This window comes from Harpia harpyja, chromosome Z, assembly GCF_026419915.1.
Source record: "Harpia harpyja isolate bHarHar1 chromosome Z, bHarHar1 primary haplotype, whole genome shotgun sequence".
NCBI lineage: Eukaryota > Metazoa > Chordata > Aves > Accipitriformes > Accipitridae > Harpia > Harpia harpyja.
Window position 1 is genome coordinate 101193064 of NC_068969.1, and position 144179 is coordinate 101337242.

At 40.8% G+C, this 144179-nt stretch overlaps 2 protein-coding genes and 1 long non-coding RNA gene across 4 annotated transcripts in view; 1 reads left to right on the forward strand and 2 right to left on the reverse strand.

Annotated features, from left to right (window-relative positions):
- The window catches only part of RIMOC1 (RAB7A interacting MON1-CCZ1 complex subunit 1), a 3885-nt gene extending 2311 nt beyond the window's left edge, over positions 1–1574 (reverse strand). The window contains exons 1-3 of the mRNA XM_052778051.1: positions 1420–1574; positions 777–877; positions 221–367 (exon numbers count right to left, since the gene is read on the reverse strand). Of these exons, the coding sequence (XP_052634011.1) occupies positions 221–367; positions 777–877; positions 1420–1543 (372 nt within the window). The 5' untranslated portion in view covers positions 1544–1574. The remainder of the gene's footprint in view (positions 1–220; positions 368–776; positions 878–1419) is intronic.
- An 11361-nt stretch (positions 1575–12935) lies between these two features.
- LOC128137858 (uncharacterized) lies at positions 12936–21536 on the reverse strand. Of its 2 annotated transcripts, none has more exons than XR_008233886.1 (3): positions 21444–21536; positions 20656–20799; positions 12936–13385 (listed from the first exon to the last, which is right to left on the reverse strand). It is a non-coding gene; the product is annotated as an uncharacterized LOC128137858 (long non-coding RNA). The 2 variants fall into 2 exon arrangements; XR_008233887.1 differs by lacking the exon at positions 12936–13385 and adding an exon at positions 19988–20114.
- A 2816-nt stretch (positions 21537–24352) lies between these two features.
- On the forward strand, positions 24353–111462 carry OXCT1 (3-oxoacid CoA-transferase 1). The gene is made up of 17 exons (XM_052777041.1): positions 24353–24579; positions 27065–27173; positions 28578–28668; positions 42161–42296; positions 45525–45674; positions 47416–47522; positions 52165–52225; positions 71666–71773; positions 75048–75159; positions 75650–75744; positions 76410–76458; positions 79854–79926; positions 80689–80764; positions 92170–92259; positions 98694–98774; positions 100720–100821; positions 107617–111462. Exons 1-17 carry the CDS (start codon positions 24496–24498, stop codon positions 107650–107652), a joined length of 1560 nt encoding a protein of 519 aa, XP_052633001.1. The 5' UTR covers positions 24353–24495; the 3' UTR covers positions 107653–111462.
- Positions 111463–144179: the final 32717 nt, after the last annotated feature.

The window sequence follows — 144179 nt, forward strand, 5'->3', positions numbered from 1 at the left end:
ATGCTTTGGATTTAAACTGCCAAAAGTACATGGAATCATGAAATGTTAGCAAGAAAAACTCTGAACACACAATAAATTACTTGAAAAAATACTTTCAGGAATCGCTATTTAAATTAAATTCTGCCCATCAAAAATACAAATACTACTACCCTATTTCAGATTTTTTTATTTTTAAATAATGAAATAATTAATTCTCTGGCTGAAAAACGTTAGTACTCACTTCTTCATTTATGCTGCACTCCCTCACTAGGTCTTCTGGTTCTGAAAGAACAGAAATAAGTTCTTTAACTTTTTGCAGGGAAGATTCTTCTGGGAAATCTTCATCCACAAGCTGGTTTTCCTCAGAATACGTAATGTCTAAGACAGCCTACGAAAGCAAGAAGATACACAACATAAAAATGCTACCAGCAAAATAATCAAATGGTGGTGTGCAGTAAGATACAAACTTGTTGCAGCTTATAAAACACGACAATTTTAAGGTAATTTTTAACATTTAGTTTACAAAAGCTGCAAGTTGAAAGTATTGCAAGATTGCCGACAGTGAACGTAAACTCAAAACCCTTTCTGTCCCTGCAGTACCAGCACAATCATTATCGACTTCGAGTTATCTTCTAATCCAGACAAAAGCAGCCCTGCACTTTGTGGATGTTGACCACACACAACAAGTAAGAGGGATTGCCTCTCTGCTGTACCTGCTTTCCTACACCCAGCCCTCTCCCATACCCTACACAGTAGATTTTCTTGAGTGGGAGCTCTCAATGCTTTAAATATACTACCTGCGTATAGAGCTGCAAAAGCGTGGAAGGATGTTCTTTCCCTTCGTTACAGAGGTCCTTCAATTTGTCCAGAGTAGCAGAGCCCTTTGCTAAGAAGGTATCTGAAGGAAGAACACAACGCTTCCTTAGCACTGAAAAGCACTCTGCAAGAGCCTTGCTTACTCTCCCTTTTCACTTCATACGGTTTTATCCATCTTTGCGGCATCTACAAAAGCAGCTGAGTAATACAGCACGTAAACAGGCCTGCTCTCCTGTCAGACGACACCTTTCACGACTGAACTAAGGGCATTCATGGTTACGGCCTGATGTCTCAAAACCAACGCCACACACTCCACTTGCAAAGAAGTCACACACCAACAGCACGACTTGCTAACGCGCAGGTACACGTTTTAGGCCTCGGCCGCCCTGCTCCACGGAAAAGCCTGCGGGCGGAGCCTCCGCACGGAGGCCTGGGCCGGCACCGGCCGCGCTGCTCCTGGGGCGAGTCTGTTTTTGGGAGGCGGGAGAAGCCGAGGCCTCAGCAGCTGCCCCGGAGCCGGGGGCAGCAGAGGGCGGAGCGGGCCCGCGGGAACGCCGGGCAGGGCAGGGCAGGGCAGGGCAGGGCCGGGCCGGGCCCCGTCCCCTCCCTCCTGCGGCCTCTCACCGTCGCCGCCCGCTCCCCTGGGCGCCGCCAGCCGCCGGCCCAGCGCCGCCAGCCGCGGCCGCAGCGCGGACACCGCGCCCGCGGACACCGCGCCCCCCGCCTCGGCGCCCCCCGCCTCCGCCATCGCCGCCGCCCGTCAACCGCGCCCCGCTACGCTCGACGCGGCGCCGGTTCGGGGCGGCCGCCAGGGCGGGCCAGCCCGCGGCGCCGCCCGTTGGGGCGGGGGCCGCCGGGGCGGAGAACGGCGCGCAGGCGCAGCGGCGCCGGGGCCGGGCGGGCCGCGCCTACCCGGGGGTGTGAGGCGCCGGCCCCGCCGGGGCGGGAGCGGCTGCCGGCGAGGCGGGCTCTGGCGGAGCGGGGACGCCGGGGGTTCCCGCTCCCGCCGTCTGGGCCTGCCAGCACCGCGGCGGTGGTGAGACTCAACTGGCGTCCGGGCCAAGGCAGCGGGAGGAGCGGGGCACCTGCGGCCTCCCCGGTACTGCCTCAGTAGTACTCCCCGACAGGCAGCGAAACGGCAGGCGGGCCTGCTGGGCCAGCCTTGTGCACCCCGAAGGCCGGGACTTCCGTTTTATTTTTTTACGTGGACTTCAAGGCTTTTTTATAACAGACCTTTGTGGCGTCTGCAGATCTGTGTCAAGGTCCCCGGGGAGGGTGTTCGGCGTTTCCCTGTGTTGCCCCCTGGTCAAACGATGCTCTCCAGCCTCGCTGCGGAATAGGTCTTGCCCATAAGCGAACTGAAACGAATGCTGAAGGGCTGTGAGGTTTTTTAAGGCCAAAGTCACACTTTTTAATCAATAAATATATCTCTGTTGGTGTTTTTTTACTTACTTTTTTGTCCTGGTTTCAGCTGGGATACAGTATATTTTCTTCCTAATAGCTGGTACAGTGCTGTGTCTTGGATTTAGCGTGAGACCAATGTTGATAACACACTGATGTTTTAGTTGTTGCTAAGTAGTGCTGATCCCAAGTTAAGGGTTTTTCAGTTTCCCATGCTCTGCCAGCATGCGGGTAACAAGAAGCTGGGAGGGAGCACGGCCAGGACAGCTGACCCAAACTAGCCAAAGGGATATTCCATACCATAGAAAGTCATGCTCAGTACATAAACTGGGGGAGTTGGCTGGGAGGGGCAGATTGCAGCTGGGGCGTCAGTCAGCAGGTGGTGAGCAATTACATTTGCATCACTTGTCTTTTCTGGGATTTGTTGTTGTTAGTTTTATTATATTCCTTTTCATCATTATTAGTATGAGTATTTTATTTAACTTTAGTTATTAAACTGTTCTTATCTCAACCCACAAGTTTTACTTTTTTTGCAGTTCTCCCCATCCCACTGGGAGTGGGGAGGAGTGAGCGAGCAGCTGCATGGTGCCTAGTTGCTGGCCGGGGTTAAACCACGACAATTTTAGTACTGGATTACTTAACACGTAGAGGTACAACTGTGAAAGTACAGTTAAATCATCTTAAAACCCATACCTTTGGTTAGAGGAATGAGACTTTTGCTCCAATTTTTTGTCCAACTTTAGATAGCACACTTCATGAACTTCAGAAGTGCTAAATAGCTTCCATGTTATAAGAGGAAAATAGTAAGTTTTCCTTTTATTTTTAACAAAATCTTGCTACTACCCCACAGTAAATCATCAAATATTTTATGTTGTGTGGTTATAAAAATTCTGTATTTTACTATATTGCTTCTCTAGCTTTCTCCATCTCTTTACCTGCCTGGAAAAAGCTAATACCTCAGTGTCCGTTGGAGTAATGTATCATGAGCTTACACAATATTCTGGATTTTGTTAGCTTGAATATTTTAAAAGAATAATTGACTACAGACATTTTCCCCTTTTGAAGTCATACAGTGTTCATTCTGTTAGTGCCTGTGTCCCACCGAAGTACTTAAAAAAAAAAAAAAACAAAGAGAAAAAAGTGCTATTTACTGGGGTACTTGACGTAGTGAAAAGCGTCTGCTTTACAAACACAGATGTTTTTTGCCGAACTGCGAGAGACTGAAAGAGTTAATGTCTCAAACATTGTGGTGGGGCAAGTTCTGCTTAAAGACAAACCCTGCACAGCAGAGAACCCAGGTGAAAAGCCCATCAGCTCAGACATCAGCAACAGGAGGGGGAGGGCGTGCTGGAGGGTGCACAGCTCCCTGTTCTGATAAGCTGTTCTGATACAAAGATCAAACAATGGCTGTGTCTGCAGGGAAGGAGAAGTTACTCCACAAAGCACCCCGAAGCCCAAAGGCTCACAAACTGCTCATTAACCTGATGAGTTCGGGTGCCAGCCCGAAGGCGGGGCAAGGATGATAAAAGGACACACACTGAAGCCCCGGTTGCACAAGCCCACCGGGACTGGACCCCTCGGCTGACTGGACCAACGCTGGACCCAGGACCAGTGAAGTCTTTCTCTCTTCCTTTCTCTCTCTCTGTCTTCTTCTCTCTCTCCTTTTCCACAATCCCTACACCTCATCTGTTTCAAGATATAAACCTCTGACCGAATCTGAGACTAAGAGTGGATCCAGCCGCCCCGGGCCCTTCTCTGAGGAGGAGTCTGGAAAGCAAGGGGGTCTGCTCTGAACCTCGTGACCCAACGGGAGGGATCTCCTTCTTCCCTGAATTGATGTATATGGTTACATGGTTTACAGAAGTAGTCTTACGCCAATTCCTGTTGTGAGAAACCCTGCCACCTACTATCATGCCTCCCCAGTACAGTTTGCTTCTGTCATGAATAAAATCTTTAACTGATCGTTTGGTGTCATTTCACGTTAATTTAGCCCGAGGGAATTTCGAATTAAACACAACTCCCTGGTCTGTCCAGTCTGGATCATGACACAAACAGATCAAATACAACAAAAAAGTAAAACCTAAAAGGCAAAATTGTGTTTGCTTCCGGAAATGGTTTGATTTCTAGAAGAAATCTCTTAATGCTTTGGTTGGATATGTATTGTCATTTATTCCTGCATAGTCCACAACCAGATATAATTTTCCATCTAAGGAACAGCTGTGTTAACAATACCAAAAGTAGTATGGTAGTTAACCATATCACACCTGAGAGTCAAGGAGATGGTGCTTCATGTTTTACGTGAGATACAACACTTTGCATGTTGTCAGTTTGGGGACTGAAGAATGAATGTGCATTGATAGGTTCCCTTCTCCAGATCCTCTGCTTGCTTAGTCCTGCCCTTGCTTCTCTATTTCAATACCCAGCTGTGATTTTGTGTTGCTTTCTTAGTTGCTTTCTTCATAACTAGTCAAGTAGGCAGGTGGGTCAGCCCTTAATAGTGAAGGAGATGTCATCCAGCTTTCAAGATGTCTCTTGTAAAAACAAACAAACCCAAACCAAAAACCTGAAGTGGTTGTGTGCTGACTGATTTGATAAAGGAAGTAGTATCTTTTTTTCTTCCTGTGCTCCAGGCACTGCTGCAGCTTACGTTAGCTGTATCTGTTTTGAAAGCTAGATGTATATGCAATGACTTTTTTTCCAGAAATTGTTATCCACTTATTCTTTAAATATACACTGAAATCTGGTTTTGACCTTTCTCATCAGTGGCTGAGATGGAAGAGGTGTGTTTCTGTTAATACCAAGCTGGTAAAATAGAAGCTGCTACAAATGTTAAAAAAAGGGGTGGGGGTGGGTGGGTGATGTCCACTTCAATTTTTGGTGGGTGGGTTTGTTTGTTTGTTTGTTTATTTACACCCCCCCCCCCCCCCCCCCCCATTTTGTCATGAAATGTGTGAGGGAGCAGAAGCCATCTCTCGTGGCTTTCAAGCGTTTTTCTTGTCTTATACCCTACATACTCCCTGGTGGGAGCTGGTTTGCAAGGAACGGGGGTGGCAGGACTTCTGGGCGAACACCTGAGAGACTGCAGAGCCTGGAAGAGCGGCTGGGCTGAGCCGGCTGGCGTGCTGACTCCTCACTGCCGTGGGCAAGCCCTCGCCTCCCCTGGGCTCTGCCCCACTCCTGGCTGGAGTGGCTTCTGAACAGCCCCGCGTCCATCCCTTCCTCAAGCTGTGTTCCCCCCCAGCACTAAACCACCAAGCTGCATTTTGTACTCTGTGGAGTTACCGTGCTAGTCTTCTCCCCACACCTTGTGTGAGAAATGCACTCACGCTGCATTTCATGAATTTTACAAGTTTATTATAGAACAAAGGCAAATAGCACTGGGCGCATGGTCAAAACCAGAGGCGCACCAGTTATACCCAAACTCGCCTTTTTATACACTGTGTTTGTGGCATTTCAAAGGGGTTATTTTAATATTTCAGGTATCTATTAACATAACTCCACCCCAGACCACCCCCCACTTGCGCATGTCTCTTGTGGTTCGGAGGGGCCTTCGGGGATCTGCAAGGGATGAAGTCAGTAGTCTTCCTCTGGCGGCCTTTGGGGATCTGCAAGGGATGAAGTCGGTAGTCTTCCTCTGGCTGCACTCTTCCCCCTGTCGTTTTCCTCCAGTCACACTTTTCAATATTTTCACATTAAACTCCTGGTTTTCCTTTGTTCTTCTCGTATCTTTCATGTCAAATAATCTTTGACCCCCAAAATGCTGTTCTCATGCTAACAAATCACTCCTTATCTTCTTACTTGTGTTCTCAATTTTACTCGTCCTTGAGTCCATATGTCTGTTTTTCTATGTTTTCACAAATCCATCTACATATCCTTTAATTACTTGAGTTACAGGATGTCTTATCTCATCAGAAGAAACTACATATTCTGCTTGTGCCCATTTATTGCCTACAAACTATAAAATACAATTGATGCCTGGAATATATTAACTACATATTTCCCGTCTTAAGGCCTAATTTAGTGGTAGTGAGGCAAACATCCTTTTGGGATGTAGCTTATGCAGTAGTTAGGCAAATTTCAGTGTTCTCGTTTTGCGAAAGCCAATGTACATTTCACAATTCCCCCTCTGTTTCCCTCATCATTTGGCTTGAGCTATACTCTCTCTTAATCCTTTTTATTCTTTCATTCCTTTCGAAAATCAACTTCACCTCCTCCATTGGGTCTTCTCCTTTATACACCCTTCTTAGGACAATTATTCTTTCAGCATTATTTTGACTTGCCCTTTTAGGATCCATGGGTATGCTAACAATTTGCATTCCTTGCACTATACTAGTAATTAGTCATATTAAGCAAGGTATAAGACATCTAGGAAGAAAAGACCTGCTACAGCACACAGGAGGAAGAACCCCACCTTCTTCCACCACGCAACACCCAGTAATCCATCCCACCAGCTACTATCAAGCACAGACTTCCATTTTTGTACTTGCACATGAGCTATTTTCCTGATGTCTTTAGCTAGGTCTTTTACCGCTTCCCCATTATCATCTATTTGCAGGCAACAATCTGATGAATTGAATTTTCCACACACTCCCCCTTCTTTGGCCAATAAATAATCTAGGGCTAGCTGATTTTGATATACTGCAGCTCTAGTTTGTGACTGTTGTTTAGTTATCAATTCCAGTGCCATAGCCGTTTTATTGGTAATCACCTCTACCACCGCCTGCAACCTAATTATACGATTTAACATATAGATTGGGGTCCTATAACCCCAACTACCATCCTGAGCCCATGTGGCCGGTCCGTAAGTTTCTATGATTCTCTCTGGTGGCCAGTCATCCTCTCCCCACCTTTGTGCTCCTCCAATGAAATCTCTTTTGTTCCTTCGTAAATTATCATATATCAGAACCCCTAATTCTCCCCCTCATTGTAATGGGAGTAGAAAGAACCCTGGCTGTAAAATTCCCAACGTACAACTCCCTTTCCAATCCTTCAATAACTCCATATAGGCCCATTTACCACAAATCCAGAACAATCCATCTGGGGCTTTCCATTCCATATCGGTATTGTTGATGTTATCCCAATACCTTGATTTCGTCTATCCCCTCAAAGGGATTACCTTTGCCCTGGGTTTTATTGCACCAGAAAAGTTCTGTCATATTATCAAATGTACAGTTGGAGTTGTTTGGTCCGGACCAATAGCCATCTGGAGCCTCGGGCCACCACCATTCACTAGATCCGTTGGTTGCCTTCATTCTTTTACAAGGTGATGTGCCTACTCGAGTCCTAAATTTTCCTTTCCCTGTTCTCCAAATACACTCATCTCCAGTCACGGTGGAACTTAATATCCACCCTTCAGGTCTGTGATCCCGGGAAACCTTTGTACGGTTCCATCTTAGGATGTCTTGAACCCTTGGACTACTCCCTTTCCATGGCCATTCTTCTGTCATTAGGGCTCCGCCACATATCCAGCAGTTAGTCACATTTAATTCCTTACTTATTCTTTCTACAAGGTCTATAAACAAATTCTGTCCTAACCTAGGGAGCTGTAAATCATCTTCCAATAAGTTCCTTATACTTTTATACAAATCGCTGTAGCTTTGGGGTTTAATCTGAGGCTGAGTGATCAACTTTACACGTTTTTTTACTATTTCTTCTTTTTTCATATCTTGTACACCCCCGCCATCAGAGATGTCCCAGTGACCTGCTTTGGTGAAACAAATCCACTGCTCCCCTCTCGGGCAGCTAACCCCATTTTTAATTCCCCATTTTCCTAAGTTTTCCGCTACCCAAACTTCAAGATTCCCAATTTTGCAAGTTTCCAATTTTGGAATCTCATAGCAAACCTTATTAATATGTGTATGGTACGCAAGATTGGTTAATGTTTTTCCCCCCAATTTGATTGATTGAGTGCATTTGTGGCAAGAGTTCGCAGCATTGCCCCTAACGGTTAGGAGGAGGAGTAGTAGCAGGGGTCCAGTATAACATATACTTCCACTTCCTATGCCTGACAGGAGTGCAGCCTGTGGCCAGATCACTGTGGCAAGTATAGAGGTTAATCTGGTCTTGCCCCCTACATTAGGTGCCCTTGGTTTGACAATTTCCATGCAAATCTCTTTGCGCAACATGCCAAGGTTTTATACCATTTGCTATCGAAGACTTCCCAATTTTCTGGAATCAATAATTTCCACCCACAAAACAGTTGCACAATTTGTGCACTGTCCAATCGAGTAGGGCCTAAATATTTGTCATTGCTGTGACATCTCCTACAGTGGGGTTGTCTATTATATGACACGCAAGACCATTTTTGATTACACCTTAAACATTCGAACATTCACATAAAACCCATCCCACATGCCCGGATCCAGGGTGCTTAATATAGGGAATTCTGTAGCTTAAGGAAGGTAACAAAAGGTCGCTTGCTTTATCCAAATCACATGCTAATGCTAGGGTCCTGTTCCCAGGTGTTACTCGATACACCCCTGAACCACCAGTTTGGGGGGGGGTTGCTTCTTCTCTCCCGGGGGCAGACCTTGGTTTCTCTGGGTTTTGAGGTGCCCCCCCCCCCCCCCAGGATCGGGGGAAAGGACTCCTCCTGGCTGGGGACAAGGTTGTCAGAAGGAGGTCTATTCATAAAGGTTGTTTACTCAGCTTCAGCTTCAGATCTCCTGGGGTTGATGTTAAGGTCCATTCAATTGGAGGCTCCACTGGTCCTTTTCTCCTGGTGGCATGCATCCATCCACGTTCAGCAGTACGAACGGCTGTCTCTGTAGTCAGCAGGACCTGAAACGGACCCTCCCATTGAGGGGTCAGAGTTTGTTCTTTCCATGTCTTTATCAGCACCCAGTCCCCAGGCTTACAAGTATGGATCTGAAAATCCAAGGGCACTGTTTGGGATAACATTCCTTGAGCTTTTAAATGTTGTAAGGCTTTTCCAATCGTCTGTACGTATTTTCTAACTTGTTGCTCCCCTCCCTCGTAACTGATTGTTTCCCCCGTTCCTGTCATGTAAGGTGGTCCAAACATCATTTCATAAGGAGAGACTCCTATATCAGACCTTGGCTGGGTTCTAATCCTTAATAGTGCTAGTGGTAAGCACTCGACCCATGACATCTGAGCTTCAATCATTAGTTTGGTTAGAGTTCTTTTGAGGGTTTGGTTCATTCTTTCTACTCGTCCCGAACTTTGTGGGTGCCATGGGGTGTGTAACTCCCACCGTATCCCTAGACTTGCCATGAGCTGTTGGACAATTCATGAAGTGAAGTGGGTTCCCCGATCTGAATCAATTCAATTTATTAATCCATATTGGGGTATTATTTCTTCCAATAACATTTTCGATACCACATTGGCGGTTGCTCGGGCAGTAGGCATAGCTTCTACCCAATGGGTCAAGTGGTCCACTAATACTAAAAGGTACCTCCATCGATGTACTGGAGGTAGCTCCATAAAGTCTATTTGTATTGCCTGGAACAGTCGCAATGATAAACTGTGTCCTCCCCCTGGAACCTGTCTCATTATTTTCTTATTTACCTTTTGACAGGTAATACATCTATTTGTCACCTGCCTTGCTATTTCAAAAATTCCTACACACCCATATTTTCTCAAGAATTGGTCACACAAGACTTGGGTTCCCCAGTGAGTACTCTGATGTATCTTCTCAAGGATATATCTAGCTAAGGGTTTTGACAACATCTGCCTTCCATCTTTCAATTTCCATATCCCTTTTTCATCTTTTTCTCCCCCAATCTTTAGTAGGTCTTGTTCTTCCTTTTCAGTAAACTGAGGTATCCCATCCTCATATGGAGGGGTAAGAATAAGTAATACCTTTTCGTCTCCCGCCTTTGCGGCTTCTTTGGCTTCACTGTCTGCTAGATTATTTCCCCTTATTACAAATGACACTCTTTTTGATGTCCTCTCACGTGTACTACGGCTATTTCCTCAGGACACTTTAAGGCCTCCAATACCTCTTTAATTAATTCTTCATGTACCAAATTCTTCCCTTTTGAGTTTAATAACCCTCGTTCTTCTCATATTTTCCCGAACATATGTACTACACCAAATGCATACTTGGAATCTGTAAATATTGTTCCCTTTTTCCCTTCTAAAAGTCGTAAGGCTCGATTCAATGCATATAATTCACAGGATTGGGCTGACCAATGTGAGGGTATTTTCCCTTTCTCTATTGTCTGCATTTTTGAGCCATCGACCACCGCATATCCAGATATGCGTTTGCCCTGCATGCACCTAAAGGATCCGTCTATAAAATACTTTTCTCCTTCCTCTAATTCTTGTTCCATCAGATCCTCCCGTACTTTGGTCTGATAATGTATGACTTCTAAACAGTTATGTGCAAGAGGCTCCATAGGGTCCCCATACAAGAATTGGGCTGGATTTAAACTAGTACTGGTAGTAATAACTAGTTCAGGACTATTAATTAATATAGCTTCATACTTCAAAATTCGGGAGTTAGTCAGCCATTTCTCTGCCTTCTGGTTCAATATATTCCTAACAGCATGAGGAGTATAAACTATCAGTTTACCCCCGAAGGTTAGCTTTCAACTCTCTTCAACCAACATTGCTGTGGCTGCTATGGCTTGAATATATATTGGCTATCCTTTGCTTACTGGATCTAATAATTTGGGTAAGTAGACCATGGGTTTTTTAGAACCCCCCCCCTCTTGGGTTAGGACTCCATAAGCCACCCCCTTTTCCACATTCACAAATAGTTGAAAGGGTTGAGTCAATGAGGGTAAATTTAAGACAGGGGCCTTACTTAGTTTTTCTTTAATCTGTTCCAGTCTTTGGTCATCTTTTTCAGTCCATATTACCTGGTCCCCTGCTGTTAATTTTTCATACAAAAATTTTACCATTTTGCTATACCCATCAATCCATAACCTACAATATCCCAATAAGCCTAACAACTTTCTCACTTCTCTTTTTGAAGTTGGGGGACGGATAGAGAGAATGCCTTTTATTCTGTCAGGATCCAATTTTCTGGTCCCTTGACTTAGCCAATGTCCCAGGTATTTAACCTCTTGCTTTACACCTTGCAAAGTGCTTTGGTCTGAAGACTAGTGAAAGACTAGGTGCCTGATTATTTGAGGGAACAGTGACCTCAATTTGCCGTATATTTTGTTTTTCCTTAGAACCTGTTTAGATAAAATCCCTGCCAGATATTTGAAAGACAATGGCCTGGTTTGGGGTTTGCTGCCTCTCACCGTTCTTTTCAGGGCTGGAAAATCTTAAAATTCAAATTCTCAGAGCTTCACACAAAACTAAAGCTGCAGCCAGTATTTTTCTGAAAATTTTCCATGTTTAAGAAGAAACACTCTTTCTGGGTGACACTTAACATGAATTATGTTGAAGCAAAAAAATGTTTCACTCCATAGAGTTACTTTAGGGAATAGTTACAGTATGGTAAAATTATCTCGGGTGAAGGGATTTGTGTGGGATTTGTGATCTTTCAGTGCCTAGCACCTGTTTTTACGGCCACTGTTACTAATAAGGGAAGGTGTAAGATGTTGGCTGTTTAGAGACAGGCTCTGTTCCTGAATTAGTGGACGCACAACAGGAAAAGTGTTGTGTGTAAACAGTTGCGGTTGATGGGAGAGGGAGAGCTGTGATGATTTTGTCCCTCAGAGCCAAGACTATGGCATTGCCACAACTGTTCTCCTGTTATTTTGGGTTTATATAAATATACCTGTGTGTGTATGTGCAGGTATGTATATGTGGTGTGCATGTAAAGTAGATTCTGTAGATTGCTACAGTAGATTCTGCTGCTTCTTTCCTTCCAAACCACATACTCTTTCTGCCATTCTGTGTGTGTAAATGCGCATGCTGCTAGAGAACAGACTGGTTATAACTATACACTCTGGGATTATTTTTGTCCTGTGGTATTCCATCAACACTTCCTAACTGTCCTGATACATGTAACTGTGAAACTGGGCTAGCCCAATGTCTCTGAATACCTGAAACTTTGAACATATTAGAACAACTAATGTCTTGGATATACATGATCTACCTTGCTTTAGAAGTTCTGTGACATCTCTTATTTCTGAAAGTTAAAGAAAAAATACTTAAACACAAGTGTGTTGTTCCTCTGTATATTTAGTATTATCCAAATGAGGAAAATGTTTTTAGCTCTAATTAAAAATATAGCATTGTCTAGAGAAAGCAACTTTGCATAGCAGTCATACACTTTTATCATTATTAGCAGCTTCAAGAACTTTTAAGTTGTGCAGGTTGTGCAAATTTTCTTGAACTATGGCACCTAAGTGGGGTGATAATGAACTCATACTAATTCTTGGAGAAAGTAGTAGAAAATTTCTCTTGGAGAGAAATTTTGTTGGGTTCAAGTGAACTGTATATGTTCATAGAACCGCAGAGTATGTCGAGTTGGAAAGGACCCATCAGGATCATCGACCCCAGCTCCCTGCTCCTCGCAGGACCACCTAACGCTAAACCATATTACTAAGAGCGTTGTCCAGACACTCCTTGAACTCTGACAGGCTTGGTGCCGTGACCACTTCCCTGGGGAGCCTGTTCCAGGGACCGACCACCCTCTCAGTGAAGAACCTTTTCCTAATGTCCAGCCTGAACTGCCCCTGAGGCAGCCGCATTCCATGTCCTCGTGTCCTGTTGCTGGTCACCAGAGAGAGGAGACCGGCACCTGCCCCTCCGCTGCCCACCACCCCCCCCAACCCACGAGGAAGGTGCAGGCGGCCATGAGGGCACCCCTCCGCCTTCTGATGGTGTGCTGGTTTGATCTTTAGAAAGAAAGCTGGAAGAAAGAGGCTTTCTTTTCAGCAAATTAGTCCTCTGACCAGAGGTACTAAGCCTGGTGATGATTACTGGATTATTTACTGCTTGCTTTGGTTATGAAGTGACTCTTAATGTTTAAAAAAAATTGTTCAGGAAAAAAAGAAAAGAGAAAAGGGGTATGTGTGGAGGTGGAAGTAGTTAGTAATGGAAAAATTGAATGAAAAGACAGAGATGGAAAAACTAGATCAGACCTGATCAAACAAGCCTCAAAAAAATGTCAGACATTATCCCTTATCTAGCAGATTCCAACAGTTCTAGAGTCTCTGGTCAAAATCTGTCTTTGAAATGAACCGGGGAGACATCATGGATATTCATACAGATGTACTTGGCTAATCTGAGTTTATAGCAGCATGCTTCAAGTCCTGTAGAACCTGGAAGAAATTATAATACTGTATTTGGTACGGCATCTTAGAATGTCACTAAACTACTGCGATTTCAAGAATAAATTTATGCACTTATTTTGCAAGCATGAATAATATGTGGTCCTCATAAATTTTTATAGGTAATTTAAGTGTCGGACAGCTGTCTCTGAATTTAATACAGTGATTATAACTGAGACAGATGTAATTGCCTTAGGAAAGATGCTGCACAATAGATTTCACAAATGTATTTGATCTCTGGTAAATTACTTAAATTAGGGATATATTTGTAAAATGTTAAGTAGTAATGGTATATTTTTGTTAGCAACGAAATGAGAAATGACTTATCTTCTTTGCTGTTTTTTTATTTAAGAAAATTACAAACTTTGACAGTGTACAAAAGCGTAACTACCTAAATTAGGCACAAATTCCATTTTATTTGGTGTAGTGTGAATTCAGGATTTGATCAGAATTTGTGTGCATGTGGTGGGCATTATGCTGATTTAGCTGTCTTAGAAATGAGGCTTTGTTGTTACGGTGTACCTCTAGTAAATAACTAAGGAGCACTTTATAAAAATTAATCCAAGGTACTTGCTCTTTTTACTTATTTATATGTATTAATGACATTTAGTCATGCTTGTCTCCTGTGGATTTGAGTGATAGAAGTTTGCTCAAAATAAGTTTGAAGTCTGCTTCAGGTCCATCTTGTTTCATTTTGCAGCAGCTGATGAGCTTTAGTGAGCAAAGAGGTGAACAGCTTCATAGTCTGTTTTGTGGCTCACTTGGGCAGAGCTGCCTTACTAACAACTGGATCGTGGCACTCAGTCATAGATGTCAGACTTGCACCATAAAGTGTTAGTTGAGGATTATAAGAAGTGTTGTTTATATAAGTACTTGAGAGAAACTGAATTTATTAAAATGTGTTAAAGAATATTTGGTCCTTCACATGTCTTTCATCACTGTATTCTTTGAAGCAAATATTTCTGCTCTTAAAAATAAGCAAAGAAAAAATTGTATTTATGCACAGAAACTGTTAAACAAGGGTCTTCATTTATGTATGTGAGCTTCATGAGTTTGTTGTATCTAATAATATCTGTAAGAAAGATGGTCAATATTATGGCATCACCTTTCAAATGTTTCTGGGATTCACAAAAGGAGATGCATGTTCTCTCTCTTTTTCACTGTGTGGCTTTGCAATTACTAGGGGAGGGGTGTAAAACTGGAATTTATTCAGAATAATGCTAAGAAAGTGGAAGATAGTTACCAAAGATTTCTTCTGTGTTTGTGGGATTACGCACTATGAAATAATTTCCAGAATTCAGTGGCATAGTGGATAATGTCATGGCATTGAATAAGGAAGTATCAAATTCAGTCAGTCCTCTTAAAATAAGGCTATGTATTCAGTCTGAAATATATCCAAGTCAGAGCATTTGATATTCATACTGTTGATGCCGGGGCATAAGGATGATCTGTAATGGAATTTTACCTTTGTGTCAATAAATGTGAAATATATTTATTCTGGAGAGGTACGTGAGTGCCAACTATTAGTAGACGTTGTAGGTGTGTCATATTTTTGTATGCCTAACCTTGCATGACTGCTCTTTGTTCTACCTGCTTTCTACTCTGTGTATAGTTCAGGTGGTGCCCTGACAAAATATAAACCAGCTGCTTTCTTACAATGTGGTCACCTGAAATGGGGACAACATGGTATCTGATTTGCATTTAAATAGGTTCAGAACATACAGTTTGATTTTGGGTTATTAGAAGTGGCATGCACTGAACTTTGATGCCAGAACCTCTCTCTTCTAAAGTGACCTCCTTAAAAGAAGGGAGTGTTAGAGACTGACAAATAGGAACTGCCTCTTGCTGCTCCAGGGGGAGCTGAAGTAGTTTCTCTTTAAAAAGCAGCTATAAAGTGTACGATCTTCTATAATGGAATGAAACAGTTTACTTGCAACAGGCAAGGAAACCTGTGTTTTTCTATTATATGGTTAATGATCAAAGAATGGTGTGTACTGTGGATGCCTTCATCCAGAAGAATGCTTGTCGTGGTTTAACCCCAGCCAGCAACTAAACACCACGCAGCCGCTCACTCACTCCCCCCCACCCAGTGGGATGGGGGAGAAGATCAGGAAAAGAAGCAAAACCCGTGGGTTGAGATAAGAACGGTTTAATAGAACAGAAAAAGAAGAAACTAATAATGATAATGATAACACTAATAAAATGACAACAGCAATAATGAAAGGATTGGAATGTACAAATGATGTGCAGTGCAATTGCTCACCACCCGCCGACCGACGCCCAGCCAGTCCCCGAGCGGCGAATCCCTGCCCCCACTTCCCCGTTCCTATACTGGATGGGACGTCACACGGTATGGAATACCCCGCTGGCCAGTTTGGGTCAGGTGCCCTGGCTGTGTCCTGTGCCAACTTCTTGTGCCCCTCCAGCTTTCTCACTGGCTGGGCATGAGAAGCTGAAAAATCCTTGACATTAGTCTAAACACTACTGAGCAACAACTGAAAACATCAGTGTTATCAACATTCTTCACATACTGAACTCAAAACACAGCACTGTACCAGCTACTAGGAAGACAGTTAACTCTATCCCAGCTGAAACCAGGACAATGCTTCTGCCTGCCAAATCTCATTTATGGGCTCCTGTACGTGTTGGTCTGGGAGAACTTGCTTACAGCAAGTAAGCTTCACCCCAGTCTCCCACTGTTACAGATTACTGTGTATGTAATTTAGGTTATTGCTTCACAGTCGACTTCTAGCTAACGCAGAAGTAATGTCATTTGGTCAAATGACTGACCAGACTCATGTCCCTATCTGCATATTCCCATCTTTAATTGTATTAATCCTAGAGTCATGTGATGGTTTGGTGCGTAAGGTCATCTCCCTTATCTGACTGAATGCTGCCCATTTTTTCCACTGACCTAGTCTGCAGTTGGATCACCAAGCTGATCTGGATGGCTGTAAGCTGAGACTGTAACTTCCTTCTGAAACTGTGATGTGTAACACACCCTCAAAGAACCTTCATCTGGCTTTTAGTAAAGTTTTGTGCCACTATAAGAGGTTTTATACAGTTAAGTCCCTTGGATCATAGCAAAATTAAATCTACTAGTTGCGGTATTGTATTAATCTGTGTGGCACCGAGCATTAAAGCTTTTCCAGTTCTTCTGGGGTTTCTCTTGAGGAAAAAAAACCCCAAACATTCCTGAAGGGGTCATGGGATGGATAAAGAAGCAACGTGTACTTGAGAATTCAAGACAGAGGTGTCATGCCTTAGTTTCGCAAGTGTTTCTCTCGGAAGAGTGCTAAGTTAAACAGCTGCTCTGCTTGCTTGCCCCTTCTTCCCACTCTTTATGATGCTGCCTTTTAAGTTACACTCATGTAACAGTATCTTTCAGATGAACATGAGTGGGAAGCTCATCTGTGTTAAAAGCCTCCCCACCTCTTTTCCTGTACTACAGTTGAATGTTCAACCATGCAAATGCATGTACTCTCCTTGCTAGGGCAACAAGTCTGTGTTCCATATACGTTAAGTGTGGAGTAGGATGTGAAGTGTCTGTGGTGTTCGGGTTAGCTTGCTGGAAGCCTGCTACCTGGGTGTGTGACTGCCGAGAGTACCCTTTTGAACCTATGTTCAACCAAATACCCTGTCTTTCAAAGGCATTAAGAAAATAAATATAAGCATACCGTTCTTGTCACAGGTAATTCCTCTGTTATGGTGCACAACTGCTGAAGGGGCAAACCATGATAATGGTAATCAAGGTTTTACCCTGTGAGGTAAATGGGAAATCCAAGGTTGTTGACAAATTTTCTGATTCCTTTTGTGGATAACTTGCAAGCTAAGTGAAACTCTGGAAGTGCTTGCTTGAATTTATTAACAATTTAAATGCATTACAACCAAAAAGCATCATGTTTGTCACTTGGATAAATAATCTAGCGTCAGGTGAATTATACATTCTAAAGGTGCTCTAAAATTATGTGGGAATCTGAGACCCTTTTTGCCACTCCCATAGTAATTAGTTTCAACCCAGTCTTTCTGGTTATGGTTGGTACTTAAAGATCTCTATACCAAACTTGCTACAGAAGTAGCACCTCGTTGGGGCTAGTCTTAAGTGAGGACAGAAAGACAATGTCAAACACCTTGAAGCCCTTTCTGTTTGAGAGTTCAGAAGGATGCCACAGGGTGCCACCAGTGCGCTCAATATGGCCCAGCTTTTAACGGGAGTGTTTCGTGGTACTGATGTCAATCTGAAATGGTTGTGTTTCCTGAAACTCCAAAACCCCAAAAGCAGAGTACGGAAGTCTTTGGTGAACTGTTAGGGTATGGCTCCAAACCGGTCCCTGAAACAAACCATCCGGATCTTTGATGAGGTGTTTGGAGCTGGTAAAATTGAGAGCAAGAGGCCTGAGAGCTTTGCAACAAGCAGCAGTGTGTTTGTAAAGGCAGGGAACCTGCTGCTTGGGCTTAGCAGGCCTCCAAGCTCCTTTTGAGTGTGTATTTGTAGAACCACATATAAAATTAGACAGATATACTTTACCAAAACCAGGGGAGAGCTGAAGGAAAACCCAATATTCTAAGACTGATTCTAAGAGACCTTTTAAAAAGATGGATGAGTGAATGGTAGGGGTTAATTTTAAATCACCTTATAAAAAATTTAACAAAAGTTTCAGATTTTGCGATACATCCTCTGTGAAAGTTAAGTTACCTTCCTTACTAATTCTTTTGTTCATTTGATTGCGACTGAGAGATGAAATGTCACAAGAAATTACTGTCTGCTTTTCCTATTAGATGTGTAAGGTTTGGACCATCGAGAATATTAACCAACCCATTGATCAGCTGCCCACTGCAGGGCAAAAGCCATTCTGAACTCTGGACAGCTGTTTGTCCAGCAGCTGGATGGAGTATAAGAATGAGACAAAACAATTCAGATGAGAATGTGTTGGCACTTGGTTTTGCCAGTGCACACAGGGAACTGGCTCCCTAGTCAGTGGATGATAAAATAATTACAAGGGCTTGGACTGCACACGTGAGTTCGCATGCTAGACTCTTGTAGCTGAGAAATGGTGTTGCCAGTTAAGCTCCACACCCATGAAATGGATGGCAAAGTCCAAGTTTCAAGGAGGAAACGAGTTACAGGTGAAACTTGCAGACCAGGCAGGTGTTGCTTTTCTTAATTTCCAACTCTGGTGGCTGTCCTGTAGTCTTACTGTACAGCCCTAGCTGCAGTGAGGTACAGGGTGTGGGGGGTGTCTGTGTGTGATCTGTTTACTCTATACAACGTCTGCAAACAAATTCTGCATTATCATCTTAAGGCTCTGTCTCTGTTTTTGGAAGTTGTGTATCAAATACAAGGAAAAAGATTTCTTCACCGGTAGTTTTACAAGTCCTCCTAGGTTCTGAGTTTAAAGTACATGCTGTTGCTGATGAGGTTTGTTTGAAAGTACCATGTGCAGCTTATTAATGTAACATTGCATTGCAGAATCCGGAAAAGCCTGTTACAGTAGTGCTACCAAACATGAACTGACTTGCAGTGTGACAGCTGCTCAGGATTTCTGTTTACAGTTTATTGTTTCTGTAGGCCCTTTTGTTATGTTTACCTTTACTCTTTTACAACAGTATCGGTATGGAGTGTAAAATAACCTCATTCTTTCAGCTTGGCCAGAGTGGGGAAAAAAAAGACTTTCCTGTTCTGTTGCATTCTTGCAGCAAAAAATTCCTGGCAAAAGTGAGGACTAAGAGATTAGTAGGGTTTTCTGAATAAGAAGTTGAACCAGCCTCTATAAATATCAATACATAAACATATGGAACTTGTGCAGCTGATGTCTGCAAGTATGTGCTGAGTAGGCATTTTGGGTTTTCTTAACTCCTGCTGTAAAGGAATGATAAGTCACTTATCCTTTCTCCAGAACTAGTAGACACACTGACTGTCACTGCTGAAGGTTATTACACTTAACTAATTTAGACAGTGTTCATGACAGTTTCTAAATATGCAATACAGGAACATGAATAGAAGTGCCAGGGATCATGCAGAGTAGCAGACTTTGTGTTTCTAGTTAAACAAAAATGACATTTAAGTACCGTATAATTTCAACTTGTAAGTACTGTGGTTTTGAATTGAGGTGCAGCATTTGCAGTGGTCAGAAAGTTTGAAGTTTTGTATTTTTAAGACTACCAAACTGAAGTAACTGTTTAAGTGTTGATTTAACTGCTGGTATTTCAGTGGCTATTTCTCAGTGCTGTTGAGGTTAATAAGTGAGTAACTTGCTGTGGTAACTTTAATTCTCCATTTTTGACCAAGTATAAAATGCTCTGTGGCTTCTAAGAAGTTCTGCATAGTTGCTTATCTTAGCTTGTAATGATATAGCCTGACATGATACGGAAACTTCTATATCTTTTATATGAATGTAGGGCATCCTGCCTAAAATATGAGACTGCTATAATGGAAACTGGACTAGTATGAAACAAACAAATGAATCCCCCCAGATTGTTTTTCACAATATGGACCTCCTCATCCAATTAGGGTTTTTTAAATTTTCTTAATTAGGTGAGCTCCTGTATTCTACTATGATATTCATTGTAACAAAAATATTTGTTGACTTTCTATTGCCGGCTCAAGAGGTCCTTCAGGGATAAGGAACTGGTCTTGTCAAAGCGTTGTTGATTCTTCCTTATTATGTAGTTTCAGGATCCTTTCTCATTTTGGTACCCCCTTTGATCTTAAGCTTAGGGCTGTGAAGAGAAAATGTTGCCATAGTTAGTTGGCAAAGGGATTCCTCAACAGCTCCACAGGTTGTTTCCTTCAAAAATCTTGGCTCTGTAGTTCTCTCATTTGCTTTACATTTCCATAACTGTCTAGAAGTCAGCTTTTGGGGTTTTTTTGTTTGTTTTCCAATTTAATTTTGCCTTTTGTATTTATGTTTAATTATGTATGAACTTTCATTTGCCAAATCCCTGCTGATTTTTAACATGTATAGTTTTCACTAGACCTGTAAATATCCATTTTTCTTTGTAATGACCTTCCTTTCACCTAAACTTTGTTAATAAGTTGAATATTTAAGTTCACATGGCTTACTAGTGTAATCATTGGTGACGCAGGTGGCAGCCCTTCTGTCTTCCCCTAGTTAAATATATTTCCTGTAAATGCTGTGAGTCGATCTTAAAATTGTTGAATGTATTGCACAGGAGCTTGTAATTATTTTTATGTTCTCAGCTGGAATATATTTATAATTATCTAATGCTTTTAGGGCTGTATATAAGTTTTATATCCTACCTTTATTTGTTTTCCCTGTAGTACTCCATTCTTGCAGGAAGATGTAGATGCTATGAAACAGTCTTTCCATTTTCTTTGACTTTCCATCCCATATCAAGGGAATCAGGTTCATTCCAGTTTATCCAAAGATGAGTTTCAAGTGCTCTTGAATGATTAATATAAAAAATACTTTAGTATTTTGAGTAATACTGAAACGTACTTAAACACCAACCCTCTTGTTTCAGAACTGGGACTTATTAACATGTTGGAGGTAAGTTTAGGTGTTCGCTGTGTGTTCTAGCTGCTGCATAGTTTAATGAGCTTTCCCTTCTGTGTGGCTCCATATGTGATTTTCATGCCTCAATAACTGAATTTTCTTGCCAAATTCCAAAGGATCTGAAAGAAAGTAAATTACTTAATTTTAATTAACTAAAATCCAGGTCAAGTATAAAAAAATTTTAAGAAATTTGTCTAGAAACAAATCTGTTCATCTCAGAGTTCTTGTTCTTCCCCCCATACAGGTAAATCAAACATATAAAAATAGCCTGCTTATCTGCTAACTCTTTGGTGACTTCTTTGGGAAATGCTATTTCACTGTATCAGAGTGCTGACTTTGACGTCTTCTTATGCTTTGTAGTAGTATAAGTAAGCTGATGTTATTCGGTGTATATAATGATTAACCTGTGATAGCTCCAGAATGCCTACCTGCTGACTTCTTTTTGGCACCAAGGGCTCAATACTCTCCCACTACTCACTTGTAATTGCTGTTGAACTTGAAAAGTGTTTGACTTGTATGCTACCACTCTTACCGGATTTACTTCAGTGAAGAAAAATCATATGAAAAATATTCCTGATCATTTTAGAGACTTGCTTCATGTTGACTTCTTAGCTGTAGTCCCTGTTGTGTGAAGAGCTTTAAGACATCTTAAAAATTAAGAAAAAGTAGATAATCTACTATCCTTTATGAACTACTCCAGAACAAATTCTTTTATCTACTCATTCAGTTATATTTGGAGATTTTCTAAGCCAAAATAAGAGACTTGCAGTCCAAAGCATGTGGAATTTACACATTTTTTTAAAAATAATTTTGGTTTTAGATAATCCATAGCACCTGAAAAGGAAAAGTTAGATGCCCCTAATTTCCTAGTTCAGAAACTGTACTTTATGTAAGTAGAGTTACCAGCTTTGCATAATAGATGTTCCAAGGAGGTATTAATACTCATGCACTGTACCTACTGCGTGCATTTAGCCCCCTTCCTCCAGCCTGCAAGGAGGAATGCTGTTGGAGTCCCAACCCCCATGCAAAATATATGCTAGCTGGCTATGTAACAGCTACTTAAGAGTGAACACTTTGATAAGTTTGCGAATGCACACTGTTGGTTTAAAGGAAGTTTTTTATTGAACTGAAGAGAATAAACTTCTTTTAGACAAGTTTTTCAATGCTAGGGTAATTTTTTCATGAAAGGAAATGTGACTTAAGAAATTTACATGTCTATATGAAATTTAGGTAGAACTGAGGTTCAGAAATCCAGTCCTATAAAACTTTTCTGCTGATAGAATCATAGAATCATAGAATCATTTTGGTTGGAAAAGACCTTCAAGATCATCAAGTCCAACCATTAACCATGCCCCCTAAACCATGCCCTGGAGTACCCTATCCACTCGCTTTTTGAATACCTCCAGGGATGGTGACTCAACCGCTTCCCTGGGCAGCCCATTCCAATGTTTGACAACCCTCTCAGTAAAAAAATTTTTCCTAATATCTAACCTAAATCTCCCTTGCCTCAACTTGAGGCCATTTCCTCTTGTCCTATCTCCAGACACCTGACAGAAGAGACCAACACCCACCTCACTACAACCCCCTTTCAGGTAGTTGTAGAGAGCGATAAGGTCTCCCCTCAGCCTCCTCTTTTCTAGACTGAACAACCCCAGATCCCTCAGCCGCTCCTTGTAAGACTTGTGCTCAAGGCCCCTCACCAACTTGGTTGCCCTTCTCTGGACACGCTCAAGCAGCTCAATGTCTTTCCCGTAGTGAGGGTCCCAGAACTGAACACAGTACTCGAGGTGCGGCCTCACCAGTGCCGAGTACAGGGGAACAGTCACCTCCCTGCTCCTGCTGGCCACACTGTTCCTGATACAGGCCAGGATGCGATTGGCCTTCTTGGCCACCTGGGCACACTGCTGGCTCATATTCAGCCGGCTGTCGACCAGCACCCCCAGGTCTTTCTCTGCCGGGCAGCTTTCCAGCCACTCTTCCCCAAGCCTGTGGCGCTGCATGATGCTTAGCCTTGGAAGAATACAAGCTGTGCCGTCATTTTGTTTTTCAGTTCACTAAGCCCCTGTAATTTGCAGCTTTTTACACCCGGGACTGCCCCAGACTTAATTGGTTAGCTAAATACTGTGAATATCTAGGAAAAAAACCAAACCCAAACCATTACCGACAGCAAAGGTGCCTCCACCACACTTCACTGGGGTCTGCAAGATTTGTCTGCTATGTGAACTGTAACTACAGGTACCACTACTTTTTGAAATGTGTAAGAGAGTGGCATGGCAGGGGCCACGAACCAGCACCTGCAAGGCTGGACCAGCCAGTGCTCTGAATAAAATGGCCTGGGTGTGCACAAACACATTGGAAAACAGCAGCACGCTCTTAAAACCTTGGCTTCCTCTTTGTAAATGATCCTGCTGCATGTTCATACCACAATTGCTAAGTACCGTGAGGCTGGCAGCTGCATTGGAGACAGCCTGGAAACAAGACGAGGAGAAGCGTGACCTGCAAGAAGTATGACCTCCTGTCATGTGCGTGAGGGGGATTTCTCTCTTCCTGCATCTAAACACCTTCTCGCATTTTTTCTGTGAATCCTTCAGTTCTGTTGGGCATTGTTAGGGCATGCACTGATCATCTGGGGTATTTTTAGAAAGCATAAATAATGGCAGAGGCATGCTTTGAATTTTCCTTCTGGCAGCAGCAGCAGAAATGCCAGCAGTTCACGTCACGTGGCTGCTTTAACAAGTCTACATCTATTCTAGTAACATTTTCCCACCCAAACATAGCATCCAAGCGGCCTGTGGAGACCATGTGCTTACTGGAGCCTGGGTCCCCCTGAGGGCTCCACATTGGAAACTTAACCGTTCACAGCCTCTGTCGTTTAATTCTCGTGACGTTAGTCCTCGGCCACAAAGTGACAGGACAGAAATTTAAGCCACCTTAACTTCACGGGGAGTCATCTGCCATGGCGCATGGGAGTCGTCCATCTGTGGAAGCAGCGGAGCACCAGAAGGAAAACAGGACACCCCCCCCCCCCCCTTTACAACTGAAGCGACTCTAACATCGATGGCTCCGTCCACGTGTGTTTTCCGCGGCTCTGAGGGGTTTTTAAGAACAAAACCGCCGGGTCGGAGGTATCAGTGGGCTGCAGCACGCCGGGGCTGCTCGCCCCCCCGCCGCCCTCCACGCCGGCCTGGCCCTGCCGCCGGCTCCCCGTAGGACAGCGACCAGCCCGGGCTCCCTGGGCTCGGCAGCCGCGGGGCGGCTGGACAGCTCTCCCGCGCCGCCGACCGTGGGGAGGGCCGGCGACTGAGGGGAGCCGGCAGCCGCCGGGCCGACGACTGGGGAGAGCCCGCAGCCGCCGGGGCCCCAGCGGCTGCCGGCTCCCCTCAGTCGCCGGCCCCGCCTCGGGCGCAGCCGACGTCAGTGGGCGTCAGGGCCGAGCCCCCCACCCTCCCCTCCGCCCGCGGCATCCGCCGTCCCGCCCGCTCCCGCTCCCTTCGCCCGGCGTTGGACAGCAGCCGCCACCGCCGCCTCCTCGGCCCAGCCCGCCGCCCCTCCGCTGCCCTCCCCGAGAGCCGCGCAGCGCGAAGATGGCGGCGTACAAATTGCTCCTGCCGCCGCTCAGCCGCCGCATCCTCCTTCCCGCCGCGCGGCCGCGGGGCGACGGGGCTAAGGTAAGGCGAGGCGGCGGGGGCAGCCAGACGCCCCTCCGCCCCCGGCCCGGCCCGGCCCGGCCCGCCGCTCGGCCCCCGCCGGCGGCCCACGCCCCCTCCGCCTCCCCGCTGCCCGCCGGGCCTTCGCCGCCGCGCCCGCCCGGGCGGCCGTGACCTTGGCGGGGTACCCGCCGCGGCGGGGCAGCCCTCGGGGCCGCCTCTGCCGGGGGTCGACGGCTCCCGCGGGCGGGCGAGCCGGGCGGGGCCGGGCGGCCGGAGCCCCGGGGGTCGGCGGCCGCCCCGCTGCCCCGAGGGTGGCGTTGCCCGCCCCCGCGGGGAAGTGATGGCTTTGTTCGGGTTTGGGGGGGGGGGGGTTTGTTTGTTTGTTTTTTTCTGTGAATGCGACGGTTTTGGCCCGAAGGAGGCCCGCGGGCGCAGCGGCAGGCGGGCGGCGGGGAGGAGGGCGGAGCGCGGCCCCCGGGCAGGCCTGGCCCCGGCGGCGGGTTGGGATGCGGTGACCTTGGGTGGCAGGGCCCGGAGGTTTGGCTTTGAGGTTTAATTTTACATTATTTCCCCCACACTTGAAACTGCGGCACAGTTACCGTCTGTCGCTGTGCTTTTCAGCCTTGCTGTCACCACGTCGGTCTTTCCCAGAGGTGGGCTGGAGGTGCAGGCAGGGAGGGTCCAGGTCAGCGAGCACAACTCCCTGGCAGCCCTACCGCGTATTGCCATTCATAAACGCGTGGAGTTCAGCCATGCAGCTCGGTCGCTCGCTTGCTTTCCTCTTCCTGGGGGAAGCTTCTGCCAAACCTCACTGATCTAATGGTTTCCTGCCCACGTGTAACCATAGCCACGTTAATTTTTTGTCTCTTCAGCCAGAATTGTTTCTGTGGCTTTTCATGTTTTATTTTAGTTGAAACAGCTCATCTACTCTCCTTCTCATGCCCGTGTTTACTCTTCCTGATGTCTTTATGGACAAATAATCATAGCTCTTCCAGCCTTTGTTTTGCTAAGTTGTGTAAAATTTACTTCGATTTTGTTGATCGTTCTAGAAGCTCATCTGTCCCCATGTTACTTCTCTCTTAAACCTGGGATGCCAGAATTGCAGCCAGCTCCTGAGGTCTTACCTTGCTGCCCCAGTGTGCCGGGGAGCGTGGGTGATCCCTGGCACCTCGGCTCCCTTAAAGCTCATTGCTCTCAAACAGCAGAGTGGGTGGGAAAGAGATTGAAAAGAACATATTTAGTATAGAAAGGCAGATACCCTCATTAGAGACATCCAACCTGGGAATGCACGCATATGTAACACATGCTGCTCTGCTGGTCCCTACTGTCACAGGCAGTTGGGAAGACTGAAGAAAAGGTACCATGTGGTCTCTTTAAAATATTTTCCTGTGTGTGGGTACAGCGACATGGCAGTGGCCTGGCCTCCCTCCAACCCTGGCCCTCATGCCTGCTTGCAGCCCTGTTGTACTGGAGCTCCCGAGGCTGCCAGCACTTAATACTCATTTTGTCACTTGCCTACTGAATGTGACCAGAAGAGATGCTCTTTGCAGACTTACTGTCATTGTAAAAATATGTTTCCAAAAGATATAGTCATGGTATAATTGAGCTTGGGGAAGGGCCTTTCACTCTTTCTCACCTGGCACTGTTCCTTATGACCCACATACTCTTTTTTTTGTTTGTTTGTTTTTGTTTTGAGTCCATCAAAGCAGAGGAACATCAGTGTTTCCATAGGGAGGGAGATAAGCCTCCCTCTGTTCAGAATGCTTTTCTTAATATTCAGTATTTGCAATTGAAGTCTGGTTTTGGGGCTGGGATTTGTATTGATTTCCCTCTTGCCCTCCCTATTTTATCAGTTTGTCAGAGTCTCCCTGATTCTGGGCTGTTCTTCAACACACAAAGAGCTCTAAGACTGCATTAGGAAGCTGAGGGAAGGTTCACTCTGTTGAAGGGAGTCCCTGCTTACTATACTGCCAGCACAACACTGTACTTCATATTGTTCCTTGGCCTCCACTCAAATTTTGTGGTGGTGTTGGCTCTATGCTTCAGCAATTTCTGGTTATGTTTAGTGTCTGGATATCTTTGAAGCTACAAGTAGCATTACATAGGTTGGAGCAGTCTTTGGGTTGCTCTAACTCATGCTGAGGAATTGCATTTGTGAATCTGTTCACAATAAGTCACAATTTGTCAACAGTTTAAGATGGAATTCAGAAATTTAAAATTTGTTTGGATATTGTCAAATTGATGCAGCTCATATTGAGCCTAAAGCCTTCACAATACATATGAATGTCATAAAGTATGGGTGATGTGGGGGATAGAGAGACAACAGAGTCCTTGTTTTGGAGACCTGAACCCTTCTCTCCCCCACCCAATGTTTAGTGTTTACAGTAGCAATATCTTTTCTTACATATTTTCCCCCTTATCTAGCCAGAAGGATGGTCATCATTATAAAGCTACTATATAATGCTTTTTATTCATTCACTTGTTTCTTTTAACGTTGTTCCAGATTTGTGGATGCTATTTTTCTACCAGCTGTCATCGCAACACCAAATTTTATACTGATCCTGTTGAAGCTGTAAAAGATATACCCAATGGAGCAACTATACTTGTTGGTGGTAAATATTTAAATTCTTTATGGATGCAACCACATGTTCTATTAATGAGATACTTTTTACCGTTTTACTGTGTTTCTTTTAATATTAATTAATCTGAGGACCCATGTACTTATATGGGTATTTTAAACAAGTGCTTTTCTACTCTGCTAATGAGGGGCAGACTCTCAGTGAGAAAATCCCAGTTTGTTTTTTAGAGGAGGGAAAAAGCCTCAGAAAAATCATTAAGTTTTTTCCTCCACTGGTGAAGTGTTAGACTTTACTTGTGCCAGTTTGAATGCAGAAAATCAACTTGGGCTTTTTCAAGTTAGCATTGTTACTTCAGATGCTGAAGAAATAAAATGTGGTTTATTATTTTTATGTAGCATTCTCTATATTCTGTACCTGCCTAATCGCTGGGTCTCTGTGACCTTGAACAAATCGCCTAACCTGTTTCTGGCTGTAGGAGGTGAAGATAATACTTACCTACGTTACGCTAAATGGTTATGTGTAGCATTTCCAGAAGAGTCAAGAAGTCATATCATACTTTGACTGTGGCTTGAGCTTTTGAATATTCTAGATGATTTCCACAATTTCATGCTGTTCAATCTACTGAAAGAAAAGCAATGTCTCTATTTAGTAGGTTATAAGTGATTTTTAGTATTGAAGAAATAATCAATGGAATGTTGTAAAACATGGGAAACCTCACTGGAGATGTGTAATGAGGCAAAATGCCTTCTAGGAAGAATTACTGTATTTTTTTGTTGTTGTTGGAATGAAAGAAGATCTGAGGCTAAGTGGTTGGGAAGGAAATGGTAGTAGTTGTAGTGTTAGAGCCTGGCCTAAGACTTAGGCACCTCAAATGTGGCATGGTATTTCATTTTAGGCATACTGGGTTCTTGCATAATAGGTAGGAGTCTGAGGCATCTCAGCCTGGGTGGAGATCTGGGTTACTGTGCTTTCAGTTATGCATCTTCCCAAGAGCGCTAAAATTCCCAGATTTTTATCACCTAATTATAGGCTAAGCTGTACAGGAGAACTCCTGGTTCCTCCTGCTTGCCATTGTTATGTGCAGCAAAGGACTGAAGGTTAGTTGGGTGGAAAGAGAAGGAGAAAAAATGAGTACAGTGGTTAGGACGCACATGAAGAGGGCCAAGGTCCTGGAGCCCTTCTCCAAAGGCCATTTGTGTGTGAGCAGACTTCTGATAGTTAAATGACTTTCATCCAAACTGGGAAGCATCTAGTGACTGAGAAATTCCAGTACTAGGGTGCAACTCTTGCCAGAAGTGTTGGTTTATTTAGTCAGCTAAGGAGCTTGTTCTACTCAGAAAAGATTTTTAATTAAACAGTGCACATTTGCAGACTTCTGATTAATATGAATTCTTTCAAACACTTGTTACGTATTCAATTTTCTTTTATTTTATGTAGGTTTTGGATTGTGTGGGATTCCTGAAAACCTCATTGGGGGTTTACTGAAGACTGGAGTAAAGGGAATAACAGCAGTCAGTAATAATGCAGGGTAGGTATTCATATGTCTGTGGTTTAATAAGTACAGACTAAATATTCAATTCATGTGAAAAGGCTGATACGTATGAAAAAGTCTTACTTTTCATCATAAGAATTTTCATATTAACCACACAGCTTTGTTTGAAAGTGTTATTTTTGGAATGAGCCCAGAAAGTACAGTACTGTATGTATACTCAGCTTTGTCAGGGAGCAGTTGTCACTGTTGCAGACAGTTGCAAGTAATGTATATTTATATATATTTAACTGGTTGACTGTAACTGAAGATTCTGACTTAGATGCTTTAAATGTAGTATCAGTAATTTATTGTGTGTGTGTGTGAAGTTCTAAATAGGGATTTTTTTTTTTAACTATGGTTTGGTGCTTTCTGATTTTCTTGTAATTCTGTTACTTCAAAAAAACCCCAACACAACAGTGGAGAATATTTCTGATGAAAGAATGGAGAGCCTCTTTAATGGGTCTTGGAATTTTTGATTTATTTTTTTAAATGTTTGCCCATTAAGAAATTAATGTGGGGTTGACAGAATAATTTTTTTACATATAATTTCTCAGCTTCTCATTAGGGCTAATTTTTACACAAGCTCTTCATTGTAGTAGACTCCACAATACCTAACAGTCTTCATATAGAGGAATAACTACAGCCACTTCTGTTGAAATGCATTGATAAAATAGAAATGAAATTAAATAAAAATACTGATATGCACAATATAATGACTTGTATATGAAATCAGCCTGGTCAGTAAGACTGATATTCTGTTCCTTGCAGTGTTGTCGGATGACTAGCATCCGCAGGTGGCCCTAACCTTGGTTCGGTGACTTATCCTATTAAATGTCCCCTCCAGCAACATAATAATTCCAGTGTAATTTGGTTCATTGTAGATTTAAAGAATACTGGAAGACTGATGTCTCCTAGTGGCATTGTACTTTCTTTAGCAAATTTTCTTTGATTAGAGGGCTCATCCTAAACTCTGTTGTCTTGTGGAATAGCCTTCTCACAGCTAGATGTACTGGGATTATACACCCCAGCTGGTAAGGAAGGTAATTTGGGAGCATACTTTCCATTTTGTTTGTTGGTTGTTTTTTTTTTTTTTAATGTTTTATAATGTTGCTTACTTTCATCAAATGGTAATATCTGTGAACTTTTTACTTTTGAATGCTGTATTTGTGGTGAAATAGTAATGAGAATTTTGTATTGTTTCCATGGAACTTCATTAGTGCTTGCAATTATGAGTCTTTACTTGGGTTGGAAGTCTCCCATCTGTTCTGTAGAAGCATAGCCTTTATCCATTTGCAGAACAAGAGCCATAGGGGCGGGGGGAAAAATCACTGGGAAACTGTTTTCTTCTGTACCTATGTTAGAATAAAAGAGAGACAAGTTTATGCAAGCCAGAAAGGTTGTTTGGGTATAAAGAACTTTGTTCTTCATACAAAATGAAAATAGATGTCAAACATTGCTCCTTAATTCCTCCAGCCTTGCCAAAGGCGTGAATTAGGTGGGATTTATCTAAAATGCTTTGTGCTGTTTTCAGCTGCATCATTACATTTCCCATATACTTTGCCATAGATTTGTATCCCAGTTTGGTTTGGTTTTAACCTGACTGTAGTTAACATAAGTTAAAACCGGAATACTATTCAAAAACCACAGATTTATTTCATATATGTATAGTCCAGGCTTCCGAGGCTGAAGTTCACAATATGTTGATCTTCATTTGTTTTCAGTGCTTCATGCTTGCCATTGCACAAATCATATGTGTTATCCAATGAATGTATTGGTAGTTGGCACATACACAGTCAAACTCAAGCTCCTTAAGCTCTTGTGGGAAACAATTTCTACAGGATGATAAAACGGAGAGAGAAAGAGAGAAATCATTTTGAGTGGAAAGATCAATCACTTAGAGATCATTCACTTTCCTCATACTCTAATTTCTGAATGGCACACATATATGTAGACAGAAGGATTGCACAGATGCTCCTGGAAGGGAGGTGAGGGTTTGAATGTGAGGAAAAGTGAAAAGAGAAGCATTGTGGAATAGAATGGAGAAGACAACATTTTGTATTGTATTCTACATATAGTTGTGGGTGTTATAGGGTAGAATTAATTTTGCTTGAAATAATGCTAACTTTCCTGAAAATTCTTTGGATTTTTAGGCTGGAGTGATTACTGTGAAATGTTTGGTTGCTGGAGGTAAAGCAAAGTTTAATTCCTTTTCTCTTGAAACTAGTTTTCATGAACATTCATGGAAGTCTGGTAAGCAGAACAGTGTAATGATTTGAAAATGCCTGAGCGCATCTAGGCTTTTCATAAAGTCTAGTTTGTAAAAATCCTGGTTTTGCTCTCATGTTGAACAGTATAATTTATTTTGAAATTAAATTCATAATAAAATATAGTCTCATCTATTGTTTTTATTTATTGTATTACTGTTATATGGAACTGAGCCTGCTATAGTTTGGTAGGGTTTGGGAACCAGGTTAAAGCACAGGTGTCGTCATTGATAAAGTCAGAATCCTCATCACAGCAATTGATACCATTTAAGCATCTTCTAATACCAGGTCAAAAAGTATAGAGATATTATCAAGTATTGCAGTGCTAATAAATGGATTTTAAAACTGAAGTAGCACAGCGATCATATACCCTGCAGCAATAGTATTCAAAGGGTGAATTGTGCCTATAACCTCAAGATGTCAGTACTTTGTGGGATGAGTAATTTGCCACTTTCCAAGAAGCCTCAGGATTCAGTGTGTTTTGCTTTGGTGTTGTTGTGCTGCAGCTGATGCCCTGCTGTGTTTCGTCTTCCTGACTGCAGCTGTTCTTTCTTCTCCAGGGCTTCCAGCAAATAGGAGGTAATTGGTTGTGGTTAGGTTTTCTCATCCTGCAGTGGGCTTAGCAGGAAACTTCTAACTGGAGCAGGGAATGGGCCAAGTACATAGACAGATAACCTGTTCAGGAGAACAGTGCAGGTACATGGGTTGAGTCACATGCCTTTCAATATGCGTGAACCACAAAATGTGTTACAGAGCTGTCTGTTTTTAACTAAAATAGCAGCAATGGAGACAGTGCTTCACTTATATCTAGGGGAAAGCAGTAGTTAGGAAGTCCTGAAGTGCTCTTACTAACTCTCTTTTAGCTGGAAAGAAGGTTCAGCAGAGCCTTGAAATGCTTGGCAATGTTTGGGAACACCTTTAAAGGAGTAGGATGTTCACAAGTTCACACCCTACTGTTCTGTGCTGCAGTGTAGTAGGGAGGAGATTCCTCCTGCATATCCTTGTTTAAGTCACGTAGTTGCTGGCAGGTAAAGTCCTTGTTTTGGCTTTTGAAAGGCTTGCCAAGGACAGGTTGTACAGTAGTGTATGGGGTGCTTTTAGGCACCCGAGTTCGAAACATCGTACTGCTAAACTTATTGTCTGTTGCTGCGCATTATGCTACTGCATACGCTGCGTGCTAGCTAGTGAAATGGCACCTTTAAGAGTAGTTACTCTTTTGCCAAGCCAAACAAGGCAAAGCGTTGGAAAGGGAAGCAGTACAAATATCCAGTATCTCTGGTATTTACACAACTTGCTGCAGGGGAGACTGGAGCTTGTGAACCAAGGAGATAGTGAAAGATACCACAGTGTGCTCCCAAAATACAACCTCTCACACCTTACTTGTTTTGCCTATGTTGTTCATATTTTAAATACTTCCTTTACAGTGTGTTATTATAAGCCCTTTAAATTTAGATGATTGTCTCAGTAAGCAACTAAAATCCATTTTATTAAATTTTTGCTGCATTGTTGTTTAAATTTGATTCACTCCACATAATGTCAGTAGGTCCTTATTTTAAACTTTGATTCAGTAAATTCTCAGTAAGTTGTGATTAGTATACAGTGCCTTGTTGCACACAGCTGTTTTTTCATCTGCTTGTGACTTCATGGTATATTGTTGCATGCTGATTTCAAGTTACAGTGGACTTGGACATTTCAGGTCAGCTTATGCTAAGACTTCTCTAATGCAGGCTGTCAGACCTATTGTTTCAGGATCTGTGTTGCAACAAAAACTATGTTCTTGTCCACATAGCCCAATATTTAAAATGAAAGTTTAAGAAATTGGCAGCAAATTGTTATTTTTAGTTAATTTTGCTCAATGAAATGGATAACTAATTTTGGCTATAATCACACACTGAGATCAACACTTCCGTTCTGTCTCTACCATCTCAATAGGCTGAATTTGTACTTTGTTAACAATGAAGTCTGCTATTTGTAGTAGCTGCACATGTGATCTGTTATATCAAATGAGCTACTTCCCTCTGGGTTTTGTCTGCTTTTGAGACTTAAATATGCATTCTTTTTGAATGCAATAGGGTTGAACAGTAGAGTTTCACTTACAGTAAAAATAGAGAAGTCACAGTTAGTATCTTAATTACTAATCACTTGGGTGATCATTTAAAAGGAGATTGACAGCGAGCTGTCAGATTATCACAGATTCAGACTGTCTGCTTAAAAGGCATTACCAGCTTTTTGAACCCTTGGTCTCTGTGCTCTTTTTGAGGAAGTTCTTTTTATGTTACAATGTTATACGTTAGTAAGGAGAAAATAGCTTTGAGATAAACATTTGAACTGCTGGTCATGATGCCTGAGTGCACTGTGATTTAGTGCTGTTGAACATAATACCCTTGTTTTCCTAATGGGCTATATGCAGTTGCCAAATCTCCAGATAAGGCACTACTCTATGGCATCAGATGCAATGGTAAATTCAAATACTTTGAATTTAAGATAAATGTTATGTATATTAAAGTTTAAGGTTATCTCATTTTTTCAGTCATTGTTCTGAATTATATGTTTCTGTTAAAAACAGAATGTGTCTGCCATCTTTGCCACAGACTCCCTGTTTGTTCTTGCATATGTAACTCCTATGGCTTAAATCCATCCTTATTACTTTTATATATATATAAAATGTATATTTATATATACTTATATATATATTAAAATATATTTAAAAAATACAAAAATACCGTCAGGTGGAAATCACATTCCAAATTCACACAAAGTTGAGAAGTTTTTTCACATAGTATAAGGTGTCAGGTGGTTTTAATGGCATGAATTTGATAATCCCTTGATTGGGAGCTAAAGTGTAACTGAGAAAGTCTGTGAGGGACTGGGAAGAAAGCTTGTATGTACACAAAGGTATGATCAAGGTGATGCTCAGAGTATCTTACATTGTGTGTGTCATTTTTGTATATGCATAAGAAATTCTTTAAACATCCCAAATTAAATATACTTTCAGAAGTGAAATACAAGGTCACCAATGACTTTATCTGTCTTGGTGGAGAGATAAGAGTGGAGTTAGGTAAAATCCTGCACATGGCAAGTTGCCAAAGTAATAAGGCAAGGTATATAAGATATTTTCAGCGTTAAGTTGATTATTTGAAGCAGCTTACTCTTTTTTTTTTTATGATCTCCATCCTTTGTAAAGAATCTAATCAGATGCTTTTTTACAGCTGTTAAATTGGTGACACTGTGTGAACTGTAAATCCCTGAAGATCTGACGAGGTCATCTTGCTAATTTTAGTGTGGAGGTTATTTAGGATTTTGGCAGGGCGAATTGTACTAAACTTTGCACTACATGGAACTATTGAGAAATCAGCTGTGCAGATGACTTTCTAGTTGTGATTACAAACGACAGAATAGAACTCAGCATGATCAATGAACTGTGTCAACTTGGTTTTAGAAAAGTGACAATGAGAGCTGAACCTAGCTTTCAGCCAGGAGACTTCTGAAGTATGCATTCAGGATAAAATTCAAATATTTATTGGATTAAGTCTATACCATGTAACTTCACTGTGAAGGAAAAAATACAGTAACTCTAGAAAGTTCTGAATCAAATTATTTGTTATGTGTAATAAAAACACAATATGCCATTTCGTAGCAGAAAGGAATGTGGAAAGAGGAGACCTTGCTGCTGATGTAACCATGCAATGTACAATACTTGTCCTCTTCAAAAATTACCTGCCTTTGCACCCTTTCGATGGACTTGGCCTATATGCCTGCACCCATCATTCTTATGGGAATGGAGCATCATTTCTGGAGGAGGATGGTGGAGGAGAAATACTGCCATTTTGCTGTGAGGCTGGAGCTGTGATGAAGTTACTGGAGCAGAGAAGACAGGGTTCCCCTGAGAAGGCTTTAGTAGTGGAGGGAGAAGAGTGCAGTGTAAACACTGCAGAGAAGGAGCAGGAGGAGTTTAAGGCTCAGTCACGCCAACTTGGACACAGGGCTTTGTGATTCCCGGCAACTGTGGGCTTCCTTATTTTCTGTCTTCTTTCTCCCCTCAAAGTGGAAGAAGTCCCAGGCTGCTGAGCTGAGAGAGATTCCGTGCACTGTTTCTTTTGTCCTTTGCCATCGGTTGAAAAGTTGGTGAGAGTTTCTGTAGTTTCTGGGAGCTGTGACTCAACTGCCCTGTTTCAGTCCTACCTGTTCCTTCTCCTGACCAGGACTGCCTTAGCATATGGCACCACCCGTACTTCTCTCTTCATCCTGTTTTCTCGGTCACCTTCCCTCAGAGAGCTTCTACCTCTTTTCTGCTTTCCATTACGCAGTTACCATTAGGGCCGATGGGAAAATGTCCTAGGAAAAAGGAAAGAAAAAAGGTGGCTGAAGACAGTGTCTCAAGAATCAATAGGGCAAGTAAACATTATGCCTCTGTCTAATTTACCTTCCTATGAGCTGAATCTGTTTTCCTCTCCCTACGGGTTGACTCCCATTCCTTAGCTTGCCTGCATACCATGTACCCTGCTGGAAGTGGGGGACAGAAAAAGAGGAGAAACAGAGTATCATCTGAGCTGGGTCCTTAGTAATCTTCCAGTGCAATGCAAGGGGGATTGTTGTGGGACATCGTCTTGCTGTTAAGAGCCAGCTAGAAGACTGGGGAAGACGAGTCATCAAGAACTGTTATGTGGGTGATTGTCCGCATTTATTTTACCCTTGGTGTGCCTGCACTTTTGTTTGGGGTCTTCCGGCAAATGCCATCTAGTAGGCATCTGCCTGTTCTCTGCACAAAGGCTGTAAAGGATCACTTTCTGGTGCTGCTAGGATTATACCTTATGATTGGTTTTGTGGACCTATGAATTTGCATCACTAAGAACTCAGATGGTATCTTCAGCCACATAACCTTTTTTCATGTTGGTAAAGTTTCATGCTATAGTCAGGCACCCCTGTGAGCCTGAAAGCTTAAGGCTGTGTTACTAAGACATGCCAGACAGGTAGTGATTGATGCATTCCTTTTAGTCGGGAAGCATATCTGGACTTCTCTAGGAAGTGTGGACTTACTGGGAGATGTAATTGCATGTAACTTGGAGCAGACCCTTTTGAGGACTGAAAAGCTGCTGTTAGAAAGTAAAACAGATGAGATCAAGCCACTTTTAAGTGCAGAATGATAGAGGAAATTGTTTCCCTCTCCCACTCCTAGCCTCTTGCCAGGAAAATTTCTAGCTCTGGAACAGGTCCATCTGTTACCAAGTTGCATGCATAGTTGTGCGGCACTCGGACCTGCCGAATGCCTAGAGGGACTGCTCTGGTATCTCCAGAAGCTGCCTAGGGTCTTTACATAAAGCATTCTCCAGGAGTAGGACCAACCACAAATATGCTTTTTTGCAGCAAATTGCAGGAAACTCTAGTTTCTGCTTGAGGTGGAGCCTTGCCCCAGGATTCTTACTACATGCTTTTCTTTCTCAATCCATAGTCTTCAGGGGTGATGTAGTTACCTTCCCATATGAGGGGAGAAAGGTCACATAGGGCATCGTGTTAGCTCCTCTTTGGCCAACATGTTTTAGTTCTCCAAACCTCAAATATTCAAGTTAATCTTTCATAACCAGTGACTTCTGGTCTTGGTGGGATCTCCTAGGAATATGCACTGCAGGTCCTGGAGAATCTTTGAACAATGGGTATAGAGGAAGACTTCTCTTTAAGACATGTAGAATGAAACCCTCATGCTAATTGAGGCTGCTCACCATTTCCAGTGTTCCCATTAAGGGCAGCCAGTCTGTCCTGACCACCCCCACTTTTCTTAGATACCTATAAATGTCTTTAGAAAGACAGAGAAGAGAGTGTAATTTCCTCCTTTTACTCAAACCCCCCCCCAAAGCCATCTTATGTCTCTTGCCAGAGTAGTGTTGCATTCCAGGTCTCCTTTTTTCTGCATAAGAATGCAAATTTCTATTCCCTACTTCCATCGGGCTGTGTACGGCTTGTTGGTGTGTGAAGCTTTTATCAGCTTGGAAACTGACGTAATTCCTTCTTCCCTGTGATGCTATAGAATGTGTTTTGCTTAAGCCACCAAATAGAAGGGTCTGAGAGCTGCAAATTACTGTTTATCTGGAGTGCAACATTGACATGCTGCCTTTGACTGCTTCCAGTATACTTGAGATATGTGAGCTAGATCTGGCTGGGAGTCGTCTTTGGCTAATTTTTTTATTAGAAAAAGCAGACATTAGTTTTTGACAGGAAGGTTTTGTAGGTCTGAGAGGGACAAAACAATAGGAAGGAACGTGTTGCTAAACCACCAGACCTCCTTAATTTTTGTTGTCTGCATAAGTAGAATGGGGAACTTGGGTCACCTGTGTTCTTGGTGAGTGCCAGGTTACATTTCTTTTCCTATATGTGTTTCATATATTCTGTTGATTCAGATTTCATCCTAATACAGAATGGGGAAACTTCTACAAATCTTAACAACTTTGAGCACAAAAGAACACATTCTCTGTCTAGCACTAATGTGTACTTTCCCTTTTCCAGCACCACACATAACAGCTATATCAACTTCCACCATGCCTTTTTCCTTTCTATCTAGGGCAACACATTTTTATTGAGCTCATCTTTGTTTAAATTTTTAAAGGACTGAATCCAGCTTTTAAAATAGATATACAGGATGTATTCTTTCCGTCCACTCAGTAAAGGATCTTTTTTTTCTTTTTGTGGTTACTATTTGTTTGGAAGGGCATTGCCTGCAAGACAGATATTTTAGGGGTAACATTTTCAGCATAAGCATAATTTAAGCTGAAAAGTTCAAAGTAACTTTTGTGCCTAAAACAACACAACCAAGAAAGCAGCAAAATATGGAAAGGGAGAACAAATAACTAACAATTGCCATAAAAAAATGTTATGTTGAAAGAAATTTCCCTAAACCAGAAATCGTTTTTTATTTTTATTCTGGAGAGCAAAGGGTAGGGAGAACAGGAGCGAGAACCGCATTTTCACCGCTATGTGAAATGGTGGTTTCTTAGGACATTCAAATACACAAAAACCCCATAGGAAATGTAAAATAGGCTGAAGTGCTCAGAATGAGTTTTTGGGGGGAGATGAAAGGAAAGCTGATGTGCATGGAAAGCAAAAGTTATTTTAGCTGGAAACCTGAATGCAGATTGCATCCTTAAAAAAGATGGATAGTGCTAGATTTCTTTTAAGAAATTTACATCTAAAATAAACCTGTAAGATGAGTAACAGCAATTGGATTTTGTGATGCTGCTCTGAAGATGAATGCATCTGGGAATTGAAGTCATTTTCTGTTATCAGGCAGACAGAGCCTCTTGGTGCATGACTTTCTGAAGGTAAAATTCCTCTTCTCATTATGCTAGGGAAATAAGGTTGTATGACCTGTGTGCTCAGTGACTGATCATCACTGCAATTTTATTTCTGAATAAATTGACTGCCTTTGAGGTGAGCAGAAAGAGTGGCTTAAGAAGTGAAGAACAACTTGGGATGAGACATGAGTATGTCTCATGGGATGTGACAGAGAGTAACTTCTGTGCAACTTTCTGTTTAATTGCTATAGGGAACTTTGTAACTACTAAGTTTTGTTTGAGAGAAGATAGTCTGCCTGTAATATATGAGGGAAGGAAGTGTACCCGTATGGGATCCTGCACGGGATCCTGCAGCATGATACGCAAAATCCTGTTAAAGACGATGTCCTCCAGTAGCTGCTTCTCAGACTGTAGGAGGAAGGGTTATAGATCTTAGTGAAATGAGACAGAAATTTCTTTAACCATTACAAATCTGCTGTTGACCCTCTGTTGCCATCCCTTTCTCACATGAATGCGCACTCAGAATTTTGTTGTCTGCATGCAGAAATCTCATGTCTGCCTGTTTCTATTTGATAGCTTCCAAGCTTTGCAATGGTAAGAGCAGTGTTAACCACCTGAATGATAGGCAGAAGTAGCAAACTGGTTTGTAAGCAGTTCAGGCTGCCCCTGCTTGTTCTTGCACTACAAAGCACTGCACAGTTTTGTTTAACTTCTGTACTTTTGCACATAGTCATACAAACCCATTAAACTGCCATCAGATATTGGCTGGTCTGTTACCTTTGCTTGCTACCTTTTATAATGAGAGGTCAGGGTTTGATGGTTTTCTTGTGAGAGGGATTGTCCTGCTTTGAGTGACCTGATACAGGAAATTCTGGCATTTTTATTTTTATTCTTTTTTTTAATCCCTTTCTTTGCCCACAAGACTCCTTTTTCTACTCTATTCCCAGCTCTTTTAGTTTCAAACTGCTGGAATTTTTTCCTGTGGGGAGTTAGAAATATAGGTTGTTTCCAGGCAGCACACATTTTATGCTCAAGACTTCGGCACTGCAACACTTTTAACATTGCATCAGAGTTAGATTTTTAATTTTTTTTTAATAAGTCGGAGTTGGAGAGTGGAGCAAGCTTTTATAATAAGGCAAGTTCTTTATATCTAGAGAATACAGAATAAATTCAGAGAACCGAATCAGAGAAGCTTGTTTCACTTCCTCTCATGCAGTTTCTAAAACACCTGACTATGCATAGAAGTGGACTATCTTCCTAAAATAGTTGTAACCTCAAAATAGTCCTCATTATGCATGCAGTTGAGAAGTCTTTCTGACTGCATGTCTGTGCATGCAGCTATTGTGAGTATTGTGGTAGGAGGCGAAGAGCTGGTGCTGGTACTGCTCTGCTCAGCCCCTCTCCCGTCACATGCAGCACTGCAGCGCATGCTGTGGGACGTTGGTGCTGGCAAGCAAGCAGATAGTGGTGCTGTTGTAAAAGTGGGTTCATCATTACCACTTTTATATTTGAAAATGAATACTGTATAATAGTAAACCTTTTGAATCCGGCCTTTTGAAAGGGTGCCAGGAGGTCGCACGTGGGATGTCTGACATGGATTCTGAAGTGGTGGAGTATTAACGTACATTAAGTGAGGTTTGACTGTTGCTCAGTGGGTTCTTTCCTCTGATCTACACTGATTTAATGTGCAAAACAAATACCTGTCAGCTCACTGAGTATCATTTCTTGATTTTTGAGTTGGGTTTTTTTCCCTTTTTTGAGTAAGATAATGTTTTTTGTATGGGGAGTATAGATTTGTATTACAGTACTTACACGTCTTCTTTACATTCTTTTTTTCCCCATCACCATAGGTTATAACACCAGGGTTAGGGGATATACTTGCTGATAATTTGCGTAAGGAATAAGGAGGGAGAATAGAGGGAAAGTAGTCAGATGCATAACTTTTTCCATCTGGTCATTGGTGGAAAGACCATTCATTTCAGTACCTAAAGAAGGAAGCAGTGTTGTAGACATGGTGGTGTAAGAATACCAAAAGGGTGAGATTTACATAGGAAAGGGGTATATTTCATTAAAGCAATTAACAGAATTAGAAAATACAGATGACCTTTTTGGAGCTCTTCTTCGGGAGTGATGTTTTCAATAGGATGCATATATTGTAAGCACATGTGCATGTTAATTATGGCATGCTGGATACTGGGTTTGGTTTCTTAAAGGATTCTTTTAATATTTTTCAATATTTCTTATCCTGAAATCTTAAGTGTCCTGGTTTCAGCTGGGATAGAGTTAATTGTCTTCCTAGTAGCTGGTACAGTGCTGTGTTTTGAGTTCAGTATGAGAAGAATGTTGATAACACTGATGTTTTCAGTTGTTGCTAAGTAATGCTTAGTCTGAAGTCAAGGATTTTTCAGCTTCTCATGCCCAGTGAGAAAGCTGGAGGGGCACAAAAAGCTGGGACATGACACAGCCAGGGCAGCTGACCCAAAGTGGCCAACAGGGTATTCCATAGCATGTGATGTCACATCTAGTATATAAACTGGGGGGGTGAGGGCGGGGGATCGCCGCTCAGGGATTAACTGGGTGTCGATCGGCAGGTGGTGAGCAATTGCACTGTGCATCATTTGGATATTTCAATCCTTTTATTACTACTGTTGTCATTTTATTAGTGTTATCATTATCATTATTAGTTTCTTCTTTTCTGTTCTATTAAACTGTTCTTATCTCAACACATGAGTTTTACTTCTTTTCCCAATTTTCTCCCCCATCCCACTGGGTGGGGGGTGGACGACTGAGTGAGTGGCTGCGTGGTGCTTAGTTGCTGGCTGGGGTTAAACCATGACATCAAGCCATTGTGTGGATAATTAAGTCATACTGAATTGAGACAACTAGTGGCAGATACACATCACTTTTTGTGAAGTGCTTCTGGATCATGGCATCTTTCCCGTAGTGGGAGTGGAAGGTCTGAGTTCTCCACTCATATGTTGCAGAGACAGAGGAGCTTGTACCAGTGTACACATGTACTGGTACACATGTACCAGTCTGCCAACATCCTGCATAATGTGTTGGAAATGTGAAAGAAACATGCCTTTGTAATATCAGCTCTGTTTATTTCCATTTTTAGTTTTTAACCTCATGTTTTTTCAAGTTGAAACAGCTTTTTTTACAGAACTCTTGAAATATGTTCCTGTCCCGTCACTACACAATATAGGCGGAGAAACATCACAAAAATACTAAAGACTAATAGAGAGTAATGTCTTTAGGATATCAGAATTAGAAGCACTGGCACAAGAAAAATGTATGTTACATTGTATGTTATCTTTGGCATTCAGTTTAAGCTGATAATATGACACAGATGAGAAAATCTTGAATGCAGTGTTAATATCTTTTGCTGGAGTAGGCAATTTCTGAATAAGAAATTTAATTATTCCCTGTAATAAGAAAATTTAAATACAAATATTTTCTTACCTTATATACAAACTAGCACTATAAATGTGACTGTGCCTTTCTCCTTGAGCTGCTAAGCAATCACTTGCCTTTTTCCTGGGAGCAAGAGTTTAAACAAAAATAAGTCTTTGTTCACTCAAAGCCAGGTTATGCCATGTGTGATTTTTTTATTAATTTGTAAGGCTTTTTAAAGGAGCAGATATGTAAAATAACACTACTTGTTAAGCTGGTATTTGTAGCTGTTACATGTGAAATGTCTTTAAAAGGAAGTTTTGAATGTAATCAGTGCCTTGGAAGAGATAAGGTCTGAGCACTGGACTCCTAAATTTTAATTGTAGCTTTGATGTTTTCCCCCGTAAAAGCTGGAATTTTATTTTTGTCTCCAATTCCTTACATCTAAAGATAACTTTGTTCTACTTGTTAAGTCATTAAAGTTTATCAAGTGCTTTAAATACAGCAAAACTTTTATAAATGCTGGGTATTGTCTGTCTTTTTCTACAGCATTGACAATTTTGGACTTGGTCTTCTGCTTCAGACTAAGCAGATAAAACGCATGGTGTCATCATATGTTGGAGAGAATGCTGAATTTGAACGCCAGTATTTATCTGGTGAGCTTGAAGTTGAGCTTACACCTCAGGTAAGGTAATAATTATAAAATTATTTTGCAATCCTTTGCCTGTGTGCAGATGTGCGGTAAAGACAGATGGCACTTGCCTTCTGTGGTGGGTTGACCCTGGCTGGACGCCAGGTGCCCACTAAAGCCACTCTATCACTCCCCTCCTCAGCTGGACAGGGGAGAGAAAATATAATGAAAGGCTCTTGGGTTGAGATAAGGACAGGGAGATCAGTCACCAGTTACTGTCACGGGTGAAACAGACTCAACTTGGGGCAATTAGTTTAATTTATTACCAATCATATCAGAGTAGGATAATGAGAAATAAAACCAAATCTTAAAAAAAACCACCTTCCCTCCACCCCTCCCTCCTTCCCAGGCACAGCTTCACTCCCGAATTCTCTGCCTTCTCCCTGCCAGTGGCGCAGGGGGACGGGGAATGGGAGTTAGGGTCAGTTCGTCACACATTGTCTCTGCTGCAACTTGCTCCTCAGGGGCAGGACTCCTCACACTCTTCCCCTGCTCCAGCGTGGGGTCCCTCCCACAGGAGACAGTCCTCCATGAACTTCTCCAATGTGGGCCCTTCCCACGGGCTGCAGTTCTTCACAAACTGCTCCAGCGTGGGTCCTTTCCATGGGCTGCAGTCCTTCAGGCACAGACTGCTCCAGCGTGGGTCTCCCGCAGGGTCACAAGTCCTGCCAGAAAACCTGCTCCAGCGTGGGCTCCTCTTTCCACAGGGTCACAGGTCCTGCCAGGAGCCTTCTCCAGTGTGGGCTTCCCACGGGGTCACAGCCTCCTTCGGGAACCCACCTGATCTGGCGTGGGGTCCTCCCCGGGCTGCAGGTGGATATCTGCTCCACTGTGGCCCTCCCTGGGCTGCAGGGGGACAGCCTGCCTCACCATGGTCTTCCCCACAGGCTGCAGGGGAATCTCTGCTCTGGCACCTGGAACACCTCCTCCCCCTCCTTCTTCACTGACCTTGGGGTCTGCAGGGTTGTTTCTCTCACATATTCTCACTTCTTTCTCCTCTGACTGCTGCTGCTGTTGTGCAGGGTTTTTTTTTTCCCTTCTTAAATACGTTCTCCCAGAGGCGCTACCCCCATCACTGATGGGCTCAGCCTTGGCCAGCAGCGGGTCTGTCTTAGAGCCAGCTGTCATTGGCTCTGGCGGACACGGGAAGCTTCTAGCAACTTCTCACAGAAGGCATCCCTGTAGCCCCCCCGCTACCAAAACCTTGCCACGCAAACCCAATACACCATTTTAGGATCATGGGCTGTAGACTGCGACTGGTCATATTGTGTGAATTCCTTTTATGGCTTGTTACATTACATTCAAGTATATATATATACACACACACATGTATATTCTATTGTACAATGTTTGATTTTTGGTAGTTCCTCCCAGACTGTAGAAAAACACACGAAGTATGCTCACTACTGTGGCCCATATAAGGTGAAAAAGTAAGGGAGTTGCTGAATTCCCATATTGGTGGCAGTTCTTGTGCTTCTGGGGATGTTGCCTGTGGATTGTCTGCCATCTAGTGGGTAGGAATCAAATTAGGAGATTTCAGTTCATTGTGAGACAACTCTTCAGGGCTTGTTCATTAAATCTTAAGTAAATTAATCTCTGCATAGTGTTATGAGCCAATACTTAAAACTTTACTTTTTAGCACCATAGTTTTAATTATTTTAGCACTGCCAAGCTACCCAAATGGCCAGAATGCAATGAGATACTAAAATCATGAGCATCAGTCACATTCTATTGAGATTTAGTTTTGTGTAATTAGTACTCTAACTTTAAAGCCTACAGCATGTTAGCGTGTTGCACTTCTAAAGGTGACACATAACCTTTGGGCTTTAAACAGCTATTGATGTAAGTCTCTGGGAAAAGCAACAGTCAAGTTTTTATGGAGAAGAGAGTCTCGGGCTCCATTGCTTGGGAATATCTCTTAGAATCCCAGAGATGGGCAGAAAAGCTCCTTTTATACCCAGTCAGCTGACATGGAAATAACCAGGCACTTGTCGCTTCTCATGTTTCAAAAGTCACAAATCTCACAATTTGTTTTTTCCTTCTTTGTACTTAATGTTCAGTGCTTTCATCCAGAAGACCTTGAACTCCTTAGACATGTAATTGGCTTTGTGGACTGCACAGACAAGCTATGTAGATCCAGCATGAAAATACTGGGTCTACGGTGTGCAATGGTAAACAATAAGGTGAATTAATGACTTGCTAGGAGATATGGGGATTTGAAATATTTGTGTCACGATAAAACAACCTTTTGGAAAAGGTTCTTCAAGTTTGGTATGACTTTAGGCAAAATGGAGGGCTGTTGTGTCCTTGTTCCACAGTAAGGGAGAGGTCATGGTGAGATCTTGAAATGCTAAGACTGCTTGGAACACGGGACTTTGTATCATTGCATGGTTCACATATGCCTCTTGCCGCCATTTTGTAAACCTACCAGAAGTCATTGTGTTTCTTGCAGGATAACTGGGGAAAATGCAACCTATGTCTTGGAGGCCTTCAAGCTAGACAATTGACCATGACAGTCTTGTCTTGCTTTGAACCCAGAAAAATATAAAAAAAATTTGGAAAGGACACTACTGAAAAGCAGGCAGACTTTGGCCATAAGTCTGTAATTAAGGCTGATGAGGAATTTGGGCTGTTAATATCTGTGGTACAGCTGAACATAGAGCAGAGTGCAGATGGGGTGGTCAAATAGAGTAGAAATGCTGTTCTGTCAGCTTGTTGGTGGTATTAGCATAGGCAACCCAGATTCCTTTCTCAATCTGCTGTGCATGGCTGTTTCAACTTGGAGTGAGGTATGAAGTTTATCTTAAGATGTTGGAGAATGAAAAGTAAATATGTAGGACTGTTATAAAAGAAAAACTGAGAATACGTAGCCAGGTGGGAAGGAGAAAAAGAACTTTGTATTCTGCTCAGAGTAATGGATTGGGAAACAAGCTGAAGGAGAAGAGGCACAGGAAAGTGCTGAGGCTTGCGTGTTGAAAGGCAGTTGTGTGATGGTGTGCTCTTGAGCAATTTATGGCCATGTGTGAACCATTTCTTGCCATATCCAGTACCAATCCCACAAAGGTGAGCTAAAATGGGAGGAAGAAATAGATGTAATGGTCTGCTGAGTTCAGAAGAAAAAGCTCCAAATGACAGGATATAAAAATAAGTTCATGCAAGCCATTCATCAAAGTTTGATTTGTTGTTCCCAAATGACTAGTTCTTAAATATATTTTCCCATAGGGTACGCTCGCTGAACGTATTAGAGCAGGAGGAGCAGGAATCCCAGCATTTTACACCAGTACTGGCTATGGGACGCTGGTGCAGGAAGGGGGTGCACCTATCAAATACAACACTGATGGCACCGTTGCCATTGCCAGCCAGCCAAGAGAGGTAAGATGCCAGTTTGTTACTAGGAAGGCTTCTGCTTTGAAAACAGAATTTCTTACATATTTCCAAGATAAACAGTAGTTTAAGCACCTCTTGGCCAAGTTTAACCTTCGTATGTTGGGTTAACAGGATGTCTGTGGTACCAGACACATTAGTTTTCCTCCCACTGCTTACTTCTGTCCTCTGTAATGTGTTAGAAAAGTTTTTACAGCTTTAGGGTGACTTAGCATCAAGAACTGGTCCAAGTGAAAACCTACCTTGCTGAGTTACTCTTCGTTTGACAGTTCTCTGACCAGGTTATTCAGACAAAATCTTGGACCAGGCCACTGCAGTGCAGAGTACAGACTGAGAACAGCCTCTATTAGTAGGGCAGGTACTCCTTAAATACTGTGGTATGGAGTAAGTAGCCCTGCAGCTGTACATGAAGCTTTAGCATTAGAAGAGATGGGACATTTTCCTATTAAGCAGGGAAGAGCTCAGTTGACATTTCAGGAAACGCATTTGCCAACAGTTGAAATGCAATTTAAGCTGCATATTTGGAATCGCACAGAAATAAAAAGAGTGTGGCTTCCAAGTGAGAAACAAGGGCTTCATATTGAAATTGGATGTAGAATTTGGAGAAGGGAAGAGATTTCTCAGTGCCATAATGGTACTTGAAGAAACGGATGGGGCTAATGCTGTATGTTCCATTAGGCTGCAAACAGCATTAAATTCTACCTCAAGAACATCTCTGGGGTAAAGGTAATTCTGCCCACCCCCTCTGCCCCTGGTTTTCACATATTTTATACATGGTTATTTTCGGTATCTAATCATTTACTTAGTCTTTTTTTTTCCTTAATTTTCTTACTGAATATGTCATTATTATGTTTTACCTTTTGAAGGAAAGTTTTGTTTATTAAATAACTTATGATTTTGATAACATTTTTCTTCTACTTCTAACAGTAGTGGAAAAGTTTTCCTTACTCTCCTCAGTCTTTTGGGGGGCTAATAACATGACTAGTATGATTTGATCCAATCCATTCTCCAAATCCATTTTGAATGCAAGTGTCATTTTATAAAAGCTCAGATCTCCTTTTACAGGACCGAAAAACTGACTTCTGATACACTTATGTCATAATTCCTCCCCCTCTCAGCAATTTTAAATAGCTCTCAATTAGTATTTCTGTATACTCTAACCTTCTACATTGTTAAGAGAAGTGCTGTTTCATGTTTCTATATGGGATTAAAATACTAACTGTTCGTCAGTTACATATTCTGGCTTCAGGCACGTATCATTACAAATATTGATCATAAATGCAGAGAAAACCAAATGAAATTCAGCCTGTCAGATGATGTGATTTGAGTAGTCTGTCTCAAATCCACTTTGGTTTATATTTGGGTTTCTGGTGGTGGGCAGTGATTATGATCTTTTTCAACAGTTCTGCTTTAGCACTTCAGTTTTTTGTTAGCTGGTAGATGTGCAGGAGAAAGCATGTCTAATTCCAGTAGATGGAGCAGCAGGAATATGGATCTGATTCTTGTTCTGTTTCACGAAACAGAGACACTATGATAAAACTGGGGTTTACAGCCTTTATCTGCTTCTCCCTTATTACACATTTGAGCTACAGTTTTTCAGATAAAACTTTATGTAGTACAAAAAGAAGTTTAAATATAATAGTCTGTAAAATTAACCCCATAAAATAAATACTACATGGGGGGTCTGCTTGAAGAAATGTACATCTCAGTCGTGTACTTTTCTCTGTAGGTGCGAGAGTTTGATGGCCGTCACTTTATTCTGGAGAAGTCAATTACTGGAGATTTTGCTCTAGTGAAGGCATGGAAGGCTGATCGTGCAGGAAACATCATTTTCAGGTATGAGTTGTTTACCAACGGGAAAAGATTCTTTAATGATCTCCCGTGTGATGGCAAAATAATGTTTTACTGATTCCACTTTCTTTCATATTGCCTTTCCCTACTGTCAAGTTATACTGCTATAAAACCCAAAATATTGCTTTTTCTAATGACTTTTGAGTTTTCAAACATAGCTGTGAAATAAAACATTGGTAGTTAAAAATGAGACATAGCAGACCGATGTCATTATGACTCTGGAGAAATGTAGTGACACTCTGTTCATTTCAATATTGATGTTAGTTTGGGTCCTTTTCCTTGCGTAATTGAAGGCTGACCCAAGGAGTACAGGTTTGTGTATGTCAGAAGAGAAAGAAGCTAAGTCAGTCTCCTGGCCAATCAGTGATGGGAAAACTTGATTCTGTCCCCAGAAAAGTATGTTTAAAGTCGATTTGATCTCAGTGGTGTAGGGGGAGGCATCATATGAATTTAAACATTTTTTGTAGTAATAAGTTTGGGTGTTGCACTAGTGATAACATCATTTATTTGAGTTGCTATATTTGTGCTCAGGTTTGTCCTGAACTGAAGCAGCAGAGGTTTGCTTATGTTTAACGTCTGGTTTTTATTTGTTTGTTTTATGGCTATCAGATGAAAAGGTAACTGTTATGGCAATCAGTTGCAGTTTACGACAAGATGCTGAATGGTGCAGTCTGTCTTTGTATGTATTAAAACAAACACAGAGTTGAAAAAGCAACTGAAAAATATGCAGATAAAATAATACCAATAAAGTAATGCTTTTCTTTGTGTATATATGTATATATATGCATGAATTCACATAAATTTTTATCTATATATCTTATAATAATAATATTAAATTTAAATACTTGAAAATTAAGAAAGAATTTTTTATTTTACCCAACTCTTGATATCCTGGCTTGCCCGCTGGCAAAACATGATGGTTTTGGATTGAAAACTGAATTTAATTGTGTGCGTGCTCATGAATTTGATGGCTGCTAAACTGCTTTCCTTAGACTCTGAGACATGGAATACAGGAAACAGTCTTCCTCCTTGACCTTGTCTTTGCTTGATCTTGAGCCTCTACTGTCTGTACTTTTACCCCATATCTGTCTACTGATGCTTACTTTTCTCTGAAAAATTCTTTCAGTCTCCACAGAAACAGCCTGGCTGCATTCTCGCTTTTTCCCCCCTCTTCCTTTATGTCCTGTGGTCTCTCTTTACACCTTTCCCTCTCCTTCCTGTTCCTTTCAGAAGTCTTCGTATGTCTCCCACATTCACGCAATACAGTTGATACCAGATACTACTTCCATCTGGAGTGGAGACTTAAAAATCTTGACTCCTTTCAAGTGTAACTAAGCAAAGGTGGAAACATCATCATCCAGTGTCTTATTCCATGTAGAGTATTGCTAGCTTCAAAGAATTTTCTCATAATAAGCAGTGACCCATTCTGGTTTTGGATGAGATACAGGTTACCTCATGGCCTACAACAGAGAAGCATGGGCCCATCTCATAGCCTGCGGGAAACAGCAGAGGAGGAAATTGTAATAGATTAGAATATAACAGCAATAGTTCCGTTATCTACAGGATGAGAAGGAAAATGTATTTTTGACATTGTGCTACGTGCTGAGTATGTATTCACTGCCAGTGGGACCCTTCCATACTTTTTTTATTATGTGACTTCTGATTGCTGAGGTATGCCTAGATAGACATAGGCTTTGTGTTTGCTCACATCTGCCACCACTTTCACAGCAGTGTGGTACTACTTATAAAGTGTTTCCCATGACTCTGGTATCTGTGGAGCCAATAGGAATGGAGTGTCTGCCAAACTGTTAATCACCCTTAAGCTAAGAGCTTTTTTAAATCTAAAGGGTGTACTTTAGGGAGACTTATTTGGACCACAGGCCAGCATGAGGGTTTTTTGTCTAGTCTTACACATGAAGTTATATTTTTCTTGGGGATCCAAAATGGCACCAGCTCCTTTAGAAAGCAATTTTTTAAACAGAGTTTTCTACATGATACTTTGTGTCCCCTAGCTCTTTTGTTCTGTACAGCATGCTGTGGTGGACTATTCTGCACCACAGCTTTTGCCTCAAGACCTGTGTCTGGCCCAGTAGACAATAATTGTTAGGTATAGTGCACCATTACCAAGGCAAATAATCCAAGACTCCCTCAAACATAATGAAATAATCCCACCTTGTTCCTGTGCCAGCTGAAAGGATGCATATATAGGCATTTTGCCTTGTTAGTCTGATGCAGGTATTAGTTCTACTTAGTGGAACAGAGCATCTCCAGGTCTTAAGCTCCTTTGGAGCTTTGCTTGTGAGGGACAACACCAGGGAGTGCCGTGGCTATTGTGGATATTCTACCTCCTTTGGCTCCCCTCCCTTTTCATCTGGTACCATTCTGCTTTGGAGCTGTTCTAGCAAAATATACTGCCACTTTACAATTGGAGGTGTGGTTTGGTGCTGATGAAAGTACACTCTGGACAAAGAAGCAGAGATGTTGAAGGGATAACTGGAGTCAGGGCTCCTGCTGTCACAGACAGTCATGTCAGGTCATCTCTTCATGCTTCAAGTGGTTCTGCAATACATAAATTCATCTCACATCTGAGGTGTCCCTTCATCTCTGCACCATTAGGTACGTGGTGGATGTAGTGCATTGGTTTAGTCTGCTATGAACTAGTTTGCTATCTTTTGCCTTTGGGAGAAAAGCTGTTGTCATGCCTTTGGGTCAGCTTAGGAATCCATTGCTGGAACAATGGACTTCGTAGTCATTGCTGACTCTAGATGTCCAGAAAGCTATCTTAAAATAAAAAGGCATACTTGGCTAGCTAGTTTCTGGATTGCATACTCCAAAAACCTGAACGTTATTCTGTGTTGGAAAATAAGTACAGTGTTTCTGTTTTTTCTTCTTCTGGATGATGTGTTCTTTAGAAATAAGACCTTTGATTTTTTTTCTTGTGAAAGAAAGAGCTTTACTTATCCAAGAACATTCTAAATTGCCTAAGCTTTTATAAATAGGGTCCAAATCAAGCCCATTAAGTCTTAATTTGACATTGAAATGTTTTCTTGTAACTCTTTCTCTTATGTAAAAATAATTTTATATCAGTTTCTTTTACTGGCAGACCAGCCACTATGATTTTGAGAAAGTCTTTGGCTCGGAAAAGTAGTCACTTGGGATGAAACACTGAATTCTTTGTTTCCACATCTGCCTTCCCCAATCTGTATCCATTCCCCTGCTATTTTAATTCAGATTTTGTAACTCTATTTTTCTTCTCATTTTCTACTCTGCTTAGTTGAGGGTACTTTTCCCTAAATCACTACTAGCTAGTATTGTATTCATGCACTAAGAGAAGAATAGAAATTCAAGTCTTTTTTTTTGTTAATGGTTTCCGCTTCTTACATCCTTTTGTATTTACACAGCCACAGAGGAGACCTGCAGACAAAAGATATTGTCCCTTCTGTAGCCTCTGTTAGAGGCTTCACAGCTGCTGTGTATTGCCAATAAAACAAGATTTCTCCAAGATAGATGTCTTTGGGTATAGCTTTGATTCTGTAGTTCTCTGCACTAGAAATCTTGTTCAACCTGCACGTTAGTCTCAGGATTTAGCCATTTCAATGCTCTACCTCCCTCAAAGCCACGCGGTGGCAGCAGCATCCCAAAGTTCAGCATGACTATAGCACTAGGCATGGTCATCGCACAAAAGGCTGAAGAAAGGAGGAGCAGGCATTGGGAAACAAGGATGGTCAGAAAAAAAAATGCTTCTGTGGAAAGAGAATGGGGAGAAAGGAGGTTTTGAACCCTAGTTCATGCATTTTGATGAAAAATTTTCAAGAATCCTGCTTTTTAAAAGAGAAAAATACTGAGCAGCTATCAGTGGAACCCTGCTAAAATATACATAATTTTTCTTAAATATTAGGCCACACAGTTTTGTTTGTTTTCTGAAAAATACAGAGAGGGCCTGACACAGGTCACTTGTTTTTCATTGTGCTTATTAGGATCTCAGTGCAGATCCCAGCATGGTTATACATGTCATGTGTTACTTTTATTCCCTGAAGGTTCTTTTTTCTTGTTACTGGAATACTTAGGATGAATGCCAGAGTCTTGCAGTAAGCGCCAAAACTGGCACAGCTTTTTTAATCAAGAGAATTGGACTAAATTTACTACTGTGCAGAGTGCTATCCCAAGTCCTAGTCTGAATTCTGAAGGCATATGTGGGACTTGAGAGGTTGTTAGGCCCTGTGCTGGTCCCCCTGTGGAGATTAATTTCATTCTTTGTGCAGTGAAATGCAGTGAAATAATGGGAAGGTACATTGTACAAAGCCCAGCTTACTGCTGCTGTTGGATCTAATAAGTGAAGGTATCAGTAGCATGCCCAATTTCAATTAAACAATGTGGTGATTAAAAGTCAAAAGAGCTGTAATAAGTATTTTCTAATGTAGCAAAATAGGATTTGATTTCATATGCATCTTACACAATTTCATAATACTTTTTCCTCCCTCCTATTTTTTTTTTTTATTAGTCCTGTAGCTATTTGGAGAAGAGATTTGTGATGTTTATATTACAGAGATACTTGTAGTAGCTTATCTCTGAAAAGTGTTCTCTCGTACTATTACAACTTTTAATATTTATTCCTTTTCTTTCACAGGAAAACTGCAAGAAACTTCAACCAACCTATGTGCAAAGCTGCCAAGACAACTGTGGTAGAGGTAGGGAATTGAAACATAGTAAGCCCTATACCCCTGCAGTCAACAAACCCCTTTGTTTTGCATAGTATTCTGGGGACAGAGTTCTTCTTTTCTTTACTCATTGGGGGATTTCATGCCAGGGACGGTGGTCTAACCTGTCTCCTTGGATTGCCTACTCCTAACACTGTGCTCTGTTTTAGTGATTAGTTCACCATGGTTCCTCAGTTTATTACTGCTCAGCTGATCCTGGCCAGGACTTCATGTTCACTGTGATCAGCCTTTGAAAGGAAAACAGCTTTCAGATTTGTTAAATAAAATAATACGTGGATGAAAAAAGAAACAGTAGACTTAGGCTGTGCTTGAGAAGATTCACATAAGACCTTATGCAAAGCTGCCTGATAATAAGGATAAGTACATAACAACATAGAATGGGCAAATCACGAAGCTATCACAGTTGCGGTCTCTAAAATTTAATAAATTATGTAAATATCAGAATATGTCCAGAATGAGATACAGACATTTGGTTATGCCTTGAGAAAGAGGATGAACTAGATGATCTAGAAGTTTCTTCCAATCTTTTTGTCCTTTTTCCTTGCTGTCTAAAACAGTAAGTTTAAAATCATGGAGCAGCCTACACTGGAAATATATTGGTGACTGGAGAGTGGTTAAGCCATAGAAATATCTAAAAGATAGACTTCTCTGTTAGCTTTTTCGTGACTCTGGTAAGTTTTTTATATGCCTAATAAAAGCTAAATATGGTTTGACAATAAGATCAAGACAAACTCTTCTAGACTATTTCTAGTAAATTCTAAGTGGAAGAGGCTTGTGTTTCTTCAGGGTTTTTGTTTTGGTTTGGTTTTTTGTTTGGGGTTGGGTTTTGGGTTTGGTTTTTTATTTTGGTAAAATCTTACCTGGAAAATATATTTGTTATATAAACATCTCTGGAGAATACGTTTGGGAACTTGAGTTATTTCTTTGTGTTTTACAGAACTATGGCAAAAAATACCATAGAATTTGTCACGTCTTACAGTGACAATTCAGCAACAGTACATGAATTTTCACAGTTGGTTTTCAAAAAAGGTTTAAAATATTTTTCCGTATAAAAATTAAATAAAGAATCTTTCATGATTCCCTTTCCTTCTAGTCACTTGTCCTTCATACTTTGTTCAGTCTGGCTTTTAGAGAATTTAAGTAGATCAAAGCCTTCCACCTACATTCCATCTCATTCTCTCTTTCTGCTCTTCTCTCCATGTGTGATAGGGTAGAATTTTCTTGTCAGTGAGCAGCAATTATGTGACATCCTTCTTGCTATAATTCCACTTAACAGTCTTTAGTAGCTCTGCTGTGAACTGTGTCCACCATGAGTCTTGTTGCATTTTCAATATCATTTAAAAACTGACAAGCTTTTTGCAAGATGGCACATAAATATTACTTTACAACTCTAGTATTTTATGGACAAATTAATGGGTGAAGAGGCATAACCAGAGATTTAGGACAAATAGATATTTTGAGCCAAATGCAATGCCTCATTGGCTTAATTTTTAAGTGTCTTTCTTCCAGAGTGGAATTCAGAATGTTGTGTTTGGATTTAAGAGTTCAAACCCAGGGAACCAGAACGAGATATCTCAATATGGCATGTAGTACATCCTCAGTACTGAGCATTGTCAGCCTGCACCTGTCTAGAGCTAATCACTAGGGAACTGAGGCAACTGAAAAGAGTTTTGTCTGACTCCTTAGTTAATGTCGTTCAAGGCTGAAGGGTGAAATTCTCAATTCCACTTACAGAGAGAAGAAAAAAGTTTGGGTAGGGTAGTAATTTGGATACTCTCTTGGCAGCAGGGATTTCTGAATTCTGGTATCTGTTCCCAGCTCTGTTTCTGTTTTTCACCCACTGACCATTTAACTTAATTTAAGCAGACGGTCCTAGAAGTAGAGATTGGAAGCCATCCCTGCTTCTTTCCATCAAACTAGCTACAAGTCAGACTTGTCTTCAAGTCATGCAGTGAGTAATTGGGATTTGCAGGAATGTAGGTTCTCTGTCTGGTGCTCCCATCCCGATTTTGAACGTGGAGCTTTATACCTGTTACGCAGCCAGACTTATGCTGCCAATATCTGCTTATCTAGCACGAAGAACCAAGCTGAGGCAGGTAACTAGCAAAAATTAGAGGCATATCCCACTATGTTTCTGATTTTTGAGTTTCTGAAATTTTTCCTTTAAAATGCATGCTATAAATACACAGAAAAAGAGTTGTTGTTCCTCTTAGCTGTGCTGATGGGTTATTTATTTCCCTTTTCTGCTTATTTGCATACATCTAGTTTTATTGAGTCCTTTAGAAGCAATCTTTTTCAGGGACAGAACTTCATTTGTTAAACTTCACGTTTGAAGGATGGGTGCTAGGCCATTCACTTATGTCACTATTAAGCTCAGTAAGTACATTCAATCAGAGAATAACTTGAATTTTGGAAGACAGGTTTAATCAGAAAGTTATCCTGCCTTGATGCAAACAAAACAAGAGATGGAAAACCCATCCTTCTGTTTGTGCTTGTTCCAGTGGTTAATCACCCTCACTGGTAGAAATATGTCTTTTTACTGTGATTAGTTTGGCTTTAGGTTCAGTCCAGTGCTTTTACTCTCTTCTGCTAGATTAAAAACTTTCCTGAAGCTGGCATTTCCTTCCCAGAGTGACTTCTCAGTGCTGTTGATATGATGAACAGATTAAGGTCTTAATGATTCTAACTGTAAAACATTTTCTTCAGCTCTCCTATCCTTTTTATGTCCATCTCCTTCTTGCTCTGTTTTTTCTTTACAAATGTGACCAACTGGAGCGTCTTCAGCATTGTAACACTGCCGCCACTAATGTCACCTGAAAAGTAGAGTTACTCTTTGGTCCTGCTGCTTTCTTGTTTGCATACCTGTACTCTTTGCCAATCGTTATACAGGGGCCCTACAGTGTTAGTTGCTTACACCTTGTTGATCTGTTTCTGGCGTACTTCAGGAAAAGTGTAATCAGTGTTTTCCAACATGCATTCTGTAAGTATGGCAGGTATTTCTTAGTCACAGATGTCTTAACCTTGTGTTTTATGAAACATATTGTGTTTGAATAGACCCAGTTTACCTGTTGTGTCTGGTACTGCTGCTTCCTTCTTAGGATTTATGATGTCACCTATCTTTCCCCAAATTTGTTTTACTTTCTGATCATTGATAAAAATATGGAATGGCACTTGGCATAATAAGATCCATACCAAGGGAAATATAAACTACTGGAAATCCAATCTCAAGCTATCTGTGAACTTGGTGAAGGCGGGAGGTGCACTGGGAATCAATTGTATTTGTTAACCTGTCCTTCCAAGTTAACCCAAGGAGCTGTGAAATTTCCTGATACGCACACACAGTAAAAGACACTTTTTTCTTTAATGTATTAAAACTGCTGTTGTCTAGTTTAAGTTAGTGTGGTATTTTACACTCTCTTAGCTGAAGTACCAACAGACACTAAATTTTTGTAACGATTCAGATGTGGGAGAACTTGGCGGCATTTGCGGTTGTGGCGGATAAGAGTAGAGACAAAAAACCCACCTCCCAAACCCACAAACTGATAGCTATTGCTTGCTTAAAAACTCTCCCATGTTGTGAGGTGCGAGGCTGGCTGTGCATAGAGAGGCTTCTGAAGGAGGAGGAAGTCAGGCTGTACCATTACCAGTTATGTCTGTGGCACACAGCGGAGAGTTATTTAATTTTAAAATTCCCCTAGAACAAATTTCAGAATAAAGTGTCTGACCCTCAGTCGGGTTTATTTTTGACTAGGCGAGTGGTCAGAAGTAGCTGTTCAGTACCCTTTTTGGGATCAGAAATACATTGATTGTAAATTTCTAATGAAATGCAAGAGGTGTTTACTGACCTGCACAAATATTTTGGATTATTACATGCGTTTCTTTTGTTTATTTAAGTGATAGGAAGTAGAATCTGCTAACATTCATGATAATAAGGATACATGCTGAGGCACAGATAACTGTAAAGATCCAACTGTGCTGAGTCCAGTGGAATTTCTACTTTAATTTAAAGGTGACCAGTATTAAGGGTCAAAAAGAAGTTTTCAACTGAATTGTGTAATTTCTGTTATTTGGAAGGTAACCTTTGCAGAGAAAAATGTTAAATAATCCAGTATTGGCAGCATTACTTAGTTTGGCTTTATCTATATGTGAAAGCAAAATGATGCAGGAGTTTGTTTGTTTTTTAGTTCTTCTACAGTGTTGCATTTAAAAAGAAGTTCTCTGTTTATTCTGCTTCTCACTTGATCTTGCAGAACCTGGAGGAGTTAAGTATGCAGTCAGAGCTGTAGCTTTTGTTTGGACCTGAGCCCTTGTGCAATGCACTCAGCCTGAGGCTTTGAATTGACTTTCAGATCTATAAACACTTTCCTGCTCCTATTGCAAAGATGAGAGAGTTGGGAAATCAACTGATCTAAAAGGAGCTCAGCAGTCACAAGTTATATATGAGCTACCAGCCCTTGTAAAGGTGCAGAGGAAGGGCTTGGCATGTGAAGAAACTTGAGGACTTGTGTGGTCTTATATATGTGGTAATGTTTCCAACACTCTCTGTTGAATGAAGGACACGTCTGCTGAATTCAGCAGGTGGCACTGCTGTCAGGCCCCTAAAGAGACCCCTTGAATTGCGTGACGGGAAATGAAATGTGTAGCAGCTCAGAGTTACAGGTAGGCCTCCTGGATGTGTGCGTAGACTTCTAGGTCAAGGTCTGTGATATTAGGATGCTTCTTAAGATGTGCATCTTCCTGTAGGGGCTCTTGTGAGCAGAGCCCTCCGTGGGAGGGACACCTTTTGGTGATGACGCCTCTTTTTTGGAGAGAAATGAGGCAACCCAAAGCCACAGGAAAAAGCATGGTATGACATTGCCAGGTGTGGGTGTCATGACAGCATGGGAGATGTGAAGGGTGATACAGGCTTGGGCTCTTGGTCTCTGCCTTGGAGGAGTACATAAACATCCATAACAGCCCGAAATGTCCCTAAGCTGTTGTCTGTTTTCTTGCCATTGTTATTCTCTGCTGTGAGACCTACTGAATACTTGTCCCAGGTGAAGTGGTTTGAGATCTCAGCCACTGCCATGTTGTAAGTGTTTGATAGTGGTAACAGTCAATATGTTTAGAAATATTTATTGACCGGGTGTTTGAATATCCAGTTTGAATAATTTTCTTGTTCAGATTGCAGAGGATGGCTAAATATATCTCCCTGTGTAAACAGCATTTTCACCTCAAATAATATCAGGGGAGGAAAAAAGAGAGTGTACTTTCTCATAAAAATGCATTAAATAAAAATCATTAAACCCTGCATTTTATCTCTGGTTGCCTAGTAACAACACAGCCACGTCAGTGAGCACCATTATCTCAGGTACAATGAACTGCACTGCACTAAGGGACAGAAGCAGACTGAAATAAGCTATTTGTATCCTGTTATCTGTGCTAAATCATGACATTGTGTTTTATTGAGGAAACTGGAAAATGAACCTTTTTTTTTTTGGTGTCTGTCTATTCCTCCAAGTGCTTGAACAACGGCAAAACTTTCCTCAGATGCATAGCTCTGTTTTGAGGAATTCTTCAAGGTTTTTGCACAGTCGTAGTTTACTGTAAAAAGCTTGTAAGTACTATTTTAAAGTGGAAAAATAAACTAAAAGAATATTTTTCCTTACCTGGATGCTCTAGCCGTGGAACTCAAAACTGAACCCTGGAACAGGAAGCGGTTCTGGATTTGGGATGGGCACAGACTTTGCATTAGGTTGTGTTTCTGGGAAACCACAGGTCAGAATTTGAAGCCAAGAAGGATACAGAATTGAGGTCCCTTTGTGCAAATGCTGTAACCACTGAGCTGTTGTGTTGCTATGGCCTTTTTCAATATTGTTTAATTGCTCAGTGATGACTCTGTGTGCACTCAGGGGATGGTTGCTGAGGGGGTGTCCCAGGGATCTGCAGTGGGGGAATGTTTTGTCTGAGAATCCCATTTGGCACAGGTTGGACACTGAGCTGCTTAGTCCTGCCACCTTACCAGCAGCTTTTGGCACAAGTGACAGCAGAATTCTAAGTTGCCGTAATAAATTAGTAAGATATATGCAAAATATATTTGTTACATATAAAAATATATATTATTAGTATAAGTATGGAAGTCTTTGCATCTTAAACATCTAGGTGGTAAGTCAGGGCTTTTGACTGCATGAATGGATTTACATGCCTAGGTTTTGGCTAAATCCTGAATTAGGGATGCTTGTAGATCTGAATTTAGATAACCCAATTATAGAGTATAGACATTACAATCTCCTTTCCCACAGGAACCTTAGTTGAAAGATTTGAGTGAACACTTGTTGGAAAGAAACTATGAAATGCAAGCTCATGATCCTTAGAAAGCATAGAAGGGAAAATGGCAAATCAGGAATGCCTCTTAGGAAGACTGATTTTGTGAACTCAAAGACTTAGTAGATGAAGGCTTCTGGGAGGTACAGCTAAGAAGAAATGAAGTTAGAGAAAGACTTTGTTAAGAGCCTGAGAATAAACTTTTCCAGCATGGAGAAAGCATTGGAAGAGCAGTAGGAATTTGACCTTGATCACAATCATTGCAATCTCAAATGCAGAAAAGAAAAATGATAGATAGTGAGACCAAGGTCAGATGTCTGAGGCTAAGTATTACAAAATCCAAACAAACAAAAAAGCTTAAGCACATAGGAGCAAACTCAGAAATCTCCAGCCCAGTAGAAAATAAAGAAGACTTGAAAGTAGCAAGAAGTCTTTCTAAGAGTAGATACATAGTGGACTGCGAGACCAAGGACGTTGATATTTCACTGCTCAATGAAGAGAGTAGAATTACCAATGCAGAGTACAAAGAAGGCTGAAGTGTTTAATGCTTTTTCTGCTTCTGCATTCAGCAATGTTAAAAAGCAGTTTGGTGGCTATTACGGCACCAGTCATGAAGGTTAAAGAGCAAGTCAGAGAAGGATTGGAATTGAAATGCAGGGACTAATAGTACTGATTTGGAAAAGCAGCTCCTAGAAATGTTTGCACACCATTGCCACAGGAATTTTAGTTTGCCAAAAAGAAGCCTACCTCCAGACTTGAATGCTCTTTTGTTGTTTTTATTTCCCTTCATTGTATTTGATTCCTTGCTTCTGTGTGTGCCTGTGTTTATTAAAAGAACTGAAAACCAAAACATTTTTACAGCTGTTGTGCGGACCATCTTATGATGATTTGAGAAGCGCTGGAATAGACTGGGCTAGAAGGGAGCTCGTAAGGTAGTTCTTTTTACATTTAGTTAACGTGCTTCTGATTTTCAGGGGAATAAACTTCTTTAATAGTTAATTTAGCTATGTGGTTTTGTTTGTTGGGGTTTTTTTTCCTATGGTTTCTTTTCTTTTGTATATAACCTCTAATTATGTGGGTTCAGATTTGGCACTTCATTGCTGGAGTAGTGAGTGTTAAGTGGTTAAAATACATAGCAGATCAAATTGTTGCTGACAGCTGTTCAGATAGTTTTACCTACACGCAACATTGTGCTGGAAGACTTGAATTTGTTTTTCTTTTGTCTGTCTCTTATGTTTTATTCCTTTCTAAATTGATACTTTCTTGAATGAGTATCATGAGCTTTCTTAGCATTCAGCTTCAGAAGTTCACTGCAGATGTGAATATAATATTTAATGAAAAAAAAGCCTTCTATCCTTGTCACATATGTTAAGAACAAATATGACATTGAGAAAAAACAAGCTAAAGCAAGTCCATGGTTGATCAGTAGACACTGCAGATTGCCAGGAAGTCAGTGTGCTGGGGAAACTGTTGGAAAGCCTCTGTTTGCTCCTAAAATTTAGTTTTTTTCATAACAATTTGTAGAAAGCCTGGCATACTGTGCATTTAAAGTATACTCCATTAATAGTACTCATGTCCTGTATCATAAGAATTTGAAAATTAACAGAATTTAAAACATTCTAGATTTAACTTTTTGTTGTATGTACTAATATGTACAATACATTAATAGGTCTTATGCCCTGCTTTGTGTGTAAGATCTGTTAATCAATCAATCAATGATTTATCAGTCTTTGCATTTTAAAACATACATGATTGTGTTACTGAAAAGATGGTGCAGAGAGAGTTTTAGCTATGATTCAAGGAGTTTATATGTATACATACTTTTATTTATGTGTCTTAAAGCAATAATTTGTTTCCTGTGCTATTAACATCTCTGATGGAGATTTCTAGTACAAAATGAGAAAAATTTGACATTCAGACTGAAAATCTTACAAAAAGTTCACAAAGTGAGTAATTGCCTACTGACATGAAACATGCATTTTTTCAGGTGGTCAAAACATGGAGATTTGAAAACCTGCAGCCTTGTAACTATTGCTGCAGTGAGAATTTTGGAGTAATCTTTTGAATCAGTAGCTCAGATTTTAGTCTTCTCTTGCACATCCTTCCCTGCAAATGCTATAGAATAGAATTATTCAGTGAAGAAAGTGAGGATTTAAAGAGAAGTAAAGAATTGAGATACCGAGACTGTCTTGACTTCAAATCATGATGATTTTTCAGGCTGCAGAAGATGGTAAAAGAATGGATGAGGACCACAGAGTAGTTTTCTATTTCTGTCTCCCAAACACTTTCCTGGTGTTTATTTGAAAGTCGCCTAGTCTTCCATTTTTTTCCAAAGCTGTGTTAAATTGCTTTATAGAAAACCTGCTCTCATGAAGTCCAGTGTGTGGGAGTGTGCTCCTATTGATATTCCTGTGAATTAGATACTAAGTTTCTTAGTTTGCCACTTGTGATTAAGCTGGAGAAAGCGATAGCTAAACAAATCTTAAAACAATTTCATGATAAAACAGGTGTTTTGGGTTTTTTTATTATAGAAAACCAGGCACATTTCTCTTTTTTTTTAACTTTTGGAGTAAGTCATATTATGTATTATATCAGTTTTTTGCTTCTTGTTGAAAAAAGCAGGCAAAAGCAAAGAGGAGAGCTGGAATACATTCCTGATCAAACCAGGGAAGGTATGTAGTCAATTGGCTGTGTAAACAATGTGCTAAGGAGCACTTGTGCCCCCCAGGCTCTCAAAGTGCTGAATTTCTTAAATACTCTGAGCATCAAGAGCTGCAAATGAAGGTACAAACGCATCTAATAATTAGTTTTTTAAGTAAACTAAATTTCTCAATAAAAATAGTTTCAGGTACCATTTTTTTCCCCACAGTACCTTCAAAATAGACACTTGTATTTTTATGCCAAAATTTTTGTCTATTTGAATTCCAGGCTGATGGAAGTTATACTGATGTCTCATGGTTCTCCCTTGTTCCTTCAAGTGAATTAGACACGTTCTTATGCATCTTTCGTTTCTGTTGCTTTGTGCTGTTGGGGTGGTTTTTTTGTTTTTTTTTTGTTTTAATTCTGTATTTTGAAAAGACTTGTGGCTTTTGTAACATCTTGGGACGAGGCCAGCTGAGTAACAGGCTTCCTATCGTGGGCAGCAGCACATTCTTGATGCTGTGATATTTGGTCACCTCCTGTAGGCAAATATTTAGGAGGGTTATATGCTTTGTGTTTGTTTGCATTTGCCACCAGCTATTAGAAGAGACTCCTGTCCCCCATGCACACCGAAGTAGACTATCACTTGATTTTCCTGAGCTATATATGCACTCAGTTTCTCCTGTTCATGCATTGAGAAAAGCTATTTTTACATGGTTTTGGTCTTAAATTTTACAGAAATGTGATGGTAGATGTGCTTCATTCATTCAAAAATAGAACTAATCTGGGATTTTAAGAAACTCCAGATTTAAGGGACTAACTTGAGCCATCATACAAGTAGAAATGAATTGCTGTTTGTGATGGATTCCATCAGATTCCATCAACATTGAACATCCACTAACCAAATGTATCTGATTTAGACGTGTGCCAGGAGGCTTATGGGAAAGCAGAGAACCAAACGAGTTATATGAAGTTGGCCACCCAACCACCCACTTCAAGACATTGTCTAGACTTTCAGACACAAGAAGAACGAAAATTGCTAAATGAATGTGAAGGTTTCTGAGAGTGCTGAATTTGTCTTTCAACAATTCAGACAAATCACATACAGCAAAGAAACCTATTGTTACTGTATTTCTATTTTGAGGGGGCTGGCAAGGGCAGGGTTAAAAACCCAAACAAACAGTTTATATAAAAACCAATTTAAATACGTTGTGTAAGAGTCTGTTGAGAATTTTAAGCCAATTGGTATTGGCTTGATGTGCTTCAGTGGTTATTCTGCCTGATTAATAAATACAGAGACAGAATAGAATACTTGGTATGATCAGGAGATTAGAAGTCATACTTATTATGACTTTGAATGTCAGATCTGCTAAAGACAATTTTTCACCATTGCTAGAGGGAAAGAAGTCAGAATTTTCTCATTAGGCTGTGATAAGCAAAAACTTTCATTTTTATGGTGTGAAGGACTGATTTAACATGTTTCTGTCAGCTTCAGCATCAAATAATATTTTTGGTTCTGTGAAGCACTTTATTCTTGTTTTTTATTTCCAGGCATGTCTAGTGCTCTCCTTTTTACGCAGCTTTTAGGAAGGATAATGATTAAGTGTCAGAAAAGTTTTATTTTTCTTAAAATTTGTTACTTGCAATTTCTTGATACCCACATTCCTGTGGTTTCTGATTAATCTGTTGAAAGTGTCTAAACAGCATGACATACTACCATCAGTTGTTTTCTTTCTTCCAATCCTTTCCTTGAAAAATCCTCTGACTATCTTCTTCCTTAACACTGCTGAAAAGTTTTATTGATCTTGAATACTTTGGGGATTTAGGATATCTGCTATGATTTTGAATGTGAAACAGACCACACTGATCCCTCGTTGAGAAAGAAAGTGGTAGCATGTAAAGTAGTTTTCAGAAATCTTTGTGAACTACTGTCTGTAACAAACGTCTGAAATAAGGAGGATAACTAATACTTGATACATATGTGCACATAAAGTGCCATTTTGACATGATGTGTCTTTTCATTGCCTTTATTGAAATACCTGTGGGGTTTCTTTTTCTTACCAGAGAGAACCAGCAACATAATTTGTTACAAAATAGCTGCTAATACATGGTTTTACCCTGATTACCTTCCCATATGTCTCCTGCTTAGCATGCTCTGGTCTGATCCTTAGTTAGAGGTATTCCTTGAATTTGAGGGTGGTTTAGTTGGACTTGCCTGGCCTGGAAAATACAAAGAATTCTTTCTTGGGTGGTGCAATTAAATCTGCGATTTTTTTTTTTTTTTTTTTTTTTTTTACTTTTCTACCTCTCCCTTCAGTACTTAAATTCCTCTTAGTTAATTTTTGAAAGTAGAGCTTGAATTTATCTCCTGACCTTTAAGTTACATTTCTTTGAATGTGTAGGAGATGAGATCTCTTTCAGTCTCTTTCCATTTGTCATTTCTCTGATATGAGTAAGAAAATAAAATCTTTTGTTGGGATTAAAGCTAATTTTTTTTTTAAGGTTTCGATTCTTCTTGGTAATATGTGAATAATTTTAATAAAAAATGTCAGTTACTTATTTTTACCTTCTAATCAGTTCAAAGGCTTTCGATCTAATGTATTTTGAAAATAAGCAATGAAATACGGGAATAATGTATTTAAAGCAACATAGATTTTGTTTGCAAAAATGTTAAATGATATCATTCCAGTAGAGTTAATATTGTTAGCAGCTATTCTGTTCTGGAGTGGAAGGATTTGGGATGTGGTCAGTTACCTTACGCAGCAGAGGTATCTGCTACAAGTTAAGCAACTTCTTTTGCTCTTAGCTAGCCCTTAACAAATGAAGACTATATTCACTGATTTTGGGGTTTGTTTGTTTTCTTCTGTTTTTTCTCCCATTATTTTTAATTATTTGATTGAAAAATAATTACATAATGTAATCTAAAAGAATATTTTCCAAAATTGCCTTTTACAGATCTGAGAAGGCAATTTTATGTATTCCATGTAGATGGTTATGTTTCATTTTGTGTTAAGAACTTAGGTGCTGAATACAAATTAGGCACTTTATAATTAAAAGGTAAGAACGTAATTATGTTCCATTTTTGTTGTCACTACTATCATCCAGTTGAGTATAGTAAAAATAAGCACTGAGCACTATGAAATCGCCTCATTTCATCAAGAAAGCACGAGTCACAAAACGTGATCACAGCTAGCATGAGTTCATTGCTGGTTTATATCAAAACAACCAGATTTTAAGAAAGGTTTAGGAAGGCATCACTCCTTGGGTTTGCATGCTGCAGGAGGCTGGGTTGGTTGGTAATACTGGGACTGGTAGATTGCTGGATCTTGAAGTAATCTCTCATACTTCTAATTCAGGTAGTTTACAGTAGAAAAATAGTGTAAAATCCAAATGAATGAATTTAAGGAAGCAAGAAAACAGCTGTCATTTATCACTTCCACTTTTTGATGCATACCGAATTATATAGACCTACTTGTGCAAATTGTCAAACAAGCAATTCCACCAATTTAATGGAGTAACTTCAGTAACCAATCATAGTTAGCAGACTTTGCTTTTTCATTCATTATCTACTTTGTAAACATCTTGAGGAAAAACCTGCAAGTTTCAGTTTAAATTTACAGAAAACATTTTTACAGTACATATTTATAGGCATGGTTGATAGCAGGCATTTATTGTTGAAGTAGCTACTCTTTTACAAAATCACTTCTATTGTGATTTAAGTGAGTCTGCCTAAGTGAGTTTTTATTTTGGGTAACACTGCCCAGTTATAAGAAAAAAAAAAAGGTGAAAATATGTTGTTTTGAGAGTGTTATTTTCTTAGGATTATGCCTTTGAGAAATTTCAGTATCTTCTCACTTTGAACATGTTATGGAAACTTAGGAGTATTGTATATCCTGGCTGTGCTGGAATGTGACTAGCTTAAAAATTTCTGAAGAAGTGTAGCTCTATGTATATGGTAGAATTTTTTCATATTCTTTCATGCATGCATACAGCTTTACATATAGATAGCTTTTGCAGATAATCAAGTATGCTTCCTCTTTTTTTCACGGTTGTTATCCCAGAACTGCTATGCGTGAGTACCTAGAGCAGGTAATTTAGTGTAGTCTGTTTTCTTCTTTGCTGTCAGCAGTACAGCATGGAGGAAGAGGTTAAATGTGTGGAATGGAAAGGGGTAGTTGGAGGAAACAGGCAGCAGGTGCAGAGAAGAGTGAAAGAAGAGATTAAGCCTGAGGAGGCAACTAGAGGTGGAGGTGATTGAGGAGACTTAGAACAGAGAAAACAAAGTTGAAATGAGTATAATCTAGCAGGGGTTCCTAACTTATAAGGATCTGTAGCCACATGACGAAAAACCTGGAGGCAAACCTAGGAGATTTATGGCAGCGTTGCTTCCCTAATGATCGGATATGACGTACTGGCAACACACCTCACTGTTTTCCTGTGTGGTGTTCATAGAGGATAACAGTCTACTAGAAACCAGGGAAAAAAATGTAAAGATACATAGGATCTTCATTGGTATGGAACAGGCAAATAAAGAACAGCTGCATGCTGTTCCTGTATTGCAGAGGGAAGGAAGCACACAGTGAAATTACAAGAGTTAATGAGAAATGTTTTTCATACTAGATAAATTGCAGAAATGCAATGATAGCGTCTTTTGGGTTCCAAGAAAACTATTAGACGAGTTCATGGTCCATCAGAAGCTATGAAGCAAGGTAGTCTATGTGCAGCCTCTGACTGGTGACATCCTTAAACTGCACATTGCTAGAAGCTGGAAGAATATAACTAGAAGTACCATGCTGTCTTTTAAGCTCCTATTCTTTGCTGAGAAGAAGGGTTACTGGATTAAATGGACCTTCAGTGTGACCCAGATCAGCCTCATTAGGCTAAAGGTGCTCTAATAAATCTGAACTTCACAGATTTTTACTGTTCCCCTGCCCCTCAGTATGCTTATGAAGACATGTATTCCAAGGTTGATGTGAGCATAACGTGGTGATTATTGACCAAGATGTGCCTTTATCAGACTACTTGGTAGTTGCTTGCTTTTTAAAGTTGTAAAAGTCTCTTCTTCAGGATGGCTATTGACTGTCATTTCATTACCATAGGGGTTTTGCAGGAGTAGAAATTTCATTGTCTGTCTGATCTTAGAGTCAGAAAAGGACAGAACTGAACTCAGAAGATCCTCTGTTTCATCTCCCTGCATGCAGGCAGAACTGAGTAAATATTAACCTGCTTTGCTCTTTCCTGTAGCCCAGTAAGTTTGTATAGTGTGTTCCTAATTTCCAGTGACCTGTTTTCAGAGTGTATTCCACTGTTTTACAATATCAAAGCTTTTTGTGAAATTCAGTCTAAACAATTAAAATTTTTTTTGTTTGTCATTAGCCATAGGGAACGGTTGATCACAGTTTCTGTGATCTTGAGTGAACCAGCCATATACAACTTTTCCTAATAGCCCTTATTGTGGTTTTTTTTAATTTTTTTTTTAACTTCTTACGATTTTATAAATGTTACAATGAATTGTGCAGTGACATCCTGACTCTTCCAGTAGTGACCTAAAGTGCTCTAATGAGTTTGTCTTGAGCATCTAAGGGGCTAAATTTGATTTCATTCTTCTGTTGGTTTGGACATTTGACCAGTTGTAAAGTTTTATTCTACTTACGTTCTGCTGGGTATTTTTATTATTTCAGTTTGAAGAACTGAAGTGTACTAGGATAATTAAGATAGTGATAGAGAGATTTAATAAAGCCGGTGTAAAAATAAGCTACTTAAAATTGCATAGATTTTGTTAAGCGCTCGCTCTCTCCCCCAGTCTCTTTCTCTCTCTCACCCACCCACCCACGCACGTTTTTGATTTTTTTCCCATAATAAGGAATTAAATTGTCATTTCTGGTTATAGCTTAATCTTATGAAAACTGAGATTTAAAACTAAAACAGCTGAAAACATTTCACATATCATAAAGGACCTAATTAGGCTGCAGAAATAGGGTAAAAGGTACATACTCAAAGGAAAGGCCTTTTTATTTTCAAGTGTTTTGGCATGAATAGTTGTGTCATTGTAATTTCCTTGCCAATTTTTGGTCATGAACTGGAGTTTTTTACCTTTCTTACTTGAAGACCATAACCTTTGAGGTTCCCTTTCTCTCTCTGGAAGCCTTCAGAAATTCTGAAATAAAACTGTAGAAGAGTAGCTGAATTTCCATAAGCAAAAATAAATCAAACTACTTTAAAAAGGGAAAAGTAGATGTAAATTACAGAAGGAAATGATATTGTGAAAAAAATGACCATTGATTCTATGAGTGCTGATACCAAAAGGAATGGCAGAAGGCTCTTGTGAATCATAGCAGAGAACAGCTTTTATGTTCTGGGTGTACTTGCCGATAAACCAGTATTCAGAAGTGATTGAATTTATTCATTCTGCTCCCATTGTCAGCAATCAGACAAGATTTGCAAGAACATTTATACCCAGGAAGAAAACCAATACTGTGAAACTATTGAAACAATGAAAGGATATTTGAATCATGTGTCAGAGCCTTCCCAGAAGAGGCAACTCAGCCCATACAGTCTCTTGAAGTTACTGTTTAGCTTCACCTGTGTAGCAAAGATGAAAACATTTTCTATCTTCTAGCATGTTGATGAAGTTAAGATTTAAAATGAACACATGTGATCAAGGCAATCTAAATGGTACCGGAGTATTTTGATTTGCTAATTGAAAAAAGTGCAGGAGTTGGTCTGCCTTGATTAGTTTCCTCTTTATGCTTTGCCAGACTTTGTGTCTTGTGGGTGGGATGCCATATACTGATTTTTGATGTTTACAGGGGTTCTGCTGTACATGGCAAAATAAAGCCTGAGGCAAGGTAAATAGAGAGAAGAAAGAAGAGGATAGATAAGATGGAGAGCAGAACAGCGAGAAAACTCACACACATACTTTTAATTATTAATATGAATGCTCTCCTGCATGTCTCATTGAGGCTTAGGCTGTGGATGTGTTACAGAAAAGACTCATAAAGCAGTATGAAACCTGAAGGGGAAGTCGGTATGCCCAGCTGTGGAACTGTTTATTTTTGCATTATCATTCTTATCTAGAAAGATGCTTGGGTTATGTCTTGCAGTGGTCACAGAAAGTTAAGTTGCTGATTCCCATAGCCATCAGATTTCCTGGATTCACTTCCGTTGGCACAGCTTCATCTGTGGTAGCAGTGCTGGCAATACTGATGGAGGCTGCTGGCAGCCCGTCTACAGTGTCTCAGCTGGAGTATCATCTAGTTCCCTGTGAGCAGAGCTGGGAGAGAGGGTTGGAGCAATCAGATTATATTTGTACTTCCCCTGCATGAATGCTTTCTTTTTCATATAAACATGCTGATCAGTTTCACTTGCAGAACTGGATGATAGGTATTCTTGCAGACATTACGTGCAAATTTTTAATCCCTTTTCAAAATTCCATTTTATTGCTATATGGATATTTTAACTTAATTTTAATCACATTTGATGCTTATTTCACATAATGGTAGAACATGGAAATTGCAAAACACCAGTAAGAATAGTGGGGGGCTGCCTGTGAACACAAAGGTGTTCCAGTCTGCAGGGATCCTTAGGCCCATCTGAAATCCCTAGGAAAAAATACAGATTGTCTGTGTTATGTTCATTTAGGATAATATACTGAAATCATAAATAATTACATTGATGGTTCTTGTGAGGAAAAGCTATCATGCTGACTGCTGTTTCCAAAGAGACAAAATACTAACCAGTTAAGGGAATGGGGTGGCTAATAACAAAATCCAGCAATTTATTGTTGGATAAATTATTCTGTGTATTCTATGGGGGGAGAGATACAGTGTATCAATTTTTCTGACAGCATAATTCTGTTGAAGTTGGTTGAATTGTGCCAGCAAAGATTTTGGTTTTATAATCTCAGCTACTGCAGCAAATAAATGTAGTTCTTTATGAGAAAGTTCAGATTGGTAGCAATTAGTATTCCCCAGGCCTAATTTTCCACCTGGTAAGTGAAGAAAAATATATTTAGAAAAGGTGAATTTGGGAGTTCTGCTGGTAGCAGATCATCTGCTTGCTTATGGCTTCATTGAAAAATCTTGTCTCCTGCTTCTCCTCCCTTTTGAGCATGTTCTAATAGCAGTCAGTGCACCTAGAGTGCAGTGTGCTTCATAGAATCATAGAATCATTTCGGTTGGAAAAGACCTTCAAGATCATCAAGTCCAACCATTAACCATGCCCCCTAAACCATGCCCTGGAGTACCCTGTCCACTCGCTTTTTGAATACCTCCAGGGATGGTGACTCAACCACTTCCCTGGGCAGCCCATTCCAATGTTTGACAACCCTCTCAGTAAAAAAATTTTTCCTAATATCTAACCTAAATCTCCCTTGCCTCAACTTGAGGCCATTTCCTCTCGTCCTACCTCCAGCCACCTGACAGAAGAGACCAACACCCACCTCACTACAACCCCCTTTCAGGTAGTTGTAGAGAGCGATAAGGTCTCCCCTCAGCCTCCTCTTTTCTAGACTGAACAACCTTCAGCCAACACCTTTTCATTAAAAACAATACAAAAAAACATTTTACCAAAAGAAAACACTTGAAAATATTGGCTGTAAAGTCTTTACCAAAAAAAAATTAGATATATTTAACAAATACTGTGTTTCAAAACTTAACTAAACAGAAACACTTCCTTCCCCTCTCAAAAAGGTCTTTTGTCCTCCACCAGCGACACCATTTCTAAACCAAGAAGTTTCTCCTTCCCAGTCGCCTTGCACTCTGCTCAGGTACACATCAGAAAACATCAGCTTCAACTACTGGTAACAATTTCGAGGCACTTTTTACTTTTTAACAGATCAGGCAAAACCCAATTTAAAAAACAAACAAAAAAACCAAACTACTTGTAACTTCAAATCACTTTCCTGAAAGAAGGGGCACAGTACCAAGGCAAACTGTACCCATACTCTTCAGAATTTTTTCATTTTACCCTGTGTTTGACTTTGTCGCCATATTAATTTTAAAATTCATGTATAAGATAAGAAACTTCAAGTGAGATAGGGCACAGATGTGGTTGCACTGTTTTTTCATTAATACAGTAGTCTGACTTGTTAAAATACTGATTTGATTTTCTTTCTTTATCTTGTGGATAAGGACTTTCTGGATGTGTGATTCTGCTCTCCATGAACACTGAGGTTGGTGTGGCAGTGGCTGTTATCGCCTCTTCCTTACCACCTTTGCCTTACAGATTTCACAACTTGTCTCTTCCTGTCTCTTTACCCCAGGGTTTTTCTTAGGGATCGTCTGAAACTGATCCTGTGATCTTTAGTTTGTTATTTTTTCTTCTCCCTCTGCTGCTTTTAAGGTGGATTTGTTTGTTTGTTTATTGTCACACTGCAATGCATGGTAGGAAGGTAATTGTCTATCAGATGTACTATAGATTTTAGTATTGATCACATTGTGCAGTAACAGTAGGATGTCAAATTGAATTTTAAGCTCTTTAGTGTTCCTTCACTAGTGATGGCTGCTAAGTTATGTACCCCTACTGATACGTCATACCCTTGGTCTTGTTTTGGGGTTCTTAGACTTTGGACATTCCTGAAAGTTTAACTAGTTCCTGGTGATAAAGCAGTTGGAAACTTATTTCATTTCTTTTTGAGTAGATTGTTTCAGATGTTATCTTTGACCTGTTGCTTTAACATTATACGTTTTCTCTGTGGTCGGATGCAGGTACAGCCCTAACAGTAGTGTCTGTTTTGTGGCAGAGTGAGATGTGCTTTCTGCACCTGAGACTTGTCAGGGAAAGCACCACACATGGCTGAGGGCCTGTGCTGCAGGCATCTGGCCACAGCAGGGTCTCTAGCTAGACCACCCTGAACTCAGATATAGAACGAAGGAAAACCCTGTTGTCTGTGGTGCTCCAAATAGGTGACATTTCAAATGTACTATGTGTGGATCAGTGCCATTTTGTGCTGAATCTCTGTTTCACTAACTATAGAGACTTCTAGATCTTCACATCTTTCTTGCAATCAATTATTACAGTTCAAATGTTTTCAATTTTATTTTTGAGTACACTATGGAGAAACTTCAAGCCTGCTTCTGTGTTTGTATCCTTCAAATTCATACTTTTGCTTTGTACTCTGACATTTTGTTACCAGCGTATTGTTTCCTTCTGTTTGGATGGCAATTATTTGTAGGTACAAATAACTCTGATGTAACTGCACATGGTATATTTCTTTCAGGTGCTTGTACAACGCGGGCTGTTAAAATATAAACTACTTTCAATTTGTTTGTAGAAATATCCTTTGAAAGAAGAGGAAAGATAAGCATCTAAAATAGCGTATTTTAAAGGGTATATCTATTTTGTCCCATTCTTTAGTTTTCTTGATTTGATCCACTGTATATTTAATATTTGAAACTTCATTGCTAATAAAATCTCTCATTGAATACTTTTCTCTAAATATTTTCGCTTTCCCTTTTCTCTCTGTAGGTGGAAGAAATTGTTGATATAGGAGCATTTGCCCCAGAAGACATTCATGTTCCCAAAATCTATGTTGATCGTCTGATACAAGGAGAGAAGTTTGAGAAGAGAATTGAAGTAAGTAACCTAGCTTCTTGGTCACAACATATTTCAGCTTGGGGTTGTATTTTAGAATTTTCAGGGTTTTTACTCTAGCCACCAAGTCTTAGCACTGAGAAAATAGTATGAGAAAGACCTGTCAAGTTTTGCTAAGTACTAGAGCTTAGGTAGGTATTTAGGAAGTTAGTAGTTAGGTGGAAGCCTGAGAATTGAGCCTTGTTTCTTATACCTCAGCCTCTTTGGTTCAGTCCCTGAATAATCTGGAGCAACTGCCTGTAGTCCTAGATGGCTTTAATGCAGTTGAAAATTTGATGGAAAATGGTACTTCATTCTCCTTCCTTGTCTCAGTTCACCTTCTGTAGACCCAACAAGGAGAACAAATAGACTACGAGCTGGCTTGAACAATTGGATACTTTCTTTTATGCTGGACAGCTTTTGACGTGGGCACGTAGGGCCAATCATCTCAGCCCTTTTTGTGCTGTGTATTGAACTACCTTACATTGCAAAGGTCCTGGAACCTTTCTTTCCTTTTCTTTAATCAGGAACTTTTTTAGCCAGTAGCATTTCTGGTCTGAATAAAAGATGTCAATAGCTATTAAAAATTGCAGCAATAATATTCTGTCACTGAAAACATGATTAAGTTATTGATCTTTGTTTCTGTGGCTTTGCCTCACTCAAGCTGTGTCCCTATATTCATTTTGGTGATGTGACAATGCTCTTGAAGTGCAATTGAAAATTCTATATTTCTCCTGTGTCTCCATACTCTGGAGGTGGGAATTAATCAAAATGTCATCAGAAGAGCTGGTGGAGGGGGAGATATATGACACAAGGAAAAAAATATCTTGGGGAAAAAAAAAGTGCAGAAAGGAATTGTAATAATTAAACTTTTATTATTAAAATCAAGTCACAAAGTCCTAGGAAGTCATACAAGGCCTTTTCTCTGAGTAAACTCTTTTATGAATGTTGAGGTTTAAAAGATTTTTTTTTCCTTTTCATCTGTTCATTCTGCAAAAGCATATTGCATGTTGTTGAGTATTTGACTGGAAACAGATGTGTCAAACCTCTTTCTTTTTTTTTTTCCTTTTTTCTTTCTCTGGGCATGTTGTGTTAGGCTGCAATTAATGGCCTGTTTCCTTCTTCTGAATGGATGCAGTATCTCACAGAAAAGCTTTTACCCTTCATGAGAGAAATCCATTTTGCATTTTTTAAACTGCTGTTCCTATTGCAGTTTGGCAGTGGGTGAAGGGGTGACTCTGTCCAGGGAAGACCTTTGTACAAACACCTGATTTTCTTTGGCTTGGCTGCATAAGTGAATACACCTACCTAGTCAACTGCCCCCTTCCCTATATGCTTGAGAAAAAAAGGAAGTGAGAGGGGGAAGAACAAAGTGCTACTATAAATGGCACAGCAAAGTTGTAACAGAGATTAATTTTGTTTGTGTAATTTTGTAATTCTGGCAGTGGTGCCTCTCATTAATAGAAGTATAGGAAGGAAATGGCAGATTTATTTACTCTTCTGTAAAAGATGATATATGAAGGAAGTGGCTGTACCTATGAAAGCGTTGAGTATGTGTCCTGGTTTCAGCTGGGATAGAGTTAACTGTCTTCCTAGTAGCTGGTACAGTGCTATGTTTTGAGTTCAGTATGCGAAGAATGTTGATAACCCTGATGTTTTCAGTTGTTGCTCAGTAGTTTTTAGTCTAAAGTCAAGGATTTTTCAGCTTCTCATGCCCAGCCAGCGAGAAGGCTGGAGGGGCACAAGAAGTTGGCACAGGACACAGCCAGGGCAGCTGACCCAAACTGGCCAGCAGGGTATTCCATACCATGGGACGTCCCATCCAGTATAGGAACGGGGAAGTGGGGGCGGGGAATCGCCGCTCGGGGGACTGGCTGGGTGTCGGTCGGCGGGTGGTGAGCAATTGCACTGCGCATCATTTGTACATTCCAATCCTTTCATTATTGCTGTTGTCATTTTATTAGTGTTATCATTATCATTATTAGTTTCTTCTTTTCTGTTCTAATAAACCGTTCTTATCTCAACCCACGAGTTTTGCTTCTTCTTCCCGATTTTCTCCCCCATCCCACTGGGTGGGGGGGGAGTGAGTGAGCGGCTGCGTGGTGTTTAGTTGCTGGCTGGGGTCAAACCACGACAGTATGATAAGTGGTAAGAGGAGAGATGAGGAATAAAGAGAATAAAGAGGAACTAGTCTGTCATAATTCTTACTGGCTTTAATTAGCAGTTCCTGCCTAATCTGGCTCAGACGTGGTCCCTGTAATGCAGGTCATACTTTCTATCCAACCTTCTTTTTGCTGCAGAGAAACCCTCTGTGATTGTTCTTACTTTTTCCATAACTCGTAAGTGAAGCAATTCTAGGGAAAATAGCCAAGGCATAAAAAGAAAGTTGCTGGGAAATTCAAGAGGATTGATACTGATTCTTTCTGACTGCCTAAGACGAAAGTGAATCCCAACATGGCAGAAAAAGACACTACAAAAATTCTTTTGTGGTGATGAAAAGGAACAGAGGATAATTTTGCCTGATGCGTTCATTGTGGCCTGAAGTAGGAAAGGATGTGAAGACATATGGGGGTGCAGGACATGATGTTGCCCAGAGCAGTCTTATGTGCATGGGAGGATTGCGCAAAGAACATAATCTGTGTAAACAGTAATTTACAAAAAAAGGTCTTAGAAACTTCTTGAATGTCATGGCATTTTCACCTACACGTGATTTAGAAAGCATCAGCCTAAAGGCCAGGAAATCTCAGGAAGCAACTTCAGGCAGATTTATGCAAGATGATACAGATTTATGTTTGAAAACTTGGTTGCTTAGCTCCCAGTATCTTTAGATGACTGGCATTTGTCTGTCTCATGCATATAAATCTAGAATAGCACCAATGAATTGAATGAATGCAGGAGAGCAGTATTTGTATTTTAGGCTGACATTTTACAAATCTATTTAGGTATCTCTGGGGTAATGAATCTCAGACTTGCTAGTATTTGCACTAATGCTTGTTGCCTTTTTAACCAGTGGCATATGTGCCACATACTCTCTCAGCCTTGGCAATACAGACAAAGAAATAACATTTTGCTCTAAAGCTATCATTGGGGATATTTGATGACTCCATTGGCTTAGATAAGCTTGAACTGATAGAATAAAAGGTCGTTTTTTGTAGAAGATGGATAGATAACGTTATTCTTAGACCAAATATCTCAGTGCAATCACAAATCAGGCTTTTGGCTCTTGAGAAGCAAGAATCTGGATTCTAATCTTTACTTACGATTACTTCTTTTGCAGCGCTTATCAATCCGAAAGCCTGAAGACTCAAAAGCCAAACAAAAACAAGGAGACAATGTGAGAGAGAGGATCATCAGACGGGCTGCTTTAGAGTTTGAGGATGGCATGTATGGTATCCTTCAGCTGTGCTATAGGTTAAAGTGCCGACTCACAAGAATAACAACCGCAGCTGTTTTGTTTAAAACAGGTTAATTACCATGCTCATTGTCTTTCCCAGAGCCTGGGGTTCTCTCATTTTCTTAACACCCTATTGAAATAGATGGGATGTTAAGGCATAGGGTACCTGGAATTTTAATCAGGCATATCTGGAGAGTCTGTTAGCAGTTGAATGTCTTGCAAGAATTTCCTGAAAAAAGTTACGTATGTTGGAAATGAAGCTTACTTGCACTGTGCATTTTTTATCATGTAAAGGATTTGACAGAATGCAATTAGACAGTCGAAATGGCAAAATAATTCATCACAAGTATGAGGCATCTAACTAAAAATGGAAGTGTTTGTGAAGAGAACAGTTCTAATCTAATAATAGTACAACGATAACTTTTTTTAATTTACTAGTTTGCAGTAAGTGTGTTCCTGTTTGTTCCTTAACCCATTCTCTTCAGCTAATCTGGGTATTGGAATCCCACTGTTGGCCAGTAACTTCATCAGTCCAGACATAACTGTTCACTTACAGAGTGAAAATGGAGTCCTGGGTTTGGTAAGAATATATCTTGGTCACTTATTGCAGTGTACTTACCTTGCAGTGGCTGAGTTTTACTCCCCGCCCGCCCCCAACTTGATTATAATTTTACTAAAAATCATATTCAGATATATGCCATATTGCGTGATCATAAAGTTCTCATTGTAGCACAGGGAAGTTTTTAAGGAAGTGTTCATTTCAGGATTATAGTGCTACTTTGCTAAGTGTGTTCTTAAGTACGTGTTTTGCTGGAAGAAGCCAGAACCTTCAGTAGTTTGCAAGACCAAGCCTTGTAAGCCTTATCAGACATGATTTTAAATAAAGCTTAAAGTGAATATTATTTTCACTGTTGTATGGCTTTATGAAGTTGCACCTCCATACCTTTTTCTGAAAAATGTCTCACTTTGGTTAAAAACAAAAAAACAAAAAACCCAAACCAACCAGACTCCCCACTTCGTGGTTATTTAGTAATTCTAACAGCCAATATGTCCATCAGTCCTGATATGTTAGTTCATGTAAATTGTGGCTTGTGTCATCAGGGATGTTGCTCTGCTAAAGATAAAAAAATGCATGTCTGTGATGATCTGTTGTCAGTAATAAGCATTAGAAATAATAAAGCAGTTTTGAATCGTATCTCACAGGTATTTTAATATAAAGCTGACATTTGTCTGTATTCTTGTCAGGGTCCTTATCCACTTGAAAATGAAGTAGATCCAGACCTGATTAATGCAGGTAAAATCTTTTAAATAAATTTAATTTATGGAAAATGCTTATTCATTGTTAATCTAAAAATTTTCTTTTGAGTCAGTATTTGAACCCAGACTCCTGTTTTATTTACTTACAAATATTAATGTATTTGTCTTCTTTTAAGTGCAGGCTGGTTTTGATCAATGGAGATGTTTAATATTCTGGTTAGAGAGCTTACGCTTTGATGCATTTTAGTAGCTACTGAAGGAAACTCTCTTCCAGGCCAGGCAGTAAAGGGTCAAATCTTCCTTTTCATAAGTGGGATTGTTTTGTGAAGCCTATATGCGAATACGGATTTGTTTTCCTGCTACTTTTCACCTTGTGTTTTCTAGAAAATGGTTTTCAATTATTTATGTTTGGGACATGTTTTAAAACGTCCTGTGTATAATGGCCTTGTTTATTCCTGGCTAGTGAGTTGCCAGGAATGCAACTCATTTGCATTTGGAGAGGAAGCAGTAGCCACGGCAGGGGGAAAGAGCTCCCCAAACGGGACCTGGCACTCTGGAGGGCTCTGCTGCAGGCTGCTGCTTTTGCCACTCTACGGGGGGAATGCCAGTCCTCATGTACTGTTTTTGCCCAGCTGTTTTGGGGCATTGCACCTCAGAAGCAGCCATGCAATGTAAAAACCTGAGCTTTTTATGGGTTAGTGCGTCTGTCTTGATTTCTGTGTTCTTCATGGAAAGTTGTGCCTGTGTCGGTTCTCTGTTTCCATGTAAAGTTAACACGTACATATTGCATTGCGACTAACAGAAGTAGGCCTTGGCACCTTATAAATTCTCATTGACGTTAATGGTATAGGTTATAGACCCATAGCTGACATCTTAAGAGTTGTTTTTTCATGTGGAAAACCTATGCATTTTGTATTTTTTATTTATGTATACATATATGTATGGGTGTGTACGTACGTATCTATATAGACAGTATGCTTCTCAGCGGCTGTTAGAAAGTATAATTAAACTCTGAAAAGTCAAAGGAGATAAAGCACTGACATCAAACAAGCTTTTAATTTAGTATCAGGGTGCAGTCCAGCAATTGTTCACTGACCTGAAATATCTGCTACCTGGCTTAACTAATTGGTACCATTATCATACTGTTATGTTTTTGCCCCTGTTTCAGTATGATATTTTAAACAAGGAATTATTTAAGGCCATCTTCAGAGTTGAAATAAGAAATTATTAAGGAATTGAGTCCAGCATTTCACCAGTAGCTGGGTAACTGTTGTGATACACTGCATGAAGGAAGGTGTCAGAGGCACCTGAGAGCTGTGTTAATGCTTGAACTGAAATTGAGGTGTTTTTTTTTTTAAAAAAAAAGAAAAAAGTATATATTGAAGGTGTCACTGGAAAGAAAAAATTATTTAGATAAAAAACATTTACTATAAAAGGTGAAATTATACGCATGCACACTAGAACTTAAGTTCTAATACGGGTGCATTAGAAATGAACATGTTAACAGAGTGGTGATGGAAAAAATATCCAAGAATTTGATAAATACTCTGAGAAATCATTGTGTTTTTATATGCATGTCAAGATGATCTTGAATTGTTATTTATGGCTGATAAATATTTTTGAAGAGGTAATCTTGCAGGGATGAAGCTAACAGAAGAGGTCAGAATGCAACATGGAAATCAGATTATTCTAGTATTGGTAATTCAGCGTTAAGCACCTTCACATTTTCCTCTGAAACTGCAGTAGAAAAGACACAGGATAGCTGAACCTCAGCTGTACCACCAAAATTATTATTGTTGTCATTGCTGAAACATTCAGAATCTGCTAAAACCTGACTGACAGTTGGATTAAGACCATTCTAGGTGCTTTCCAGCCAAGTTTATAAAACCATGTGAAGAAAACAGAAGCTAAATGGCAAAGGGTCAGGATTTAATTCTGGTCACATTCATCGACTGGAATGGGCCAGTATCAGCCCCCAAAGTCCACATTTTCAAAATATGCTCCCAGTTTGGGCTTTTGCCAGATTTTTATCTGCAAATGTAATTATATTTCTCTGAACTATGTATCATATTTTGTTTGTCCCATTTTCTGAATATCTTACATGATGTTTATCTTCACTGTAATTGAAAGGTAGACTTCTGTCTTACAGCAGAAATATTTATAAGTAGTGACTTCCTGAGAGCATTTTCAAGAAGTGGGTAATACAGTGCTCTTGTTACATTATTTTGTGGTCCTCAGCCTGTGTCTCTTCTCAGCATTGCCTTAGCTTGTCACTTTATCCCAGAGTTCTCGGTCCATGTTGCTGCTGGCAGGTGGTGTTGTCTCCCCACTTCCTTGGGTGGGTGCCTGGTAGGGAAAGACAATTCAGACAGTCTCAGCAGGGCTGGATGTTAGCATGGTGAATTCTTGTGATCTGACTGCAAGACCACTTGTATGACCTTAATTTTATGGTATTTTGTGTGTCAAAATTTAATTTCCATACAATGTCTTGGCATATAATATACATCAAGTGAACTCAATAAATCAAAGCAGGTAACTTAGGTCTCTATTTTAACTTTCCTACAGTGTTTCCTTCCCTTTTCCCATCCTCTTAGTTAATCTCATTGTCTCTTTTTCCCTGTTTTCTGGAAACTGTTTAATGATGTCTCATTCCTCTTCCCCCTTGTTGTTACACTAACTTTTTCTTCACAATGTCATCTAGTGCTAAAGTCTTTGGGTTTTTTTTCTCTCAAGTTTGCCATGCTTAGTCTCTAATTTCACCTTCAGCGGTGTTGCTTATGCCTTTCCAGAGGCACTCTGTATACATGGTTGTTGCTTAGACTGATTCAAAGTGCTGGCAGGAGAGGAAAGGGTGGGCTCTGGACAGAGTCAAAATAAGACACTTGCATGTGTGCTCCATTGCTTGACCCAAGCACTGTGCAGAGAACAATACAGCACACAGAAGCACATTTTTCTGTGCACTTTAACAAAGCAAGAGTAGACTAGATCTGTCATTTATTTTTCTGTATTCTACATTGTTATCTTTCTAGACTGTTCAACCTGGTCTACTTGCTCTTCCTTGCAACTTCCCAGTCTCCTGAAGATGCTCTTTCTCTGTTTCAGAAGAGAGCTACCTCTTACTCTTCCTGTGGGTAGAGCAGAAGGCTGAAATCCACAGAGATTTCTTAGCCTCTGGTGTCAGTGATGTCTTGCCTGCAGCTGCTGGTGGCCAAAGAGTGGGCAATCCTGTCATTAAGAACTGTAACAAACTGCTTCACAATTCATTATGATTGATTAGGTTTACATGTGACATAGTAAGTGTAATGAGGTCCATAGTTGTACGGAATCCAAAGGAAATAATTGATAAAAAAACTTTATTTCTTGGTTAATAGCTGTGACTTCATTTGTCAAAGAGACAAAATACATATATACTATAGCTTATTTCTTTTACAGGTAAGGAGACAGTCACTGTTCTTCCAGGTTCTTCCTATTTCTCTAGTGATGAATCATTTGCAATGATAAGAGGGTACGTAACACAAACCCTGATCTTTTGAAACATGAAAAGAATAAACTGAGTCAGTGACTGAACTCATTAGTAATTCTTTGAAATGTGGTTAGCATTTAACAACCTGTAAAATGATCGTGGACTTAATCAGTGATGGTTTACAGAGGATCAGGTCTAGCTATTGGAAATAGAAAACCACTGTAACTAATAGATACCGTAGTGATGTTTGTGTCTACCACCACCTGGCCATACATAAACACATTTATAACTATGTTTTAACAACTGCTATTTGGTCATTTCCAAGTATCTAATCTGTACTTGCACTGTATATTCTCTTTGCTCCACTTGCAACTGTGGTCCTCATTCTACCTCCCTAATGGAAATTCACCATCTGCACCTGTTTTTTGTTTGTTTTTTGGCAAGGAGGTTGGATGCAAACAAACACTAAATCCTAATGGCTCTGAAAAGATAATGAGTGCATGTAAATATGTGGAGTGCACTTAAAAGTATGAGTTCAGAGCTGATTGACTGTGCATGCAATTAACCAAAACCAGACAAAAGTAATAAAATTTTTGAGGCTCAGTGTGCAGACAGCAAAATTTGTATCAGCGATACATCTAGAGGGGAAAAAAAGCCCAACTACATGTGTGACAAAATGGTTGCTCCCTCTGTGGTATGCCACCATTTTTCTGTTGATGTAATGAGAATGTGAGCAAAAGCTTGCTAAGATTTGTGGGCTGTTACTTGAACATGATATGCTAATTACACACTTTCTGTTGCCAGAGGCCATGTTGATTTGACAATGCTTGGAGCTATGCAGGTGTCTAAGTACGGTGACCTGGCCAACTGGATGATTCCTGTAAGTAGGTGTTTGTACTACTGTCAGTGCACTGTATTTAGGATAATATATATGTAGCTGAGGGTCAGGCAAAGGAGAAAAGGGCTGAAGCAGAATGGGGGTTGTGAAGCTCAAAGCATTAAAATAGAAGTTATTTTTGCTCAGGGTATGTATACAGTTACCTTTAGAGTGAAAATTCAACTTTTCCTGTATTTAGATAAACTTCAAAATCAAGGTATTTTCCACAGATATTTTTCCAATATATTTAGTTGACTGTCCAGAGCTTGTTTGATTCTGGTTAGCATCAGTTTCCAAAGATACGTCACAATTGGAGAATATCAGAATTATTTTTGTGGTATTTTCAACTTGCTAGTAACATCTGTGTTGAAGTAAAACATTCAACAGTCTAAACTGCTTCTAAAAACTCAGCTTTAGCTTTTGTCTGAGACTTAGACTGAACAAAAGCACAGCATTCACAGACACTGCAGGCACAAATAATTCTACAGTACCATACAATGCTTTCAGGGACTATGTAATATTCACTTTTCCAGTAGCTTTGTGCACTTTTTACTTTGTTTCAGAATACTTTTCGCCATATAGAAGTTAAACTCATTTTTCTGATCATGATGTTGAAATTCTTTCACCAACAGTTTTTGTGACTTGTCTTTCAAGGTCTGAACTATCAAAACAAGAAGCTGCCATTTTGCATTAATAAAACAGATTCATTTACAATCATATTTCTTGAAACGTTGAAGCTTAGATTGTATTCTGAGTTTTTCTTGAAACTGTGCAGACTTACATATTCCTTCCTTCAGTGCTTTATGTTCTCTAGAAGATGCTGATTTTAGTTTTGCATCCATATCAAGGGCATTATTTTCCATATCTGGAATTGCTTATTTTGCTTATGAAGATGCCTCTCCATTCTGTTCAGCCCCAAATTTATGAATAACAGGTATATTTTCAAAACAGAAAAGTATAAAATACAACTTTGGGTAGCTTTTATTTGTCTTTTTCTTACCTTTGAGGTGTACCTTTTTACTAGCAGACACCACAAGGGCCCCTGTGACTTTTTGCTATCCTAATTTGCCACTCTTACTAGCCTTTAACTGTCTGCAAATTTCTTTTGCAGTGAGTTTGTATTTACTTATGAGTAAATATGCCTGATGACACCATAAATCCAGCCAGGAGCCTTTCCAATCAGCAATCATTTCCCTTTGGTTACTTTGTTTTGAGATCTGTTGGTCAGATGATTTGTAATCTGCTTTACTGATGTGTTATTACTATTCTACAGTACAGATTTTTTTAAATGGGATTAACCAGCATGTAGGCATTCAGATCTTCCTGCTTTTCCTGTAAATGAGATGATATGTTATCGTCAGTTAAGTTGAATTGTGAGCAAGACGCATCTTTTTTTAGTCAGGAGATTTGTGAGGGGTGATACAAAGATCGACTTTGCTGAAAGCTCATAGTGTAAGGAAACTTTAAGCTGTGTCTTCTTGTAACATTTTTCAGTTAGCTTTGTGTTTAGGTTTGGTTTAAGTATTTCTTATATGCTGTAGCTTTTGGGTTTTTGGATTGACGTTATTCGCCATTATTTCAGAGGCAAGTAATAACTCTAAATTTCATGTTTTGAATAAGTACCATCATGAAGCTATCCTTTCTGTCTCATTGATAACACTTGAGCCCTAGTGCATGGATGTGTGTGTTTACTTGCACTTAATGTTAGGAACAGAGCTAAGGAAGGCTCCTTGCAATAATTACAGTCCTTTCTTCGCTCTTATCTGCTAATTTCTAATGGAGAGGAAAATTCTGTGTGTAAAGGAAGAAGAGGGAGAGAATATTTTAAGCATATGCAGTAAACAATGCCCCCATAATCCATGGGGAAATGGTCAGCAACCTGCTACAACACTTAGACACACACAAGTCTGTGGGGCTGGATAGGATCCACCAAGGATACTGAGGGAGCTGGCAGAAGTGCTCACCAAGCCACTTTCAATCATTTACCAGCAGTCCTGGCTAACTGGGGAGGTCCCAGTTGACTGGAGGTTAGCAAATGTGATGCCCATCTACAAGAAGGGCTGGAAGGAGGATCGGGGGAACTACAGGCCTGTCAGTCTGACATTGGTGCCAGGGAAGGTTATGGAGCCGATCATCCTGAGTGCCATCACATGGCATGTACAGGACAAGCAGGCGATCAGGCCCAGTGAGCGTGGGTTTATGAAAGGCAGGTCCTGCTTAACTAGCTTCATCTCCTTCTATGACAGGGTGACCCACTTAGTGAAAGGCTGTAGATGTTGTTTGCCGAGACTTTAGTAAAGCCTTTGACACCATTTCCCACAGCATTTTCCTGGAGTAACTGGCTACTCATGGCTTGGATGGGCATACTCTTCACTGGGTAAAAAACTGGCTGGATGGCCGGGCCCAAAGAGTGGTGGTGAATGGAGTTAAATCCAGTTGGCAGCTGGTCACAAGTGGTGTTCCCCAGGGCTCAGTTTTGGGGCCAGTTCTGTTTAATATCTTTATCAGTGACCTGGATGAGGGGATTGAGTGCACCCTCAGTAAGTTTGCAGACTCTACAGAGGGATCTGGACAGGCTGGATCGATGGGCTGAGGCCAATTGTACGAGGTTCATCAAGGCCAAGTGCCGGGTCCTGCACTTGGGTCACAACAACCCCAAACAGCGCTACAGGCTTGGGGAAGAGTGGCTGGAAAGATGCCCGGTGGAAAAGGACCTGGGGGTGTTGGTTGACAGCCGGCTGAATATGAGCCAGCAGTGTGCCCAGGTGGCCAAGAAGGCCAACGGCATCCTGGCCTGTATCAGAAACAGTGTGGCCAGCAGGAGCAGGGAGGTGGTTGTTCCCCTGTACTCGGTACTGGTGAGGCCGCACCTCGAGTCCTGTGTTCAGTTTTGGGCCCCTCGCTACGGGAAAGACATGGAGGTGCTGGAGCGTGTCCAGAGAAGGGCAACCAAGCTGGTGATGGGCCTGGAGCACAAGTCTTACAAGGAGCGGCTGAGGGATCTGGGGCTGTTTAGTCTGGAGAAAAGGAGGCTGAGGGGAGACCTTAATCGCTCTCTACACCTACCTGAAAGGAGGTTGTAGTGAGGTGGGTGCTGGTCTCCTCTGTCAGGTGGCTGGAGATAGGACGAGAGGAAATGGCCTCAAGTTGTGGCAGGGGAGGTTTAAATTGGATATTAGGAAAAATTTCTTCACTGAAAGGGTTATCAAGCATTGGAGCAGGCTGCCCAGGGAAATGGTTGAGTCATCATCCCTGGAGGTGTTTAAAAGACGTGTAGATGTGGCACTTAGGGACATGGTTTAGTGGTGGACTTGGCAGTGTTAGGTTAATGGTTGGACTCAATGACCTTAAAGGTCTTTTCCAACCTAAATGATTATATGATTCTGGATGAAGGCTGAGGTAGTCAACATCTTTGCCTTAGACTTTAGTGGCATGGTCTCTATGGCTAGTGGTAGAATTTGGGGGAGGATGGGTAGTACCCACTGTAGAAGAGTACTACTCAGGACTGATTAAGTAAACTGGACATGTCTAAGTCCATGAGGGCAAACATGATACGTCCAATGGTGCCAAGGAAGCTGGCAATTTCCTAAACCACCAGGCTCAAAGCCTGGTGGCCAGCAGTTCAGTTAACAAGCAGCAGCCTCAGGGATGATACCGGGACTGATACTATTTAACATCTCTATTACTTACAAACAATATAAACCAAGTAAAATTCTGAGCAAGAAAATTAACTCTAGTTTTGTATATCCTTCTGTTGGAGTATAAAATTCATGTTTTGATAGCTAAGGTAATGCAGTTAGGGGGCTGAGGAAGAGGGTGATGTAATATGTGCAGGGTGACGAGTTTGGATACATGAATATGGATCATTCTTGGAAAAAAATAAACATTGAATTTTAGAAGCCGCAGCTTTAATTTTTAATGCTCTGACTTAGAGCAGCCAAACCTAAAGAATTAAAGTGTTAATAATGAAATAAATTGAAATAAAATGACACAAACATTCTAAGCTTTATCAAAGAAAATTATCTGAAAAGAAGACATGAGGAAACCCAATAAAAATTTACTAATAAATCTTTCAATTTACCATCTGTAGAGGTCAGTATAACCTAACACGTTAGGAATATAATTTTATACATTATTTGTAGTTTTTCTACAGAGCTTCAAAGTACATCTTTTGTACAGTTTTGGACACCTTAAACGTGAGGTGAACCACACGTTTGTTGATAGAGACATTTTTAAAATGAAAATAAACTGGCAGAGGCCAGCTGCGTATGTGACTGTGGGAGGGTTTTTTTGTTTTGTTTTTTATTTTAATTATTATCTGTAGTGCCAAACCTGAGAGCAGAGGGCTCCACAGCAAGAGCTTTTCTGACTTCAAATTATCATTTTTAATGATGGGAGAAAGGACATGTATCCCTGAATGCCTGAGAGCACTGTAGGTCTTCTCCAAGGAGTCCTGTTGCAGGCTATTTGCCAGTTTGCTCGAATAGGGGTGTCTTTGCACAAGGCTTATTTTCATTTTGAATCTAAACACACTTGTGTAGTAGCTCTCTTCTTCTAGTATTTCTGTTGCACTGAGTGCATCAAACCGTCAGTGTTTTGTTTCAAGTCATACAGCATTGCAAGAAATTTTGAGAAACTTATTTTAACTGTTAAACCATAAAATGAATTAAGCACTACAAATGAGCTAAATTCTGTATGAATAGAAAATATGCACATTAATTATGTTCAGTGACTGGGTTTTTCTTAGTAATGTGAAGCTGTCTGATGTCTAGGCCATGGCTGATTAGGGCTTATACAGCAGTAGTTGAACAAAGGAGAAGGACAGGACCTGCAGTTACCTAGCGTCTCCTTGGAAATCTACATTTCAATGGGATATTATTTTAATATGAAGAGATATTAGGTTTTTGCAGACACGTGTCTTGGAATGAAGCCTACAGTAGTATATCAGCTTACTGCTGATCTCCCAAGAAACACGTGCCTGGAAGCCCTGCAGAGCCCTTGCAGCACATAATTACCATCATTGGAAGAGTCCTGAAGCCTCAAAGGAGAAAGGGAGCCTGTTGTGTTAGCTCTACTTCTTCCACCTTTGTAAGGGCTTTTGCTATCAATTTTGTTTGTGTTTATTTCTCTTCAGACTGCATGGAAGGTAGATACAATGTAGGAGCTCGCTGTTGGTATTTTATTCATAATCTCTTAAATTTTCAATATGGGAAGTGGCAGCTATGCATTAGGCATCTGTATAACAAGAGGAGCTGAAGAAATTCTGCCTGTCTCAAAAATACAAGCATATGTCAAAAGGCTCCTAATTTGTGGGTTAGTGGTAACAATTGTGACTGATATGGAACCATCACTTTCAAGTAAGACCAGTATTATGTTGGTAGTAATATTTAATTATTGCATGCTATACTGTGTGTTTTGGAAATGGTGTGCAAAGGTAAATGGAAGGTTTAACTGACCCATTACACTGAAAAAATATTCATCACTGTAAAGCAAATCCATTTCAATGAAGCATGTCACAGACTGTTTAGAGTTGCTCCTGAGATGCAGTTTCTCAATGTATTCATTTGAATTTCACTCAGTCATTCGAATCTGTTGCCAATGGTTATTTCAAGTTAGATTTGTGGGAGAATAAAGGAATAAAATTTGACCGACTTTCTTTGCACATATTTTATGCTGCCTTAATTTTCTGGTTATGGAAAGTAAAAATATAAATATAGTTAGTGCCCATATTTGTGTATGCTACATTTTGGGGAAGAGTTATTAATAAATTTTGCAAAGAAGTATCAGTCACTCAAGAATTTATGTTCCATTCTTTCAAAAATTATTCTTACTTTTAAATTTTGCTCTTCATTATGTATGCATTAGGAGATATCTGGTTAGCATCCTTGAAAATCAGGTGATTTTCTGTATGGCTAAGCCATACAACTAAATCTTAATTTTGGACATCCTTGAAAAAATATCTTTACCCTGTTGTGCATGTAGAGTGTGCTCAGCTTTGTCGCATCCAGCCAGCATTAACTCTTTGTTGTGTTGTTGCATTATCAACACTACTGATTCAAAAATCCCATTAATGATTTCCCAGTGTTTCTTGGTAACGATTATTCAGTCATATACTCAGAATAAAATCTAATCTACCTGTCATAGTTGACAGTATAATTACAATAATTCTGTAATTGTGCCATGTAAGGACATAAAATCAGTGGAAAATTTAACAAGGAAGTATATTTCAGAACACCTACCTTCAGCTTTATCCATCTTTTTTGATACAGTCTTCAGTCTTTTTCACTGAAGAAATGGAAAGTCAAATCTGGAATAGTTGTGGCTTTCATTTTAGAATCAACTATAAACGTACCTTTCCTTTAAACACTGGACAGGACTGATAGCAATGGGCAAAGGATTGCCATCTACATTTTTATGTAGTTAGAGTAGATTTATGTGTATGTATGTTTCTGATATTACCTTCTGATTGGTATCTTTTTTGTACAAAGTTAAGGTCTGTGCTAATATGCACCCTCCCAAACGAAAAAAAAACCCTCAAACCAACCACATCTAACCCCACAACAATTCATGAGATATTTTTGTTAAATAGTTATATATGGCTTTGATGACCTCCTTACTTGTGCTGTGCTTGTCATTTGGGGCTAGCACATCTGTGAAGACAGACAGTATCTATATGAAGAGGGAGACCTGTGTGACTAATGTATGTTAGTAGTGCATACATACCACTGCAGAGAGGGACAGAGCAGAAAACTTTGAAGGGGTCCTAAGTTCATCGTTTTGACTGCAGCGTTAGCACCATTGATGGTGCTGATTGAAGTATCTTGTACCCGCTGCATTACCTTAATTTCTGCTCTTCTCTGTGGAGTTAATACTGTTTCAGTTGCTCTGAATTTTAGTAGCTGTCCCTGGCATAATATAATTATTTCCTTTCATAAATAAGCTGAGACTGGTGATGGGTTCTGTACCTGCCACCTAGTCTGTGTCTGTGGCCATGACTGTCAGAGACCAAACTGATACTCTTAAAATCTTTACTCTCTCATATGAGGTAGCTTGTTCAAGGTCTTCCAGGGGGATGCCTGAAAATTCGGATTGAATGGGAAGCCTGCATGAGGACTGTAGTTTAAACTAGAAGCTATTCATTATCTTCTGTAACAGTTTTTGAAATAGTAGTTTTACTAATTGGAGCATAGTGTGAGGCATATGTACTCTTATTTAATGGAAGGAAAGAGAAATTTCAGACTAAATGCTACTTATTTAATACAGTATTAAGGCAGTTGGCAACATGGGCAAGGACTCTCAAGGGAAGTAGCTCAGTTCCTTTTCAAATGGGTATACATTTTCACCTTGGTTGTCCTTTGATACTCAGTTTTAAGTGGAATTATTCAAGCTTTTATTTCCATCTGCTTTCTAATACTTCAAACTCTGCATTTACCACTGATAAGTTTTCACTGTTTCTTGAACACATCATTAGTATCTGCTTTGCTGTACTGTTGATGAGGTATGTGTTTGTCTCAAAAGATTATGTTCTTTTAACATAACCAGATCAGTTCAGGTGCATTGTATCCTATGATGTTGGGAGTGGCTATAAAATTCTGTTATGGAAGAAAAGTCCTTCCCCCTGGGAATACAGAGGAAAGGTGTATAACACCAGCATGGATTCAAGACCTTACTAGTGTTTGAAGGCTCCCGAGTTTTCCTCTTTTCTCTCAGCCACTTCTTTTTAGTCTGTTTGGATTTTCCTATAAATTGTTTCCTGTTTGCTATAGCATTTTTCTAGCTTGCAATACCATTGTGGAGAACTTCACATTTCCTTGAAAAATATATTGACTGTCTCGCGCACCTTGAAGTACTCACAAGTTTCTGCTGGAATGCCGCAGATTGTCTTGGATGCCACAAGTGACCAAACCAACAGGAAGGTTTCTCTTTAGGAATTGCTATTAGGCTAAATTACCTTCTCAGGCTCTTTAATGTTGTATTTTGACCACTTAAATGATGTTCAGATATGAAGACATCAGATGAGAAAATATGTACCCTTCTCTCATATTTTCTTGAAGATGCCCCATCACCACAATAACAAAATAATATATTTTGCAATAAGTAGGCATTATAAGAAACTGCACTAATTTTGTGGGGGTTTATGTCTGTGAAGAAGCAGAAGAGCTAAATATCTTCATTAAAAAAAAATAAAATCCATCAGGTCCATGAATTCACACCTCTTGCATCCCAAGATTATTTGGACTGACACTTAGCAAGAACTGCTCATGAAGCACAATGGAAAAAGCAGAATTCCTCCTTGCAATATGGACTTTTTATGGTAACTGAGAAGCTACAAGGAAACTGTCAGCTTGTTTCTGTCCTCTTCCTAACCCTCTGTATAAATATTGCCAACATTGCACCTCCCAGGAAGCGGATGGCTAATTCAAAAAACTTTTCTCACTTCAAGCTCTTGCTGATGAAGTGGGCTTTATAACTGCTTCAAATTACCAGTGCTCTACCACTGAACTGTCTTTCCTTCTGGTTTTTTAAGCTAACAGCACCAATGTAATGGAAACTAACAAAAATTGTCTTAAATAAATAAATGGGGAGGGTCGGGGATGGACACATGCTATCCTGGACCATACCAACATCGTAAGAAGGAGCAGAAAACCTGCAAATGTACTTTAGCAGTTGCTTATTTGAAATACCTCCTTTTTTTTTTTTTATGAATTGTTTCAAACAATTGAGCTTGGTACAGGTTGTTACATTACACTTAAATGCCTTATCAAGTAACCAAAAATGTATAGTTTTACTGTCTGAAATTTGCTCTGTTCAGTCAAAAATAAATAAAAATTAACATTTTATTGACGCGAAATGTATAGTTCCCACTTCAGCTAGTATCCAGCACTATGAACCCAATGTAGTTTCTTCAGAGATTTCACAGCAGAGGTGGCTGGTGCAAGCAGTCTTCAGGAAGAGAAAATGTTTATTTTTATGACAGACTGCATATTACATGCAAATATTCAAATAAAACAGCCTAACTTACATCAGATGCAATTAAATATGGTATGAAAATTTAAAAGAAACAGGAATTGCTTGTTGCTTGTAAATGTGCAGTGTTTATAAGTATCAGAACTGTTTTGGTCTGCATGCTTATCCTAGGCAAAAAGGAACAAAATGTCTTTTGGGAATCACCTTTTAGTTTCGAGCATTTTAATTCAAGTTTAAGATGCAGCTGTTCCCTATGCCAGTATGGTGTGGGGGAAAGCGCAAGTTGTGGGAGTTTGGTAGATGCACTGAGAGTGATGTAAGACTCTTATGCTTTGGATAGTCTTCAAAATAAAAGCATGTAATTACGTGGCTAGTTGGAGTTAATGCTTAATTTATTTGCTTTACCAGGCATCCTACAGTGATGAGTATGTTTGCCTAAAGAGGAGTAGTAAATGTAGCAATTTAAAGGACCCTGTCCTTCTCTTCAACTTAACTTGCATTTTCCTGCTTCTGTGTATGCAAAGGGATGCAGTCTCTTCTCTCAGTCCTGTATGACAGCTTCTCCAGCAGATTGGTCATTGTCCTTCATCAGCACTTACTTCTTCAGATATGTCCTAGTTGCTGTAGCTCTTTACTAGTTAATAGAACTAAAAGGTTTGTAAAATGAACTAATGGCATCGTCAGGACAGGTGTATTGGTAGCATAATCCTCAATGCAAACCTATTCTGAGTTACTGGGGAGATAATCCATCGTCTTCAGGTACTCTGCATTATCTTGTCAGTGAGCCTCTGGCAGGCAGATGAGAGGTCACTACAGTCACTGTAAGAGCTCTGTATTTCTGGGTAGGATGGAGAATGATCTGAGCAGTGCCAGGAAGTTAAGCAGAGATAAATCCTCTCATCTCTTTTAGGTTTGTATTTGCAAAGAAATATTTAGTAGTGATGTTAATTAATGTGATTAAATATTAATCTGACCCGAGAAATTCCAAAGTGGTTGTTTATAGATACAGGAAGATGCAATTTATTCTTCACTGTGCAAACAATAAGGAAATATGATTACTGGGGTGTATGTGTGTGTGTGTATATTCCCTTCATTATGATCAAGAGACCATAATGATCAAGACATCAGTAAGTTGCTGGCCTGGCAGCTTAATGAGACAAGTCTCCTCCATATATTTCGTATCATGGACCACAGGTACTGATACTAGTACGGTACTGAATCACAAAGCTAATAAAAGAAAGCATAAGAGGAAAGCTTTATACTAGGAAGTTTTCCAGTTGTTTAACCATATACTTTTAGGTTTCATATAGAAAACAGTGTACATTGTATTACTGTCCATAATTTATTTTAATTACAGATAATAACAAGTCAAAAGAGAACAAATACAAAACACTTGAGACAGAAATTAATTTATTTTAATCTGTAAAATTCCTTGCCTCTTGTTTCCTACTAACTTCCCCTATCATGCAGGTGCCTCAACGTTCCACTCCCCTTTCTGCCCTCCTCAGCAACTCTGGAGTGGCATATGAGGTTGTTGCCTTGTTTGTTTTTTGGGGTCTAGTGCTTGTTGTCCAAAGATGACTGCTCTGCTCATACTGATAGAACTTTGTAATTACGGTCATTTCCTGTCAGAAGTGTGCCAAGTCTGGACCTCTTACCTTCCAAGATCAGTTTAAGGTGGTGGAAGCAGGCAGGGGTTGAATGCTGTAGCATTATGGAAAGTAAAAATATAGGTAGTTGAGCACCAAGCCATAATACAGCTGCTGTGATAACAAGTGTAATTCTGACGCTTTTTAAGAGAAGACTTAAGTCAGAGAGGCAGAAAGTATTGCTTGGTTTGAGGGACAAACGGAAGCGAATACTGATCCACATTCATTTATTTGCCCATGTTCTGGAATGACATCCACAGACGTCTGGAATAGAACAAAAAGTTTGGTTTGTGCTGACACAGTGATGTGAGTCGCGGCTTCCTAAACTGGCAGGTAGAGAGTGCTCAGATGTTCTTGTTGCTACATTTCATAAGCAAAGATTTCTTTTGAGGAAGTAATGGCATTTCTATCAACAGGAGAATGAACACTTTCCTTTTCTAATATTAGAACCATTGGAACTAAATTTATCGCTCCTCAGTGTCAGGGCTTCATTAAGCCAATGGTACTACTCAGATTTAAGTTACACCCAAGGCACCAGCCATGGCAGTGGATCCGTATTCAATTCATCATTCTTCTCCTATTTGCATCATATAGAGCCTAGAATGAGAATGAGACAGATATTTTTGCTCTGGTGAAGCTCTGTTAGTGTTTGAATACAGTGGTGATGAAATAGGTGGGCTTTCTGTGCAGGAAAAGGGGAATATCTTGTGCTGTCATTGCAGGCAATATATTCTATCTTTTTTTTTTTTAAATAGTAAAAATGTTATATTTCCATTAAAAATTTAATTTTAGGGTAAGATGGTGAAAGGAATGGGGGGTGCCATGGACCTGGTATCCAGTGCGCAAACCAAAGTGGTTGTCACCATGGAGCACTCAGCCAAGGTAAGGCTCTGCCGCTTCTTTCTAAATAACTGTTTTGTGCTGTACCGAAAAAGAAGAAAAACCACAAACAACATCTTACATTCAATCTGCTACTTTGTGAGGATTTGACAGTTCTGATGTTGGTTATTATGGAGCTGGAACAGGAGGCTAGGTTAGTATGGTTCCTTTCTTCTTGTAAGTAAGTGAATCATTCACCGTGGAAAAAAATGAAATATTAACTTGATGTTTAAAAGCTGCACACATTTTTTAGTTACTTCATGCAGATTTAATGAGTGGCAATTGCCAGAGCTACAGCAGGTGCTACCCCAGAGGTTTTACTCTTCACCTTTGAAAAATTTGAAAAATGGGGTTCCCCATGGTTAAATACTTGTTATGATGGAAAGATATTTACCTTTGAAGTTACCAGTCAAATTGGTACTGACAGCTTAATAGAATAGATCTTTTTGGCATGATGAGATGCAGGCTACCTTACAACATTATGTGATAAGTGGTTAATCTAGAGACTTCTTTGAGGGAGGAGTTTCATAGATATAAATAGTCTCCCACAGAAGGTCATAGGAAACTTGTCATTTGAACCTTCTGAAACGGGACTGTTCAAACTATGAGAAAAACGTACTGAAGATCAAAAATCTCTATTTTCAGGGAACCATACCAAATGTTTAAAAATGAACTTTTTGTTTAATTTCTGTGTTTCTCTTATTCTAAATTTGTTGTATGTCTGCAGTAAGAATTAGTTGTGTATGTTCAAGATAGTATCCCTGTCAGAATGCATAAGGGCAAGCATAAGGAATTTGCATGGTAAACTATCGTAAATATGAAAGTTAAATATATTAACAGTTGTGTGTTTTTTAAATGTGATTTGAAGAATGAATTTTCACTTAAAAAAAAATTGTTGGTAAATATAGTAGTTTCACAATTTATACTAAGCTGTGATCTCAAGGGGCACATTTTCAGTAAGAAGGCTGAGTCTGACCCAATAGTTTTTGCGTGCACTTGTGTAAATAAGTAAACAAAAGTACAAAGCAAATTCGTCTATATGACTTGCATCCCTATCACAGACTCCCCAGAATTGGATATGTAATTATCCATTTGCTTGAACACATACTTCAGGTATTCGTGTGATCTGAATAAATATTTATGCTAAATTTCTAGTTACTGTGGAATTTCATTAAGGCTCAGAGTCCACACGCAGTGTAATTATTGATCCCAGTTTTTCTCTTAGAAGTATTATTAACAAAATCTTTTTTCAGTGCAATGTTTGGAAGTTGTTTCATGTTGGGTTTTTTGCCAGTAGGAAACCTGAAAAAGATGGAAACACAGATAGTTTTCACTGTTACAAACATAAGGCATAGCCGTACTTATTTTGGCTTATCTATACATAACATGGGCTCTTATGTACGTGGGATGCCTGGTGTGCACTTCTAGAGAGCCATTTATAGGCTTTCAGAAATTATTTCTTGTACTTTTGTGAGAAGGCAATGAAAAACTAAACTTATGTGTATGATTTTTCATTTTTTTCTTATTTTAAAATGGAGGGTATTCTTGGCACTCTTTCCTCTTACCTAGCCTCTTTTTGGGGTCTTCATACTGCTGCTTCTTGTTTGCTCAAAAGTGAACATGATGAAATATAGAAGTCTAATGTTTGGAAATCAAAAGCTGCTGTTACAGTTTTCAGGTGCTCCTCTTTTTTTTTTCTTTTTTTTTTTTCTTTTTTATACACAAGCAAATAAGGCACCCATGAGACCAGTTCTGAAAGTCAGAAGCCTTTTATTGGGGTGACTGCTTCTTACAGAGCCGATTTTATATTCACAGCTTTTTAATTTTTTACACCAAATATTTTCTCACAAACTTAGTGCATCTGTATCTATGCGTCAGAGGAGCAATCTTCCATCCTGCTCAAAACCCAGTGTGCTACTGAGTAAAAGAAATGTCTGCATGTACTGTGACAGTCTGTTGTGTCTGCTGGCTTTTTAGTATAGGGACATTTTTCTCATCTTATTCTCCAAATTAATAATAAGAAATCTATCATTAGATGCCAGAGTCTCCTGTAAATAAACAGCAGTCAAGATTTGATGGATGGAAATACAGTGGAAGGCTATGGGATACACATAGTACCTTCAATAAACATGTTCAAGAGTTGCTGTAATAGGTGGTTCTTGCAGTCAGTTTTGTCTGATTTGTGATCTTGTGAAGAATCTTTTAATCCTTTTCAAGTGTTTTTGTACAATAGTAATGTCTTGTTCAACATTAAAATAAGTTTTCTAAGAGTTTAAAAGTGCATTCTCCTTTCAGTACACAGTTGCAGTTTTCAAACATAGCAATAGGGTGAGTCCTTGCAGTGCAGGCAAAATATAATTTACACTTAATAATGAGGGTGAAACTAGTGTCTGTCTTAACACTCAAATAAATACTCAAAGAATTTTCATCTTTTTAAACTCTGATATGCAGTATATTACAAATAAAATTAACAGGCTCTGCCCCAAACTATTTAAATTTTTAATTACGTAAATTTTTACGTGTAATGAAAACCAAAAAGTACAGAAGAAAGATGACACAACATGAAATGAGTTTTGTAGAAGACTATTCAGCTTAAGTAATGCTATTTAGGAAGAGTAACATAGAAATACATAAAATAATAAGGGCATGGAGAAGATGGATGCTGAATGGCTAGTCACTGCCTTATAATAGAAGTAGGGGTAGCCAACTGAAAGTAGCAACCAGCATGTTTAAAACATTTTTCTCAGCCAGCTAATGAAGTTGTCGATGATCAGCAGGATGATGCAGGAGCTCAAAGAATTAGTTCTATATGAAACAGACTAAACTGTTTCATGAGGTTGACTTCATCAGTGACAATTAAATAGCATTGCCCAGAAGCAGTCTCTAGCTCAGGAAATCTATACATCACAGCATGTCAGGAAACAGGAGGGTGTATCTGTGGAAGGGTGGCTCAATTTTTGCTCCATATGCTTAGGCCACTGTGAGACACTTGGCAAATGGACCTTAAGTCTAATTCATTACAGTACTTCATTATGTATTTTTTGCTAAATTACTCTTTTGTTTATAACCTGTCCTGGTTTCGGCTGGGATAGAGTTGATTTTCTTCTTAGTAGCTGGTACAGTGTGTTTTGGATGTAGTGTGAGAATAATGTTGATAACACACTGATGTTTTAGTGGTTGCTAAGTAGCGTTTGTACTAAGTTAAGAATTTTTCTGTTTCCTGTGTGTCCTAGTTTCAGCTAGGATAGAGTTAACTGTCTTTCTGGTAGCTGGTACAGTGCTATGTTTTGAGTTCAGTATGCGAAGAATGTTGATAACACTGATGTTTTCAGTTGTTGCTCAGCAGTGTTTAGACTAATGTCAAGGATTTTTCAGCTTCTCATGCCCAGCCAGCGAGAAAGCTGGAGGGGCACAAGAAGTTGGCATAGGACACAGCCAGGGCAGCTGACCCAAACTGGCCAGCAGGGTATTCCATACCATGGGACGTCCCATCCAGTATAGGAACTGGGGAGTGGGGGCGGGGAATCACCGCTCGGGGGACTGGCTGGGTGTCGGTCGGCGGGTGGTGAGCAATTGCACTGCGCATCATTTGTACATTCCAATCCTTTCATTATTGCTGTTGTCATTTTATTAGTGTTGTCATTATCATTATTAGTTTCTTCTTTTCTGTTCTGTTAAACCGTTCTTATCTCAACCCGCGGGTTTTGCTTCTTCTTCCCGATTTTCTCCCCATCCCACTGGGTGGGGGGGAGTGAGTGAGCGGCTGCATGGTGCTTAGTTGCTGCTGGGGTTAAACCACGACACTGTGCTCTGCCAGAAAGCAGGTGCCCAAGAAGTTGGGAGGGGACACAGCTGGGACAGCTGACCCCAACTGACCAAAGGGTAGAACATCACACTCAGTATATAAACTGGGAGGAATTGGCTGGGAGGGGTGGATCGCTGCTTGGGCATCAGTCAGCAGGTGGTGAGCACCTGCATTGTGCATCACTTGTCTTTTCTTGGGTTTTGTTTCTCTCTCTTTTTGTTGTATTTCTTTTCATTATGATTGTTGTTGTTATTATTATATTTTATCATTATTATTCTTCTTATTATATTTTATTTTACTTTAGTTATTAAACTGTTCTTATCTCAACCCACGAGTTTTACTTCTTTTCGCTTCTCCTCCCCACACTACTGGGAGTGGGGAGGAATAAACGAGCAGCTGTGTGGTGTTTAGCTGCTGGCTGGGGTTAAACCATGACATAACCATGAAGAAAAACAATAGAATGTAAGGTTGTTATTTAATCTTTAAGCAGTCACTCTGCACCTGTGCCTCATCTGCTAAATACTGCCTAAGAGAAATAAAAGTCAAGTCCTTACCCCCATACCACCATTGACATGTTTTGCGAAACATAGTAAAGTAACGGCTGGCAATTGTTCTATGTTGTGAAACGAGTTGTCTACACCATTCAGAAAAATAGACCAGAAACTAGTTTTAAGCACTTGATTTGGACCTGACTGAAACATGGAGCACCGAATTGAAAACTCCTTTCTATCCTTGTGAATAGTTTTGATTATAATGTGTTGTGGAAGATTAAGGACATTTTTGTTCTTCAACAACAGAATTTTTTTACTTAAAGCAGACTGAAACACCTTAAGGTTTTATGTATCTACACAACAGTCTTTTCCTTTATCTGAACAAGTGCTGTATAAACTCAGATGGTAAAAATTCATGGAGTTCCATTTGGATTCCTATTCTGATAGTGCTCTGATGGATGTCTTCCAAAAGTCACCTTTAATGCTAACTAGTAATACAATTAATCTTCAGCTCTAGTGTTAAGAAGCTGGAATGTATCAGTTCTCAGGGTCACAGGAGCCATTCAAGCTGTCACCTCTGCAAGTCCATGCATTTCAATCTCAGCTGGGTACCAAGAAGAGACACTTCATTTCATATGGCTGAGAAGTATACCTGATACTTTACTGAAGATATACAAATAGCACAGATTAATCTTGGCTCTTAGGCAAAGTGTGCAGGAAGGTCCTCAAGATGGACAAGACATAAGTAGATCAACTGAACCTAACGCTGTTGCAAGTCATTATTTTCATTAAGAGTGAGTGAGTTTCATCAGAGTATTTGCCTTGATAGCAGATGTGGATCTTGCCAGTATAATTAGAATTAGAATGAAGAAAGAGTTCTTCACAGAAAAAGATAAATTCAAAAGCACATGGATTGCTGATTTTGTTATCATTCAGGAGTCAAACTGCCTGAGAGATGGTTCCTGAGTTTATATTAAGCCGTAAGGCAAACTGGTGATTGTAAATTTAAAAAGTATTGCATTCAGGTGATTAAATGAGACAGGTAATACTCTGCAAGTTTTGAAATGCATAACTGAAAATTGATAATTAGAGAAAAAATAAAAGTATGTGATAATGGGAAAAACGGGCGCTTAATGCTGCCCTTGTAAAACGCCTACAAATACTGACTAAAAATGTAGTGATCCATCTCTTACACATCCATTCAGAGCTCCTGCAGCTTACATTCATTTAGCAGGATCTAAAGACATTTGTAAACTCCTATTAAAAAAAATGGAAGAAAAAAAAAAGAAAAAAAAAAAGGAAAAAAGGAAAAAGAAGGAAAAACCCCAAAAACCTCACCACCCAAACCTTACCTGCCCAGCTTCATGTCAGAAGCTATGTCTTCTCATTAGGTAATATTTTTCCCAGGATTTAGAGTAGCTGGCATTTGATGCCCCAGAAAAGGAAGTGCCTTAAAGTAAATTCTATTTTCTATATATACATTCTTTTCTACTATATATGCATACTAATTTGTTCTGTCTAAAACAAAGATAACATAACTTCTGTGTAGCAGTTGAAGATGAGCATATTCCACTCATCTCTTAGTCTGCTTTTGGGCTTTCCTGGAGAGATGGAGGGAATAGGAATTCAATGTGGGTAAAGAAACTGGATTTACTATTTTCAGAGCATGACTATGCACTTGAGCCCTGGGGATTTTAAATGCCTGTGTGTTTGGCTGATCCTGCACATACTGTTTGTGATAAAGTATAAGGCAGAGAAATGTCATGCCTGCAATGTCTTTCCCTAATTTTCATCCTTTATGTGTCATCAATGAGGTCCCATGCATCTCTCATCCTCACATTGCAGCAGGAAAGACAAATTATTAAGCAGAAGTATGCAGAACTTCTAAACTCAGGAGCCCACTCTGTGGTACAGTGAGATTCTTACTAGTCATCTCCCTATATGTGGGATTTAAGTTATAACTGTCCCAAATTGCCAGACATGTAATCTGCCATTGAAATGAATTCAAAGAGTGTTCTGAGTACAGTGAATGTTTCAGTAACATAGTGGCTATGGCTGTGATTTTCATGTACATATTTAAATTATGAGTAAGTTGTGTTGTTTTTGAAAGTTAATGTTTGTCTGTATATTGTTAAACACAGGGCAATGTCCATAAAATCTTGGAAAAATGCAATTTACCACTTACTGGGAAACAATGTGTAAACCGCATCATTACAGAGAAGGTAAAGTACTTTTCTTGAATCCTTGTCAATACTTTCCTCCTCTATCCCTAAGAAGGGACACTTAGTAAAAGTAGTAAAACTTAGTAAAAATGAAGAATATATTTGGTATCTATTGCCAATGAAAGGTAAAAATTGCCTTGGTGTTCGATTCCAGAGGTCTGGGGGCTAATATTTTTCCTTTTAAAGCTTTCACCATTGACATCTAGCATACTGGACTGTACTCTTAGACACCTTTAGAACAAAGATGCCATGCATGAAAAGTATGCAAAGTGTGTATCTCCTTATTTTTCCCAAAGTATTCCTGAAAATTTGCCATGTGAGATGCAAATCCTCAAACACAGCTGTAATCACAGCTCATTTTTTTTTCCAGCAGAGCAACAACTGTGTAGCACGTCTATGTCAGACGATTGGCATCTTGGTGTATACTACAGACTCTTTCAGAGAAACAAAACCTGTAGCTGTGGCAGGGCTTTAATTCTTTTGTCCTTACTTGATTCCATTTGTGAAGCAGTTTACTCTCCAGTGCAAGTACATGTGAGCATCAGATATTGCTGCTGCTCAAAGGACATTAGTGGATCTTTTCAGCAAAGGATAAGTGACTTAAGGTTTTTGCTGTAATCATACTGCTTTTTTTATCAGTGTTTACATTTTTAAGGGCTTAGAGTAGTCCATCTGCGAGCCATCTATCATACTAAGTGGAATGTATCAAAGGTGCTGATGTAGAATTTGCTTTCTCCTGGTGGTATAGTGCTACTGTAATTTAAAGGTTTTTTTCTCTACAAAGTAACGGAAAATAAATGAAAATCTGGAAGTTTTTCCAGTCTTCTACTAACTGGCCACATACATATGTAAGGTACAAAAAAATGAGTGAAGAAGGACTGACAGAAAATAAACAACAAGCAAGTTTCTCTCAGTCACCACTTGTCAGATCTTGTTGCTTTATTAGGAGATGACACAAGTGTACAACAGTACTTGGATAGTGTTGCAAATTCTGTTTCCACACTAGCTGTCTAGTTTGTATGTTCCTTATGCCCAGCTTCTTTTTTAAGACTTAGAGGAGCTATTGTTTTTCACTCCCATAAATCAGTTTCATGTGCCCAGCGGACAGCTGAACTTTAGTACGCTTCTGTGATGAGCTTAAGACTTTACTTTCATTTCAAGTTCAATCTTCACCAGTCTTTTGCTACTGACTTTTTTTTTTTTTTAAGGAATAAGACTATAGACCTTATGGTTTCTCTGGCAACTAGCTTGCCACCTGTGTATCTCCCTCTGGTAGGCACCATTAAACTGCATGTGGTTTTACAGGTGTTTTTATTTGATGCACTTGTGAGCCTTGGAAGTGGAGAGCATATCTTATGAAGACATGAGAAAGAACAGCCTTTGCTCCTTCAGCCACTTCCTCCCAGGCTTTCTATTAAAAATACAACAAGAAATCTTGTCTTCCATTGCTAGCTTCTGAAAATACTAAAATTTGTACTGGGTGTGCAGTAGCTGTTGGAGAAGCTTATAATCTGGCAGAGGTGATCAACCACCCTGTACCACTCTACTGGCCTTAAAACGAAATAGAAGAATGAGGGAGACATTGTCTTTTTCTGTTTTCCTTCATGATCTCTTGGTGAACATTGTCTTGCAGCAAAGAATGTCTCACCTCCCAGTTCTCACCAGATTGGAGCAGCAGACATGGTCCTCATTTCATGCAAAGAAGAACAGCTGTATTTTTTTCCCACGAAACTAACACATCTCATATTTAGATTACTTCAGCTACAAATAAATGTAGCAAAAATCTTTATTGGTCAGTCTGAAAAGTGAAACCGATTGATAATGGCATCTTTTGTTACTGAGGGAATGCTACCTACTTCAGCACACCATTTTGTACAATATTACTACTTACATCCTCATTTTCTGCTTTGATAATAAAAAATCATGTGCTATTTGAACCTGACAGGCTGTGTTTGATGTGGACAAGAAGAAGGGATTGACCCTTGTGGAAATCTGGGAAGGACTGACAGTGGATGATATCAAGAAAAGCACTGGCTGTGACTTCACAGTAAGTCGTTTTACAAACAAGTATGGTTAGACTGGTGTCAGAACAAGTATTCTCCACAAATACTCATCACATGAAGACTTGTAGATGCAGTAAGTTTCCTCCTTATAGATGCAGGCTGGGTAGATTACCTGTGGGACTTTCATTGTAAGTAAGAAAATAATTTAGGGCTAATTGAGTATGATTATGTTGGAAGCATTAAAGCTAGGAAAAACAGAAGAGATGGAGAAATGACTAAGAGTAAAATGACAATGTGGAAAGGGAACTTTTATGATGCTTTGAAAAGGGGAGCTGATTCATACCTGAGAGGTAGATGAATATTTATTTTTCCACTGTGTAAGTTAGTTTAGCTAACTCTCTGTTGCTAAGTTTTCATGCTATCTTTAGGTGGGGTTGCGAGTCTTCTCCACAGGGGTCACTACACGTGTCCACTCTGTGTTACTAGTGCCAATCAGTTAAATACTCTGCTGTTGATATCTTTGCTTTTTCTCTCCCATTGCTTTGTATGAATGAAACTTATGCTCTGCATTAATCCAGAAAGCTACTGCCTTTTGACCTTCACATTCATTCTCAAGTCTCACTTAATGCTCACACAAAACTGGCTTATTAAGGGAAAGCTGTAGCACACTAGATTGTAAGTGATTGCATATGTGTGGTTGATAACATGTAGTTTCTTCATGGCCTTCTCCTGCATGTACATTACAAAATCTTTTCTTCTGTGTTGTGAAGTCTTTTGGGGCAGGTCAGCCTTCCTTTGGTGAGGACACTGAGTATGACAGTATACAAATTGATTTGTACAAATAGTTGGGGAATATTTGGTAATGAAGTGCAATACTCTTCCTCTTTGTAGAGTTTCATGGCAGGGCTAGGACATATAATTGAAAGATTGCAGAGCAGTTAGTATACGAAAGAGTTTGTTATTAAGGCTTTGAGCATACTATTGGCAGTAAGTAAAACTTTCTGAGCAATGAGCCTGTGAAATTTCATTCATTTCCTGTGTCCATAAGAGAGCATTTGTCATAACTAAATATGATCATGTATGTTTTTCTTGGGGAGTTTTAAATATTTTAAATAAAGAGCTGTTCAATTCTGAAAATACATTTGTTTATCTGCGAAAAATTGTTCAGTTAAAGATGAGTGACCTGCAACTGCAGAGTGCTACAAAATCACTTTGCTCCATTATTAATTTTCCATGTAACATTTTGTGGAAGTCATTATTATTTTTTAATTTACAGTGGAAGCAACCTTCCATATTCAGCAATTCTGTGTGCAAAAGAAATTATTCATTCAGCTTCTGACTGTGATTTAGGAAAAATGATCAATTTTTAAAAACTTCAATAATGTCAGGACTTCTTTTTCTTTGGCTGATCAGGCTGTCAAACAGCTAGCATCCAAAACTAAAACATAAAAATGACCTTGTAGGTTTGTATCTATTGCAGTCAGTCACTTTGTTTTGTTCTTGCATATTTAATTTGAGGATTAACTTCATGATGAATTTGAAGGTGCCATGTTTAGTATGTATTTTAATATACTGAAACTACAGGAAAGGACTTTTGTTGTCAGAAGACACTAGTCCTTATGTGTTCCAAACCTGCCTGTTTGGAAGGAGCTGTTTGGAAGGAGTTGGTTTCTTTTTGGTTCAGGTGACCAATATGTATGTATTTAATTGAGCACGTGTTACCCAAAGTAAAGTCCAGCAGCCTAGGCTCAAGGCAATGAAAACAGAAGCAACCAAAGAATTCAGTGAAGGAAGTTATAAGCTTAAAATGATGGACTGTGAGATCAAGCTTTGCAGCAGCATGGTGGATATGATAGGGCAAGACTATTAGGACAAAAGAAAAGATTAACACCACCCACTGTCCATCAGTGCATTCCTGTAATTGTTACAAAGGAGTGGTATAAATTTTGAATCTTTAGGATAACCTGAAGTTAGCAATTGATGAGAGGTATTGCAGCAATCCTCCATCTAGGTCCCTGGGATCAGTCTCACTGGGATCAGGAAGGGACACTTCACAGGCACCATTTCCTGGTTCTCCTGAAGGCAAACTCCAGCGCAGTCTGCTTTGTACGGCAGCTGTGGCCATGCATGAAATCACAAGCTGCACTAGAGGAGCTATGGGCATGAAAAATGTAGATGCTGTTTGGTTTATGCACTTTCATATACTTGAAAGCATGCGGCTTACATAAACGCTTGCAAAGCAATGCTTGCTTGGAGAGCATGTCCTTCTGCCAAGGTATGCATGGGGGTCAGCGTTACCTACTGATTGGTAGTTCTAAAAGTGCCTGAAATCTCTATATTGCTGCAGATGAAAAGCATGAACCACAATGATTTGTTTATTAAAGCTGTGGCATGGAAGACCACTAGCTCTTCCTTTCTTACGCCCCGCTCCCACCTAAAGAATGTTTCCAGGCCACAGTGACCCAGTCCTCCTCTCATTGAAATCCTCACCAAAACTTCTGTTGACATCTGTGACAGCAAGACTGGGCCACTGTTGGATAATATTGGACCCTTGATGGCTTTGCTTTTTGTATACAGTAAACACCTACAGCTCCTTCACTAAGTTTTCAAGTTCAGAAAGAAAATAGAGATTTCAGCACTGTAATAGGCATTTGTTCAGAATGCAGCATCCTCGGTCCTTTTTTCCACATTTCAAGACTCTGCCTCAGGCTTCCTTGCAAGAGTAACAGTTGTGCTTGTGATTATTTATGTTCATTGAATGAGACATCTTGTTCTTGTTTATATCGGTGTCAGGAACTTCAGTGATATTGTATTGCTACAGTAAAAGCAGGTTTTTTGGATTATATGTTTTGCCAGTTTGAAACAGAACTAATGGGTGGAAGATGAGACGTTGACCATTTTCTAGCAGCTTTCTTCAGTGGATGCAGTGAATGATCTGAACTAAAACAAACGTCTCTCTAGGTTCATTACAAGTGAGATTTTAAGGGGTGGCTGTACCTTTATATCTAACTATCTCTTCCCAAGCAGACTACTCCTTTTTGGAGAGGAGAACTTTATAGCCTGTATGGCTTGCTTTGAGACATTCGGCTATACAATCCCATTTTCACAGTCTGCTTACTTATTTGGAAAAACATCTCCTAAAGGACATTTGCAACAACAAAATGTCAAAGAAAACGTGATTTAGAGCCAACAGTCTTCATTATAGACTGGCATCATATAAAAAAACAAACAATTTTCCCTTGATTTTACTGTGCTGTGAAGACAAAGTGTTCGCTTATCTTGCACGCTTAAATCAGATTTGCTGCTGCCTAGCATATAGATCACCTTGGCAGGTAATCTGTTTGGGCTTGTACTGGCTTACACAGTTGGTGAGACCATGAGAGGACAGACTGAGAACCATACTTTTGCAGATGTATTTCACTATAAAAATAATCAGCATAAGTCTGTCTGGGTAAAAATTCCCTGTCCCCCCCCCCTTTTTTTTTCTTAATCTAAAAGCTCAGTTTTACAAATTGATCTTAAAAGATAACATGGAGTTTAGAAAAAGCATCTGCCAAGGAAACATTAAGTAGTTGAATAGCAATTGACTAGTGTATGTTTAAAAAGAAATTGACTGCCCAAATTTGAGCCAATGAGTACAGAATAATAGAGGATATGGGTTTATTTTCTGGAAGTACATTTTCCTTTGAGGAAACAGGCTGTTGCAGGATTGAGTTCATTTTTAAATGGATGTTGTGTTTTTTCCTGATCAATCACCCCCCCCCCCCGAGTCACATTAGGAACAGATATTTGTACAAAAGCTGATGCTAGAATTATGGTTTGCTTTTACCTGCAATTTCAAATAATTAGGAGTTAATAAGGGGTAAACAACTTTTATTATTTTATCAAATATACTAACACTGGGGTTTTTTTTTTTGAGGGGCTGTTTTTAAATTCTGGAACAATAACTTGCTTTTGCACACCTGATAAGGTCATTAGAAGTTACTAGGACTCACCATTGTTCAGAATCAGGCCTTGAAAGAACTGCTTGCTATAAAGAACATAATGAAATAAGGTTAGGGCTGTTTGTGTAGCTGAAGAGGGTAGTTTGGGGTTGGAAATCAGAGTCAACAAGCTTGAATTGCAGGGAGTCCCTGAGTCTGTGTGTCATCTTACCAGTTTGGAGGCTGCGTACATGACTGCCCAGGCAAAATGCTCCCAGTACACCTACATGTTGAATGTTAGCAACGTATTTTGAAGCTTCCAAGATAAGCTGTTCTTCCTGTAAGTGAAATAATATTAAGAAGGTGTTGCTTAGGGGGTACTGTAAGAAAGTAGCAACTCTGGCTGCGTACTGTAAAATAGCCTTGATTAAGCACATTCAGCCCTTATCAGATGCTGTGCTCTTAGCACAGGGTGATACTGAATTGACTGACTCTACTGGGATTTAAAGCAGTAGACTCAGGGGGCTTTCTGCCTTTCAGATTTAATTACTCCTTGTTTTCCAAGCACAAACCATCTGTTTTGTTACATTAGCATTTTTCTGCTTATTTAATCACGTTTTATTTAGAGCACACAGTTGTATGTGGGTCCAGTTCTGAGTGATGCTGGGTTCTCGTCACCTCTGTTATCTTCAGCAGGCATTGTGGCACTTTAGCACTCATGGGGATTGGACCCTTTCTGAAGCAGATAGTGGTACACACAAATGACAGCTGTTAGCATCAGATGTGCAGACATTACATTTAACATAATATGCTCATTCAAATGTAAAACACTTGAGGTTTTGATGGCACCAAAATCTACGACAGCAAAAAACCAATAATCTCCTCCAGTAATCGCCTTTTGTCATTATTTGCAGAACATAGATTTTAATGGTGCTATCTTCATCCTCCAGTTTTTGCCTTTACTTCAGTGGAACCATCCCTGGGTGAGGCAGAAACAGACCCAAGTCAAGTGAGGCACGTAGGCACTTGGAGTCAGAAATGTTGAAACATTTCTGGAACTAGTTCAGGAATGCTGGTACACTCAGGGAGTTTCTCCAGCTCCTCTACACTTGTACCTATTACACCTATTTATTATCCTAGTTCACACACAACTTTGAAAAATCAATGAGCAGTTTCCATCCGCTGAAAACGTTTCATTAGCATTTGATACAGTAAACACATTCTTCATGAACTAAGCCACTTTGCTCAGTGGCTGTTCTCATAAGTTTATAAATGATGATATATAGTGGCTGGAGGAAGGATAATGTAGAAATCTAACTGGTGGTAGAGGAAATACAGCCCTGTACCTCTAAAAGAAAGAGGCTTTAATGCTTGGAAAGGCCTTTATGTATCATTCTTTCATGAGTTAGCTTCTTCAGTACCGTTAAGTGAAAAAGATGGGATAAGGAGGCAGAAGAAATGCAGTATATGATGTTTCAGTGGGACACATTAATCAACTAGGAACTAGATTATCCATGGAACTGTTTTTCATCCTGAACAAGTAAGATCACATGAGTTATTTTTGTTCTTCATCCTGGGGCACCTATTTAAATAGGGCTGGGAACCGGAGATATTTAAAGAGGCTTGGATATTCTGTGGAGAGCTTTTCCTCAGCGTATTTGTGTAGACCTGCAGTCAGGGTTCAACCAAGTGTTAACCATTGCTACTCTTCAAAGTCTTCTCTGTATTGTTCCCATTTAGACCTTCTTTCCTCATCTAGTTTCCTATTTAGGCTTACTGTGTTTTATTTTTAGTCTCCTGGATATCTTATAATATGACTAATTGATTTTTACGGGTATATGGAATTAAAATAATATAATACCTAAGTGTGTCCTCAGACAAAAAATGAATATGAATGGAAAAAGGCAAGTTAAAAAAATGAAAGGTAAAATTAAAAGTATTGAACTGTATCATCATCAAACAAATCGAATGTGAATAGAAGGAGGCAGATTTTTAAAAAATACATAAAATTAGAAGTATTGAATTATATCATCATCAAATTATCAAATCAAATGTATACATATACTATAGGTACAGTATGTGTATAATATATATATACATTTGATTGTATATCCCCTACTAATATGCACGTTCCGAAACTCAGTTGACTACTTCTGCGCAGACCCAGCATTGACAGACAGCATCCTATCTCCTGGTGGGTGGAGAGGAAAAGCAGAATTAACTTGGCTATTGACCAAGGAAGAGAAATCATCAGTTTAAGATTCCTTGGCATGCTTGTTTTAGTACTGCAGTGGCAATTCATTCATTTATTGAATACAGTCTGTTTGGTTGCCTCTACATCATTCAGTGTGTTGATGTGTGAATGCAAGTGGATTAGAAGGTGATAGCTGAAGCTGTTGCCCATCTGCAGCTGTCTCTCCTATTGCTGTTCATGGTAAGCGCAGCCCCACTGTACACGAGCTATGACCATTTATGGACCAGTGTATTTAACTAAGCCACGGCCTATTTTTGAGTTATGTTCATGTGCCATCTTGTACAGTGTGTAATTGAGGAGCTGCTTCACTTCAGTTCAGCTATCCCTTCTGCTGGCATTGGAAGCCATCTGAGAAGACCGTGCAGTTAGCAGGGGCAACTACAGGTTCAGCTGCCCAAGTTTCATCTACTTGCATTCTTAAATAAATAATCCAACTCAAATAAATGAAGTTTAGAGGCTGGATACTAGCATCAAACATATCTTGTATTCCTGCATCAGAAAATTTAGTTGTAGGTGTTTATCTCTAAAATACTGCAAATACATCATTTTAATTATAGTGTCTCTAGTCTTCAGTGGTACATAGATAGAGGTGGAAGTGAACGGTGGGTTGTACTGCTATATCTGTATGCCAACTGTTGTGTTTTTTCCCTTCTATTTGCTAGGTTTCGCCAAAACTAATACCAATGAGGCAGATTTAAACGTGAAATACAGACTGGGCTTAACTTGCCAGAAGGCTTGTTTCCAAATGGGATCTTGGTGAAGAGAAATCGATGACTGTTTTGCAATTTTACTTCTTCTTCTTCTTCTTCTTTTTTTTTTTTTTTTTAAGGGCTTTGTAAGTAGTTTCCAGATAGTAAAACTCAGGCTGTGACTATCAGCCTAAATTGTATTTTACTTTCATAACATTACCAATTTTAATGGAAGGGTGAATTTATTGCCTAAATTTTGAATAATGCTATACTAAAATGTTAATGAACACTGTCAAAAAAATGCCTTGTAGTATCTCTGCCAAATACTACATTTTTTACACAGATTCAGAAAACGACCATGCAAAGCTTATGATTGCCTCTGCTTTTTCTGATGTCGTTAAACTTACAAATCACTCCATTGCTCTGGAACTACAGCACTTAGCACGTCCATTCTTCTGTAAAGGTATGGGCTTTTTGTCTGGAGTGGTCTGTAGCAAAGGTATGCAGCGGTAGAGAGACATCAGGAATATGGACTTCCCTTCTCCTAAACCTTTTCACCAGTCTGTGACAAAACTCTTTATACCAGTGGAAATAACTGGGTCCTTAGCCCTGAATGTATATGCTGTTTCCACAGTGTGTGTGTGTTGGCATTAAGAAGCCTACACCTCCCGAAGTCCAACTCTGATCCCTTCTATTTAAATCATACAAATTAGAATGGGGCTAGTATGAAGGAGGAAGATGATAATTAAAAGGTCTCCATCCCCACGCAGACAGCTGGCAGCTGCACAGTTGTCCCACATAAACTGCTCTTACTCTCCAGATACAATCCTCCCCAGCCCCATTCAAAGGCAAATGAAGATTGTTTAACATAGAGAAACAGGGGAGGAGAATGTTGTGGGCACTTGGAAGATTTCTTCTGAAGGGAATACAGCTGGTTAGGAGTAAAAGCCATAAGTTTGCACCACTTGCCGATCAAGGCATCAGCAAAAACTAAAGAGTTTGGAACCCGAACTCGTGATAACCAGAATGAATGCCATGAGACAATCAAAATGAAAAGTCACTCTCTCATACTGGTTCTGCTATTTAATAAAGATCTTCCTTTCTTTGTTATTCGTTACAAAATGACTGTTATTTTTGCAAATAGGTGATATGACAGCATTGGATCTCACATCCCAAATCAACATAATATATCTTTATTATACAGAGTATGAATTGACTGGAAATCTGCATTTCTAAAATACAGTGTTCTCTCCAAGTATAATGATTTCTGTCATTCATATAAATAGGAACACTTAAAACACTTCAGTTAAAATAATTCCTGACATAATATTTGACATCAGGACTGGAGCAGATTAAATGACTGAAAAACATGTAAAATGTAGATGCACAAATAAATATATATATATATATGCACACACACACCCCCCCACCATACATATGATAAACAGTGTTGGGATATGGTATAGAAGGGCATTCTAATAGTAGATGGATGAGGTATTCACCGTAGTCAGTGTGTGTAGTGGAATGAATGTAACACATTTCTAGGGAACCAGATAGGAAAATTCTGCAATATTTAGCTGCTGTACTAGCCTTTGTACTGCATTTTTCCATGCTAAAATAAGAAGCGCTTCTCTTGCATGTGACAGTTATAAAATTTGGCTTGATCCACACGTGGGTTTTACAGCAGTTAAACTGTTTTGATTGGAGAGATTATTTTTTTTAGTTGCACTTACTCTAAACAATTCTTCAATAATTTCTTGTCAATACAAGAATAGATTATCCTTCTTCCCACAAAGGAATAAACAAAATGCCTTTGTAAGCACCTTTATGCTAGTACAAAAGTACTCCATAATCCTAATTTGTATGACTTGAACTCATGGGTGCTAATGGGTGGTAGGCCATTGTATAGCCTGAATGTGTAGGCAAGACCTGATGCTGAGCCCATAGGAAAGAAACGTGTCATACAGAGACTAGTGCTAATTTAATGACTAAACATATACAAGTGATTTGGTTGATAAGTAATTTGCACGCAAGACTTGAAACTACATTGATCAAAGTGCTCCAGATTACTTTAACCCTGGATTAGCACAAGTTAGTTTTTACCTAGCCTTAGTTTTCACCTGGTTTCTTTATTTAGGTGTATTCCCTATGTTACTCACTCATTCCAACAAGTTAATTTCTTAAAGTTTCTGTTGCCGTGGAGGCAGACACAAATTCTGCTCACAGAGATTTTGCAGATTAAAAGTCTCTATATAACAAAAGGTGACTCTTTTAGCTCAATGTGAAATAGTTTTGATTTTGGATAGAGCAGCCCAGAGGCTTCTTCCGCAATCCATAAAGACACTTCAGTGACAATTCTGACCCTTGTGGTCCTGTACAGAGCAAAAGGTGCCTATTTTTGCCTTCAGGGTCAAGGGTGCGTGAAGAGCTGCTCTGAGGGGATGGGTATGATCCCTGAAGGTGTCTTGTTCATCGTCACTCAAAGCTCTCCTAGAGAGTACCCAGGATGGATGCTGGGTTTAGGGGAGGAGTATAAAAACTATTATACAAGGGAAGGGAGTTACTATTAGCTTATCCAGAGGAAAAAAATATAGATAGCTGGGGAAGTCTTAAATAAATCTATAAATGAAATGTTGATCTATTGCTATTACCTATGCTACATTAGTTGTAGGACTGATTAGTTAATTACAGCAAACATTTACTGACATATATAAAGCGCAGGAGAAGTGTCTGAGGGCAGCATCAGGTGTATGCTGCTGCTGCCATAGAACTGTGCTTTGCTGGCATACGCACAGAAGCCATAGTTGTCATTAATATATGGCTATAAAAAGACTAATGACCTGGTAATGTCTGGGAGTTCAGCACCTTGGTTTCTGAAGCAAAGAATTAGGAGCCAAGAACTCCTGAGTTTCAGCTTTTCTAGCACTCCACTTACTGCCTTGAGAAATGTCATCTGTGCTCTCTGCCTTGTCTCCTGTAGGTGGAAAAGGAGATGTTATTCTTCCTACCTCACAGGGATGTTGTGGGGAATAACCAGCTAAGGTCTGTGCAACAGGTTATTTTTTCTCTTCAGCTTGGAGATCGAGAGTGTGGAAGAGTATTTGAAGACTGTCATACATGCTGGATATTTGAGTTCTGTGTCTTCTCTTAATTTGTTTCAGTGTTAATGCAAGAGAGCAAAAGTCAATATGGTGCTGAAAACCGAGAAGAAAGGAGAACAGGCTCTCTCCATATACAACAGTGGTGCAAATATCTGCATGGCACAATTGATTTTTTTTATCTTGAGGACATTATATTGTAGTAGAATATTGGTATTGTTATGAAAACATCATGTGTCTGCAGAAGCTAATTGCAACAAGCTGTGACTCCACTTTTTTAATTGATTTGTAAAGTAGGATTAGAAATTAAAGCACTCATAAGTATTTCCCTCCCAGTGGACCCAAGTCTGGTTCATAGGTAAGGTATACTCTGAGCAGTAGTTGCGATGATTGGTATGACAGGGATGAGAGCTTCTCATTCCTCTTTGGTGGTTGATGGTATGCACAAATGTTTATTGGGACATCACTGAGATCATCCCCTGCTTGACAGCATTTCACAAGACAAGGACAGCTGATACTCTTTGTCCTGAAGAAGATGATGATTCTACTATATTATCACATTGGACTTATTTCACTTTATATTTTATTGGCTTTTGTCATGAAAAAGCAAAAAAAAGAAATATTATAGAAAATATAGTTGTACTGTAAGCTCTGCAAACTAAACATCAAAGTCCTCTATGTATTTGCAAAACAATCAATAAAATAAAGATTAAAAATACCAGGTTTCATCTATTGTTACCATTTTTCATGGTGTTCTGTTCTGCTATTGGGGTCAGTAAAAGATGTGTGTTGTCTTCACACCAGCATGTCACACCTCAGCACAGGCAAAAACCTCAAGGTCTTGGCTGAAGGTAGAGGGATTTGATAAACAGAAATAATGAAGCTCAGAACTCAGCTAACTGCTGGATTCTCCATGTTCTCTCTTCTCACTGATGTCTCTGTTGGGTCAATCTCAGACATAATTATCACATTCACTTTCGTAATTACTTGTTTTTCAATCAAGTCAAATAATGGACTACATATGTAGTCCTTAGAGAAGAGATTTTTTATGTTTTGATTAAAACTGCTGTAGAAATGCTAGCATTTGAGATGTTAATCATTGATGTTAGTGTGTGGCTGCATTCTGAAAATAGTACTACATGACACATGAAGGCAGATTCCATTAACCACCTGGTGAACAATAAAGTAGATGATGGCAGAATGACAAAAATGCTTGTCTGTGGGTAGTGGGGTCATTCTTCCATACATGTCTTAAGGTCATGATTAAATATGTCATAGTATCATTTTATCTTCAGTATCATTGGAAAGAAGGTTGATAAATGTGAAGGAAAATGTTTAGGCTCAGAAAAAACCCTTGATGATTCGCTCTGAAATGAAACTCTTCAGTAATTTATATGTGTGGTCAAAGTCTAACAGTCTGTCACCCCTGTGAAGAAGGGTACAAGGTAAGTGCCAAAACCACTGAGATAATACACCAGTCTTGCAGCTCTAAAATCCACTCATACAAATGTAGAAGGTAAAGTTTTCCTCTGACAAGAGGAGAAAGAAACCAGTTGGTTACAGGCATATCTGAGCAGTATCTTGTATATCTTCTGTTGCTTATTTTACAGTACCCCGTCATTTCTTTCATGCACTGCAGTATTCTGAGCCCCTCTTCTGCCCATATCCATCTGCTGCTATAGATCATGGCTCTGAATATACCTACACTGCAGTATATGTGGCAGCTTTTAATGGAACAACTTCAGGGGATACCTTCTGGGGGAAGGAACTCCTTTCCTGAATATATTTACATTGCATCATATTTTGAGGCTCCAGCAAAGGTGATAGTAGCTATTGTGTTTGTGTTGCAGAAACTTGCTGTGCCTGGTTCACATATATGTATATACTTAGAAGAAGTGAGAGCATGGAAGAAATTCTTGCCTTCAAGGCGAATAGGTTCTCCATCTGCCTCCCATGGTATTTACATTTTATTTATTGTATTTTATTACTGTAATGGCTTGCAAAACCAAATAGAACATTACTTATTTGCGGGAGCAGTAGAACCTATGACTAGAATTTCTATTTCCATGCTTTTAAAGCTGTCCCCTGAGCATGCAATCCAGACAAAAATTTGTGTAAAGCTGTGACAGATACTTAGACTGCAGCTGCTGCAATGCTTTTGGGCATTGCCACTGCTGCTGTTGCACAGGGTGAGAAGTGCTGCCCTCAGTGCAGTGCAAATCATCACGTTTGTGACAAGCCTGTGCCTGTATGAGATTCACAAGCTGGTCTGCACCTACCTGACTGCTGAAGGGTCTCGCCAGGTGTGTAGGTTTGTGCCATTTTCAACACAGAAGTGGCACAGCCACAGCTCCTTTAGAAAATGGTGATGATCCTTCTTGCCCTGTATTAACTCAGCAAGGAGAGTGTTTGTGAAGGGTCAGTTCCAAACTTTGTTCAGGAGTATTCAAAGCACATCTCGCTTGTCCCAGGAAAGCACCTAACCAACCACTCTGCAGGGTGAGCTGGGTAAGACTGCTGCTTCGGGGGAAGCTGGCTTACTTCGCAGAAAGGATTGCAAGGGCTACAAGACTGTGAAGAAAGGGAGCAGGAGAAGGTCATCTAGCATGCAAGTCATTCACCTAGCAGTGGCAAGGCTTGAATTATGCTTCGAAGAATGGCTTTTCTTTTATTAACACAGACTTTAAACTGTGTAAGCAACTCACTTCCCTTCTTTCTGGCTCCCCCGCATGTAGGCACCTACCTGTATTAAGCCAAGAGTTTCTGGGCAAGCTTGGAAGAGAACGTGAAGGCACCTACAGAACTGGCAGGTCAAGCAGTGACCTCAGCACAGTACAGAGCGAGATTTTCCCTTTTAAGATTAGATTGCCTATGCCAATTACTTTTTTTTTTCGGTAAGTTCTTAAATACTACCTTTGGTTCTGTCAGCTGGAAAGTACGTAATACAGAGGTAGAAAATAGAATTGAAAACTTTTGTAAATGCAGGGAAAAAATGTTACAAGAAGCACAAAAACTGCAGCCAGGAGGTGAATTAGTTTGCATAAATTGAGCAAAAGCAATGTGAAAGGCAAACTTGTATGTTACCCCCCAAAAATAAAGGCAAGCCACAGAAGCAGCACATTGCTACCACCTACAGAAAGTATACATTAATTCTAGAACAAATTCAGTCTCATCTCTTCAGGCTTTGAGTGAATAAAGACTATAAATTGGATCTGATGCCTATATCCTGCAACGTAGTGCTTCCCCCACCCCTTTGGAAAATCTGGCTGTATGAGCAATTAACACTTTCTCTCAGATCTGTCCAAGAATAAAGCAAACTGTGTGAGGCTATAGCAGGCAAAGTTGTCTTGTCCAATAAATATCCCTAAAAATACAAACTTTAAAGCTATTATCAGGCGCTCTGGCTTGCCTGTTGTTTCTGTCTAGTTCCATCTTGCATTTGCTCCCATGAACCTGACCACCTGTGCTCTCCTTCCTCTGGCATCCTTCTAATCCTAAAGGAGTAGCTCCCTTTGCACAAGGAAGACTGCTGAAGTTTCATTTATTCATTTCAGCAGTCTTCCTGCTTGCCTGTGCTCATTCTCAGGTGAAGGTGAGAGGGTAGAAACGTGTGTCCGTGTCTGCTGAGCCATGGCATTGGGGGAACTGAGACCAGAAGAGCAGAGCTGGTGTGCACTGTGCTTGGCTGGATGGCTGCACGGGGGCACTGCTCGCTCTGGCTGCTCTCGGCCGAAATGTGGCTGTGATGGATGGCGTGGGCAGAGATGTGCTGGGGAACGGCATAACGAGCTACTGCTGAACCTCGGCATGACTAGTTTGCTGGCATGCACTGCTACTCGTGCACCTCCTGCTGGAAAAAAAAAAAGATGCATGGTATGTTCTCTGTTTTTTACTTCATTTCAGCTTGGAAATCACATGGATGCTTGTGTTTGAAAAATGAAAATAATAATGCATTCCTGTGAAGTGGAAGCATCTTAGCAAAGGAGGTTGTAGCAAGGTGACTGTCAGTCTCTTTTCCCAAGTAGCAAGTGATAGAATGAGAGGAAACGGCCTCAAGTTGTGCCAGGGGAGTTTTAGATTGGATATTAGGAGAAATTTATTATCAAGCATTGGACCAGGCTGCCCAGGGAAGTGCTGGAGTCACCATCCCTGGAGGTATTTAAAAGATGTGTAGATGTGGCACTTAGGAACACGGTTTAGTGGTGGAGTTGGCAGTGTTAGGTTTATGGTTGCACTTGATTGTCTTAAAGGTCTTTTCCAACCTAAATGATTCTATGATTCCATGATTCTATGACAGCTGGGGGCTGGCTAGCCCAAGCCTGGGCAAACTCCTGGCAGCAATGCCCACTGGAGCAAGGAGAAGACATCAGGCTTGGACACGGCTCTCCTCAGATCCTAGGTGCTTGTTGTATGGGCTGTGCTTAGGGCGGCGGAGGACAGGGCTGTACCACCATGTCTGTCTGTCTGCCTTGGCAGAGAATGACTCAGGACTTCTTCACAGCAAAAGGCAGGGCTGACATCTGGGACTGAAATGGCACAAAAACTGTTCTCTGTCCTGTGTGGCAGAACCAGTGCTGAAACCATCAGTTCCACAAAAAGATGCTTCTAGTAGTATTGCTGATAGTTCCTTCTTCTTTGGGCTTACAGGCTGGTATTTGCTGGTTCTCTGCTGCTGTATTGATTAATACAGACATTCTCAGATTATTCTCTTCTTCAGGCAACCTACAGCCTGGGGCGGGGCAGGGAGCCAACTGCATAAATCTGCTTGCTATAAACTGAAGGATGGTGAAATTAGTCTGCAACAGCATACCCATGTTTTCATTAAGAGCAATCCAGCATTTTTAGGACACGTTAACTGCTGCAGTGAGGGGAAGAGGCTGCAGATCAATATAAAATAAACAACAGACTTGCAAAATCCCATTTATAATTTCCAAAGTACTTTCCCTCAGTTGTGCGGGAAAGTCATTCTCAGTACCTAGGTGGGTGAATAGTTACAAAGAAAACGTCACAGACCAGTTTGGGTGTGGAGCTGCAAAACTCATCCAATCTGAATAAAATCTCCATATGTTCACGAGGACAAAAGCCTAGAGGTAATCAGTATTGTCACAGAGAAACCAAGAAACGGTGAGAATCGCTGATGGTTTTGCTTCAAAAGTGGGAGAGGTCATGGCTGGTAATTAATTATCCAAATTACCGCTGTTGTATGTCTCTACCTAACAAGCAGTTTGACCCTTTGCAAAACAATTCTTCTGAGAATGTGTCAGCCTGAGAGCTTGTTTCTATGGGGATTTTAATTGTGCGGCAGACTATTTTCACGGTGGAGCTGAAGGGGGTAGAGGGACCAGGGAGCAGCAAATACCAGCCGGGTGCAGCAGACGGGGACCTCGCAGGCATTGCGTCAATGCATCGCTGGTCCTGGGGCACTCACCGGAGGTCACTGCTCCTGGCTATTGACTTGGATGGGATCCTCTTTTGGGTAATCTCTACAAGCGCATGTTTAGTTTAAGCATATCTTCAAATCTAATAAATTTAAGCGTGTGCTTGGGGAGCATGGGTTTAGAGGCGAAGGCCAGAGGAAGGCAGATGACAGGCATCCTGACCTGAAAGGGCTTTTTAGCTCCAGCAGAGCGTGACCAGGCAGGACCTGCCAGAGGCTAGGGCATTTGCTTGCATTGTGTGCAGGACATACTACTGTCCTTAGGGCAGAGCAAGTAACAGTGGGACGGGAGAGCTGGGAAGTGCTATGCAATGCCGCTGCTGGTGCGACAGTTGCCCCATGCTGTTAATCCCCATCTCAAAGTCTGATCAACACTGTGCAGAGCTGCATGAAAAGGGGAGGCACTTTGGCAGAGTGCTGAACCCTGGCTTGGATGGGACACATCGGAAGGCTATCATATTCTAACATGACAAACTTTCACAGTAGCTGACAGTTTTACCCCGAAGGGAGACCAGTTCTTAGCACAAGACAACCCTATGCACAGCACGATGCTCTGGCTGGGGCAGACGTGGTGGGGAGGTGGGGAGGTTGCCCAGTGCAGTTTTAGCTAGTTAAGAATTAACTACTAAACATGTATTAATTTAGTGAGATTGTGGCCTAAGGATCCCAGGATTACCGCTCCCAGGTGTTGAGCTTTCACCATTGAGTCACAGTAAACGTTTCAAGCCTGTGGCTTTCAAGTATTGAGATGGGCTGCACTAAAATCTAGAAATAATCTAATAATAATATGATCTAACAACAACATTTAATTTGAGAGGTTCTGTAAAAATCTAGTAAAGAAAGTGGAGGAGGAGAAGGGCTTTCCCATTACTTTTTTGCCACTTAGCATGCAAAACTTCATGCATTCAAACAGTGCTTCACAGTTTAAGAGGACTTGGGCAAATCAAACCCAGCAGCACCCATACATCTGCGTAATTACTGGGGGCCAGATAAGAGGAAACAAGCTCTAATTCCACCACCCCTATTTGCAGGTGAAGCCTTTGACAATAAAAATGAATACAGCTTGAGTCTCGCTAGTTATATTGAACCTTTAAGGTGGAAAATGAAAAAAAGATAACTGGGTTTGGTGAATAAATCAGCACCATCATCTCTGCTGGGGAATACGCTGGTTACCTCTATTACAGCAGGAGGAGGTTGGTGCCCTGTGCCCAGGCACTGATGCAATCAGCCGGGGGGGCTGCAAAGACAGCTGGAAATGGTGTCCTCAGACTGTCCTCACCCACAGAGGGATAATATCCAAACGGGCTGAAATGACAGAAGAAAAGGTCAATTCTTAGCTGGTTTCTGCCACAAAAGCCCAGGACCACAGAGAAGGAAAGCTGCTATGTTCTCTTAGGTGAATTAAATTGATGGTGTAAAATGAGCATTAATTCCTCTCCAAAGCATGGTTTGCTGGGGTGATGTGGGCCCCAGGGTTTTGTCGCTGCCCCTGGCTGTGAGGGTCTTGGTGGCAGGGAGCCAGCCCACTCTCACCAGCACCTCTCCACCAGTTTTGTTGCCATTACTATTTTTTAAGGCATCACAAAACAATGGAGGTCTTTAAGCACGCAATTGAGCTGTGGGGGAGAGATATTATTCAAAGCAGAAGGCTGTTACTTCTATTCTAGTTGTTCAAAGTAAGATTGCAGAGATATTTGCTAATCCCAGTAAACAAAAAATCCCTGCAGTTGAGAACCATCTCCAGAAAGCACAGGCAGAGTGGGCTCTCCCACGCCGTTCCCCATGGTTTTCCTTCCCTCTTCATCATGTACAAGAACAATACTTGTTTTTCACCCTTTGCCCTGTGTGGGAAAAAAAAATAAATTCAAATTTTTTCTTGGAATAAGAGATACTTTTTTTTTTCTTGTACCTTTTCTGCCACAGATGCTAACAGGATAGTCTCAGGATCCTCAGCATGTGTGCATCTGTATAAATTTAAGACAAAGGGGGGAGAAGATGGCAGTCAAACATGTTACAGTGATACTAAGTGGCATGGGGCTAGAAATGCTGTGGTTTAAGGATAATTTAGAATTTCTTTGGCCAGATGACTGTCTTGTTACCAGTCCTGGGAAAGGGACTGTGCATCATAATATGAGCCATAGTGCCTGAAAATCCTGTGGTTTGCTGTTGAAGCCACTTGAAATGAGGGAACAGTGAGGCAGCAGGTGAATGCTCAACTTTCAGAGTCACAGAGCTTTTCAGATAACCAAAGAGCATAAAGTTTGCCAATTAGTATTTTGGACAACACTGGAGCTGACAGAGCACATGAAGTGCTGGCAGGGCAAGATCTGATTTCAGCAGTGGAGATGTGCATTACTTTGCATGGATTATTTTTGGACAGGTGAAAGTAATTATTTCTCATTACAAAATGGGGAGTGTGTGTGATGCCAGGGCTGGGGGTACTGATGTGAGCTTGAGGCCACTGCTGCCCTTGGGACAGCTGAGCCTGCAGGCAGGGACCTGCTGGGGGTGAGGATGCTCTGTGTGCACTTGGTTGAGGCTTTGGCTTTTAGTCAGGCCCTGGAATAGTCCCTAGAAGATCTTGGTACAATAAAATACAAAGGAAACTGTGAAAATATCCAGGAGAAGCAGCTCATTTTAAAATTCAAGTGAAGTTTTGGAGAGGAGCGGTTCCCACACTCCCAAGGCCAGGAGAACAGTTTGTTTATTGCCTGTAGCTGGAAGAAGTCTTGTGCAACTTGTTTTAAAGGAAATTTTTTGCCAATGGTGGTAGTTTCCTGTTACCAGCAAAGTTATTTTTTTTACCTCCCATCTGACAGCATCATTAAAAAAGTTCATCCTCTCACTTAACCTTCGCTTCAGCTCTTAATGAGTGTGAAGTAGGTTTGACCATCTGTATATTCCCCCTATTAAATGCTCTTTTCATAATAAATTATACAGTAACTCTCCCAGGGGTGGTAAGTCTGGCACAATAACAGTTTATTCCAATGCAACCATTCTTTTGATGAGAGTAAACCTGCTCCCAAGAGAGCAGCCATGAGGGATGGTGCAGCCTTCAGCCACGTCCCTACAATGGGCTCATTTCTCTGGTGTTTATGGCAAAAGGGACTTACAGGATAGCATTGTTTGAGACAATTTCCCAGGCTGCTTACAATGGAAGTCCTTAAGTAACCCTGGAAAAAGGTGAGGCTATTACATGACTATTTCTTGGGACTTACCATGCTGCGTAGAGTATTGCAGGGCTAGAGGGAAGTGCTGCATGAAACATGGGGAGAGGCACGCATTTCTGAATTATCAGTAACAGGGGTTTCTCACAGAGAAGGGACCTGCTCTGCCGCAAGGTAACACAAGAGGGAAGTGCTCTAGTCTGGCAAACAAAGACTGCTCTCAGCAGGAAATGTAAAAAATTCCTGATTTTTTCCCTTATCAAAGCCAAAACTCCTCAGCCCTGCTGAAGCTGCACTGCCTGATTTCAGGCACTGACCCACCTCAGCCATGCCTGGAGCCCCTCCACCCTGGAGGCTTGTGCCTCTCCAGCACATGCTTCAGCAGCAAAGAAATAACTCCTCAGGGAAACTGCAACCCTGGTAAAAGCCTGGGAGCAAGTTTTGAAGGCGAATGAATGGGATTTCAGACCGTTTTTTTCCTTTTAGCCAGGGTCACTGGAGCAGTTGAGCAGCCTCCCACTGGCTTTTGAAGCAGCCTCTCCAGGACCCTCCTGCATCACCCTCCACAGGGCTTCACCTCTGTTCACTTCTGTGGTCGTGCTGCAAAGGTGCTGGGTTTCAATTTTTTCTCTCGGCAGCATTTCATGAAATTATATTATTTATAGTCCTGTGTCCATTCACATCATCTTTACTTTCTAACAATGAACTTAACAATGCCTTTGCAAGCCTTTGTTATTTGCCGAATGCTGTGGGGTACTGTATTTCTGAGCTAACAAGCACTTGAAAGAGCCTATGATTTGTCTCTTGGGTATGTTATCTTGCTATTAGCTGTAAATAGGGATGTAGATAATGTTTTACATCTGTACCATTAAGAAGCAGCAAATTAGACTCTTCCCCAGCCTCTTCCCCTAGCTCACAAATCTTTGTTAACTCCAGGAAAAATGGAATAAAAAAAATCATTGTTTGTAAAGTTACAGACAAAACTCTGCAATTCATATGCTTGTGAATATAACAATTGAGATTTTTAACAAGATCTGGTTGAAATTCAATAAATATTCCTTTTCCTGGAAAAACTCCACAATGTTGCTATTTGTTTTCATAGCAAAATGAAAAGAAAGCCCAAAGCATCAAAGTTTCCTTTACAAAACAAGATAAAAAGCAATTAATTTCAAATCAACCATTTAGAACATTTTGTTTCAATGAAGTAGATGTTCTATTTTCAATAAGGTGCAATACAAAACAAAACACTTCAGAATGAAAAGCCACTTAAGAATAAAAAATATCGAAATGTTGCATCTCAGTGCAACTGAAACATTTATTTTCAATGTATTTGCAAAATAAAATAAGCAGCTTCTAGGTATTCTCTGGAAAGTTTTGTTTTCACAGGCTGACTGGGCAGCAGCTTTCGAGCTGCCTTCTCCCCAGCCAAATTTCTGTCTCCTTGCAGGCTTCCTCCACAGGCAAACCAGAGGGCAAAGGCAGGTAGCAAATAGTTGCAGACACTCGAACAAAAAGTGCTGAAGTTCTTCCTCCCCAGTGCTGGATTGATTTTGATCAACTCCCAAAAGGCAGGGGAAAAATGCTTTTTTAAATTTTCTTTCCACAGTGACAAAACTCCAGCCTTTTGGCTTTTTTAAAGTAATGATTCTGTAGCTGAGATTTTGAAGCTGAAAGGCACAGCTTAGTTTTGGACAGAGGGGCTTTCCAGACAAACAGCCTATGCTGGACAGTGTGTCGAGGCAGTGGGACAAACTGCTCGGGCTCCCCACTGTCCCCCAGCCCCTCGCACTCCCAAGAAGCTGATGCTTTGCCTGGCCTCTCTGCAAATGTGCCTCCCACTCAATATAACATTTTCAAAAGCGATGTATTCAGACGTTTGAGGTCCCGGCTGAGCAATCCAAAATCAGGTTTAAACACCATGGATAGCTTTTGAAGACCCAAAGGGGTCAACCTCATCTCATTGCCTGAACTCCAGTTTCTTCCGTAACTTCTGCCTCAAACCCGTAACACCCCTTGCTTAGTTTGGTAAGGAGTCCATTTCAGCTAAATTGATATATCTAAATTAATTTGCTATCAGAGCACCCCTGCTGGGGTTTTGCACTAAATTAAGTTGCGTTTTGAAACTGATTTTTGTTAAAATAGTGCCACTTCCCACATACACAAGAATTCCACGGCTATAAACATGTGATAACCTGCCCAGAGACTCCCTAAACCTCCATCAATCACTGACTGATACATCCCCTACAGCAGGACAGTTTCTACACAAACCTTATTTAAGGAGATGTATTCTCTCTTGGACACACCACAAAGATTTTGTGCCAAGAGCATCTCATGGCAGCCCAGAACATCCCCCTCCTGCACAGCTGCCATGGGTGCAGCTGTGGGTCCTGGGCACAGGCGTCCCCACAGACGGCAGAGTTTGGCCTGTCCATGACCAACTGGCATCACTGCAAACATCATCACTTCACTGTTAGCCTTTTTCAGGGTTTTTCCTAACCACACTGAGCATCGGCTCTCTAGTCAACAGGAAACAACCCACAGGCAGGTTTTTTTGCCTTTTTCTTCCACACCTGATTTTCCCTCTAAGTTTTTTCTTCCGGGGAGCAGTGTCATCCCTGACACTGATAGAAAGGGACTTGTGAACATGCTGCCAACCCGTCTGCTTGCTGGCATGAGGAAACCATTGCAATCCACTAGGTATGCCATTTCTTCACCAAATTCATGTTTGTCCATCTCAACATATTAATCAGTGGTAAGGTTGGCATGAGCCAACCTCTCTTCTTACAACCACAGACTGACTTGTTTTGTTGGTAACTGCCACCAGGATAGAGAACGGATGTGTCTGCAGCTGAGCAGACACTGGTGCCTGTGAATACCTTGTTTGTGGGTGGTGTTTGGAGAAAAGGGAAATCCTTTCATCGCAGGACCAGTGAAATAACTTGAGCAGAGCCGTGATTTCCCAGGGAAGCTTGGTGCACTTTCAGAAGATCCAGTTAGCATGACTTCAGACTCAGGGAAACCTGGAATTTGGGAGGGATGTGCTCGCTGATGGGCACCATGGCAGGGGCTGTGGTGCTTGAGGTAAAGCTCTGCAAAACATAGCGAGCGCCTGCTCTCCTGGTTTTTCATGTGAAGGTAGGTGCGGTTCAGCATAGCTTATCAGCACCTTGCTGTGGCAGGCACCGTCCTGCAGTGATGCACACTATGGCCAGAGCACAAAAATTGCCATCTCAACTCATAAGTGCTGGTGATATGTAGGTATCTGCTATAGCAATGAGCAATGGAAGCAAATTAAATTTCTATGCAATATTCATAGCTTTCTTAACTGCTCCCTTCCTACCACAATGTGATCCCCTGACATACTGGGCTAATTTTGCTGTGTTTGTTTCACTCCCTCCTAGTTTTTGCTATTGAATTTTACCCGCTCTTCCTTCTGGCTTCACAACAGCTCTTTCTCATTGTCTGATGGAGATCTATTTAGTCTGAGTAGTTGGGAGAATCATTCTTTGTTAGATTTTAAGATGTATTTTCTGTGTATCCAAAGCTGGTGGGACTTGCATTTCCCATTACATTTCTAAGGAGCAATGATCCAAATTTAGATATTTTAAGAGAAAATAGGAAATTGCAGTGAGAAACAGCATAACGAAAAATTTTGCCCAATTATTAAGATTTGCTGAAGTTTTGGCTGGCTGGCCACATGTTTTGCCTTTTTTTAAAAAAAAAAAAAAAAAAAGACGACGACTGTGTCAAGAATCTTACTAGAAACCATGCAAATCTGTAAGAGAAATTCACAACAGGCTTTGTGGAATATAAATCTCCTCAGAACGGTGTTACTGTGGCCACAATATAAGACAAAGAAAGTGGTATGATAAAAAAGGATTTAAAAACTCACTAAAACTCAATTATAAGTGAAACTTTAAGATGTATATGTTATTGGCTGGGCTACAAAAGTTAACATCACAGTAATGGATGCACCAAGCTGTTTTAAAATATAAATTGTGTTTTGTTTAATATTTCTTGATTTCTGATGAATTCAGTTCAAAACATTTTGCACACTTTTAATAACATTGGGTTTGTTCACTCCATGCAACCAAACAACCAAAGCACATGCATTTTCAAATGGTGATCATACTTAAAATGGGAAAGGGGGCAGCTGCAATGGAGATGGTGCTGAGGAGTGTGGGTGAGCACCTGAACTTGAAATACAGTGCAACCTCCAGAGCAGCAATAGGTGCGGGAGCTCTGCACTTTTGAAGACTACATCGGAGGTTGGGCTCAACTCTGAGATGTTGTAAGGATTCTGAGGCACGTGATGAGCTGGGTACTAATCCTGCCTCCATGGGTACAACTTCTCAGACACCTGGTGAAGGTAACTAACTGCTTCATAAAGAATATTTGCTAAGGGAGACTCACCCCACTGCAGGACCCCAACGCGCTTACCTACTGACCCTCACTGCTATTTGCTCCAAGACAAGTTTCCCTTTATTTACTCCAGCTGTGCACTATGCAATTAAGAACAAGACCAGGTGAAGCATTTTCAGACCCTCTTCTTTAAATCCTGCCTTTTCACTTCCCTCTGGGGTAGTTGGTGATTCCTGCTACTTGGCTTTTGGCTCATAAAAGCCAGCAGTCAGAAGGGTTGCCTGTTCTTTCACTTCCTTCATGTGCTCAGAAACGTTTCTAGGAAAAGCAAGCTAAGGTTGTGGTGTTGCGTATCTGCATGCAGTAAGGAAAAAAAATTATTTTTCTTCACAGAAATATGGGCTACCTCATCCACAAAGTGAGTTACTGCACAGTGAGATAATGTGGCACTGGGTTTGCAAACATGGAAGCTGAAACCATGATTTTTGGGTCCTAGGGGAACTGAAACCCGGCTTTGGATACCAGCCTGTAGTTGCTTGATGTGTTAGAGCAGGAGGGACTGGGTGGATGCTCCTGTTATTTTAGTAAGTCCCAATAGCCTTCTTCAAAGGGCTGCCATAGAGTATCTCAGGGAAGCAGGAGTCCGGACAGGCACAAGAATAACTTGAGGCTCAGGTACTGCCTTGTCCAAATATGAAGGCAAGGGCATAACTCCTTTCTGTGTCTTTGTTTCTTTGTCCCGCCCCCCCCCCCCGTGTAAAAATACTAAATTAAAAGATCCCTGAAAGATCAGGGGGGCAAATAAAGCCACAGCAAAGGTTAAGGCACCAGCTTGATGTTGAAGTGTGCTGGGATCTGGTGGAGGTGCTGTGTCTGCTCCAGCCTCAGCAGCCTGTGAAGAGGGAGCAAACTGTCCCAAATGTTACTGCTCCCTACCAGCTTCTGCATCCCCATCCCTGGAAGGGGCTGTTCTGCAATCCAAAACAGCAGGAGCAGCCCCAGGGAAACTGATGTTTATTAATACACAGGCCTTGCAGAGGTCCCTTGCAAAAGACACCTGTTCTCCACGTCAGGCAGAAGAAAGATCCTTCTTTTAACTTAGACCTAAAACTCAGCAACTTTAATTGTCTAAATCAGGAGTCACACACGCCCTGCACATCCATCAGTGAAACTGCTGAGCGATGAAATACCAAGAAGGTTGTGCTCTCCCCCAGTATTCACCTAGAGGTGTTCACAGGTGAGCCCAAGGATTTTAGACAGTGTTATTAGGAAATTAAATGAACACCAAAGGGGATTCTAAGCAGACCAGCTGCATTAGGTAATATAAGGGTAGTGACGACACTGATTGGGTGAATCAGGGCTGGTGTGGTTGGAATGGCCCCGTGGAGAGCAGTAGAAAGATGGATGAGTCGGCCCCTGCTGTGCTTCCTCCAAGCATCCCTTCCCCTGCAGGTGAAAAAGCCAAGGAAAAGAGAAGCAAAGACTGTCCTAAACTCAGGGATGAAGGGCCTTGCCTTTACCAGGTGTTAGCTCACTGCGAGGGCTGCGCCCGAGCTCTGCACTGACATCCAGGCTGCAAACTTCCCAGAACGCTCTGTCCAAGCAGCTGCTCCTGAGAGCTGGGTTGAACTGGTGGGTATGTGGTGCAGCAGTGGGCAACTGTTGGGAACAGTGTTAAATGCCTTTCCCAGTGTTTGGGGGAGTGCTGCTGCTGTTGCAAAAAATGTGAAATCTTGGCTGGCAGTTCCCCCTGGGGCTGTTCTTTGTGGCACCAGGGATGGCTGGGTGCTGCAGGGAAGCTGACAGGCTTTGGTCCACTGCAGGCACAGATTTACTGAGGAGGCCAGTGAGTTGCAACCAGCAAGCATGCTGCCAGCGTAGGCAATGGGATGAGACAGTGCTCGAGTGTTCCTGCTTGTCCCCAGGGTGGAAAGGCACCTGGTGGCAGGGGATAGCAGGTCCTCCCTGGCTGGTACCATGTAATATGTTTGCTGGTGCTCAAGTCTCACTGTAAGCTAGTTCACTGAATAACAGAGGGATTAATATTTGGAAAGGGCAAGCCTGAGCAAAAGACAAGATATGGTGTGTGTAGTCTGCTTGTGCTCATAAACCTGCAGGTAGGATCTCAATGGGTCATGGTGATGTGCTTGGCCACCGCAGAGGCTGTGCGTGCAAAGGGCAGCCTGCCCTGCTCACCTCAGGGCATGGCAGAGGGGTCAACTGCTGCTGGAAGTATTTTCATGGAAGAGGACTTATGGATTGCACACAGCAGCAGATGCTTTCTAGTTCTTTGTGTTCTTTCATCCATGTCTCTTGTGGTTGGACTTGACCTTAAAGGTCTTTTCCAATCTAAATGATTCTATGATTCTTGACTTAATTTAGTGGGAGATATATTTGACTGGACACATCTAAAGTGGGTGCAAACTGACTTTTATGGTGGTGCTAAGCATGAGCAGAGAGAGAGAGATAGAGAGAGAGGCTACTTTTTACATTGCCACATGTTAGAAAAGCTGAAACTGAAATACTTGTGATGGTGGTATGCCTATCAGGTCAAGCCTGACGTCTTGGGCAGCCCAGAGAGGGTGTGCAGTCTCCAACCATGGAGAGAGGTTCAAAACCTGACTGGATGCTGCTCTGAGCAACCTGCTTTGGGTGACATGCTTGAGCAGGGGGGTTGGACAAGATGACGTCCAAAGGTGCCTTCCCACCTCATGCAGCCTGTGATGTTACAAATGATGAGCTCTTAGAAGCTTTGGCATTGTTTGTTTCTTAAGCTCCTTCCTATTGCCTTTGAGTGAAAATGAAATGGTCTGTGGATCAGTCCCCCTTTCCCTCTGGTGAATGGCTGTGGTGGGCCTCCAGCCAGGGGCAGCTCTGAGGGCAGCTGCAGCACTTCTCCCTTGCCATGGCTGCCAAGGACACCAAAAGGCTTTGAGCCCCAGAGCTTGAGCAACAAACTGAAAACTGAAGAAAAACCTCAAAGCGAGACAGAATAGAAATAAGAGTTTAAAAAAACCAGCCAAACAAAACCCATACCAAAACAAAAACTCCACCAAAATCCCTTTGCTACCTACTGCACCCTGCAGGCTGGTCCGTCCTTTCAGGCTTTGCTCACTGTAGTGGCTTTACCCATTTCCCACAACCTCCTGTGCTCTTGAGTGAGCAATGGCCATATCCGCAACATGTGGCCTGCCCTTCTCTTTGATGGGACATGATCGGCTTGACAGACCCATTTCTGCTGTGGATAGGATGCGGCTGTCTGCAGATAAACTCGTATTCTTGGAAGTGGGCAAAACTGGAGCTGTATTCCTATTTGTTTCTGTGTGCCTTTGCACACAGACTGCATTGAAACTATTTCATTAATCACTTTTCTCTCTTGCACCCACAGCTCAGGCATGTTCATGTGCATGTGCTGGGGGGGGGGTGCTTCCTGCAGGAGACCTACACAGGCAGGAGAAAGGGGTAAGAAAGACTTGCCTTCTGGAGCAGCATTAGCTGCAAGAATCAGACTATGCTATCTAAAGGTTTATCTGATTTAAAAAGAAAAAAATAAATTTAAGAAAATAAATGCATTAAAGACTAAAATGTTGACAGTAAGGAAGATTGACCTCTGGTCCTTTAGAGGAAAGTATTTAACTATTTGGCTCTGTCTTGCTTTAATACTGCCTACTTTGATTTTAAAATCACCTACTTTGAAAATAGATTCATATATTGCAGTTTCCAAACAGTGTGGAGCACTGCTGGAAAAATCCTTTGCTGAAGGAATGGATGTCATTAATGTGTAGTAAGAAAAGGTTGATTGATGTGTTCTAGAGTCTGTTTTAACCTGCCTAAGTTACAATGTTTTCCAGTCTAATCTGTCATTTCTTAGAAGAAAATAATCAACTAATGTTTTTAATCATTCATTTATTGCCTAAGCTTTTCACAGGAATTGGCTTTGAGTAATGTGGGGTTGTAGTCTGTTTTCTTTAAGTTGTATCTCAACATTTGTCTTGGCATCATCAGGAGGGTATTCCTCTGCTGTAGCACCCCTCAGGTGAATCCCTTTGTGGCTGAAGAAAAGGCAGATACCTTTTTTCCTACTCCAGGATGTCCTCAGGGATTCAGTAGCTTTACAGAACTGCAAGATCTTCCAACTGCAAGATCTTGGTTGGCCCTTCATACTCCTATTGGGCTCTTGTTTAGCAAGAGGGGAAGGGGAGGAAAATCAGTCTCAGCCAAACAGTATGTGGTGCATGTGAACAACTTCACACATGCTTGTGTTCGTGTGCGGTGTCCAGCAGACTCAGGCCCAGGGCTCTGGGCTGCTCCTGTTGTGGCAGGGTGCTGGGAGATTGCACGGCGCCATGCCAAGGACCTGGGGGCCTTGCAGCGTTCAGTGTTTGGAGCTGCATGTGATGATGAAACCTGAGGCCGTGTTTAAAAACCCTGAAATGCAAAATATCATTCAAAGCCAACAGTAAAAATGAGGCAAAAGGAAGAAAGGAGTTATTCCCTTTTAGAAAACAATTTCTGTTCTTCATTTATTAGCTCATTGTTCACCTGCCATTTGAATTTCTAATGTATTACTTCTGCTGTGTGTAGTGTTGGACACTGATGAAAATGTCTGTGAAATCAGAGTATGATTTGAACGCAATATAAAGGCTAATTTTATTTAAAGTCATATTATCTTCAAACTGAAGACCTGTGTCCTGTTTATATCCTGTTACTATTTATTGCTTGTACCGTCAATGTGCCTGGGAGCCCATATCCTCACTGTGTGAAGGACTTACAGAGAAGGGTCCTCTATGCCTCTCTCCCCCCATCTCTTCCTCCAAGGAGTTATATTTTTCTCTTGCTTATGCATGCTTTGTGAGCAAGGCCAATACCACATCAGGTGGAGCCAGCATTAATCCAGTGAAGAAAGAGCTGAAGGGACATACCCCACAACATACATGACCACAGCCTGGTCCTGGCATGCCTTCCTGGGCAGCTCTAGCACAAATTGCCCTGGGTAGCCCCTGCCCGGGAGCGGTGGTGTGCAGCAGCTCGGGCAGCGTGCTGCAAGCGAGCCATCTCCACTCATCTGCATAGCACCCTTCAGCCATATGGTGACATTTGCATCTTCATCCATCACTCAGTATAATGAAAATACAGGCATTTGTTTTGCTGCAACACTCGTCTTCCATGAATGTCTTGACATTTATGTGCCACTAAGAGACATTATGTTATGTCAGGATTTTATTCTTGTGGCATTATCTACCCCAATTAAGGATGTCCCTACCTGCTTCAGCCATGTAGCAAAGTAACAATGAAGTTGCATTAATTTCTGAGTCTTTTGAAGTTGTAACAAAGGAGACAGCTGATGCCAGGAGGATGGGCATCCCATCCCCGCAGCCTGCCTCAAACACTGCTTAATGCCATGCCATGCCATGCAGTAAGGCTCTCCATCATGTGTTAGGAGCAAATCCATGTCCTCAGCTCCAGCAGCCCCAGCACTGGAAGAGGCACTATTCCTGCATCTCTTTTGTAGATCAGCTACTATAAAACAGAAGAATTGTGTTTATATATTTTGCAAAGCCAGCTTTCTGGAAAGCTAGGAAAGACCAGACTTAAATCAGCCTGAGCAATGGGAAAAGCACTCACCATGCAGATGAGTGCAGGCAGTGTCCATGGGTGCATAAGACTTTTTTCTTGCCCCCATCTCCCTTTCGTGGTGTGCAGCCTGGGTGGGCAGTGGGGCAGGTAATAAATGAGGCAGCTCTGCGGAGATGCCCCAGGCTCTTGCGTTATTCAAGTGTCTTAGCACCTGCAGACAGTCCAGGTGTCATCTGGTGCCATTTGATCACCTCCAGCTTCTGCCAGGTGCTGCAAGTTGTGTCCTCTCTTCTAACCTTCCTGAGGTGCACCAGGGCTGGACCAAATACCCATAAGGCCACATGCAGGATGTAAACCATGTGGTTTGCTACCAAACAGCTATAGTATAGTATTAGCATGTTTTTGCTCATAGAGGAAAATGTAATGATTTGGGAAAAATGAACCGCGGGTGAGGAAGAGAAATCATCTCCTCCAGTTTTTGCAAGTATTATCAGACTGCAGGGCAAGAACATTTTTCTTGCTTATGCAAATGGAATCAGTTTCCTCTAGCATTTATGGAAGCATCTTTTGTACAGATGCATATATCTATCTACGTATAATACAATTCCTGGACACTTAGAGATGCTGTAAGAGTCATCAGGATTTAAGCACAGTGAGCCAGCATGGTCAGAGTGTTAAAAAACTGATTAATCCTTCTTGCTGGAGTAGGTTTGCATTAACAAAGTGCCCCTCACTCCTGCAGGGCTGTAATTCAGACAAGGAGACAAGTTCCTCGAGGGTGCCCTCCCAGGGCCTCTCCTCCCAGACATGGGTGAGAGGTGCTGCATCCCAAACACAGCTTCATGTCCATTCAGCCACTGACTTCTTGGAGAAGACTGTCATTAAAATTGGAGACTTTTTTTTCTGCTATTCCTTCTTGGAGATTGAGTGTTTGGTATATTGAGCACTCCTGGTTTAATTACAGGGCTCTTCCCCAACGTGGGGCCAAATTTCCCGGTTCATTTACCTGCCTTTCAACCTCTGATATGTCAAAGTAAAAATAGAAATGTCTTAAAATCACAACTTGGTTAAGAAAAGAGGGATTTTTTTTCTTTAAAAAAGGTTGAAAAAAGACTTGATTGGAAATGGAGCCAAGTAGGTCTGACAGTCTAGGTCAGTGGAAAACAAATTCAGTAATAACCTACGAGATGATTGCTCCTCAGCACAGCCACTCTTCTGCCTCCCACTGTGGCTAGTGCACTCGCCACCGGTGCCGCAGCTGGAGGGACCTCCTGAGACCCACGCTGGCAAAGGCCAGAAGACGTGAAAAGGGCTGTTCCAGCTGGAGGCTGGCTGGATGCTGGGTGGGTTTGGTATTGTGGAGTGTAAAGTGAATTATCTGTATCTTTAGTAGGAAGCTTGCTCATTGCTGTGTCTCATGGGGAAATTAATGATTGTCTGCAGCTAAAATCCCTAAGGCAGGTACCTTCATGTTTTAATTGTTACTACTGAAGTCCCCCTGACTTTGTAGTCTCTCTATTCTCTCTCGTTAGCAGAACTGGTAATTGTATTTTAAAATAATTATAACATTTCCTCTGATGAGCTTAGCTTGTTTAGCCAGGTTGAACAAAATTTAGAGGGGATGTAATATCTCAATAAACATGTTGGGTGGTAAATGCTGAAGAGAGGAAAGAGCTCTGTGAGTTGAAGGATAATATTAGCTCAGGATCAAATGGCTACATATTGATCATGAATAAATTTATCCTGTGAATTAGAAGACAGTTTCTGGGTACCTGAAGAGGCAAGTTCTGAAGAGCTTGCTTGGTCAGGGAAATGGGGGACTTAGGCTTGTTTTGAGATGGAGCTTCATGGCTCCGCACAAGGGGCAGAATAGGTGAAGGGAGGAATCCTTGGAGAAAAGGGATGAGGTTTGTGCTGTGTGACCTTGCGTGCAACAAATTAAATCCAAAGGGGTTTTGAAGAGACACTGGATTCCTCTGCTAGCACTGTGCTGATACTGTCATTACGTCATCTTTCAGCTCTCTGGGGTGCTGGGAAGGACACGTCTCCTTGGCCTCCCCTGGTGCTGGTGACTGGTGAACCAGTGTGGGGGCAACATGCACCATTGCTGCTGGGACGTTCGCTTCAAAGGAGTCTCAGTGTATGTCCTCTTTTCTGCTCTGCTTAAACCCGTCACCAGAACTCGGTCTAGACAGAAGGGACAACAGAAGGCTTCTCATGTCTGCTCTGGTAGCATGATCCTGGTCTGCTTTGTTGGTCCATCTAGGATTTTATTTTTTTTTAGGTTTTTGCAATAGCACATAAATTTGCAGTTATTGGAGAGCCAGTGGTGTGAGTGGTGTCCCTGATCTTTCCTGTTCTCTTCCTGTGGATGGATCTTGGTTTATTATCATAGGCTTTTAGTTTGTTGCAGAGGGGGATGCTCTGTGGCCCGCAGCATGTCCTGGCAGATGGGTGGATATCCTGGGGTCCCTCTACACTTGACAGTCACTGCCTGGCACCTTGTGATCATGACAGTCCCCCTAGCTTGGCATTTGTTTATGTACTGAGTACCACTGTCCATTGCCCTGCAAATAGCTCTGGAAAGCAAGAAGTTTTTAGTCCAGGGTGAGTTTTTACAAAAGGTGTATTATCATGACTAAAATTACACTCCTGTATCTATCTGCTGTGCATTTTTTTCCAGTGTTCATACATGAAGTCACAAAGTTCTATTTAAATGAATATTTTTTGCTTAGAATAAACTTTCTCTTTAAAAATGCTGAGTTATATCAACTGGGCCTATGATAGCTCAAAATATAACATTCACAGAGTGGGAATTGTTTGCAAAAAAGCTGCTTGTTTAACTGTGAAGTGTCTCTCTGACAATTAGCAGTGTGTTGTCTTTGCCTGAGACATGATTGTGGAGTTGAGCCTTCTCCCATAGCAAGTCATAGGACTTGCTGGGTGCAGACCTTGTAGCACTGACTGTTGAAGCTGAGTTCCTGGGGACAGAAAAAAACCAAGTTTTGGCTATCTTCTTCTGTTATATTCTTAAAGTGTAGGCAAATGCCATTGGATGGACAAATCTAGTAGTTTTGACAAAAAAAATTCTGGTAATTTTGGCAGTATGGTGTGCACACTGAAACAATATTGAGTTTTCAGAGGATCGAGGTTTTCTGTGAGAATGTGATGTGACATTACCTGAGAGTGTGCCCTGTCCTAAAAAAGCAGGTTCTTTCTTTTTTTTATCCTTCTGCACTCACTGTTTGAAGTTCTCTTCTGAAAACTTTGTACATAAACCACCACAGACAGAGTCAAATCTGGCCTAGGGTGCGGCACCTACAACTTCTAGAACTATGAAGAGATGTAAATCAGGCACTATGTCCATTTTTCTACTTTTTGTGTGTGTGTGTGTGTGTGCAAGGTAGAAGGATGAAAAAAAGCTTGACAGTGAGCACAAATATTGTGAAATATCTGCACCCCCAGTCAGTCAGTAGCTCTTCAGCTCCTCGCTGCCTAGCTATTTCCTCCTCTGTTGGAGCAGGGTACAGCAGGAGTATTAAACTCTAGTGATCAGTTTTGGTTAATAGAAGACAAAAGATGAAACTAGCTCATCTGTCAGGAAGATTTGTTTTGGAAATGCCAGCGGCGTCAGAGAGAAGTGAGAGCGACTGGTCTAGCAAGGAGACAAGTCTGAGAAAGACAGTTTTGGGGCAATTTCACTGTTCCAAAGCCTGGAGCCATATAGACGCATCTGTGTATGTGCATGCAGGTAGATGTGGTGTGTCAGTGGCAGTAGTTGTCCTTTTATCAGAACAATATTTCCTACTGACATTTTAATCTTTCAGTATGGAAGAATTTTTTTGTTTGGAAAACACAGCTTGGAAATAATTAGTCTTACTTTACATTACACTTTTGATTTTAAGCACTTTACCATGGGCAAGCTAATGAATTAATCATGGGTACCTTAATAAAGAAATACAATAGGTCAATAAATTGTTCATAACCATGGCTAATAATTTTATGCAATCATAGATGTGCATAGGACTATCTCTAATGCCAGCCACGGGAGCCCGGCACACTCTTTACAAGTAGAGTCTGCATAGAAATTGTGACCAAGGATTGTTAAAAGCCACCCATTTCACAATCTGCCACCTGTGTGGGTGTGTAATGTCAGTGTCCTCTGCGGGGGCACATGGTCGCTTCCACGTGTGCATGGGGTTCTTGTGTCTTAAAACAGCAGAAGCTGCTGTGCCAGGTGAGGTTTTTCTGGACAGCTTTGTCACTGTCCATAAACAAAATCAAATCAGTCTGAATTGTTAGGAATATTTTTGTCACTCTTCCCAGTTTACAGGAATCCTGCACATTCACTCCCTGCAAGAAGAAGTCCTTTGAGGATAGCTTTTCATTACATAGGAGCTAAGATGGGTATGCTTGTAACCCTTAAAATGTAATTCCCTCTTTCTACTCAGAACATGTAGCAGTCGCACTGTGAAGAACAAGATCAGTGCCATCACTCAAAGACTTTGGAGTCACTAGTGTAAAATGAAGGCTTCTCTAGACTATCCAGGCAGTGCATGCAGCCCGATGTTACTTATTTATTCTTCAAAATCACCTACTGTTCATGGCTGTTTAGTCTCATACACAAGTCATACAAGGAGGCACTTGCTTTCTGCCACTTATGCTTATAAGCCCTAGAAACAGTGGCTGAACAGTAGCTTTCTCACTTCCTATAAATACCCAGGTATTTTGAACACCCCAATTCTTTGTGAACATCCACTTAGCAAAAACCACATAGCACGCAGTGCCGGGCCAAAGCAGGCAGTGAGAATGGTGCTGCGAGAGGCCTGTGGGCTCTCCAAATAATATGGCTGCAAAAATATTTCAAAATGCCCCTGAGTCTACAGAGTTTGACTGGTTTATACAAGAAACAGTGGGCTTGTAACTCATTCTTATACAATATTAATGACATTAAACAATCTTTTCCCAGATGATCTGAGCAGAGATTGTTATTTCCTTCATCGCATTTATATTTACAACAGATAATAAACTTTAGAAGGCACCACATAAAGCAATTCACAGTGTGCCTCTGCAGAGGCTCTAATGCACAGTGTTAACTTTACTTCCCCCTTCTGTGTACACATATCTAATCAGGATTGTACAGATTTTGTACAGGTTTTACAGAATCCCCATCACTAGTATCTGAAGTGTTTCTGTGGTACTTCAGTCAGGCATGGGCCATTCTGTAATATGACTTCAGAGGGAAAAATGTGGTTGCAGAAGAGCATTTTACATTAGAAATATTTCTGTTTAGATTTGAACCTCTTTGAGTTTCAGGTCCTATTAATGGTACATGGATACACTTCTGGCGGCAATAATAAAAAGCTGTGTAACCAAGGCTGGGTCATATGTAAGGATGGGAATGACCGTCTTACAGAGATCACAATGATGAAAGCACTGTTCATCGACACTACCTGGCACCAGCACCATGAAAAAACCGCGAATTTCCGACTGAACTTTTTCTGCCTGAAGATATGCAAATAGGAGCCAAGCCTTCCTGAGCCATCAAGTCTAGTCTCCCTCTATCCCTGTCCGTCGCTTCATGTTTTCCCATTCACATGTCTGCCAAGCCCCACTTCAGCGTGTTGGCTTGCCCATTGCCCAGGCTGAGGCTGCTCCAGAGCCGCTGGTGCCTGGGAACTTTCCTCTCAGTTCCAGCTTGATACTATTAGTGGCAGTTTGTACCTTTTGCTGTAGTGTCAAACACACCTCTTGGCTTTAATAATTCTTTTTTCTGGTGTTTAGTTGAACCACACTGTATTTCAAGAGAAAAATCCCATCACTCCCTGCCAATGGTTTCTACAGCGAGCTGCTTCAGGATGTTTCAAGCCCTTGCAGGGACTGGCCAGCCACTCTTACCCATCTGGATGTGTGCCTGCTCTAGTCCACATTCATTCATACTGCAGACAAATGGCTTTCATTGTATGCCATTGCATTTAAAAATCAGATTATGTTAGCAATTTGTTTTCTGTATTTTGTAATTATATCGTTTAATGTTAGTCACTGGATGAGGTAAGCCCATAGCCTGGTGGATGGGAGCTGTGACCACACTTCTGTGTGTGGTCACGTTCACCTTCTCTCCACCCTCAGGAGTATTTAATTATCCCTTGCAAAGTGGTGCTCACAGAGTTTTGCTCCAGGAGAGCCCATAGCTGGTGGTTTGGGCACTCGGGCAGGTCCTGTGGGCTCAGACCCTTCTCGGTGAGGTTTCCTTATGAAAACCCTTGCTATGGGGATTTGGGCAGGCCCTTGGGGTCCACAGGGTCTTTCCAGGGGACAGCAGGGACGCAGGGTGTTGATGAACCAGTGTGGCAGGTTGTGGCAGTACACTTCTCCGCCCCCCCGTCCTGCCAGCAGGAAACAAAACTTCTCCAGGCAGGGAGAAGGGGAAGGAAAAAAAAAACCCTAAACCCTGGAGGCCGCAGGTTGAAATTTGAACTGGCCAGTCGAGACGTGCCAGCTACACTGAGGTGACCTTCTTGGCCAATAGGGATTAAAATGACCACAGGTCAGATTCGACAGGGGTATAGACGGGGTCCCGCCGGAGGACATGTTGGAATCAGTCCTCCTCGGAGCAGCGGGTCTGCAGTCGGGGACTCCCCCTCAAGTCGGGGCACTGCCAGAGGTAACTCCTCGAGGGAGAGAGCCCTCAGCTTTTAGGTGAGAGATACGCGCATTTTGAGTCATCACTTTTAAATCTCAAGGATTCTTAAGTCGCCTGTGTAGTACTAATTCCCCTTACACCATTGAGCCTGTAGTTCACTACTGTTACTGGAGTTCTAATTAACTTTTCTACTGAAGAATAAATCTGAGCTTTAACACCTGTTGGATTTGAGTGTGCGTGCATCCGTAACACAGGTGAGGAGGGAGTCACAAGTTTTAAACTGGTGACTCTGCATCCTGGTGTGGCAAGTCGGTAGTTTTGGGGCTCTGGTGATGCGCTGTACCTTGGAGTTGTTCCCCTAGCTTGTGGGCACCAGTCCAGCCATGGGGACCTGGACACCTTCACCTCTTCAGCACAATGGCCAAGCACGGGGAGCTCAATCTGTGGCTGCCTGCCACAGTCTGGAAACTCTCCAGTTGAATTGTACTGATGCCAGGGCAAGGATTTTTGTTGCACCATCGCCATCAGCAGGGGGAATACCGCTGAAATAGGATAAGCAAATGGTTCAATGTTACCTGGAATATTTTTGTAGAAACCATGGCAACAGTCTTCCTCAAAATAATAGCTGCTTTGCTGTCTGGGAGCTCACCTTGCACCTGCTTAAGCTGTTACTTGTGGCTAACTCCTTCCCTGCGCTAGGACTGCCCGAACAGGTGAAGCCAAGCACCTAAGTACCTGTTTGAGAGTTTGGTCATTCAACCACTGTGGCATCAGAGGAACAGCTTGAGAGTAATTTTCTCAGTGAAATCTCTGTGTATTCATATGTGTGTGTGTGTGTGTGTCTGTGTATGATTTTCACCTAGATCATTTTAATTTATAGATGTATAAAAGCTCTCACAGTTTGCTGTTCATCCTGCATTGTTCTTGTACACGGACAAATCACTCTTAAAAACTGTGTCAGAACCAACTATTTATGGCCTGGGGAAGGTCTCATTTTTCATTATATTTTATCATTCTACTTTATACTAATTACAGTCTGGGACTATTTGCTTATTTACTCAAACCTTGGTGGTTTGGCAGTATTTCTAGGTACTTTGCAAGGCAATGCAAAATGCAGAGAAGAGAGTTGCTCCCCAAGAGGGTCTGTTTTCCCCATGCACAGGGCTGCCACCATTATGGATGCATGGAGACACATACATTTTGCTTATTCTGCCAACTTATGTGTATCAATGCTATTTAGTGTTCACTGTGAGAGGGGTATTTTGGAGGACTTCTAAGGACCAGTTTGGTCTCAGAGCTGCTTTATTTGATGAGGTCTGTTTTGTTTGATGGGGTCTGTAAAGGGCATCTTCTCAGAAGCTCTTACAAGAGCATCTCCTGATGCACCAAATCGGCTGTACTCTACCACTTCAGAGCTGTTTTGTACCTCGGGGGCTGTGGCAGAGCATATGCTGCTGCATGGTGTTGCAGGGCAGCTGAGTTGGGGGAGCTGGGCAGTGCTGTGGCAGTTCCCATGCTTGTCACCCAGCTCCTGCAGCAGGACCAAGCGCATAGGGAAGCCACCAGGGGAGAGGCTATGAGCCCTCGTGCTTCCTCCCTACTTTGCTGCAACCTCCCAGGCAGCTGATCTGTCCTGCTAGCCTGAGGATGAATAATAGCAATAGTGATAATATGATTTTTTCCCAGAGATTTCTGAACTGTACTGCCACATTCGAATGGGACAATAATTAATAAAAAATAATCCAAGTATTCCAAGCCTATATTTCTTGAGGATTTTTTATTAACATGAGTCACTGAACGCTGTTATTAAAATAAAAACTATTGTCCTAGTTGTTACAAACAGAGCCAATATTTTACAGCCAAAATTGTTCTAGCTGCAGCTGCGTAGAGCCTGGTGCTTTTTATTAAGCCAGAGAGAGACAGGATTTGAACAATACATTAGTGCAAAAGGAAAATCTCATAATTTTGTTGCTTGATATGGTGATCCATCTGTAATTCAATATCATCAGTCTTATATCAGTTGGTAATTATATCATTGTGAGATGAGGTACAAATCTGACGGTTGTTTTTTTCTAAAGTGAATGGAGGACTTTTCAGCCATTTTTAAGGAGTTCTTGCTAAGAGTACAGAAATTGCTTTTACTTGATCCAATTTCACATTAAGACAAAAAGTAAATTTCACGCTACATTTCGTTTTCAGATGTAGGATATAAAATCATAAGCTACAAAAGAAAGTAGTGTACTGTTCCTATCTTTTGTCTCATAATAAAACAACAAGAACAAAAAAAAAAAGCATGGAGAGAAACAGAAAGTTTCTAGGGAAAAAAGCCCTACCATGTGGGAGTGAAACCAAGAGCCTGTGCACCTTTCTGTAGAATAAGTTGTGCTTTATTTATTTAAGGAGCCATGATTTGCCCACTGGAAGGTCAGGAGATTATATCCCCTTCCTACCTTGGTTCCTGCCTGTGGTCCTCACTGAATGCATGATCTTTCATTTGCTGCTCTGATTGGCTGTTCAATGGATATTGAGGCTGCAGCATAGCTCTAGTTGTTTAGTCTGACCAATATGCCATGTGCTGTAAAAATTCACCCTGGCCCATTGATCTATGATTTATTTTCCAGAAAGATACCCAGTCTTGATTTGGAGAGACCAAGTGATGGCTGCATATCAATGTCTCTTGGTGCTTTGTTCCAGCTGTCAGCATCCTCACCTGCCAGACTTTGTGTCCTCATATCTCTAAGATGGAGATGTCTGCCATTCATTCTTGTTATTCTCAGTCTGTGACAGAGATGGCTTGTCTTTGCTGATGGTTGTATTTCAGCAGGCAGCAAAAGGAGCCGTTATTCACCTTCCGAGCTCTACCGTTCTAGGAAGCTCTGCACTTTTTTATCCAACCAAAAAATATATAGTCATTTTTTAATTATATAATTAAAATATTATGCTAAGACTATATAGCCACAATCAGAAGTTTGTCCCTTATCTTTGGCTGAGGAATAAACCTCAGAAACAGAACTATCACCTAGCAAAGGACAGTTCAGATAAGTGACCTTTTCTTTGGAAGCCTTGAGACAGTACACTGCTGGAAAAACATCATCTGACCATTTCCAGACAACACAGAAGAAAATTCACTACCCGAGAGATTAGCATGTTGATACACTGATGAAATACTACAAATTCTGACCCTGTCAGATCAAACCCAGCTGCACTTCTTCAATGGCCCCACATTTCTTCATTGTTTTGTGATCAGTATATTAAAAGTAGAAGAAAAAAAAAAAAAGATCGGAGATCAGCATCCCTGCAGAAAACTCATTTAGACTCAAACTAAGCACAGCTGAAAACTCTTGACATCTTTCTGTGTTGCCATTGCAGCAGGTATATAAATAATCACTCTTCCAGGCACAACTGTATCAGACAAATCCTAACTCCTGTAACAGCTCTGTGTGATACACGGGTAATTAGTCCTGGCTGTCAGTTATGCTTTCAAGGGTTGTCTTCTTGTTTCCAAGGCAAAATTAGAGTGATTTTTGCTTAGAGTTAACAAAACCCAACAAACGGTCTTATTGAAATTTAGACCTGCGCTCTCAAACAGAAACCCAGAAAGCTGTTTGTGGTCTACTGAATCTCAGTTTCTCCATAGCATGAAGGCCACATGGCCCAGGTGACCAAGAGTACCCGCGCCTCTGTGGAAAGCTGTGACTGATCCCTCATCTGCAAACCTGTGATTGTCACTGTATACAGGTGGTGCCAATGACCTCCTGCACTGCCCAGAGCCAGGCTGCCATCCCTGCCATGGTGACAGCCTGCTGTGAAGGACTACTCATCATCAGGGTCAAAGCTCTCACCTTTGGATGAGGGTTTGCTGGTGTCACGGACAGCTTGCTGCTGGCCTTAAGCTGGAGGCACCAAGAGCAGATGCTTTGAGAGGCTTCTGGCAGGATTTTGATATCAGGAGTGTTAAAGTCCTTATATGAGGACTTGTGGACCTCTGTGCACAGAGATATAACTTTTTGGATCCTGGTTAGGCAGATACTTCTATAGGTCTGTATATTAGTAAGTCACCCAGGCTCTATTTCTCCCTCTTTGTTCCCTCCCTCCCATTGTTCATCCTCAGGGAGCTTGTGAGACAAGACATTTATGCCATACTTATGTAGAGATAGCAATGGTTTTCCTTCCTTTCCTTCTTTTTGCAGAAACTCCAGAGCCTGGAAAACCTGAACTGATGGGCAGAGAGCAGTTGATGGAAGTTTTACCCAGCCAAGACATACATGAGGATTAATAGTTTTGTACCAGTGTTAGGAAATACTTTAATGTTCAGCTTAATCTTTTGGTCTCACCAGTATTTTCAGCACCTCGAAGCAGGCTACCAAAGTAGAGTATAGCATTGGGGTCATGTTTTGTGTTTTTGTCAGGAAGACTTCAGGTGGTCCAGAAACTTTCTCTTTTTTTCCAGCAAGGAAACATCTCTACTGATCCACATTCCTGACATGACTAATATCGACTGTCACAACCCCTTTTTCCTTTGTCTTAATATGAACGCTATAGGAAGCCTCAGATTGTACAGCATGCAGCTACATGCCTCATAAACAATGATGGCCAACGCGAGCAATTGACATCTGTACTTTGCTAACCATGTTTCATTCTCAATTTTAGAACAGAGTTCAAAATCCTCCTCATCATCTACAAAGCAATTGCTAGAATAATGATGAACTCTCTGCTTTAGGGACTTCTCCATCCTCCAGAAAGCTCCATGCACCAGGGAAGATAATACTTTGGGGGCAGGTTCTTCGTTGCTTGAGATTCACAGAGCATCTTCAGTTGAGTATCCCTGTAGAAAGAGGGGAGAGTGGGCTGAGCATGAGCCTGACTATGAAGTGTATAGCACATTCTTCTTTAAGACATGGGATTGGTACTAAAGCCAATACCATGGCAGGGGGGGTGGAACTAGATGATCTTTAAGGCCCCTTCTAACCCAAATCATTCTATGATTCTAATGCAAGCTAAAAAGAAAAAAGAACAAGACACCTAACCTCCTCCAATATATATATATTCACAACCTGCAGTAGGGCAAGCGATTGGCCCAGGCAAGCAGGAAGATGGGATGACCTGTGATTAAGGTGTTGCCCCAGGCTTTATCTCCAGGCTCCTCTTGCCCAGTTTTTAAATCTTTCTGGACCTTGCTATCTCATCTGTAAAATGATGGCTTGAAATACCACTTTTGTCTTTTATCCAGATAAAATGAGATTATGTTAATGAATGATTGTAAGGTATTGGGATAATATGATGATAGGAAAAATAACATTTGCTTTTGATTCTATGGTCTTACTTGGATAAAATCCAACTTAATGCATAAATATCAAAGATTGTTTTCTGAAATTATGAATGGTGGACAAATAAAGAATTCAAGATATGTTTAATTAAAGCCCTTGGAGCAGCTTGGGTGAAATTCACCATAAAATTGCTCATTATCATATTTCTACACTGGACTAAAGAGTAGCATCTTTCCCATTTTTTTCACTCAGCCTTGCTTTCTTTAGAAGGCATGTTCGATGCTTTGATACTGTTTCTTGCTTAAATGAGAAGAGCATTGTTTCTACAAAATGGCACAAGTCCAGAGCACGTCCCACTTGTGCTTGTCTGACAAGTTACTGTGATGGTGCCACATCGTGCTTACAAATGTGACCAAGCCATTGCTGCCAGTAACAGTCCATGCCCTGGTTAAACCTCAAATAATAGCCGATGCTGAAAAAGCTGCTGAGCTGAAGAAACCACCCCCTCACACACCAAACAAAGCTGTTAGGTGTAGTTTTACATGTAGCAGCACTAGCAGTGTGTCTCAAGTCTGGGGAGATGTTCAGCTCCTTTTATTTTGTCTTGTTATTTTGTAAGAAATTACTTAGGCTAGCTGAGATTTAATAAAGCAGTTCTATTATATTTTATGTTGTGGAAAATTATGTTGAAGGAAGAACATACTCAGTAGTAAAGCAGCTGTGCCCTTTCCTAATGGTTGTCTCCCTCAGGAAAGAGGGCTGTTGGCTGTGAGGACTTGCTGTTCCACTGCTCTCTGGGAGCTTTGAGGTCACAGTTCTCACTGCTATTAATTAATGTGAGTTACTTTCTGTGAAAGCAAGCCCTGCTGGCAGCAGGAAAAATTCCACTCACTCTTTCTCTTCTTCCAAGTTTTTGTAATTTTGTAAATAACTGCAATTAATATTTTGAAATCAGTAAACTCAAATGTTGTCAAATTACGTATATACTGCTGTTTAAAAAAAAAAAGACAAATTGTGGCAATGTGAACACATTGGTACTGGTAGTAAGTGCAGTGGTGTGAAATGAAATCAGTCACGTTACTACTGGAAAATCTTTTGTGATTATCAAGCGAATAGAAAGTTCAGGGATTATTCCCAATTAATTTGATATACAAGACATTCATTCCCTTTGCTGTACACACTAGCTATTTCTACATTAGCCAATAAAATTAAGCTATCCATAAACCTGAAGGCTCTACTCTCATATGCCGTTTAATATGCCAATAAGAACAATGCAATTTCCTGAGGATGAATAACTAGGGGCTTGCTGGGAGCTAATGGGCCAAGGTGTGCACAGAAACTATCACACCATTCTGGTCATTAATCCCTGGGATCAGCATGTTCTGATTATTACTGTGTAATTAGTTAATAAAGCCCCTTTCAAAGTGGAAGAGAACCGCTTTCTCTGAGCACAATGTGCATTGCATATATCGTGGTTTATTCATTCTGGATGAATCTGATTCTCAATTAAGAGGATGTATTCTGGGAACTTAACGTCTCTATTGTAATGTTTCTGGTGTTTCAAACACTGCAAAAATAAAAGATGGTGATGATTATTAATTATTTTAATCTGAAGCAAATTTTTATACCCAACTTATATTGGGAACAGTATTTTGTGTTGGGTAGAAAAAGTAGAGGCGAAGGAGGGAAACTGATATTTCAGAGAGAGACATTTGCCTGTGTGACTTGGAGAAGATGACATATAATCTGAGCAACAAATATTTTCACTTTCTGTTGTCCAGAAATGGAGTGATATTTGATCTACTATCTACTACTAAATTCCTATTTACTATTAAATGTATTTTTTAAATAACTGCTTTGAAGAGTAGCTAGTCTTCAAAAAGAATTATTTTGAGCTGTTTTAATTTAATGAATATATTGCATGGCATTTAAGTGTAAGTTGCCAGGCCAAAGGTTTTGGAACTCAAAACAACATTAGTGCTTTCCATGTCAGATCATAGAGTAAATTCATAGAACAGAATATTCACAAAAACAAATACAGACACCTCTTTGTAGCCAGGTGAAATTATTGTAAAATCTTAAATGAATATTCACAGGTAGGGTTTGGTTTTGCTTTTTTTTTTTTCCCTGGCAGTACTTGGCCCAGGTTAACTGATCAGCTTCTCAAGTTAGAAGACAGATCCTTCCCATTCCTCTGTGGAAGTTTGATGAGTTTATGTCCTGCTCCAGAAGACACAGTAAGAATCAAATCCAGCCAAAATTGTCTCAATCCCTGATCAGCAGCAGCCTGATCTTCTTCATTATTAAAAGGGTCTTTTTCAAGATATAGATGCCATTGTCAGCATCCTGAAATGGGAATGCTGACCACCTTACTGATACTGCTTGACCAATGGAGCTGTTACGGGTTCGTATAAGCAATGTAACAAAAATGTCTCTCTCCTCATACCATCAGATCAGCAGTAGTCTATTTTGATAACAAATCTCTGCTGGGAAATTAATGGGAGCACCTTTGTAGCCTTTTATTCTATAACAAAACCTGAAGAAGAGGTTGATTAAGTGGAGTGAGCCCAGCAGAGGGCCACCAGGATGCTCAGGGGCTGGAGCACCTGCCCTGTGAGGGGACCCTGAGGGACAGGGCTGCTTGTGCCTGGAGAAGGGAAGGCTTTGGGAACACCTCAGAGCAGCCTTCTCCTGCCTATGGGCAGGTCACTGAGGACATGGAGTCAGGCTCTCCACAGCAGTGCAAGGCAGCATGAGAGACTGTGGGTCTAAGCTGAAACAGGAGGAGCCCACATTATATATAAAGGGAAACCTTTTTCCCTGTTGGGACAGTCCAGAGTGGAGCAGGTTGCCAAGAGAGGCAGTGGGGTCTGCATTCTTGGAGCTTTTCAAGACTGGCTGGAGAAAGCCCCAAGCCACATGGTCTGACCTTCTTGCTGCTGCTGTTTTGAGCAGGCAGTTGCACTGGGGACCTCCTGCCATCCC

Bases quoted from the DNA above. Each gene is read 5' to 3' on its own strand.
- OXCT1 (XM_052777041.1), top strand. From the start codon at position 24,496: ATGGCGGCGTACAAATTGCTCCTGCCGCCGCTCAGCCGCCGCATCCTC. The intron at 52,226-71,665 runs GTAGGGAATTGA...TTCTCTCTGTAG, and splicing joins CCAAGACAACTGTGGTAGAG to GTGGAAGAAATTGTTGATAT. The intron at 76,459-79,853 runs GTAAAATCTTTT...TTTCTTTTACAG, and splicing joins TCCAGACCTGATTAATGCAG to GTAAGGAGACAGTCACTGTT.